A 144,179-nucleotide genomic window follows, 5' to 3' on the forward strand; every position below is an offset into this window, starting at 1 on the left:
TTCTTTTCATGAGGTTACATGTGTCTCATATTTGTTTCTAATTCAACTCTTCCTGTGACCCTCATTTTCCAGATGTAGAGAAGGTAATGTTGGTAGCCCATGGCAACCACAACATTTCTTTAAAATAAAATGATATTACATTCGCTGTAATAAGTTACTACCATTTCTATCAATTAGGGCTTTTGTGACTCAAGATGACACTTCAATTATTATAAAAAATATATTTAGATCAGTGAAAATTGAAGCTCTGACAGTGAGCTATGGTTGACATGTTGATTATTATTCCCATGGGCCATGTGGTGTCCACTGCTTGCGTATTGAAATATGTCCCCAGAAAAAGTAGAAACTTAAGATACGGTTGGTTTCCTTGTATGTTTTTGGACATGCAATATAAACTCACATAATGTTGTAATATACCGTGCTGCGTTCAAGTATGAAACTTCAAACACTGCACCTGATTCACAGCCATGCTTGTAGCTCTGTGAAGTGGCCCTGAAGACCAGCTTGGATTTGAATGCTGAACATTGCTTACAATGACAATGCTCAAGTTAAGAAATGTTAAAGAGGTTCACCTCCTTATGGAAGTATAACGTGTAACATTTGCTAATAGAAAAATGAAGTAGTTATATGCACATCACGTAGGTGCAGGGTATTGCAAAAACAGCAGAAAAGAGGAAGCAGATAAGCCCACACACTTTGCTCAAATGCAACAAAAAAAGTTTTAATGATTACAACGTTTCTTCAGGTGATAAATAAAAAAAAATATATAATAATCACCTGAAGAAGACCTCTGGTCGAAACGTTGTGATCATTAAAAGCTTCTTTTGTGGCATTTGAACAAGTGTACGGGCCTATCTTCTTCCTCAACATTTTCTAACAGCACAACACTGAGGCTGAAGTAAAAGTTTTTACTTGTAAACTTTTTCAGGTTTTTGAGGGTCTGAAGGAATGCTCATTTATTAATCAATAAATCAATCAAACTGTATTTGTATAGCACTTTGTAGCACTGTAGCACAAACAAGTCAAGCAGCAACAACATGACCCCACCCCCCACATTCCATAAACAAGGTAAGAAGGAAGAGAAACTAGATAAAACTGGTACTGACGGAAATGGGTAACGCTATCATGAATTCTTAATGAGGAAACACAGGAGGTTAAAATGTTCAAATTAAACATGGAAAATAACACAATAATAACATGGAGGAAATGAAACACTGAAGGGTAATCCATAAAAATATGATAAAATAAATGAGATACTAAAACACTAAAAGCTAATCCAGAAAATAAAATAGAATAAGATTATATGAAAATCAATAAAAATACTAAGATACAAAATGTGACAATAAATAAATATGTAAGCAAATATGAGATAAAATGAAGTTCAGTTCATCTATGTCCAAATCATCCATGGATTCCCCTTAAGGTTATTCGATCTAGGTCGACCCATCCTTTAGGTTGTCAATAACATGTGGGTGGATCATAGTGGACGATGAAGCAGCTGGGCTTCAGGAGTCTGATCACAGTCTGCTGTTCGTGGGCTCCTGAGGGGGAGTTCAGTTTCCAGCACCTGCCTGAGTGGGTGTGTGAAGAGATGAACACGAACAGACTACAATAACATCAGTACATTTCCCAGCCTACAAGTGAAATCGAAGACATTTTCGAGAGCCTAACTCCTCATTTTTCGCATCATGTCTGTTTTATGTCTGTTTGAATAAACCCTGCAGAGGGAGTGTGACGGAAGCTTCATCTCAGTTGTACTGGCCCTTTTCTACAGATTACAGCTGTCGTGCGATCAGTAGTGCCTCGGTCATTGTAAATGTAATAACTTTACACAAGTTTTTCTCTACATTTTGGCAGCACAAAAAGCTGTTTGTTTAGAATAGAAACAAGAAAAAATTACGAAGCACAAGCAGGGAAAGTTACATAAACATGGATAAATGATAGAAGAAGTGAAACTCTGCAGGGAATCTGAGGGCAAAGTGCTCGTTACGCTGTGTGAAAGCCACGGGATGTCTTCAAGGTGCCACGTAGCTCCACAGTGGCTGACTGCACTGCCATGAGTTGCATTAAGTTACATCAGATTGTTGATGCAGCAAATAACGAAGCAACATGATCAACTCTGCCCAGCATGAAACTGAAGGTGGGATGAATGGCTGTAATATCCTGTAATGATGACCCGGGGTCCTGAGCTGTAATCAGGGCTAAGGGGAATGAGTTCACGGTAAATATTACACAAGAGGAAAGCGAGTGAAAAAGAAAGAAAGATAAATGAGAACATTAAAGGAGGAAGGAGACATTCCAGCACAGAGATTATTACAATTAACAGAAGATGATTTGATGAGAGTAAAGGAATGAATGCAGGAGTTCCTCGGGTGCCACACCAAAGCAAACAACATGCCAGGTACAATCTAATCAACTATTAATAAAACAGGGATACAGCACCCTGCGCAAACAGTTTGCTGAATCACATTCAATCCATCTTTCACCCTTTCTTGAGGAAACGGTTTGACATGAGCACACATTATGAAGGCGATTAATCTTTCTGAGAGCCCCTTTACAGTTAGTTTGGTACCAAACACTTCAGACTTTTCCATATGAATCATCTTTGTATGTGCAATAATCGTCTTGAAAATTAAAAAAAATAGTAGTTTTAAAAATGTAAGAGTTAGGTCAAATATCTTACATGTAAGAAATGGCAGTTTTGGCATTCTGTGTCCACAACATTTAAAGTGTTGTCAGTCTGTTTTCATTCCTCTCTAGCAAGAATATTTTGTGAATAAAACATCATTTTTTAAGAGGTTCCCACATCCAACTATCTTGTGAAGTAGGTGCGTAGAGCATCAAATTATCACACTGAGAAGAAAAAATCTCAAAAACTACTCTTGCTCAGCATCACCAATTTATTAGAAATAATCTTAGTGTGTTCTCAAACAATTTCCCCAGCATTAAGGAGACAATGCCATGCCTACTGTGTGTGCTCAGGTGTGGGCAAAGGTTCAGAGGGAACGAAAAGTTGTGATTTTTTTCTAATAAATTGGTGATGTCGAGCAAGAGCAGTGAACCGGATGTTTTTCCCAATGAGAATATAACGTATTTTAATAATGATAAAATTGTATTTTAAGTTGTAAAAGGTTTTTTTTCTTTCTCTCTATGTGTAGAGCAGTGTTTCTTAAAGTGGGGTGCTTGCACTACAAATGTTGTACATGTTGGTAAATTGACTATTTATGTGCACTGCAATACTTTTCATATCCTACCATTTTTTATTATTATTATTATTTCAAGAAGTAAAATAAAATCTGTAAGTAATGGAATTAAGTGCTTTTGAAACGAAGGTCTGGGCTTGTCCTGGATTATTTCAAGACTTCAGATTCTCAAGTTTGGGAAAGACTGGTTTGGAGAGTTTTATGTGAAATAATAAATGAATAATGTATTTGACCTGTTTTTTACGATGGGGACATTATTAGTGCGGTTTATCTGGAAATGGCTTTCCCTGTGTGATAGAACCTCACAGCCCAGGCCAGGGGAACTGGAAAGTCCCTTTATAAGAGGACAGATTCTCCCACAATGCATTCCTGCAGGCCCACATCCTATGTGTTGTTTGGCAGCTTGGCTCCGGCTACCCGATCACCTCAGCAGTGAGGTACTGACCCGACGACAAATGACTCCATCAGTCATAGCAGGACACAACAGCGATGTATTGTTCAAAGACATAGCAGCGGGTGTTTAAACTCTACTGATCAGGGTGTGGGCGCGTGTTTCCGAGTATGCATACCTTTTGCTGAGGTGATGTGATATACCAGCCACAGGAGCAGGACGCCTGTGTGGGTGGATCTGTGAATGAGCGGCTGTTCAAAGGGCGGAAACAAAGAAAACGGAAAAATACACAGCTACGCAAAGTTTCAGTTGTGCTTCTTTCTTTTCCTATTATCCAGGGAAAACTTGACTCTGGACATTAATGTATTTGTTATAATAATGCTGCTCTCACCCAAATAATGTGAGTGGTTGCTGTTGTAGCTTTAGCTGTAATATGTTAATACCAGTTCTATCAATTTGGGCCTTTATGACTCGAGATGTTGTATAATCCCTCACTAATCTAAAGATTGGTGTTTTAATCCTCCCTCTAGTTCCTTTGTTGAAGTGTCCTTCGGTAAAATAGAACTAGCAAAGGTCATTAAGTCTTTTGTAACAGAGGGTTGAACCACAAATTAATAATATTGATGACTTGGGGATTTCATGACCAGCTGAAAATACATGGTTGACATAACATCATAAGGTTGAACATGTTAGCAAACAAATTCAGCAGATAGTGAGCAATGTCAGCACTTGTTTGGAGTCGTGTTTGTGACCAGCTTACAACTGTGATTCAATATTAACTCCTCTTTTAGCTTTGTTTTGGTCCCCACCAATTCATAGGAGAACTATCTGGCTTTTTGTATTTGAAGGTTTCAGTATGTTCAGCATGCAGGTACTTTGTTAACTTTGTGTGTCTGCTTTAGTTTCTGGGCAGGATGTGGAAGTTGAAGTAGATATCTTGAGCCAATTTTAAAAAAAAATCACAGCAGCATTCTCAACCTGTTGCGTGTTCTTGCACTCTAAATGAGCAATTTCAGACACGTCTTTAAGTATCTACCCTTGAAAGAAAAAACACACACTCATCTCTATGGCTGCTGGATCCAAAACGAACATGCATAAGGAAGCAAGACAATCCACACACCAGGGAGCTTCTGATAATGGATTTATTTAACAAAAAGTGATGTTTCAAGCCAACTCGCGCTTCCTCAGACTTCAGTGTCTTTCTCAGATGAAATTAGTCCTTTGGATTCATTCAAAGGGCCGGTGCACTCTCTCATATTTGCCTCGATAGCTGTTAGCTAGCTGTTAGCTGTTAGTACAGTCAATGTCTGTGTTGCTTCCAAACAAGGTGCCACTGCCGTCACTGAGAAATTGTAACATGTCAAATTCCACCGTTTTAGCTCTGTCCATTCTTCTAGCTTTCAGCATATGTTTTCTCAGTAAACCTGCAGTAGTTAAGTGTACAATTCAAGGATATAACAGAGTGGTTAAATGTTCAATATTTGACAATTGGCATCAGAGCAGGAGAGTACATCTGTTAAACTATCCCGCCATCCAGAAGTCAGTCCTTACATTTGTTCAGTCCATTTTGAACAAGAGCCTGCTGCAGTTAAGACAGACTGTTGTTGATGGAGCATGGGGGCTGAATAGGAACGGTAAAGTAAAAAGAACACTTAAGTGCTTTGTTTAAAGAAATTAAATTGGGAGACAGAAAAGTATTTGACATCAATGGCTGATAAACAGCTTCTGACAAAATACTGCTACACAGCTTTGACAGACAAAAGGGAGAACTGCCGTATGGTGCTCAAGATTGTCCCCCTGATAATCCCAGTTACCCCAACATTTTAATAATGGAGGGGACGTGTGAGCTTTTTTTCAAAGGCAGCATTGCTACATAGGAAAGGCACAGGTGGAAGTGATTATCTTAACAATGTCTCAGTTGAGTCATACAAATCTGCTTCCACACTCTGCTTGAGTCAAGAATCATTCACCTACACACTACATCCTATTACAATGTTTCAGTGACGGCACACTAGACTCAGTTTAGTGACCATTAGTTGTACACTACTTTAAATGATAAATTTGAGATTTGGGACTCAGCCTATACAAGTTCAACAGCTCAAACTGTATCACAAGACTCAGTAAAACTCTGGCCTCATTCAACTGAATGGAGATGAATTAATGAGGCTTACCGAGCAGTAAGTGCTTTATAACCCTCCTATAGATGGACATGGGGAGACTCAAGCCTGAAATAAGAGGAAATCCTGTTTGTCATGGCTCAAGGGTCTTTCCCAAAGAGCACAATGGTCCACTTTGTCCCCATGCTGCCCTGAGACTGAGCACAGTGGCAACCTTTAGCCAAAAAGACTACGAGGTCAGCATTAATCAAATCAGACAGCACGCTTAAAATGCAACACAAGCACACTTCAGCTATGTAAACACAGGGCTTTTAAAATGACTACATCTGCATGGGACTGATATATCTATTGAACTTAGCAACTTCATTCTAATAAATGCTTCCTGATCTTGGCATAATTACTTACTTGCATCATATTTGTTTTGTTTGTATGGACAGGAAATCCAATGATGTCATCTCCTCTGTCATATTTAATGAACACACAGTATACCGACAGTCAGACACCCAGCTGCATGTTAAATCAAGCACATGCCCTGGACCGATTGCTAAAACATGGCTGCGGATGTCTGGATTTGTCTCCATGAGGTATACAGATGTGTGTTCACAATGATATACAGTAAGGCGTTTTGAGCCCTGTGTGAGCTGTGGGAACAGGAGTTTGTGGTAAAGGTTTAGCCACTCCAACCCCCCAAGGAGACACAAAGAAATGAGTCCAGCAGGAGAGACGGAGACAGAGATTAAGATGTCAGATTTTCTTGAGGAAAGATTGGAACATTAAATATGAAAACTGAGATCTTTTTGGATTAAACTGGTTCCACATGGAAGTAAGAAATATCAGGTTAAATAGTTTAGTGTGCAAGTATGAATGTCAATATGCGCTCTGATTTACAGTACAACATCATCACACACAGAGGAGTCTTTCACAGCGGTTCGGTCCACATTCTCCTCATCCCACTGTAACAGAATCCCTTTTCTTCAGACAACGATCCACAAGTGTTTGTGTCTCGGCTTTCTGAGCTAGAGGACAAGGGGCAGGGTCCGGGTTGGGGCAAGGACGGAGATTTATTTTGGAGCGGGGGGGGGGGGATCGTTGGGTAATGAGTCACTGGAGCCTCCTTCAAAGCCTGCTCTCCAACCTCAACACCGCCTCCAACACTTCAGCAGGGAGGTCTGAGGAATCTGGGCTTTTGGATGGAAGAGCTGAGTGGGCAGGACACATACAGTGTAAAAACACATGGATTATAACACACGCGCACACACACACACACACACACACACACACACACACACACACACACACACACACACACACACACACACACACACACACACATGCAATTCTCTCTAGAACTAGGGTCAGGATCTCCCAACAGAGGATGTGCCCCCTTCAACAAAGACTTCTTCTGTAGAATATCTGAAGGGTGTATGTACAGTATGCGCTTGTCTGTACTTTGTGTAAGAATGTTTGTAATTTATTATCTTTCCAAAGAGAGCTATTAGTCACACTGCAAAACTGCCGTATTAGTGTAATAAATGGAATTATGTACAGTGGGCCAGATGTTACAACAGGAACCCAATCAGGTTGAGACGAGACCGGTTTAAGTTATCTGTCTCACAAAAAGTATTAATTTGAAAACAGGTGCTCTTTTTAAGGGGACTACTTGGTTATGGTATTGAATCGGTGCACTGAATGGCATACTCACAAATACTCAATAACACGTTTCCGGCTGTATCGTGGGCTGATTACAGTTTCAGTATCAAAAACCTGCCTTATATTAATGTCTTCTTCTCTGGCCTTCTTGTTGTCAGCTGTGGTGGTAATTGCGAAAATACAACACAGTATCACAACAGACTTGTTTTAGAGATCATTTGTGTGTATCTTTATTAACAACTCAGAAGAACTCCTTATGCTGGCGTAAAATGTGAAGCAAGCACGATATTTAGGTTTTTTTTCTTAGCGAAAGATGGAAAAAATTGAGTACAGTAGATAAGTTCTACGTATTATATGATGTGAAGATATGTTGGGTGGAAAATTTCCGTTACACTGTTAACAATCTGTAATGTGAAAACAGACCCAGATACTGGAGTGTGTTATTAAGAATAATCAACCTGCTGGCTACAACCACCTTTGTGTCACATCTCTGTGTTAACACCCATGTTGATCCTGGTAGCAGGTATGTTTATAGGATTTCAAACACACACGCACACACACACACACGCGCACACACACACCAGCTGTGATCTCGTGCCCCAGCTTTCACTCTCCTGTTTATAAGATCATGAGCAATGGACTGACTCACTGCTGGAAATGAGAGGAGAAGAAGAAGAGGGCAGTCAGCACCTTATTAATGTAAGACACAACAAAGAGACACAGACAGGAAGCAGTAGGCAGAAATCAGTCAACAGTAGATTTTGAGAAGCTGTGTGTAAACAAGAGTTAAAGGAACAGGGTCAAACACAAACAGGATCCTGGCACTGCACTCCATATGAACAGTAAATGCTGTGAATATTAGACACAAACATCAACATGGAGCGGCATACAAATGTGCTTAATACTGTCTTATGAAGTGTAGTTATAAATATCCTTGTGGAATTGTACACATAAGTCAATATAAATATGTTTGATCATATTTAAGTTTAAAGATGATATAGAGGCCATAGACTACAGTCTATGGTATAGACATATACCTGCCAGAACAAAAATATGTGAATTAATCTAATGTAGAAATGTCGAAACCTTCATTTTGCATTGAACTTTGTGGTTGTATCTCTGACCACCATTTTTTAATTTTCAATTAGATTTTTTTTGTTTGCTTGTTTTTTTTTTTCTAAAGATTTTGCTGCTTTTTGGTAATTTTCTTACTCTATTCATTCAAAAATATTATGTTGAAAATATTTTTGTTGAAATTAAAAAAAAAAACAAGGAGCAAATGTAGGTCAAAAGGTCACAGTCCATAATTGATAAAGAAATGCTAAAAATGATCTGCAACTCTCCCTTTAGAAAAAAAGAATATATATATATATATATATATATATATATATATATATATATATATATATATGTATATATGTACACTCCCGTTTTGTGGTTTGAAGCTAAATTAAGCTGACGTGTGTTTAGAGAGAAATCCCCTGTGGGTGTGTGGTTGTGTTTGTGTAGTGAAACTGTGGGTCGGGCTGGGTGCTCCGAGACAAGAATCGACTTGAGTGGGAGCTAAACTTGGATGCCCCACAGGTGAGCAGCGCTGTCACCATGACAACAAATTAGTGTCACAACATACCATTTGTAATGTATTTGAAGGTTATATAACTGTTGGTTAGTGGTTTTCCTCATATTGACATTTAGAGACTTTTTAGTATCAGCAAACTTGTGGTTGAAGTGTTGCATTTTGGGAGGTAAAATGGAGTTAATTTCTCCTCCCTCTCATTTGACAGGTTATGTCTACCTGTTCGTACAAGAAGACCACACTGCTTCCTCTTCTCATTATGACATCACACTGCAGTGGGTGGTTAGAAAGACAACAGGCTCTTCTGAAGCTGCAGCAGACATGTCTGTACTCAGCTTTTCCTTTTATAGCATAATTATATGATTCATCCTCTGAATCATAAAGGCCAAGTTTAATGAGACCATTTCAATGGAAAATCAAAGTTGGGACTTTGGTTTCACTCTCTCATTATAGAAAGGTGGTCCTACTCAGAAAATAGGCTATTAATAAAGTTAAGCAGGTTATCACATAATGACTCATTGTCTGACAGCACATCAAAGATTTGAAGTAGAAAGTTTCAGCAGCCATAGCAGCAGGCCGTCCCCACCAACAATCCAGAGGAACCTCTATAAGACATGAGAGCTCAGGAGCTCCCAGGAAAATATGTGATTTGAAGAATTAATTCACAGATTATACGTTGCAGCCAACAATGCCTTGACTCATTTGCTAATGGTTTCAGAAAGAAGATTTCTCCCCACTGAAATGGTAAATGGAGCTTGTATTGTGCTTTTCTAGTCTTCTGACTGCTCAAAGTGCTTTTACACCGCAGATCACACATTCACAGGAATGGAGGATGGCAGAGGTTGCTATGGAAAGTGTCCATCAGTTTTTAACTAATCTCACTCAGACACATTCACACGCTGATGAAGCAGCGGGAGCAACTTGTGGTCCGGTATCTTGCCAGGCAAGAGACGGCCGACTCTTCACCTCTGAAATTGTGTTGTTAGATGTTCTTTTAATAATGGCAACTTGTAAAAGACCAATGACATCTGAGTACTTTTGAATAGTCATACTGATGAAAATGTCAATTTGAATTAAAACAATAATCAACTTCATTAGATGCCATGTTGATAATCTGTAATTTTTTCTTGTCAGATTTCTACCGGAATTGCTTAGAGAAAATTCACAAAAATACATTGAAGGCAACTGATAAAGAAAAATGGCCTACAATACTTTCCCCAGATATTTAGAGGAGTACGTGGAGTATATAAATTAGACAGACATTTATAACAGCAGTATCACATAGTCTTCCTTCCTATCATTTGGTTACTTAATGCTCCTAGACAAGATAGTAAGTGTTTTGACAACTCCGATTTGTTTGGAAAGATGAGGAGTTGGAGCATCTGATGTCTTGTGGCATAGGGCAAAGTTTTTCTTAAGAACGACTGTCAGGCTCCAAGGTTCTACGAAAATGTAAGTGTCCTTAACAAAAAACATCTATTAAGTATAAAGTAAGAAATACTCAATTTACGTATTGGTGTGTGGACTACTTTGATTTAGTGCTTAAGTCACTTCTTGTTAATGTTAAAAGCAGACAGAGTTGCTAGGAGCAACGAGGACTTTAGCTCAAATCACCCTCTCAGTCAGCAATGATTTAATGGTTTTACTGAGCAGAGTTAACCTGACAGCCTCTGATCTCCCGCAGCACAGATATAGAAACAGACACATGACACACACTTCCTCAGGCTGCAGCAGACTGACAGGCTCCCTCCCTCCCTGCTCCATCCTCTGCTCCGCCCTTTGTAAGGCAAGTCCAGACACGTCCTCTGTCACCGTCTCTGTTCAGGACGGGCCTGATCTGCAGCCCACACAGAGCACACATCTGACATGACTGCCTCTGCCCTTCAGCCAAAACAAGCACAACACACCTTGCTGCAGCTGGCCTTTACTAACCTGGGGACAAACACAGAGGAGGAGAGGTGTGGGAGGCCATGGATCATAGGGAGAGAATAAAAGGATTATTTTTAAGCATGGCTCACTCATGTTGAAAGGTGGGGAAATAAAAAGTAATAAAAAAAGAAAAGCATGACAGCTCATAATGATTTATCTGAAGAGAAACTGATGTTCATATCAGGAATAATGTGATAACAGTTTAATATCAAACATTTGAACTGATTTTATGACGTAAAATAACTTTTCATGTTCAATATAACAGATTGATTTTCTTGAGAATTATGTTAACTCTTTTTTTTACCAGATGAAAATATTGTTTCCACTCTCTGTCTACATTTACACGCTACATCTAGTGTCTGTTTAGTGTAACCTAGTGTCAGAATTGCATAAAACTTAAACAGCTCGCATGGCTCCGTCTAAAGACAAAATATTACCTCCCTCATGTCTGCACCTTAAATTTAAAGCAACAGCTAAACTGATGTACAGTAAATAAAAGCATGGACAATTAACTGAAGTTTTACCTAAATAAGTCCATCATAAGGATTGACATTTGCTCAAAGCTAGCCAATGTGTTGTCCAAAGTTAATCGCTCTTTCATCAGTTTTAAAGTTCACTTGTTCATTTGTTTCATCTTTACAATAACTAAGCCAAAGAATTATAGTTTCAAGGATTCAGCAGCGGTCCAGACTATTTCATTCAACTCTTTCTGACAGAGGAACCCATAACCCCAACAGCTAATCCTGTGTCAATCAAGATTAATTGTTACACTTTGGTTATTTGAACGGATTAGAAAAGTTATCTTTTAGACACAAAATGAAAAATATCAAACTATCTCTTCAATGATTAACACAGGAAATGGGAAACAAACTAAAAAAAAGTAGTCCTCTTGATGTCATACTCCTTCACTACTATCTGACTCAGAGTGGTTCTAGTGATGTGTTGGTTGAAGTTGACAGTGTGTGGTGGGACACTGTGTTTAACCAGGAACAAGTTTACACCCCCTGCTCTCTTTAGTGCCAGGAGAAATAAACACACAAGGACATGGAGAGACAAAGAGGGATCCCGAGCAGGGAAAAATCTTCAGATGGAGTGCTTACTCCCTGGAAAATAAACACACACTCTGCTGTGGCCTAATTTGGGCTGTGGCTCCTTCCGTCAGGCCCACACATACAGCCAGACAACACAATGGTCCAGTGTGTACCCACTCACACATCCAGCTAACTGGAGAGAAACGAGTCATGAGGGAGGAGGAGGCTACTCCGTGATCTTTGCCCTGCTACTGATCGGCCCACTCTGCTGCTTCAATAGAAACCTCGTTTTGATAGAAAACAAACCACACGACTGAACATCAAGTAACTTGAAAAGGAAAACAATCCCTACAACCTTTCTGATACAAACTCAAAGAAAAACATGACATTAGTGGTCGAATATGGCAGTTGAAGTCGTTAAGTAATATGTTGTTTGTATAATTGCTCATTGTTTGTAACCTGGGCACAAAAAGAAAGTGCATATCTTATCCCGTTAGCCATTTGCGCATGTTTAAGCACATGTATGATAGGAGTAATTCAAATTATTAAAGATTTAAAGAATTGTTATTGGTTGTATACGTCCTTGTGTCCTAAACAGATTTGTTTTACTCTGCAGAATGTGTTTTCATCATCAGTCATCAATTACAGGAAAGTCCACCTCTGTGTCAAAATGATAAAGAATGACGTTTTAGTCTTCCAGGAAAATCAATACGTTCATTGTCAGGTGTGGCCAAACAGACATGTGTTATCATTTGTTTGTAACTGATAACATGAAGGACAAAACTGTGAAATCCAGTCTTAACGATCACTTTCATTCTGATCAATATGTAAACTTTTTGACTAACCCACTTTTACACAACATAATGTGTCTTTTAGTGGCAATGACTTTTACACACAAACTCCAATTTGAAACATGAATGAAAAAGGTTTGGGTGAGTTACAGCTTTGAGTGTTGGCTGCAGGTATCAGCAGTTTGAGAAATGCATCTCAGTTCAGGGAGCATTCAGAGAAATGTTTCAAAAAGTTTAACAAAGCATATGAGGAACTTAAATGCCCAGAGTTGGACTACAGGCATGGCAGTTTGTAACAACAGAAAGTTTAAGTTACAGAGGGGGAGTTCATTTTAGTCGGAGCCACACAAACTCTACAGGCACCAAACCACAAACACGTTCCACTTGTGCAGATTGATCTCTTGTTTGGATAAACTCAACGCTGTGATATGTCAGGTATTCACCTCATCACACATCAAAGGCTTTCTCTGTAAAGCTTTTAGGAATGAGACGGTGGTTCCAACATTCACATGGTCTCATGTAGAGGCAGGTGACGCCAGACACTCAGTATGTGATTCAATTTAACACATATTTAGAACACACAATTTGTCCTGAGATTGAAATTTAACTCACAAGATGTACAAGAAACGTTATGGTCTGCAGACAAAGATGTCTTTGTTGGCTTCTTCCGTATGACCTGCTTCAATCAATTTTTGATGCTTAACAAACTATTATTGAGAGACTAGTTCAATCTTGTCACTTTTAAGTATCATTAACTTTACTGACAGTCATCTGCAGATAACCAGAGATCACAAAAAGGCAAGTCAATTGACTTTCGTCCCTGCCAAAAGGATTTTTTTTGTGATGTCTTCCAATATGTGAATCAAGGTTGAGGAAATCATAAAGAGAATTGTTAAGATGCCTTATTTGTTAATTCTAACTTTGAATCGAGAAGTATTCTGCTCTTGTCAAAAACATACTTTATAACTGACTCATCTTTATGTTCACAAAAACAGGACACTGACCTCTTCTTGAAATATTAGTGCAGGTATCCATCATGTATAAACAGTAGTTGAATCCCAGTCACTTCATTGGCCTCATGACCTGGGAGAGGCTTCCTAAACTAAACTTGGGTGGTTGTTCTCATGTGGGCTTAACTGTGTGTGTGGCAGAGATGTTGATCCATGTGGCGTCTGCAGAGATTTTCACCTGCACAGGTTGTGTGAAGGCTCTGCAGCTTGATTCCCCCACAGTCTTTACAAAAATGTTGCCACCTATGTTGATAAGTCCATTGTGTGGGCTTCTGTTGGTGTTGTATTAAAGGAAGGATTGTCACCTTTAGTTTAGGCTAGTCTAACATTCTCTCATTTGTCCCCAGTGCTTCAAATATCTTTGAGCCTGTCTGGTCCAGCCCAGTTATGTAAAGGGGAATCCCAGTCCCAGTTTGGAGACAATGATTAACACGCATCAACATCACCCTCTAGTGGAGATTGTTAGACTGCAGAAGACTTTATTTCTACCACAAAGTTAGGTATTTATTGTTGTTTATTACTCAAGTAGACCATATTTCTATTATAAGACATCAATAAGAGTCAAAGGCAGCAGTAAGGGTTAAAATGTTTTACTGTAGTGTGACAGTACACAACAGGTATGAATGAAAACATCAGGCAACATCATGTTTTCTGTAGTATCATGACAAAATATCTGGCATGTAGAGTCCCTACAACATGGCAGTAGAGTAGAAAAACAGGAAAAGAATAAACAAATTAAGGTGTAAATAAAAGCATTCAAAGAGTCGACTTCCTTCTTGTGCTCGCCTCTTCACTCCCGTCAGTTAGATCAGTACTGGAGATGGAGATTGAATCTCTAGGACTAAAAACCAGTGAAGTCAAGATCACAGATCTGGCTTTTTTTATAGCACAACCATAATGGCTTACTCACACACACGTGCTCTCTCACACACACACACACACACACACACACACAGACACACAGACACATAGGACGAACACACTCAACCCTGGGAGAGCGATTGTCAGCCCTGGTCTCCATCCTCCAAGCTGAATTAGATTAGGAAAGTCAAGGTTAATCACCCAATAAATACATTCTGAAATCTCTTTTTCAAACACAGACCTCCAGACAAATATGTACAGTTTGATTAAAAGACAAAACAAACAACTCATTGCTAAGTGTTTACATCTTAAAACAGTCACTTGAACATGGTATGGACCAAGATACACACACAAGCCCCTTCTATCAGGCCAAATGACTAATTTTTGTTGTGTTTTTTCACGCTGCTTCCGTATGTAACTGATTGTACACACTGGTGTCATGGTCTACACCACAGCAGTGCTAAGCTATTATCCCTTCTGTTACAGCACTACAGGCACACAGATACAAAGACACACTGTTTGGCTCCCTGCCCTGCCTCCTTCCTTCCTATGTGTCAGTACAAACACAAACAGTGCTCCCCTGTAAACAAGTACTCTTTGTCCTCTCGGATTATAAATACTGTTTTGGTAAAATCATCATCATTAAAAGACGAGACAGAGTGTGATCGGGCGTAAATGAATACAAAACATACAGAATTGCACTGTTGGAAGATTTTCCTTCTGTTTGTTTATCTTCTTTTTGGCTTCAGCGTTAAGGCCCGAAAATCTGACCTGCCTGCACCCATAGGGCCTACTGTGCTGTACATACGAAGAGAACACATATACAGGCACACCAAGACAAACAGTATTGCAGGGCAATATAAAAAGACACTAAGGAATGGTGAACATCCTCTCTGTCATTTTTTTTTACAAAATCATTCTTCATCTCTGTCATACATTTCATCCTTTTTATTCCGAAACTTCCGAGCCATGCTCGGCTCTCATCCTTCCTCCCTCTGTCCAAAGTGCAAGTGTGCCGATGCTGTTTCAGTCTGGCTACACTAGGGGGTGCCGTTCCTCTTCGCAGATGACTGACAGGCGGTGGCTGTGGCTGTGTTTATTGCTATAAATGTCCATGCTACTCCCCTTTTAGAGGATAAAGTTGCCCTCCTAGCACTGATCTGAGGTCTCTGTCCTCTTCTGCTGATAAGAGTCTGTGCTTTTTGGGAGGGAGGTTATAACAGATCAGTGTCGGAGGGAAACTCCTCCCCGAGGAGCCAGCTCAGGTGAAGACGTAGTTGAGGAGGAGCTGTGAGAGGAGCACGACACAGAGGATGAGACAGTGACGGCCCGTCAATGACACCCCGTCCTCTGACGCTCTCTGACGAGTCAGCTGATGACTCAGAGCCACCAGGTTCCTTTGAGGAGAGAGAAGGGTTAACACGTGTTTAACAATGATACAATTAAAAAAAATACAACACATCAAAAAACCCTCAGAACACGTACAATAGACATTTTTGTTCAGGATAAACTGACCACAGTTTGTTTTAATCAAATAATTCTGCTTCTTAAGAAAATGGTAAATCTTGCACCGTCCTTATCCTGGTTATGAACGGTCTTTACAAATGTTTCAGCTTTTATGTTTTCATCCAAGTGAAGGATTTTTCCAACCAGGTTAAATCATGTTTGTACTTTTGACCTCTAAAGACATCTGTCCATCACTCATAAAAATGTGTTCATGTGTGTGTAAACTTGTTACCTCTGGATGTCCTGCTGTGTCTTCTGTATGGATGTGATGGAGGCTTCGATCAGGGCGATGTCTTTCACCTCTTTACTGCAACGTGCACACTGATTAGAGAACCCTGGGCACACAAAAGAAGAGATCATTACGCTTTATGTTCCACAGTTTTGAACTTTGTTTACTTTTGAGTGTGTCTGTGAGTGTGTGCCGCACCTTCATTGTCCGAGGACTCGTGTGTGGGTTCTGGCGTGGTGCTGCTGCTCTCTGTGTTTTGACTGCAGCTGGACGGCTGGCTGCTTGCCTTCCTGTGTTTCCCGTTCACCTTAGCCTGGGAGGACGCAGAGGAGATGTGCCCAAAGTTAGTCAAGCCTTATTCCAGATTAATTGAACCCATGACTGATGCAACATGCTGACAGTTGAACAGAGATAGGGTATATGTTATAAATTGTTCGTGTGGTGAATGAACATATAACATCCATTCTTAATTGAAAGCTGTGTTCTCTGTCTGTTTCTGTTTTAGAGAACAACATGAATTTTCTCACTACTATTTCCCCCTCCGGTGTCTAAATCACTCTCCTCTGATATTCTTTGTGTGTATCTGTTTCTTCTACACACCCGACTCACTCCACTTTCAATGATAAACCGAGTAGAGGATCTGATTGGATGATAAGCATCACATGGGCTGATTTACAATGAATTAATTGGTTTGTGACTTTCTGAGCAAATAAACTCACTGCTGGAAATCCAGTAAAAGCTGTGCCGTTTAAAATAGATTACCATAAATAAATAAAAAGCTGCACAAGTCAAAATAGAATCACGCATCAGAATTAAATAAAAGATGTGTGGGTCAAGATTCGGATCGCAGTCCGCCAATCAGTGACCTCTGCTGTTGGGCATCACTGCAGCGAATATCGACAGCAAAAATGAAATCCCGGAAACCATCTGCTATCTTCTCAGGGAGATATAGGCCACTAGGAAAAATGTCCAACTTTTCAGTAAATACCGTGGAGTCAGCAGTTAGAGGAAAAAGACTTCTGGCAAAGATTTATTTTTCAGCGCGTCGAATGTATTACAGAGAAATTGGCTATTTGAGAAGGTCTATCTTGTTTCATTACATCCCCCAGAGGGCTCATCTGTTTCTGGGAAGTCTTAGTTTAATTACAAACAGCAAGTAACACAGAAGCACTGCCCTGGCTTACTTCAGCAGAATGATCCTGAAAAACAAACAACAGCATCAGGATCAAGTAAAATGTGGAATATTTTTGGAAGGAGTTTTGCTAGGTGCACTTGCATGCAGCTATCTGTTTAGAGAGATAAATTGCCCACAGATTACTCCAGATGGAAGCCAGGATGTCATTACTGTGTCCGCCTGCTTTTGCTCTCCATATGGACTGTTATTCCTGCATACAATAGAGCCTGCAAATCTGTGATTTGTCAATAAGACTCAAACTACAAACAGAAACCAGAACACATGTTGAACCTGTAAATAGAGACACGTTATTTTGGAGCACCACAGTGTTGGGAGTATTCTGATTAGACAGAAAATAAAGTAGCTTTTAAATGTTATTAAACGTTATTAACACACACACATCAATAATACATGTATGTGACTTTGGAGTCTTGTGATTGGTCTGGCTCACCTTCTGTTGGCTGGCCCAGCTGTGGCTGTAGGAGAGTCCATTGTGTTGCCTCTGGCTCTTCTCATGTGTCTGAATCACTCCGTCCTTCTCAAACTGAACCAGACAGCGCTCAGGGTCCCACGGCTGCAAGCTGACAAACCCAAACAGACATGAAGTTCAGGATGTGGGCAATTGTATCCTCACTATGCCATTGATTCTATGTCTTTCTTGTCCTAACTTTGTAGTTCAATCCTTGGTATACTGACCTAAAAATCTAAAAAGCTGACAGTGTGTGCTTTGTCCTTTGTTTTGTCTCCTGTGTGTGAGTGTGTTCTTACTCAATGTGTCTGTAGGTCCACTCAGAGGTGACGGGGTCCTGTTGGAAAAGTTTTGGGTTCCAGGCTTTGTCTCCTCTCTCCCTGGCCTCTTTCCGCTGAGCTTCCTCCAGGACAAACTTCTCCTGGGTAGCCCTAAGCTGGTCCCGATCCATGATGGCACTGGTCACATGCTGCCACAGTCTATCAAGAGAAAATAAATATTTACTTTCAGTGCGTCACTGACATTAAAGTAAGCAGGGTTGGAGTGATTGACCTTTGTGTTCTTCCGGTAAATGTTGGATAAGAACATCTTTAACCTGAATTTACACATTACATATACTATAAATGACAAATGAATCACCTCTCGGACTCAAACTCTCCCTGCTGTTCCAGGTGCACGACTTGTCTCTTGAGGCGGCTGCTGCGGATGTCAGGGCTCGGGTTCCACAGCGTCTCCTGCTGGCCCGAGCGTTTCTCACTGATGAACACCTCACCGTCCTGAATACAAGAAGGCAACAAAACATTCAGTCACATCACTCAAAGCAATTCCCAATACATACCTCTCATTAAGTGTCAGGATTAAGGCTGCCGCGATAACCGCTGAGATTAATTAACGCAGTGTAAACAAGCCAACTGCAGAGAACAGAGACACAACCGCATGTGAAGTCACATCACCCCACATGATCAGACGGAAACAATAGAAATTTAGCAAATAGCCCCATTTCAGCTTTCAGCTTGAAAGATTCCCGTGAAACGAGGAAACACATTAAATTTGAGCTCTCACTTCACAAATAGTATCTGGCCCGCAAGATTATTTTGATTGTGACTTTCGATTATCATGGTGTTGCAGCAGAGCGCAGCAAACACTACACAGCACATGGTGCTGAACTATAGCACCGTCATGGCAGCAACAGGTATAACCACGACAGTTAATTTTTTAAAACTGGTACAGAACAATTTGACTACAGAATACATAACGACAGGCTCAGTATTTTATGTGAAAACAGGCTCAACTGGCCCAAAACTCAGTGAGGTCCATGTGGCGTATCAGCGTCTTCTCTCTCTCTCTGGGATTATGTCTCTCTCTCAGGTTATGTATTCTTTAGCCAAATCGTACTGAACCCGTTTTAAACTTGAACTGTCTTGCGCCTAAGAGGAGGTGATTCTTTTGCTGTTAGTGCTGCTGACAGTTCTTCATTTCCGCAGCAGTCGCTGTCTACTGTTTGCAGCTCTGCTCTGTGACAGTAGAGTTTGCCTCTGTCACTTGTTGTCACAACATTGTTAATTAAATATCAAAATAAGTAAAAGCCACAATCAAAATAATCTTGCAGTCCAGTTATTATTGCTTGCAAATTTGCTAAAAAAACAACAGGGGTGGGGGGGAGATGATAATACAGCACGCCATGCAATTGAGCAACCCTGGATCTGCTCAGTTCACAGTGAGGAAACACTCAAACACCTTGTCAATATTTACATGTTTTTTTATGTTAAACCTTCTCATACTTTCTTTTTTTTTGGGGTGTTCTAAGTGTACTCCAAGCCTCCCTTCCAAACCCTCCTCTTAACAATTCTGCCACGAGTTTACAACCCGGGATTGGACTCAACAAGCTCTTAATAATACGATATGATACACAACACAAGTCACACAGTAGCCATAATATCACAGTACAGTGATTCTGTGATGAAGGAAGTGTAGCAAGACCACAATGCAAGTATACATCATGATTTCTGATTAACTGAAGAATACTGATTAAGTAAGTGGCAGGGGAGGATGCTTAGAGGTGAACTTAAGAGGAAGGTAGAGGCAAGGACAAAGGTTAGAGCTCTCACCCAGTGTCCATCAACAGTAGCCAGCAGTTCCTCTCCGAGAAAAATCTTTCCACTGATCTGATTCACAGAGCTGGACCCTCCGAGGAAAGGCTGCAACGCACAGAGTCAAAGTTAGAACATGTTTATGATAAACTGCTGCTGTCTCAGGGTGTACAGCATTAACCGCTGACAAGTCAGCTGTACAAAAAAATCTTTAAAGTGTTTTTACAAACATAAATGATGTACAGATATACCTTGAGTTTGAACTCAAGCTCTGCTAAACACTTTGTCTTCTCACACTCAATGGTAACCTTTCCTCCCAGCTCTAATGTCATGGTGCCGTACAGGATCCCTGCAGGAGGCAAAGATACAGGATTGTTAAAACCAAAACAAATACATATACAGTAACTAGCCACAAAGAGCCATGTACATTGGATAATATCTAGAAAATCTGTCCGACATATTCTACTCATCATTTGTCTCTAATTTTGTCCTTCTGTCTTCTGAGGTTTAAAATTGGGAGCAAAGCCGAGGGTTGAAAGGTCAGACACAACGGCTACAGAAGCTTCCAGCAAAAACTAGAGCCCACTCAAAATGAGTCACAGTGGGCTGATTACAATTTGAGTTGGTATTTTGACCTCTTGAACAGGAGTGATGTCACATATAGCCTGATGGGGCAAAAAAAAGTGCTAACTAAGGTAAGAAAGTTAAAAAAAGAAAAAATTCCTCCATTAGCTGTAATCAACATGATGCGTTTTTGTCTGTCAGTGCGCAGAGATGACATCATGGGATTTCTTTTAATTGACGAGGAATGTCAGAGACCTTATAATACTAAACATCTCATACAGGCAAAAAGACCTCACACACTATTTCATTCACTTTGTCACCTAACAATTTGATACCTATTTCGATATCACAGCAACATAAGAGAAGTCCTACACACCTAATATTGGGTCATGATTAATTTTAATTACCAAAAATTGCGAGCACACTGTCTTAATTGCACAACCACAATGTGTTCAATTATAATGGTGCTCTCTTGTCTTTCGTTCGCAGCAGCTTTGGTTAAAATACAACATTTGTTTCAAAGCTTCAGTACCTTTTGATACAATCTGAAGGTAACATTTGTCTTTGAATTTTTTAACTGGATTGTAATCAACCTAACAGCAATTACCATCTTTTTCATTATTAAACACTGAAGGATAATAAAAACTTGAGCACAGAACAGTTTCTTCAAGAGAGAGAGATGATGTGGAATAATCAACAACAGAAACCTACTGCGACTGTTAAAATAAAACATGAAGATATTAACTAGTGATCATCCCATTTACTGTGGCTCTTTCACCTTTGCAGTGGGCGTACGGCATGGTGATGATGTACTCCTCGTCCCTGCTCAGAAACAGCAGCCTGGCCTTGCCATCCAGAATAGCAGACAAAGAGTTTCCTACGGCAGCAGAGTGACATAGAAAGACTTTCATCGAGGAACACTATTTTCCTTGTAGAACAACATCCAAACAGTGTATGCTGACAGCTATTTGTCCTGCCTCAAAGAAAGAGTGGAAATAATCTCAACATGCACGGACTAACGTGATCAAACCATTAACATGAGACCAGTACATGTGCATTGTTTTCAGCAGATTGTTCAGTTGTGACAAAATGTTGTGGTGTGATGTGTACCATAGAACTTAGACTTGGCCAGGATGCTCCCACTGATGGAGAAACCATCCTTCCTATTGCAGATATAAAAGGCAGAGACCGGCGGATGGTGGGACACCTGGCAGAGGAAAGAGACAGAGTCATTTGAGCAGCAGAAAGAGTCAAAGCTGTCACAAACTGTTTTTGCAGGTGCTGATTTTTACACAAACTGCATTTCACAGGTATATTCTTTGTTTGTTTGCAGATGTCTGTTAACAGACTCATACAAGATGAGTCTTGTCGAGTGCATTTATGTGTTCAAGCAATGAATCTGACTCAACCTGTTCAGCTATGTAGAAAGTGCAACTGTCAGATTGAGGATGAAGCCAGCAGCAACGAAATGTTTCCCCCTGGATCGGGTTGTAAGGCTTCTTCAGACCCTGGAAGATGAAAAACATGAAACAGTATGTTAGTCAGTATCAAAGTAATCTCTTAAAGGAAATGTAGAAAGGTATAGTTTTGTGTTAGTTACACAAGATCAGAATTAACCAAGACCCAGTGCAGCTGGACCAAACCGGCCTCATCAGCAAGATTTGAAAAAGTCACAGATAGTAAGCACCGCTCTGGAATACATCAACACTGACTGGACTAAATAATTCAGCAGGAAACACTGCTCAGTATTGCAGGCACACAGCCTATAGATAATGAAAGGTTATCAGCTTTCAACCCATCCATCACCTGGGAATCTTCTGGTTGTAGTCAGCTCAAAAAGTGTTGAGCAAGCCCAGTTTAATCTACAAGCATTATCTGCTGGCTCATGATGGCTGTAACACTGCCACCGAGGAAATAAAGAACTCAGGAGAGGAGAAGTGTGGTAAGTGCTGCTGCTATTTTTGCAGCAGAGAAAGATGCAGGACAAAGTTATTTTTCAGGCAGCTAAGAATAATATCACAGATAATCATGTTTGAAGATGGTTTGTCAAGATATAACTGAGAGGGATCGTCCACATCCAAGAGCTTGACAGTAGCTGATTTATCATATAGTACTGGTGTATTTGTTTTATACTGCTGGTCTATTAACTGGGAGAAAGTCGACCTAATTGTTTATTCATTTTCATTAATAAGCTGTGTCTTTGTTGACAATAGTTTGAAGAGAGGTAAACGTGGAACTTCTACTCATCTATAATCTTCTTCAAGTCTTTATCCAGAAACAAGTCTTAAAGGAAGGATGTGCTACTTTTTGATCCAGTAGATGTCGCCCTTGAGCACCAGTATTAAATCAAACAAATTGCTGTTTGGCGACGCCTCCACTCTTCTGAACCCTCCGTTCTCTTCTAACCCCTCTCCACTCATGTTCGCATGAAGGAGTTATGAATTAGAACGCACCATCATTAATCACCATTAAGCGCAAGTGGCAGACAAAATTGTTTTTTGCTCGAGCTGCAATCACTTATGGCCTGCATTGTTGTGTTAGCAGGTTAATGTTAGCACACTTTGGTGAACTCGTAGCTTCACATTGCACACTGAATGACCGTGATCGAAAACACTTGTGTGACATCCAAAAAAGCAGCGAGTATGTTATTCTTCTTTTCTCTAGTCCTTGATTAAAACAGCTTCATATGCAAGGCTGGGATGTCCATGTAAACATGATGTAAACACAGCTCTGACAACAGTACAGCTGGTGGGACTCACGCTTCTCATTCATTGTACATTTACAGAGGATTTACTTGATTTCTGCTGTATTTATTTATCCTCTAAATCTTATAATCATATGTGTAACAGTGAACGTAATGAGACATCTGACATCTGACTGAGTAAATAAATCTTACCTTGGGCTTCTTGTAGAAGCCGGACAAGTACCATCTCAAAACCTGCTTTATCCGACCGTATGCACTCTCCTCCAGAGCAGCTCTGTGGCAGGATAGAGAGACAGAGTTATGGCAAGCAACACAGGCAGATGATTTCAGTGTTTGGCTGGGAAACATCTTAGACACTGTCATATGAACACACAATATAGGGACTTTGAGTTACTGACTGTGACAGCAGATCAGCGTGGTAGTAGTAGTCAGAAAGCTTGTCCAGGAAAGAGCGAGGCTCCAGGATGAAGGTGGGCAGCACCACCTTAGACAGGTCCATGCCCGGCCGCAGCTGCTTCAGCAGGGTCCATATGAGACCCTTATGCTCCTCTGATACTGTCTCCACCTGGGACGCCTCCCCAGCCTGAACACAGACACTTGTGAACATGAGTGAGGCTTCATTTTCATAATTTTGGGGTCACTGGTCTTAGGGTTAAGACAACTGTGGAGCACAATAAGAGCTACCCAAAACACAAGCAAGAAACTGCTTTAGAACAGGTTACAACAAAATACTTCAAAGTTCAATGTAAAGATGTATTTGTTTTTATTTTACCTCAGCCATCTCCTCTGTGCTCTGCTCCACATAGCCTGTGGCCTGCGGGCCGGGGGACAATTCGTCTGATTGGTCCATGTCGCTCTCCCCTGTCAGCCTACCACCATTCTCATTGGCCGGAGTGTCCCAGTCGTCATGAGCCTCCCGCTCAGATTTGTCAGAAAAGCCATCATGCTCCATGTGGTGATTGCCCAGCAGCACAGTGTCATTTAACCTGATAGAACAAAAGGAAACAAGGACAGCAGGGTTACATCTGGCAAACTTAATATAAAACTTACTTCTACTCCAGCTGTTGGTTAAGCTCCGACATACTTATTCAGGAAGTTTGGTAAAAAAGCAACAAAAAAAAGGTAAAGGAATAATCCATATAACTTATAGATCTAAAGTGGTGTCATTAGTTGCTCTCACATCATTAGAAAGACATTACCATGAAATATTCAACTGAGTGTGGAAACTCAAGCAACTTTTAATGAGCATAATTAGGCAATAGAAGGAGGGTAATGACTCGTAATATTACAAACAACTTACATAAATGTAACTGATAAGTAACTGCTGCCAGAGATTTAATGATTGAGTCTTGATTAATGATGCAGACCTTTAAGAAGCACAGGAAATGTCTCCATGCGTCTAAACGGACGTGAAATGTGTTCAGATCGGCCCCTTGTATATCCCTGCTCAATCTCTGAGCGTTAGACTATCCACTTTTAAATCCTGACTAACCTGAAACATCTGCATGTATTTGCATTCTCATCTCCCTCATTTCCAACTGTTTAGCTGGTCTGAATGTTACTGGCTATAATTAGGTTACACATACAAGGTAATACATGTATTTGCATCTACTTAACATACAGAGCAACAGATACAGAACAAAGTGCATTCTTTCATCAACAGAGTAGAGAGATAACAAATTCCAACTGGATCCTTTACTGATTTCTCATTGTCTTCATGTGGAATTGTGCAGTCTTGACCTAGATATGTCAGCACTCTTATAACCAGAACAAAGTTCAGAGAAAAAGAAAAGAGAAACATGGTTAAGACAGTCAGGTTTCAGCTTCAAAATGGACAGAAAAAGGAGAAGCGAGACTGTAAGAGGGGGAAGAGGAAGGCACGGGTTGGGGTGGGGAATGAGGTGAAATCAATAACTAAAAGGGAACATCTTGGTTCCAATCTTAGAGCCCTTTTATAAGTCAGACAGTTGAAATATATGATCCTGAATCAGACACTAATACATTCAAATGAGAAACATCAGAAGACAGAAACAGGAATGATTAGGGATAAGACGGGTATTTCACTATCTCGCTTTACTGAGAATCCAAACAATCACACACAAACACTCAAAAGGAAAACCTAATTGCAGTATGTCATAAGCGTTCAGGCATTAGAGTCACAGAAAACAAGGAAAAACTATTATCTGTGACACAAAATGGAAGGGAGTTCAATTTTCATATTGCCTGAGGGCTCAACAGACAAGAACGGTCACATTCCCGAGCGCTCAGTGAGACACTCACCAACCAGTCATGTTATATATTAACCTATACACGCCCTAAAACCGGAGCAGCTTTCCTACCTTAAAGACAAACAGCATAGAGACAAACTCTTCCACAGGAATCAAAACACCACAGATGACCCCGGCAAATCCAAACACAGATCCTTAAATGTTTTGTATTCTCGTCACTAAGAGCTACGGTTTTGTTTCCTCCACTTCACTGCGCCTGCTTCCTGAATGTGTGCATGCATGTGTGTATCTGTCTGTGTTTCAATGTGTGTGTGTTATCTGTTTATGTTCGAAAGCCTGGTTGCTGTCGTCTCTCTCTGGGCGGTGTATAGTTCTCATTCTATTCCATCTTCCTGCTCCTCTGTCAGTCATGTGATCATACGGGCTGCTGTGATTGGCCTGGAGAGGAGCAGAAGAGGAGGGAGTGCTAGGGATGGCTCGAGGGAGGGTTCTATTCAGCCATGGAGGAGGGGAGGGAAGGAGGGGGGTGGGAAGGAAAGGGATGTCGTCTGTAGGATGTCAACGGTATGTGAGCAGGGATGTATGCTTTCAGGAAGCAATGGGAAAATATCTCTGATGGAAAAGTACCAGCGCTTGTAAAGGAGGACAAAGATGAATCTGCACCTTTTGTGAATGTTTCTGTAAAGTAACAATACAACATTGTTCTTGGTAGTACTGAAAAGGACATTGAGGTTAAATATGTATGATATCTGCTCAATAGGTTAAAATAAATTGAATTGAATAAAAGATGCAAAGAGAGAACTCAAAATAAATCAACTTGAAGAAACAACATTCACATCCTGACTATAGTGATTCTTGTTTTTTAAATCTTTGTGTTGTCAAAGATCAGGCTGCTATTTAAGAATCTATATGGTATCTATATCATAATGTAGCACCCGTAAAGATTGATAAAGATAGACAGGAAGTAGGTGGAGAGATGCAGCAAAGGGCTGATGGTTGGAGATAAACCCAGGGCAGATGTGTTGAGGACTAAGGCCTCTGTATGTGATGGGTCTGCTCTACTGAATGAGCTTAACTTGCACCCCTTGACTCTTTTCTCAAAAGGCTTTTCAAACATAATAGAAAACTATATAATGTAGGTGCTTTATACAATCAATAGAGCAAACATGACAACCAGTTGTTGTTTTTATTTGTGTTTTTTGCTCAAATGTTTAAATGAAAATATGATGATGCACACGAGAAAAGACTCATTCTGCTCCCATATATTTATACATGTCTATGAAATACACACACCTTTCTGTGTATCACACACACACTCTTTCCCATGTACGCAATATATAGTATATACGTACATGCAGGAAGGCAAACTTACAGCATAATCATCACAAGCTTAGCTTTACAAAAATAGCAAAGTAAAACAGACATTCTAATTTTATCACCATCAAGGTGAATTTGAAATCCCTGTGCGGGCGAGGACATCGGTTTTGAGGGATTATTAAGAAGCTACAACAGGCAGAGTGACTTCAGTGCCATCCTCCTGCAGGATCAGACACAGTCTGTGACAGTTGTGCAACAGAGACTTACAGGATGAAAGTTGTTTTTTATTTATTTTGAGGATGAAGGATGATATTGGTTATGGGTACATAATGAGTGAATGTTACTTTCAAAGATTTGATATGAAAAATAATTGCAGGATCATTATTTTTAATACTTTCCCTGTATTCGTGTTGATAAGCATTTACAAAAATGTGTTTTTCTTCTAATTGGAGCCAGCTACGTGGAATTGCTACATTTGAGGCTGGTTGGTTTATGTCAAATATTTAAACATTTAAAAAAAAAAAATCTCTGGTGTCGACACAAGTCGAAGTACAACATTTTAACGCTGATATGGATACATGCACCACTATCTCCACTTTGTTAAAAAAAGCTAAAATGCTCTGTTATGATAATGTGTTAGGAGGATTCACTTCAGTGTCTTTAGCGGGTGTAGCCCATAACAGCTCTGTTGAGTGAGAAAAGCAAATGTCAGAGCTTTGTAGAGACCCCTTCTTCCTTATCCATGATACGCAAGTGACAGTAAGGAGACATCGAGGTAAAAACTGCGGCGTTCCATCACACTGCTTGGGGCTGTTAAGACACTCTCATAGAGAACTATTGAACCCAGCTGATGAGCCTGTTAGGACAGGATGTAATAGAAGTATACTTTGGAATTGAATGCTTTTAGGCTGTATTTCTGTTCTATACAGTTTTCCTAGGTCTACCATCTGGGATTTTATGACTTCTGCATAAACAATACAGCATATTGTGTTTGGTATAAATGCCAACAGCTTTTTGAGGGAATTGGCAGGAAGACATTGAGTATAAATTAACAAACGCTGGTAAAAATTAGGCGGAGATAATTGATATCTGAGAGGCTCCTTGTAGACAGATACATGAGTGAAACACTTACTGTAAGAGCTCAGATTCAGTGAGTGCAGTTGACTGCAGCAGGTGGAGTATATGGGACGACTCTGAAGTCGTGCTGATATCTGCCTCTCTCCCTGCTTTAGCTGTCAGCTTGTACAGACTGGAGCAGCTGAGAGCCAGCTCCAGGGCATCCATCCAGCACCGACCTGGAGAGACAGACCCATTTTTAGAGAAGGGAAGGAACGATCTTATAATTCATTAAAGGCACAAGCTTGTAACTGAAACAAGCACACTTAATCCTCACCGTCAGACTCAGATGCTGCTCTGAAGATCAGGTAGTTGCTTGGTAGAGGCTGCGTGATGGAGCCAACATTCTCTCCTTTGGGACCCTGAGCATATGGATAACACAGTGAGTCACGCCTCATGCCACTTAAATCATGTTGTACCAACAGAAACAAATGGCTCCCTCAAAAGCTGTGAGCATAATGGAGGAAGATCATGGATCTACACAGGATAATTAATTGAAAGAAGGCACTAAAGTTGCAATTTGCAACCACAGCTACAGGGGCATTTCAGTGTTTGTATTGATTGTTGCTATAAAACCAGAGTGTCAAATTCATATTAAGCAGGGGGGGGGGGGGGGGGGGTGTAAAATGAGACCTCATTGGGGGCCGGACACATTTTTTGTCAAACTCAATATGACTAAACACTGAATAGACTGCTAGTGGATTTATTTACATTAATTTACCTGAGGGTAAATCTAAAACCTTGGTCTTACTTGAGGCTGAAACAGGGTCAACATTTATGGAAAGACGGACTCAAAATGATCACGTGTTCATCAGAGGTAATGTGACAAAATATTTTAACATAAATATGAACCTAACTGCTCCTAAAACATATTTTTTTTCTGTCTCCTTCCAGCCAGTCCAGCTTTAAAACAGGCAATCTAAAACTTAATCTTTTGAAAATGTGCAAATATTTCAACCACAAACACTACTTTGTGATAACAAGAAAAAATGAAAATAAAACATGTATTTAAGCAAAGCCAAATGTTTGGTATCTAATCTGCGAGAAAAGATGTTAAGAAGTGAAAACAGTCAGGATAAAGTGTGTGCTTTATTGAGAGACACCTGTGTGAGGTTCTGCTTACCTTCATCAGAGTAAAGTAGTTCACACATACATGTGCTTCTAAACATGCAAAGTGTTCGAGCAGATTGTAGGCGGAGTTGGGGAATTATTTCAGATATGAAGTGTGAGATCTGTGCAGCCACACAGACTTCTTGAGTGTGGCATTACATCAGAGTTACATCAGCTCAATTTGGATGTGTACAGGGGCTCTATGCATGTAAACTGCAAACACATCTTTCACCATTTCAAATCGAAGTTTCTGAGCGACAAGTCAGAAAATCACTTACCGTAATTGTCACGTGTGCTCAATTTAACTGCACAGTGTGCAGCTGAGAACACAGCGGTGGGGACCGGTTTGTCATTGTTTGCACTGGCAGTTGCCGTGCATTCTGGTATTTGTAGTATCAGTGTGTGTGTGCTATATACCGGAGTGCCAGTTATGATAGAAAAATGCTATAATCTTGCAGGCCAGATAAAATTGTTCGACCTGCCGGCCTTGAGTTTGACACGTGTTTTAAACTAAAGCAGTTCTTACTGTTATTAATATGTTACTGTATCTATTATTTAATCTATTATAGTACTGAGTAAATAATATTTAGACCTTCTCAGTATTATCTCTGAACAATTCTGGATCTTTTGTTAATACTGTTTTTTTAGGAGCCAGTAAGCCTGCAAACATTTCTGACCTTGACAGCCCAGATGGATTTGTCCAGCGGGTGGTAGAGCTTGAAGCAGAAGCCGTCCTTCTTTGACGGTCTTTCAATCAGCTTGCATGCACTGAGAAGGATGGTGCCCACCCAGTGGTCTGTTTTAGGGGTCTTGTAGATCAAAAGAACTCCAGGCTTCAGGGCACACCACAGCTTGGTCCAACTCTTTAAAGAGCCGCGGATCTACAGAAGGAAGAGGGATGAGATGAAATGGTATCAAAACATCATGGTAGCACTTGAAAGTTTATCATTTGATTTTATTTTATTTAGGACTGTAGCCTCTTTATATGGGGAGTGCAAACTAACCACATGCACACAGTGTAGACTTGTTTCATTATTGGAGATTATTGGTAAAAACAAGTTTTAAAATTATAACTGGGATGCCAATATAAAATGATTAAAGTCAGAATATCTTTATCAATATGCCGTCGTCAATGTAGTAAAGCTTTTTTATAGACACTTTTCATGCCTTTAGCCAGTTGGACATGATGACAACACTGGGGTCCTTCAGTGCAGTGAACAGTTCTCTGGCTGCACGTTTCTTCTCTTGTCTGTAATTTTGCTTTTGGACCTGAAACAACAACACATGAATGAGTCATCACTAACAGGTCAGATAGCTGATCTAAGAGGACCAACACTAGGTGGAAGCAGAGTAAAACAAACGCTTACAGTCATGTTGGCACACCGCTGTCTTTTACTATCACTAACAAGATTCAGTGTCGATGACATAGAAACACAAAATGGAACACATTTAAAAACGCACAGAGCTTACGATGACAGAGATACCGAAAAGAAAAAGGACAGCATTCAACTCCAAAGTAATGCTCACTATTTAGTAAATACTTCCCATGCCAGGAGTGTGTGTGTGTACCTTAAGAGATTCCTTCCTGGCTAGCTTCTCTGTTGGGGAGGGGCAGTCCTTCTCAACACCATTAAACATCCTGGACTCCGACTGGAGGAGGGAGGGAGGGAGGGAGGGAAGGGGTACAGGAGAGAGTCATCCAGGGATAAGGGGAGGAGAGTTAACTCAAGACAGACACTGTTACAACTCATATAGAAGATACAGAAAAATACTTCTCTTTCATCAAAATTGACAAATTATCTATGAAGAGCAATCACAAAAGCAATGTAATGTAGCATTGGGACAGTTAACTAACAGGTCTTGTTTGTATTTCGGACACTACATTGTACATGTTACATTGTTCCCCAGGGTAACCTGACAGACCTTCAGATGTGGTGTTGTGACCACAAACTCACCAACCTCCTTGATTAGACAGTCTCGGTGCTTGATTATGTTGTTATTTCACTGTTACATGTTATTACTTAGCCACTAGTTGGTACAAACTGAGCTAAAACAACAACAAAAAATAATTAATAAAATGAATTACTATTAGTCTTGTCTATTCTCTCACATTATTTCAACCTTGTATGAATGACAACATGCTTGTTTAAGACTGTGCTTTGTGTCCTATTGTCCCTTAAGAGCTTTCAGGATGTAGGGAAGGACAAAGGGCCAAAGAAGCAGCCGCGCCTGCAAATGATTTCCCATTTTAATAGGCGTTATTGCAGCGTAAGGCAAAGCAAGAGCACAGAGGAGACAAGACAAGATGAGATTATCCAGTTGCCGTTGGAAACAGTATTTGACCACTTCTAATACCTATCGATTGGAAATGGGGGAGATTTTTGGGACTCATATAACAGAGGCAAGATAGGCAGAACCAGGACAATGCACATCTGGGTTATTGAATAAAAGGTGTGTGTCACTGATGCACAGTTTCCACCATGGCCCAGCTTTTCATAGCTTTTCATCACGTTATTTATTATAAAGGGGGTTATTTTCCAGAAAAAAATTACAACACAAGAGGTTGTAATCATTCTCCGGTCTGATCATTTAAATAGGAGGTCACAGTGAATAGTTGAAGAGCTTCCCTATCAGGAGCCGTGTTCTTACCTTGCTGCCTGGTGATTGGGCAGGACTAAGTTCATTACTCAGCATGGAGAGGCTGTTCCTGTCTGTGTCACTGCCTGGTGGAAACCCACAACACTTAAGTCACATACAAATGTACTCTGTGGATAAACCTGATGGCAAACAATTAAAGCATAGCAGCTCCAAACGCAGCCTTTAAGCAGCAGCTGGTATGTCAGTATGCCATCATATCAGTGACTGGAATCCAATGGCACACGTCATTAAAATACAACATCATGTCATTTATAACTTTCATTTGTCCGTTTTGACCTCTCAGCCTTTTACCTGGGCTGAGGTTGTAGAGGTCATTGTCTCCTCCATAAGACAGGTTCCGGGTGAGGGAGCGGGGGTCAATTTTGGGAGGTGAGGTGGCATTAGGGCAGAGAGAAAACCTCCGCTGGAACAGATTTTCCTCCTTCATTGTGACAACCTGCTCGTCCTCTGCAGGGGGAGGAGTAGAGAGGGAGGAGAGAAGAGAAGAGGAGATTTGGAAAGAAAGGAGGAAAAAGAGAAACAGAAAAAAATATTATTCTCATTGAAACAGATGAAAAGAATTCTTCATAAATGGATTTGCTTATTTACTTACAGTTATTTGCTTACAGTTTCTAGATGTTACTGACTCTCAGAGTAGATCTATCTGTCTGTCTGGACCTCCATCTTTTCCCTGCTAACACCAACAAAGACTGACTGTCCTGGACGTGTGAGCCTGTTCACATATTATAGAACTGTGCATGGCAGTGTCAAGCAGTTCAGACTGCACATTGTCAGTTTATGTGTGACTCCAACCAATTCAGTCACTCTGCCCACTGAGACCCACTGTCCATATCACCCACACCCCATATCACCCACACCACCATTAGCACGACTCCTCCATCCTCCCAGTCTGCCTGTATTAATGTTGCTTCAGGTTCTTTTTTTAGTCATTCCTATGATATTCACAGTGATGCAAACTACTAATGAGATGCACATCTCAGCACACCACCAGGGACAAATGTAGCTATTGCAGATTTGTGCAGGATAAAGCTGTTTCTCTGCAGCCTCAAGTTGTCATTGTGCTGTTGTTTATTTCCAGCTGTGATGGAATTAGTTATATTTTAAGCCCACAATGACTGCATAAATAAGACGGAAGCAAGCAGACCACAACAATACGACATATAACACACATAATGTGCAAATCTGCAAGTATAGGAACACAACTGTGACAAGACCTTGTATCTCCTGTGAATCTGTGTGCTTTTCTTGAAAGACATGTTTTTCTTCTTTTTAGAGGGAGACACAATGCAGCTCTTCTGTCTCACTGTGCCTGTTTTCTCCTCCCTCTTACACTGTTTTTTCCTCTACTGAGCTCTGTAAGTATTGACAAGTACCAAACTATTAATAGCATGTTATTAAGAACTGCCTAAGGTCACTGCTGTTACCAGAAGGATCGTTGTGCTTGTTGAACAGATCATAGCAAATTAGAGCTGACTGTATAACACTGAGGTAAATGGAGCGTAGCTGTTACCACCTGGGTCTGTCTGGACGACCACACGGTGCTATGCTCAGATCAGTATAATCCCATTCATATCCCTTCAGTGCACGAACACATACAGTAGACAAGAAGACCCTCTGACTCCCAGCCTACGGAGCAGTCTCGCCTACAAGCCCTTCATTACAACCTCCAAGAACAGCGTGTTACATAAAATTCATTCATAGAGTGTTTTCACAGGCTGATTCATCCTTATAACTCTCCCACATAATTCAACTGGGGCATGAGGGAACTGAACTGTGTCAACATGTCATTCTAGGAAGTGACAGAGGTGGATTGACAATATCTAAAATAGATAAGAGTTTGAACAGCACATGTAGTGCTCGAGGAGTCTTGGCAGTTAACAAACAGTACCCTCCTATATATATGCACATATTACAAATACACTCACATCCGTATACTCATCACACCACTCCCTGCTTCCATCCGTTTTCGTCCCTGCCTCTGTGACTCATCCCTTCAACCTCCTCACTCTTCTTTTTCATTCCTGATCTTTTGGTGCAAGTCTCCCTCCTGCCCTCTGCTCCTTTGTCCTTTCAAACAGGCAGCTTTGAGCAGCTGAGATATGAGAGTGAAAAGGTATAATCATTCTTCCCGAGAAGGAGCCTTATTCGTCCTTATGGAGCAGCTCTTTAAATAACATTCCACTGCTGCATTACATGTGTGCATGTGTACAACAGTACAGAAACCCTGAGTTAGGTGCATGCTGCATGGAAAGGTTCATACATAACACTGAACACAATGAGCTGCTAAAGTGTGCTGGGACAAATGCATGCGGAGAATTAATACCATTTACAGTGCAGGGCCCTGGGGCGGGTCATGATGTGAGCAGACATGCTGACTGACAGGACAAACCAATCACAGCTGGTTCTCGCAGCTGTAGGGCAGGATTGGTTGGGAGGAAGACTATGAGCATATTACGCAGTCTAGACTAAGCATTGGGTGTGGAATCCACACATATTTAATGTGCTGCGTGTGGGCCTGTCAGTTGAGCATAGAGGAAGGCCATTCCAGTAGTGTTTCTAAGTGGATGACGTAAGTGTTGAAAATGACCGTGTGGATATTCATACGTGACTGTGTGTGCCTTGTTGCTGCAGACTGAAAGGAGAATGACACATGGCCATGATATAGCACCAAGAGAAGAAGAAGAAGCTTGTGTTGACCAGCCACTCTCGGCAAACAGTGAAGCAGGATTTATTCATTATGCAGTAATCACAAACACACATTTGACAGTCTGATTTAGGAATGAGGTGATCAATTGTTTAAGTTCACACCAACATAAAATGGCTTTCTGTGAGGTACAATGCTAAATGAGGTGATCATTTTCAGAAAGTTAAGATTGATGTTACTGTCCCAGTTTTTGACACTCTAAAGTGTCATCTTAAACCATGTTCACTTGATAAAGAACCAAATCAATTGGTGTTTGCAATTTCAAGGTTTTGCAATATGTATTAAGTAGATTCTACTTCTTGCAGCTTGTGTTTTACATCCCAAAAGTTTACACTTTTTACTTCTTAGTTTCTCTTTCTTCAGCTAGATCCCAGTTGTTGAAGGCCCTTGTTGTAAAAAAGACATCACTTTGTGAAAGAGAGGCATAAACAGTGAATGGGTTCTTTTCTCCTGCTGCTTATTGTTGATACAGGCCTGATACAGGTGGTTATGTAGAACCACTGAACAGGTACTATCACCAGGACTGCTTTTGTATGTTATTTATCTTCTTCTTTAGTAGCCTACCACAACTCAGGCTATACTGATAATCCAACTTAAAGTCTAGTACAAAATAGCAAAATTATAAATTAATAAAAGCATAAAGTGTTTTATGTCCACATATAAAGAAACAATTTCACTGCTTTGTCTCTAGATTTAGATTTAGGAGTTCAGTGTTTGACATTATCAAAGAGTAGAAACAATGCATGTAACTGAGAAGCTGCATCTATGAGGGGGGACATTACTGGACTTCTTCGGCAAAAGGATATTCATGTATCCTAACGCATTCGTTTATGACACTCTAGCTTGTGTGACCTGACTAAGAGAAATAGAAATACAATGACTTTCATTCTAGTTTAAATGAGTGAAATTGGAATTAAATTTGTATCAGTTTATAATTTCTTAAGGGAGACATGTGAGATAAATCTATCCATGAGAACCTGAGGTGAGACAGAGCACAAATTGCAGTTTCCTACCCTTTTACTGACCTACTACAACAAGAAACACAACATGCACAACTCACACAAATCAATATACACAGCACCTATAGTATGCAAGGCTAGGTTTTAAAGAACTTCATCTACCACAGTCATACTACACAGGCGTTAGGCTAATATTTACCAGTGATAGGAACTTCTTGTGGAGAAGATAACAATAAGGCCAGTCAATAACACACATTCCTGCGTTATACATTAACCTTAAACTATGAGAAGAGGGGCAGATACAACATCAACAAAACATCTGACCCACAGTTACCTTGTTGGGGTGAAGGCACTCGTCTTGCTGTCACGTGGGGCATGCTTGTTTTTAGTAATCATTACACCAACTGGAAGGAAAACAGAGGAAGTTCATTCTGACATGTTTTTACCTTTATTAAGTAAAATACAAACTGTATGCTTGACTGATTTAGCTGGGATAAATCTCTGCCTCCCTCAGGGACACACATCTTTACCACAGATATCCTACAGTATATGCAGAGGTCATCATTTACTAACTGTTTTACATTATACAAATGGACTCCCTAAATTCTGTTCAAAACACTGAATCTAGCAGAGAGGCAGTTTACTCGTGTCACTGAGTGCACAAATATACAAATACTTTGCACAATGGAACAGAAGGATACATAACATGGTATAATGCAGGGTTTTTGAAGTAGCTCTGTCATTCTAGTGTTTCCCCTAGGTTTACAGCTTTGGGGGGATGGGTGGGGGGGGACACGCCAACACAAACACTTGAAGGAATCTTTGTGTTCATGTGTTACTTTTAATGACAGCTGTCCTTTTCTATCGGAAAGGTATCCTTAAATGACTTCTTTCCCTGTTTTCTGACTCTATCCACTATCCTATCTCTACAATAAAGACACAAAAAGCCCCAAATTTTATTTTATTTTTTTAAATAATTTTATTTTTACTTGACCTTCAAGGAGGGCGGGCCGCCCTAATATAATGGTAGGGGAAACACTGCATTCACTCTATTTCCTTTTTTAAGAGCTGAATCTGGAAACAGCTTCAGCAGTATGATCCAATCAGCAGTCATGATGCGCCCTTTGGGAGCTACTATAGGTGTGTCATGGTTATCAGTACATTTTTTTTACTACAATCAAAATCACAGTTTCATAGCAGTACTGACAGAAAGATGTGGGTTTAAACACTTTCTGGCTGATTATCTTAAACAACAGAGATCAACCAGTGAGATTTACCCACAGAGACTAATCCGTGTGAACAAACTGAGTCTGTGTATCAAGCACTATTTTATATCAACAGTGACAAGGTATGTCTTTTTCCCAGTTATGTTCAGACTGTAAATAATGTTTATATAGGGTCAGACAATGCCCAGTAATCGTACAGCTTCACCCGATATGTCAACACTTTTGCTATTTACAGCGGAAAATGTCAAATGGCGTTTAAGTACCCTGATTTAGCACTCATGCTGGCCCTTCACCCTCTGTCCCTGCTGCCATTCCCCCAACTCCCTGCAGCTGTACACACACATACACACACACACTCACAAAGCCTATTGAAGAGGCCTTCAGCCTGACACAGCAAAAGGTCAGTTCAGACCAGACAAATCCATTTTGCATTTGAGCTATGATTGATTTGTCACTAGCTAGCTAAAATGAGCAAATAATAGACATATAGACAGTTTGAGGAAGCTTGACAGTTTCTTCAGAAGAGGATGAGAGATAAATCATGTCATGTTGCATTGACCTATTTATTGTGAGACATTTATTTTAGTGAGGACCCCCCCCCCCCCCCTTGTGCCTGCGGTCTGCAACAATAGGGATGGATTAAAGTAATCTGTAATACACAATGCTTGAGAAGGTTCTGTTACAAATCTTAAGCCAACATACTGTCATTCATTACAGCACTGCCAGGAGCTATATAGGATAATTTTATGTATATTAATAATTCAACAAGTTCTAGAACAAGATTTTTTTTCCATCATGAGTTTGAGGTTTTTAAAGTGCTGAGGCCACAGAACACACGATGACACACTTTCTGTCTGATGTACTGAACATTTGTATACCTTTATACCTAATCAAAACAATAAACAAAGTGGTAAACACCTACCCAACATGTTTAACCTTATGTATGACAGTTAGTCACAAAATAACATAAGATACAAATGTTAATAATAATAATAAAAAAAGGTTTTCACCAGGTTTTTGGTGGCCAAAGATATACCATTTATGTTGTATTAAAAAAAACAACTGTATTCTACCTCAAAGGGAACCTCCATCTTGTATCTTTGTGTGTGTGTGTGTGTGTGTGTGTGTGTGTGTGTGCCTATATGTGCTTACTGCTGTATACACTAAGCTTATGTGTGAGAGTGTTACAGCCAGCATGAAGCCAGCTGTTGCTAATATGATGGCAGCGATTAAGTCCAGACACTCTCTGCATCTTTCCATCTGTGCTCCCTTCAGCACCCCCAACCCTGTTAACCCCAGTCTTCAGTGACGACAAGACTAATGGATGGCCATATGACCTAGATTTACACCAATAGGCTGCCACAGTCAGTACCTCAGCAAGGAACACTGCAACATCATAATATAGCAGACAGAACACTTGTTGTAGAAATGGTTAAAAAGAGAGGGTGGAGCCCTGCATACACAGGCACGATGTTCAGACATTAGTCCTTTAATGTGCTCATTTTTAACTCGGCTGCTGCAGTATATTTCAAAGATCAACATCATCAGCCTTAACATTATGTACTTTTTAATGTACTGGTGCACAAATTATTGCTAGAAAGTATAAAAAATAAGGAAGTGGCAGGTGGTAAACAGGATCTTTTAGACACAAGACATTATCATCAGCAGAAATGTGACAATTAAAAACCACTGCTTCAAAACATAATCTGTTATTGTTATCCAAGGCATCAAAAATAAGTTTTAAATACACAATGTGCACTACTAGCATAAACCACTGAACCAGAAATGAGGTCAAGACACTTAAGCCAAACCAGTCAAACTAATCATTTTTAATAACACTGACCCTACGTCAGTCAGAGAAGCTTTATGCTTAAGCAAAATAAATATCTGAACTGCGAGTCACAGCTTCATCAAGCTGTAACAACTGCTGCCTGGACTACAGTAGGTAATAAGAGAGAGGTAACCTTTCAAACAAACAGACTACTGTACACTAAAATCTTCAGCATGTCATTTACACACAAAAAACTGAGTCTGAATAAGTCAGTTTTGAAAAGGGAGACACAGAAGACTAATTCTGTGTCACTGTGGGAGGATGTGTGGTTTAGTTCTTCTATTCAGAGACTTGCGGGGGATGCAGGTATATTTTAAGGAGCTCACATGGAGAAAATGCCTTCCAGCCAGACTTCCCCTTTGATCTTTCTTAAAATAGGAAACCCTTTTTGTTGTGTGGACTAGGTCCATAACTAGGGTACACTGTGACTACACCCTGTTCTACCCAGCATGCCCCTCCCTGCCTGTATGTATGGAGTGAAGGAAGTTGTCCCAGCTTATAAAAAGTCCTTGCTCAGCAGTGATGTGAGGGAAGGCACAGGGCCTATAGATTTGTTAACTGGGCTGGATGTTGTAAATGCTCCCTGTGCTTCAGACACTTCATGTAAGTCTCTGAAAAACTAGATTTTTTCCAGGAAGAGGGGCAAAAAAGGGATAAACAAGTCTGTAAATGAGACCAAGACAACCCATGGTGAGCAGGGAAATAAGGTCAGCATGGGGTTTAGGTTGAGGGTTCGATGTAGGGTTGCAAAGATGACACAGACTCGGTTACTACTAAACACAAAGACAGATCCAAAGAAATGATGTTAATCAAAAGGGAACTGAGTATATCCCTCTCTCTGTTCTGCATAGTTTGTGGGTTTGTGTGTGAACTCTGCAGAATCATGTATCTACTTTGAGCCCTCAATTTCCTGATACTCATTATCATATTAAACAAAACAAGAACTGTAGTGTGTAAAATATCTAGTATTTATTTCCAATATATCTATCCTTTTACAGATTAAGATCAATATATCATTTTTTTACTGTACAGGCGCCCTGTATGATTGCCTATATTCTTCAAGTGAAAGTAGAGCCCTTTAGCCCACCAAAAACAACTTCAAAGTTTACATTCCAAATGATAACTTCAAATCTTAAACCTCTACTGTTGTCAGATGTTCAACACTGGGGCCATGTTTGACCTGGTAAAAAGGCCGAGCCAGCTGGCTGTCTATAAGGTTGGATCAAGGCCAGAGGGGGGTGGCTGTGTGTGACAACAATCCTTAGGCAGGCCGAGCCAGGCTGAGCCGAGTGCAATGGTGCCAAGCATTGCCCCTTTGTTAGAATTAAAACGTGTCATCAAACAGACACATACTCACAATCGCACTGCTCGATTGTGGCACAAATCCTAATCACAATAATTGTGACTGATAGTGATATCACAATTATTAAATGACACAATTAGTCTTTGATTTTAAAACATCTGCATCACATGATTTTATCAACCTTAAACACTTCACTTTGAAAAACAAGCAATAAATGAAAATGAATATGTGGAAAAAATATATAAATACATAAAAATTATAAATTATAAAAATAAATCAACGTTTTGTTTTCCAGTGGTGGTGATGCACTCTTGTGGCCAAAATATAACAAACACTTTGAAACATTATATATATAATATATATCAAGGAAGGAGCTTGAATAACACCAAAGTAACCCCATTTAAGATCATTACAGCATCAGTGGAGTGAAGCTGCACCTGAAACACGTCAAAGAACTTGCTGCAAGAAAATCCAAACGCACTGCCTCAGACTTCAAACAAGTCCGAAACCGCAGAAGAAGAGGATTCAAGATGCTCTGGAAATGAATGTAAACAAACATCATAGGCCGCAGCTTTCAATTAGGCATTTTTATGTCTTCTCATGATTAATGTAGTAATCATACTGGAGTGATTGTTGTGGTAAAGTAAATATGATTGATATAAAATAGGGCTGGTCTTAAAAACTATGATATAAAAAAATATATATATATAAAATTATAGACTATAGTCGTCAAAGCAGACAGCCCATGTTCATCGCTGACCCTCGGTACTTTCCGGCTTGTCATTCCCCACTCTCTCCCCCCATTTCCTACTCTTAGCAATGTCTTCCTCTACACTAAAGCCATTAAAAGCTGAAAATGAATCTTTAAAAAATACATACATAAATCACTTTTAACTTAAGTTAATAGGAAGGGATGATGAATAGTCTGTGGGTTATTTTGCAGAATGAAGACCACCAGCCCAGGAGTTTTGTCTCATACATAATCCAGTACATTATCCCAGTTATTACACAGATACTTACTAAGGAAATCAATCATTTCAAATCAACTAGTTTTTTTATTTATGATTTATTCCTTCCACCAAACAAATAGACTGTTGGACTTTACAGAGCTGTTTCCATAGCAGTAGTTAACTCTATGCTAGCCTTCATAAAATTAGCTGAAGAAGCCTTCATTACTTACATGAACAGTTCCAGTGATGGTGAAGTGAGACAAGGTGAACAGATCTGCATGAATCAGCACCTGAATGAGTTTTTCTGCCTGAATATTGTCAGAGTCTTTTGACTTTTTTTTTCCGAGTCTTTGATCCCGTTGTGTTTACTTCATGTGCCATCTTCAGTTTTGTAGGTTTTTCCGTCATAGTTTGCAAATTTTGCCTCTTTCAACATTTTTTTTTTCTCTTTTCTTTTAAATTCTTGTTGTCCTCGTCTTTAACTATTTCTCCCAGTAAACAGACCAATGTAAAATGCCGCGTCCCTAGCAATTTTGTGCTTTAGGAACGGTTTCTTCTTCTTCACAATGGTGATCCAACCAGGGATAGCAGACCATTGCAATGCTTAATGGGCCTATCAGAACCAAGTATTTAACACAGTGTAATAAAGTTCAAGTCAGGCGCGCTGGTGGCGCTATGGTTAGGGCGCACGTCCCATGTATTGAGACTCTCGCCTCGAGCGGTAGGACCGGGTTCGCTTCCACCCGTGGCCCCTTTCCGCATGTCATTCCTCGCTCTCTCTCCCTGGTTTCCGACTCTATCCACTGTCCTCTCTCTGCATTAAAGGCACGAAAAGCCCAAAATAAATCTTTAAAAAAAATAAATAAAGTTCAAGTCATACAACACTATGAAGGCATCTTGTTATCTACAATCATTGCAAAAGCTGTTTTTAATTTCTGTAAACATCACACCAATAGATTGATCATTTATTTTGTAAAGTCTCAGGAATATACCAGTAAAAAAATATATATTTGCTAAACCATCACAAATTATCTTCCCTTCACAAATAAGGAAAGGCAGTGGATTGTTTAGACATTGCTGGAGACACACCTCACACCACAGGAGAATCTGGCAAAGATAATCTTTGGATCCATCAAATAATTGGGCCTTTGCTGACTTCTCCAGCATGGCAAGGAGGATTTGAATGGGAGAGGAACAGGAGTAACATTCTCTCTGTCAAAATAATTGTCTTAAGCCCTCCTTTGAAAGACACTTCATCCAAAATAGCAACAAGGAAGAAGCAGGAGGACACAGCTATTTAATTTATTGACTTTTTTAAACAACCTTACTCTCCACAATGTACCTGTTTGCGAGTGTAGCAGCTAAAAGATGGGCTATGAGAAAATCTTCATTGTGCAGAGATGCCAAATTGGGGGGGGGGGGCTTTAATCAAAATACACATCAAACAAAGACAAAATGTATTTAAGCTTTTAACAAAATCATTTAAACTTTCAAAGAAGTAAAGTCAAGCTATAAAAAGGTCTAAATCAGCCTATTTTACTTTTCAAAGTGCACCATGAGTTATATTTCTGTGCTCTACTTCAAGTTCCTGCAGCAGTTTAAGGCCTTATTACATTATGACAAGGCTTTTTTATAGAGCTGCAAACCTCTGTGGCAGAAAAGGAAATAATAAGCTGTGGAGGATGCTTGGACAATGAAGTAGATACAGAGAAGGGAGCGGATAATGAGGCTCTGTCTGATTAAGGCAGAGCAGGGGAAGAGCAGGGCAAAGTGCAGTCCCTCCAGGGATCTCTGGTCTGTCTGCTGGAGACAGAGGAGGTGTGAGAGGCTGGGAGGAAGATGTCTGGAAGCAGAGACCTGGAAGCTGAATACCCCAACTGGACAGAAGGAGGGTCATTAAGCAGGGTACAGTGAATGACAAGGTGTGGGATAGATTACTTAAATTAATGATGCTTAAATAAAGAGCAGCCCAGTGGGAGGTAGAGGGTAGCAGCCCATTTTAGACTCCCCCTCAGACTGTAATACACCAATCAAGATATGACCAACCACCAAAGCTGGATAGAATATGGATCATATAGGAAATTAATACATTTTAACTGTGAAAACTACGTACATTTGTCTATTTGTCATGCATTCAGCAATGAAATATCCGCTTGGCACAAGAAACTCCCTCTTTTTCCTCCCATTGGCTCCTGAGCTGGCGGTTAGACAAAACACTGACAGCATATTCTAAAATCTGAATGAAAAATTACTGAGACTATAAATATAGAAACTGCTTTGCCAGCTAAACTGTGGTGGAGAGCTTTAGTATTCACTTCAGGAAATATATTTGGCCTCTACTGGAGCTACTGAACTTTGTGAATGAACAAACTGGAGAAGAAAAAAAGAGTACTTAGGTTGAAAAAGGAATAGACCAGAGCTCCTGGTGAGCTTTGTAATGAGCCACAGTCAAAGCAATCACACATCCACAGAAGCACAATCAGCTTTATTAACAGAAGCAGAGGATGTTTATTTCAGCGCATTGTCCGTTTATAGAAAGCAAACATTTCCTATCACTCACAAAACTTATCTTAAAGCTCCCATATTATGCTTTTTCTGGTTTTATATGCTCTTTAGTGTGTTTTCCAAGAGTCCTGTGCATGTTTAGGCACATCCATGTGCAAAAATTCATAGTCCGCGGAAACAAGGCTTCTCCTACGTCCTCCTAGCTGCATGTAACGCTCGGTTCTAGCCCCCCTCGATAAAAATTTGTCAGTCCGACGTCATTGTCAGTGTGAGATCACTGATCTAAGCCCATTGGCTCGTTGTGGCAAGCCCAGCAGCTCATGTTGAAATTTCCGAGAAGCGTGCTGAGCAACTGACCAATAACGACAGAGCGGATCGGCAGACCAATCAGAGCAGACTTGGCACACGTGGGGTCTAACAGTGTGGGCTCAACAGAGTGTAGCTGACGGACTCAGAGTGTAGAGGGAGCAAGGAGGAGCAGTACATGAAAACAGACACTTTTTTCGAACTTTATCTATTGTGAACGTACAAAAGTAGGTACATAGATTAAATATACGAACCCCAAAAAGGGAATAATATGGGCTCTTTAACATTACCTTTTTTTTTTTTTTTTACAATGTCCATGTTTTGTTTACTGTCTTCAAGGTGTTAGCTTCCATCAACACATCAAGCCTTTAAGAATCTACCCTTCAGTCATGAGATCCTCTAGCACTTTGTCAACACCTTAAAGCAGGCATTTAAGGGATTACCCAGTATCACACACCATTAATTACAATACTCAAAGCTTCTCTTATCAGTGGAAAAGACAATGCCACAAAAATGTTGGCTGACCAATCAGTGTGGGACTTCCGGCTGCCCTCAAACCTGAGATGAAAGGATACTGCCCGAAGCAGCTCATGATTTGTAAAACACTGAATGAGAGGTAACTGGGTCAACTTGCTAAGAATAAAGGTTCTGCCTTTTGTCAAAGCAGTCACTTGAAAGTCGTGTCACAAGCCAGCCCAAGACCTACATTAATGTAATCTGATGAGGCAGGATTTTAAGATCTGATGACTGAACGGACACTGTGATCCTGTTTACTTAAATACCTGTTTAGAGTAAATAAGCAAATTATTGTCAAATTACTGTGAATGTAAAACACCCAGAGATGATTTAATTATAAAAACAGTTCAATGGAGCCTCTATGAACAACTTGCCAGAGATTACTCCATGTTTCAGACCAACTTCAGGGGGTCAAATGCTGTACACATGTACCTCATGTATTTACACATACTGACCATATATTTCTGTTTTTTATTTTCTAAGTACACCACAATTTTTCTTTGTAATGCATTTTTCCACTGCCCCCATCCAGGGGTTTCTAACTCATGCACAGTGTGACACTTTATTTGCCAAGCTTTATTTATTTCAATGACAATTCTTCTGTCATCCTTATAAAATGGGGATCTACATTTCCATAGTAACGTGTTACCTTCACTGTTATTCTGCAGTTTTAGGGGGAAAAATGTAGAATCCAGATTCATTTCAATGTGTCAGTAATACACAGGGAGAGTCTCAGGTCCAACACAGAGATCAATAAGGGCTCTTACCAACCGTCAGGAACAAAATAAACAGACATGGATCTCACACTGGCTACCCCAGTGTTGATCCAATAATAACAACTTTACTGATCAAAAGGGACCGCTAGGTACTCCATTTTTTCTGAGTGCAACTCTTCAATACCAAGTGAAGCTACTATGTATTCTGCTTAGCATCCAGTGTTTCCCCTTCCATTATATTAGGGTGGCGGTCCAGTTTTTTGTGCCTTTATTATAGAGATAGGATAGTGGATAGAGTTGGAAATCAGGGAAGAAGTCATTTAAGGATACCTTTCCGATAGTAGAGGACAGCTGTCATTAAAAGTAATGTATGAACACCAAGATTCCTTCAAGTGTTTATGTCGGCTTCGGTCTGCCCATAGAAAAGGGGTAGATTCATGTTTTACAAGTGTGTGTGTGTGTGTGTGTGTGTGTGTGTGTGTTGTAATCAAGTGTTTAATAGACTCTCTGGTGAGGGGTATGAAGATTCAAGTTGGATTAGACTGAAATACCAACAGTTCAGATTGTGAAGTTCATGCAGCCTTGATTCTTGATTTAGTTGACAAAATATGCAGTTAGAAAAAGGTTAAATCATAATATATTGTAACGCGATTCTCAGCATATTGCAAAATGTATTGTAAAATCGCAATAATATCGTATCGTGACTCAAGTATCACGATAATATCGTATCGTGGGGCCTCTGGTGATTCCCACCCCTACCATATAACTATTTCATTTGTTAATCATATGAAGAACAACAGAAAGAACAGCTAGACAAATCATGCTTTGAAATTAACCACATTGATAAATAAAGGTTATCAATGCCCCACGGGGAAACTCGTTTGCCACCTGGTCAATTCATACACACAACAAACAATATAGACAGTACAATCAGGATACACAACAATTAATAAATAGGTGAATAGGTTATGACTCATCAAATATCACTGCACTAAGACCTTGATGTACGAAGAGAAAATCCAAAAGACTAGTGACAAAAACAGAAAGACATAAATGTGACCTTTGAAAGGTAGAGTCAGTGGAAATGTTCAATGCAGCTTGTAAATACAAGATTTTAATTGGCCCCTTTCCCCCAGAAGTGCACTATACTGCAGGACGTAGTGTGTGTCAAAATACAGGCAGAGGACAGGGTCTCTGCAGACATAGTCACCACCACAAATGTATGGAGGCCCAGAAGTGATGATTGAGTTGCAAACCTTTGTAGAAGTCTATTTTTATATTTTTTAGGAAAAGAGCTACTAAGTCTATCTTTAAGGATTCTATCACGGTCTGTATTTTACAGAACTCTATGGTCCTATGATTTCCGCAATGCTAAAAACAAGGACTGAATGAAGAAATTTTGGCAATGAATATGAAATCAACTGTAACACCTGGAAAACAGTGGAATTTGTTGAAATGTGGGTATGATTTATAATAACACGGTCCTAACAATCAAAGTGTTTTTCACAGTGCCTGAGCTTAAAGGAGAGATAAAAACGATCACAAGAGTTGCTGCAGCTCCCGTCAGCCTGTCTGTATGTGACCTGTTGTGACTTTCTTGTAAGTTTTGCCAGCATAGATTGACTTGTAAGAATACACAACTTCTTTGCAAACACATCGGCAAAAGCAGGACATGATTTCGTTGAAGACTTACGAGTAGGTTGAAATATATGAGAATTCTGAGCCAGCCGGAGTAATTGCCACTTAATAGTTTTCTCAATTCAAAAGCTTTACCAATACAATCAGAACAATAAGGGAACTACTGTATGTAACCAGGCAGTGATTCAAATGTTAACTACAAAGTGTAACCTTTCATCTTAACATAGTCTCAAAGAAAGCCAGAATTTTAGGGGCTTTTTAGGCAGAAAAAGATTACTTTGTGTTTGCACAGCTGCATACAGGTTGAGACATTTTATTTCTAGTTAATGTGTAATTTGCTGTTAAATCTCATACATCTGTGCTGCAATCACATGCCAAGATAAACAGCTTGGGCAAGGCTAAGTCACTTCCTGACTGATATGAACGGGCAAGTGGGTTTTATTCTTCCTGACTACAAACAGTCTGCTCCCATCTGAGGACTGTACAAAACAGCAAAGCCAAATGTCTCACTGACAACCACAACACAGTTACTAGACTCCAAATTAGAGAGTTAAATATGCCAGTTCCATCAATCCAACCCAAAAGGATCTCTTTCATAAGGAAAGAGGGATACATTTACTAGATGTAGTAATGGTTCCCTCTTTACGCCCAATGGACAGATGTGTAAAAGAGCTGACTGCCTGCACATCTGTTTAACCCACATTCATAAAGATACTCATACAATTAACCTTCCAGGACAGGCCAAAATACACAGTGCACTAAATATGGGAGACTGAAAAAATAAATAGTAGCTAGTAATTGCACTTTCTGTGCCGCTGTATGAAAGATCAACATGTCCTCTAAGCTAACAGGCTGTTTTAAGGCTTTGAGTGTCTCTGCAATATAATTCTGTAGCCAACTGTCCTCATGCAGCCAAACATTTACTCCCTTCTAACCAAAATGAATCTGACACACCCTGTAAGCAACTGATCTTGCATCTGCCTAACGGTTTATTTTCTTTCAGTGCTACACTGTGCTTCAGTTCTGCAACATTGATGAACAGTTTCTAACATGGATGAGCAGAAGTAATCAAAATGGCACACATGTACTTCACTAATAGGCACTGTGATGTAAGTATTTAATTAGGCAGGTGTAACATACTAAAACTGGCATAAACAGGAAGTTCATCCACTACACACCTTATAGGACATGTCCTATTTCTCTGTCAGCTCAAAATAGTGAGTCACCGCCCCTGGCAACACTGGGTAAAAATGTTCTTTGATTTGTGTCAGACTTTGAAAGTAGACTGACGCTTATGAGAAAACAGGTTTACAAAGTTCTTGGGCAGTAACAATTGAATGGCAGATGCAAACCATTTGCTTAAATGAAGCTAAAACAGATAGCCAATCTACCAGAGCCTATGCATTATTAAGACATCAAAGAGAGGGCAAGCATGTGAGAGCTCAGCTTACCTTTCACCTGAGCCACAGGAGACACTGCATCCAGAGGCCTTTGTTGTAGCCGCCTGTCTCACCTGCAGAGATAGAAGGTTAGGGTAAGGTTTCACTTTTACTCCGAAAGTACAAACAGACAGACTGCCTCATGTCGCTTCTTCACAATCTTCTCTTGGCCACTGTGCTAGTGCTAAGGAGGGTGTGGCTCTAACCAACCAGGTCCCAGTCCTGAGGGAGCTGACAACGTCTCTCTGGCCCAATGCAGTCTGTTTGCCAGCTGCATACACACAAGACACACACACCCACACACACAACTGTCAGTCATTTCCACCTAGAATCCAACTAATGAGATAGGGGGCAAAAGGGCTATTGAGCAGTAAACTACAGCTCCAGTCCATGAGAAAAAACTTTAATTTAAAGAAACAGTATAAGTGACAGCCCTCAAAATTGTCAGGATTCAGGATACAGGATTCCATTCAGAGTGTATTTACTCAGTCAACAGTAACACAGAAGCAATTACAGCTAACGATCCTCAAACATACACCATCATATTCTTAAAGGGCTACCACTCTTACACTAGACAAATACTCATCTAGGATGTAAATCCATGACGAGTAAATGACTCCCACCCAAGGAGACGGTACAGTGTCCATTTAAGGGAAACTAAACCCCAGAGTTTCGGCTAAAGTGCATCTACCCTGGAATTTCAAGAAAGAACGTGAATGTATGAACATGGACAAGGCAATGAGGGTGGAGATAAAAGACACACCCACTCCCTCCATTACCATCAGCTGTAACATCATACAGTCTATGTGGCAAACACACACAACTGATTAGAGAGTTTATTTGGCTTATTTAGCCATAAGCGATGACTCAAGAGGCAGCAATGACACTTTTGCGAAAGATATGTCGTTTGAAGTAGAGGACTTTTCTCCCCCAGAGTCTCCTGTAGGCCACGACCATGGTGGCCCAGAGCGCTATCAGTTTGAACCGTCAGCACAGGTACATGTGCTGAGACAGCCAATGACGAGGACATGGAGGGGATGGGGACATCTCTGAATGGAAGATGATGCCCCCTGGAGGATTCGAACTAACAAAATATCCAGCCATCCATTATCTATACTGCTTTTTCCTCGATCAGGGTCGTGGGGAGCTGGAGCTGACCCCAGCTGTCATTGGGCGAGAGGCGGGGTACACCCTGGACTGTTGGACATCCAATCACAGGGCTCTAACACAATATGTGGGATTTAAACACTGTACTCAAATTTTGAGATTTGGACCTAAATTGATCAACAATAACACTAAATAGCACTATACATTTTAGGCTGAAAAGGGGGGTCAGGGGGTTTATTTACCCTTCAAACAAACACAATAACAAACTTCCTATTTTGATTTGATTCTAATTGGCTGTACTTGAAATACTGTATGCAGATATGTTTAAAGCTAAACTGCAGCTTTCAACAACCCTTTTACGATCTGACTTTTCATTTTGAAATACCTTTTAATCTTTCCAAAAAAAGAACATCTAATTCAGAAACAGCTGGGATGTTTGATAAGAAGGAAATCCAAAAACCAGAACAACTCCATAAAATTGAAGGACTATTCAATAAGTACATGTTGAATACAGGTTGGAGTAAACACTTGGTGATTTTGATGTGATTTTTGAAAGCTTCATTTTACTAGGTGTTTTTGTCGGATACTTAAAATTCAGAGAATCACATTGACTGAAAATGATTTTATAACAATTAACAACTCCAGCATTCAACTGTTTTATCAAGGTTTTAAATACATCTGCAAATAAAATTAAAACAATGCTTCTGATAAAGCAGTGAATAGTCAGAAGACAAAACCATGTGTAAAGGGAAGTTAGGCAGCCCAGATCTTTGCCTTTGCATCCTATCACTTAGCAAAAGAGAAAGCCACAACACTCGAGTACTTCTAACCTAAATAAGAAGTGAACTGAGAGAGAAACCCTAAGCTGACAGCGCATAATGGACAAAGACAAAGAGGAGAGGCAGGGCAAAGGAGATGAGAGCCAAACATAGACAGCGACTATGGGAAAACAGAAAACATGGAGTACTGGGAATGCAGGGGTACTTTCACATCATCAAAGAGGGTAAAAGCATCCGCAAAAGTAACCAACAGCACCTCATGTCTACATGGATTCATTGTGGCAAACACAAAATAAGATTTAAATGATCTGAAATACATATATGGCCCAGAATCATAAAATGTACTAAGTGTTCTTTATCTAAAAGTCTGATGTGAAGTAAGACGCTGTGACCCAGAATGTGGCATGGTTGGGATGGAAGGGCTCCAGAGCTGCACTTCTTTCTCTAAGCTGTCCTACATTTCCTCATTCAGATCAGACATTATCTGTCCTCCTGACTCAGTTTGAGTGCCATGAAATAAACCACATGCCACATAGAAGAACTTCTACTATAAGAATACAAGGTTCACAACATGACATGTCTTGTGCTCTTTCTACCGCTGTATGCCATCCAAAAACCACAAAGATATGGCCCAGTATGATATAATGCCCTAGTAAAGTTGAAGATTTTCATTGATATAACAAACTTGAAGGGATTTTTGATGACACCCAGAGTACCTATATGTTCTACTATATCTTAAGATATAGTGCTTTCCCACATAGTATACACAAAACTCCTATAAATGTTTCACCCCAACTTTATCTGGAACGTTTCCTGCCAGCCCTCTCATGAATTCTCTATGTGAAGTCGGGGTGTGTCGTCGTCAGTGCGTCGTTCTGTTTACGTCATGTCCCTCATGTGACCACATTTATGGACAAGCAGCAACTCAAGGAAGATTTATGGGGCAGCCTGCCTTACATTGTTAGGAGAGCATATGTTAAAACAGCTTAAGGCACCAAACATTGAGAGAAGGATTACTCGCATAGCCCTGCATTTGAAGTATATGGTCATGCATCGTCATAACAGGGCCACATACATATTGTATAACCAGCACTCTAAATGCTTCCTTGCAAGTATACAACTAAGTAACATTTACATAAGAACACTGAGAGCTCAACAACTTTCCCAGCACAGAGCCAAGGCTGACTCATAGGAGGGGTCTGGGCCAGATCCTGCCTGGCCCACTGATTTATAGTTGTGTCTCTGGCTCAATTAAGGGAAACAATAGGATGGGTGTGAATAAAAACTGGAGGCTAGAAGAAGCTCCTACTGAGGATAAAGTAGAGGCTAGAAACTGAGGCAGAACTGATAACAAAAGGCAGTTAATCTAACATTGCACTGTACACAAATAATCAAGACACCAAATGATAGCTGTACACAAAGTCCTTGCTAATCCACATCGGCCCATCTACAATGTTCACATTTTGTTACCTAACTAGTTGTAAACCTTGAGAGTGTATTTATTTTTCTAAAGGTTAAATAATGATCACTCCACCTCGCCTATTTGAACGAGAGGCTGGACACATATTGTACTACATCTCTTTCCCGGTCGACAGAAAGCTTTGGCAGAATCTTGTCAAACAAGGTAGCAAAGCCTGCATTAGTGTCTATTAACTGTAAAATGGAGCTTACATTTCAAAATGAACATCATGCTTTATAAAAAGGCTTGCAACTAGTCATGTAGTCAAAAATAATGTTTAAAGCATAAAATGTTAAGCTGTAAAAAGAAAAAAAAAATGAAGTGAGAAGTCAAGTCAGATCCTTCATATTTAAAACCAAGAGGCAATGTTCGATTCTGTAAACAGTTCGTGATCAATCTAATCAATCTAATATCCGTATCAGGTCAGATATTGATGTAATTTATGTATCTGATATCAGACTGTCTGTGACTGACGGTGATTTGTGCTTTGAAGACATTCAGACTGAACTGCAATTGCCCACAAATCATCTACATCAAGATGTACAGGTGAGATGGAACAGCTCCTCCTATGTGATAAAAAGTACAATTCTTGCACTTATTAATTATGATATCGGAATCAGTATTGTGCGTCTTTAATCAAAAGTCAAGCATATTTTTAACAGTGCCCTCTAATACCCTCTCCATCCACACATACCCACTTAGCTTAATGTCACCTGAAGCGAGGTTGTCAAACATGGCTCTGTGAAGGCAGACAGTCATCAAAGCCAAATTTGAAGTCAATGTCTATTTAGCGAGTGAGTGTTTTCAATTACCGGTAAGTGATTACTGGACTAAATCATTCGTCTGCTCCTGTGTCTGAGATTCTAATTCAAGTGGATAATGGAGGCTAATATTTACAAGAGCCCTCGGGGGGCATAGGGATTGTTTGTCCAGTAAAGCCAGAGCTCACAGACATACAGACATAAACTTAAGTCAATGCATGAACTCAGAAAAATTATAAGGCAGACATAAAGGGACACAAAGTGGACTTAATAAGATTGACTGTGAGTCTTATGGCTCAAAAACACTGAGTCAACTCAAAGCCTTACACATTCAGTATTTCTCATCATCACATGAACACCCAACCTGGGGCCTGTTGTCAGTACCATTCAGTTAAACTGGGCGTTAGCAGCACAAAAACACTGGTAAACAACTGATCTGATGTATCCAGCGAATATAATACAAGATCTATATAAGATTAACTTTTTTTGTCCCAGTGGTACTTCACAGTGCTCTGATGCACTAACAAAATATCTAAGTACAGTATTACACAGCAAACTTATATACAGTGTTTGAGTGTTTCATTATTACAGCTCTATGATTTTTGTGTAAGTTTTTATTATTTATGTTTTACATTTTCAGGAGTCTTTAACATATATCATTTCATAATTGATATAATTATAACAATTAAAAAACAACAAGATTCGAATATAATAAAATAAAAGTGAAGACTGATTTTCTAAAACAGGAATCGTTCTTTAATCCAAGGGCTCCAACAGTTTAGTTTAGCCAAACATACCCTCTTCTTCTTCTCCTGCCTTGAGTAGTTGTTGGATAGTGCTCTGCTGCAAATGTGTCAAATTCCTCAGATTTTTGGGTCACATTTCCAGTTTCTTACTGACCTGCCCAGCTGACTTTGCTGCAAGCTGATTGGCTGTTAAAACATTAAACTTGTTACAACATTCTATAATAACAACCCTGCACGAGCTGAGCTACAGGCAACCCCATCAGAGTCTCAGTTCAACAGTTTACATGCTTTTATGAAGCTGCATGACAAACAAACAAAAAAAGTATCCTTTTAGTGTATTCTAACACTGTGCCACTTTTTCCTTCATGAGCACACAGAAATACACACGCCACAGCCTTAATGCCCAGACCTAAAACAACAGCAGGCAGATGTAAAAATACTGCCAATCAGACACTGTCTGCACAGATCGACTTGGCTTTAACAGGCCCATGGTGGACCATGACGTAATCAAGCCTCTCAGAAACAACTATTTCATAATAAAATACAAAATGTATGTTAATCTACAACTAACCTGCTGTGAACGCAAAACAGACGCTGCAGCTTATCCTTTGAAACTGCAGATTATTAACATCTGACATGGGGAATACACAGTAACAATCATTTCAGGGACTGGACCAAGTCCCTCTTAAAAAGCCTGCCACTCAGAACCAGCTTCGAAAGAAATGTAGATCACCACATGGACATATAGTATGGGCCAGTGCTTCTTACCTGTGTTATCGGTTATTTGAAAATGGATGATTTCAGCATTAAACTAACAAACAGAAACACATCAAAACAAACTAACTTTGTCAAAGAGCTTTGCACAGACAGTAAGGATCAACTCAAAGTATTATTACTTTCTTAGTTAAACCTTTCCTATTTAAAAGTACATGCTGGCACAAAACATAAACACAAAGCCTGTCTCCACATTAAGAATATTTTAAAGGATAGTTTTGTGGTATTTATATTTATGTTTGCAACTGTGCCTTAATGTCCACAAAGTAATACAACTGGGTCCTATCAAAGGTTTGCTTTTACACAAGCAGCAGCAGCTCCATACGTTAAGCCGGAGATGAGTGAGAGGCGGATATCGATTGCAGAGGCGCAAGATGCAGTGAGAACGCTTAGGCTGCCACTGCTTCTGTAAAAAGAAGAGCAGTGGATCTGTGAAGTCAAACCTGTCCTATAAATAGACACACCAACCAACCAGCAGAATGGGAACAAACGTCAGGGGGTCAAAAGGTCAGACTCAAACCCTAAATGACTTTTGTCATTAGAAAGAGATGGACAAAGAATGAAGATTCACGAGGTAGAGAACATGCAAAAGAGAAAATTTGTAACAAGAAATTGATTGTAACAAAACAAGGAATTTATCATATAGATAGAGATAATATTGATGAGTTGATTTCAGGATATTCATTGAAATTTTGAATTGAAGTAGTACAAGTTGTAAAGCAACACTGGATAGTAACACGTAAGATATGCTGTCCAAAAAGATTTTGATTAAAGATAATAGAAAAAAAAAGATGTCCAGACCAAGTCCTATAAAGACAACCTAAGAAATTAACATTCCCTACCCTAGCGCAATGCAGTTCAAAGAATGTAAGTATGTATAGTAACACAATGAATCTGACTAACAAAAATGCATAATACGGTCTTAAAAAGAAAGTATCTCATCGTCTTTGTCTGAATATTATAATAAAATGATACAAGCTGCTTCCTCAGATTAGGGTCTGTGTATATTACAGGGTGTTATGATACTGGTGTCACAATGAACAGCTGACATGATAGCAGTAAAACATTTGGACCAGAGGGAATTTGCATCTCTCAGCTAGATATAGACAAATTAACAAGGCTGTAATGTCACATATCTTGTTGTGTGATATCTGCAAAATAATGTTTCCATTTGGCGTAAAGCTTTAAACATCCAATGTGTTTGTAAGGAACCATATCTTTAATGTTTATAATCAGTTTCAGCTCTGTGGTGTTCTCTGGGAAAAAAATATGTTCCCTCTCTTTTTAGACATAAAGGCCATCTTACAGCTGTAAAGTTACTTGGGACAAAAAATAAACTCACGACTACGGGAGGGGAGAGGAGTCTTGGCAAAGAAGCAGCTGTGAAAAGTGCGTTTGGTCTCTGGGGGCAGAGAGACAGATTCAATATGGAGCAGTATTAGCCTAGATTCCCCCACTTGATGCTGGGGAAAGCATTTACACCTCAGGGGAGCTAATGCAGTGCTGAGCCACTTATCAAACCTCGGAGAGGGAAACTTCCATTGTTAAGAGCAGTCAGATTCAAACTTACATAGTGTCGGGTTAAGTATCATTTGGAAAAATACTAGGAGGAATTTTCACACTTGTCACATACTGACAATCAAGCATACCCCGGTAAGTGTCACAACCTTTCTTACATACAGCCTTCAAAACATTCAATGCATTTTACCCGCCTTGCACTGAGCATTTGGTATTTTGAAATCCCACTTGGGGGTTACCTAAATCCATCAGCGAGAAAGTGTAGTGTTGGTTAAACATAAATGCACTATAGAAAAACAACTTGTCTGACATGCATGTAATTTTGGTAGAAAAAATGTTAAACAATTACACTAGCCCAGTGTTTCCCCTACCATTATATTAGGGGGGCGGCCTAGAGTCGAACGTCAAGGGAAAAAAAAAGATTGTTTTTTTTGTTGTTGTTGTTTTTTTAAGATTTATTTTTGGGCTTTTTGTGCCTTTATTGTAGAGATAGGATAGTGGATAGAGTCGGAAATCAGGGAAAGAAGTCATTTAAGGATACGTTTCCCATTGAAAAGAACAGCTGTCATTAAAAGTAACGCATGGACACCAAGATTCCTTCAAGTGTCAGCTTGTCCCCACCCCCCTAATGCTGTAAACCTAGGGGAAACACTGCTAGCCTTTGACTATAATAAGTGAGTGGCCAGGCAGCCCTCTATAATGCCAAAAGGCATAACACAATCTCAGCTTGGTGTAAATTTGAATACTGCAGGGTGAAGGTCATTCTCCACGGCCAACAGGTTGTTACCTTGCATGAAAGCAGTAACCTCTGATGTTGAAAAATTAAGGCAAGGCCTAAGTGAGAAAAAAATGCTATTCCTTGAGTGTCCATTTGAGGCTGGCTCCAAAAACCAAGTAACCCCAATTAAAGCCTGCATAAAAAGTCCCAATTTTAGAGCAAATATAAACATGAAGTTGGTTCAGAAAACTGTTTTGGGCTCCATAGCAAAATTCTTCATCAGTGAAAACTGTACAGGGGTGCATATTCTGAGAACGAGTTCTTTCTGATTATATTAAGCTTAAGTGATGACCCGCCTCAACTCCACGTCCTAGCCCACTTCTAGATTAACCAGAGGTTTGTTGGAGTCAGCATTTCCAATAGTGGTGTCAAGTATCATAAATCCCACAGTTTGGATCAAATCATGGATGTTGATCACAGATTTGATTTTTGGATCGACAATAAAAACAAAAACATTTGTCATATTCATTTTCCTCAGCTTGACGACTCAAATTGTGCATTTTAACACCATCACTGCAAATTAACAACCAGCTTGTTTGAAAAGTCTGCAAAAATGATATTTAACATATTTTAGGAGATTGTACAGAGGGTCAACATGGCACCTTTTAAGCCCTGCCTCTTGTTTCACTGAGACTCTGCACAGGGTTTTAGCTTTAGTGTTTATTAAAGGCTACGCCATATTCATCATTTTTCCATCGATCCGTGGATCACGTGCCTTGAGGGGTAATCAAAATGGGTCACGAATTAAGCCTGATTCGTTTCACCACTAATTTCTATTATGGCCACTGCCAGTGTGGGGCTTCATTATGCCTCCTTACAAACCAAGGGGTGACTACATCCACCTTTTAAACAGTCTTTGCTTACATGGCAGCATTCACCATCACTGTTTAAATGTGTGTGTGTGTGTGTGTGTGTGTGTGTGTGTGTGTGTGTGTGTGTGTGTGTGTGTGTGTGTGTGTGTGTGTGTGTGTGTGTGTGTGTGTGTGTGTGTGTGTGTGTGTGTGTGTGTGTATGTGTGTGTGTGAGAATGGGAAAATGTGTAAAGTGCTTTGAGTTGTTAAAAGGCTGAAAAGGAACTTTATACAGTTTGTGTGGCAATTGTGAATTAAACCATTAAATACATTCCCCGTTTCAAATGGATCCCCTGATGATGTTTATTAATTGCGGAAAATTGGGAAAAATTGGGAAAAAAGACCATTTTGGCTTTCCAGTCCAGCTGGAGCCGTCAAGCAGCAATTAAATCCTAAACCCTCACAGTAGGTCAGCAGGACACATTTCGGCAGCTCATCCTATAGAGTCGTGTGGTTAGGCATGAGGATTCCTCGCAGCACAGCAGGAAAGTTGGGGCATCTGTTGCCGTGTTTTCCTGCTAAAAGCAGTGATTAAAAAAATGCCACTAACCACCCACAGAAACAGCTCAAACTGCTCTTCACATTCTCACTACCCTTTTCTCTCTCCTTCTTTGACAACTACTCTCTCTGATTTGTCATTCAGGGCAGATCAAAGCCACAGTTGTAGTTGATAGGCTTAGAACCAACACCATTAAATATCCCCACCTGATTAGTGCAAGGTAGTCTGTCACATGACACAAGCAGACTCTGGGTGTTAACAGATAAGCAGAGAAAGTCTCACATCATTATACAAGCCAAGTTGTAAAAACTCAGGACAATGTGGACTAGATGTTCATTGTTCTGATATAGAGGATTAAGGCTCAATCTAATAAAGAGCATTAGAAAGGGCATTAAAAGCACCACTGATGTATTTAAATCAGAGACGCACATACCCTAGAAGCAGTATCTGTTGTTATTGATCACGTGACCTATTTCCAGCAGCCAGGCACTATCAATGACCTTCAAATGTCTATATGTTACCACCTGCTGACACCACTTGCAGCCAGACGTTTTGCGGTCATTCAATATCAGATCAATATTAGTTCAGTGCAAGCTCATAGAGAAAACTAATAGAGGATAACAGACCTTTATTATTTTGTATAACACGGAGTGATGGATGAAGTCAAGTGAAAGTGAAGACAGATTGAGAAAACACAGAGACAACAAAGCACAGAAGGAATATGGCTAAAAAAGAGAAAGTGGGGAACAAGAGTGTTTACTGTCTTGTCTCACTCCAAAATATCTAGACTGTCACATTTCTCTTCCAGCACTCTGGTAATCATTTCCTCGTTGCTTATATTGCCTTCTGTTTAGAGTTTTTTCACCCCCAGAATTTTGAGCGACACATAGTAAGCCTTTAAACCATTAACTAAACTGCACTTCTGTGCTATTCTCCAACTCCACATAAAACCACAATGATTAAAGATGATGAGCTCTCCTATCTATTGTGCACTGGGATTAGACAGAGATGGATGAGGCAAAGTGGCACTGTACAATCTTCACATTTAGTCATCAAGATCAATTATCACAAGTACAGACAGACCCGTACTGGACTTATGATGCCATCACAAATGTCAGTGTTTGACAAGTTAAAAAAAAAAAAAAATGACAACCCAGTTATTTTACAGACAAATATTTAATGAAGATCTCTTTATATGAGCTTTTTCCAAAGGTACTGATCAAGATCTTTATGTAGCAGGACATTTAGCAGCTGGCATAATACTCTGTATGTATAGGTAGATGTGTACTGTGAGGGTTAAACTGCTTTTGATATTTAAACATTCATGTATAACAATTAATTTAGCCTCTCCACATGTTATAGCAATATAATAATAATAATTGTATTTCTAACGCACTTTACATTTAAAAGAAACTCTCAAAAAGCTACAATTTCAAGATAACCATCAAAACAATAGCACTAGTCAAAAGGTAAAATCTGAGGGGTTTTTTTAGAGCATAAAACAAGATCTAAAAATGTCTTATAAGCCAGTTCTCGCAGATTTATCAAACTAGTAATACTTACATGCACTTAAAAATGGGGGTTAATATCAAAATCACTGTGATTTTACACTCTCTCTTTAAAGATAACATACTTTGTTTAATTATCTGTTAGTTAAAAAAAATCTAATTTAAAATTCAAATGCATAGAGAGGTATCTGTAGGAAAGACTGGTGTTGACAGTCATAATTTGCTGGTAGTGGAGGCATGTCAAAGGTTACAGCTTTAGCTTTACACCAGCAACACTGGATCTGTAGCATGCTGAGCTGTGCCTGCACTGCAGACTATATGTACAGTAACATTCACCTATGTGTCATGTGCATTGCATAATTTTGCACTACATAATGACTTAAGGTTACATACAGCATGCAACATGTCGTGTCCTGCATGAAAGTCAATGTATTATGATTCACTGGACTAATGGAGGTCGTTTGTACAGCAAGTACTATTCAATCGTAATTCTTATTCCTCCCATGACAGCTCTGCAACACGCGTAAATAAGGACGGTAACGTTATGCATGTATTGATTTCACATCCCGGTTAAACTTGAAGTAGGTGTAAGCAGGAAGGTAAATCGATCACATAGAGGTACCTGTCGTTGCCTGTCACCACCCTAAACGTCGGCTAGCTCCACGGTTGCCATGCAAACCGGTGACAGCCAAGCCGCAGCCGCCGCATGGGGCACGGTCTGCTAACGTGGTGTTGAGGGTTTACTTTATGGAGCTAGCTTGAAACGTTAGCCACTACTCAGCGACACAACACACCAAACAGACACAGATAACATCAACACAACACATTACCAAATTCCTTTCAATTATTGCGACGTTTAAGCCCCCAAAAAACTACCTTCAAGATAAGCAGCTCCAGCTCACTCTTCCAGTTAATGCTACGAGAGCTCCATTAGCTGTTAGCACAAGTTAGCACATAAAACATACTCTAGTTGAAAAACGTTCGCTAAAAATAGAAACTTATCTTGCTCGTCGTGTTGGCGTGGTAGTAAGACAGCAGAAAATGTCCAACTTACTCTGTGTCGACCAGCTAGGCGCTCATGCAGTTGTTCTGGAGCTTCATTTCCAGTCCAGCATCATAGTGGAGAGACAGTGGGGGGTTTAGGGGAGCAGCAGCGGACTGAGGCGGACGACTGGAGTCGGCTGGAGGAGAAGTTGCTCCGTTCCAACATGGAGAGCTTGGAGCGGACTGGATCCCCCTGCTGCGGTTCATGTGGCTGCTGCTGCTGCTGCTGCTGCACGGGCAGCCCAGGCGACACCTGTGGCCGCAGCAGCGTACAACACCTGCTGCATGGAACTGTAATGCAGATATTAACCATGGCCATTCAACGTTTTATTGAATTTTTTTTTTTTTTTTTTTTTTAAAGAACAAGTACTATTATAAGCAGAAATCATGTTAAGTTATAAAAAAGTGAAAGTACTTTTTATTCTGCAAAATGGACTCTGACAGTGTTAAAAACATTGGAATAGTAATAATGATGCGTTAACAAATATATAGCACCTTTCTCTCTGTTTGAGGTTTATTGGTTAATTCTGAATATTTTAAAAGCTGCTCATTTGATTTGATACAAAAAAATGTAAATACATATTCGAATGGTGGAGCTGCCTAATAGGCCTATCTGAAGATGTCAGCCTGTAAGTGTTAGATGAAGAGACTTAGTTTTTCTTACAAAAATGTTAAAGTGGAAGTACAAAGCTTACAGAAGCCTGTACAGCACTTTAATAGAACACCTGTACTCACCTGAAACAGTTTTGTATTTTCATAGACAGCTGGACAAAAAAACAACCTAATATGGCTTCAATGAGAAGCTGCAATGCCCTGGTTTAATCCATTATGGTGGATTTACCGGCTCATAAGCATTTGAGCTCATCATTAAATTTGGATCACCCAGTTTTCTTTTGTCCTATTTTAATTTGTATTTGCAGGTTGTTTAGCTGTCGTAACAGCTCCAGCTCTGTGTTCACTGTTTAGTCCAACATAGGAGACTGCAGTGCAGCTCAAATACGAAGTCTTTTTTTTGGAGCCAACGTTTGCATCTGAGAGACATAAAATAAAAATGGTGAGGAGGAGTGGAGGGCTGAGATGGAGGGATGGAGACATGGAGGAAGTGGGGGTGGGTGGAGGGCAAACTGCATAAGACGAGAGAAACGTCAGGCGAATTGAAGCTGACACTCTGACAATTTCTTATATTTCCAGCTAGCCAACAGTGCCCACAGTGTGCAAAATGATTGCCCTTAAAAACACCTCCATATAGAGCAAAATCCCTTGAGTGTAGGCCTGATGTGAGCGTTAAAATTAGAACTTTTTGAAGTCTGTGTGTAAAAAGCTTCCCCTCATGAAGAAATGGCATTATTTATTCATTCTTTGAGGGTGCACTTAGCTACATGCACCCTCAAAGTTGCTCTGAATAATGCAGAGGTGTACCAGCTCAGCTCTCCTCTGCAGCAGGTCGTTTATTCTGGGTTTTTTGCTTCTTTTGATCTCGCCATTAGTCTGAAACAGTTCAACTTATGTTGCCTAATCAGAACTGTCAAAAGTAGCTGCTTCTCACAGGAACTACAATGTGTGTTTTTAATTATATCTGCTTACTAAATGCTTCACTACACAAAAACTGACTCTGAACAGCTTGGACCTTTGTGACAAAACTAATGATTGTAACTGACAACACAAGGTGAGTGTAAAAAGCTTGAAGCTGTTTGTTTGGGGCTGCACTCACAGACACACTCTCAACACAACACAGCCATACACAAATTTGGAGTTTAAGTTTATTAGCATTTAAATACTATTACATACAGACATACAGGTATCAAACTATTAAATCATTGCTCTTTTTGTGTTTTTGCATTGTACCAGCAGAATAAAAACATTTTGACTATCAGAAATGTTGTGACTATCGGCCATTCTTGTTTTCAAGCACTAAAACATTTTTACGTCTCCCTGAAGGTCAACACATTTCTCAAAACACTACATTTCACCAAAGACTACATCAATTCATAGAACACCAAAGCTTTCATAAAACACTATATGTGAGATTTTTCATTGTGTATTGTGAAATGTTGTCATGCTCAGTGAAATGTTGTAGTGTTTTATAAAATGTTGTTTTGTTTTGACCTGCAGGGGGACTGTATTCATTATGATTCAATATAAATTAAAGGCAGACTTGTTAGCTATACGGTACAGGCAGACCAGACACATCCATGAACTTAGATGTACCTGCCTCATGGAAACTTCTGCCCTTTGGAAGCTGAAAATAAAGCTCAAGCTCCTCTGGAGAGTTTAACATCACAGGAAATGTCCATATATGGACATAAATATGTAGCATCAAGTGACATGACTTTGTTTCTTTGTGGAATGTACAGTGTAGATCAGTGGTTCTCAACTTGATAGCCTCAGGACCCACCAGCAACACCTACATTTGAAAACCAACCCAAATTTCTGAAATGTTTAAACTGATCAGACTTGTTTGATGGAAAATTGTGGATTTTGGATCTCAGAAGGTGCAAAACATGTGACAGATGCAAGAAACTGAACAAAACCAACACATTTGCAAAAAGCTTCAAAGACTTTTTGACTTTTTTGGGTCCCGACCCACCAGTTGAGAACAACCAGTGTAGATGAAAAGGGAAATTATCAAAATACAAATAACGAACATTGCCTCTGACTGCTTAAAGTACACCCGCACTGGAGTTGTTGTTTTTTAAAATACATTTTTTTCATAGGATTACTTCCTGAGTTCCTGTTAAATGTGAACCATCTCTTTATTCTGAAAAACAGAATCACAGTACAATTGTCACATTCAAATGTTGTGTTGAAAAGCAAATTGCTCCTAAGTTTCACAAAGCACAGGCCAAATTAAAATAAACAATCCTTATAAAAAATACATCTCTAGAATCTAAAAAAGTGGACAGTGTAAGAAGATAAATGCATCCAGCGCATCATTTGCTACAGTGCATATACAGATAAATACAAACACTTTGTATTACAAACAACAGAAGTCCTTCATTAAAAAGCATTGCACAGTTCAAATTGGCTTAAAAGGTGCAAAAAACAGTGTCTGGATCATTGGTACAAACATCAGAAGAAAATGTTGTATTAAGAAACAACGGTAAGGTTCCTGAAGTAAGATAAAGACAGCCCTCTGTCTTTTTTCACTTTAAAACTCAGAGTGCCCCCTAGTGGTGACAAAGCATACAGGTTTTGAGAAGGCACCCATTCAAAGACTTAAATCTTTCTTTCATACAAGGCCATATTATTTCATCTAAAGTGCCTGTAATAATACCTATACAGCATCTGACATATTACCTGAGTGACAACAATCATCAATAGCACATTTACAGTCGTAAAAAGTCAGAATAAGGGAAAAGGTTTACATAAAATCCAATACGGTCAGTGATTATGTTTTCACACTTGATCATTTTAACAAATAAATACCACAAAATAGAGATTTAAACCATGAAAGCTTTTCTTTTTTCATTTGATTTCTTTACAAATGTCCGATCGCAGTCTTGCTAAGGAAGATGAAGACCAAAGAAGTTTCATGCATTATAGTACCCATTTTTCTTTGGTTCCACATTCTCGTAAATAGAGAGGGCAGCTGTGTTTTGGTAGATAAGATCCACATTGGTTCCAGTTCTCGATCTGATGATGTCTATGGCACACTGGTGTAAGAACACGTACTGGTCCTGCAGGGAGGTGAGATACAAATGTTTACTGAGCTGTAGCACACTCTGGCTTTGACATAGAGAAAGACAAAAAGACAGAATAATTGACTGTGTCCTACCTCTGTCTGAACCATGAGGGGCCTGTGCATGCGCAGGTCATGCACAATGCCAAACACGTCAACCATATTTTCCCTCTCAATCTGGAAGATCAGATGGTCAATGGCTATAAATGTACCAGTTCTACCAACACCAGCACTGCAAAGAGCCCACATAGACAGAATATAAGATTCATTAGTTTCTTAAACAGTTATTTAGAATGAAGACGAGACAATTTGTATCTTTGTAAATAATTCTGAGACCTGCAGTGGACCACAGCAGGAGAGTGTCTGGAGTACTGGTCCATGTGCTCTCTGACCAAATGTCTGAAGCTGATCAGCAGCTCGGTGGTCTCTGGCACCCCGTGATCCGGCCAGGCTGTTAAGTGGAAGTGACGCAACGAGCGGGTCTCTGCAGTCTTCACCTGAAGGACAAACATTAATTTGAATACTCACAACAGTCATGATTGAGCAATTAAAAAGTCTGGACGCTCAGAGGAAGCACAGAGTGCAGGTTTTTTATCAAATGACAGACACAGAAGACAGATTTTTTTATAACAATAATAACAAGATATTTTGCAGGTCCTTGCATGTCCAGATAACTAGAGTACATCAAACAAAACCAGCTTTTTTATTATACGTGACATCTTTCCACTTACATTTTTAAGCCTAAAGTCCCTGATGGTCCAGTCTTTAAGGGGTATTTTAGAAGTTTCTGTCACAATGATGTTTTCATAGTGCTTGGTACCATGTTCCCAGTACTGCTCACATTTTACCTGGAAAAGTCAGAAAACTGTTCAGTTGCAACATACTTTAAGTTCACATATTATCCTCCATTCTACAATTTAAAATAAATCTCAGAGGTCCCCAAAACATGTTTCTTTTCCAAAAAATCCACTCTGATCCTGTATTTTATCATACCAATAAACCCTTCTATTTCAGCCATGCTCAGAACAGGCTATTTCTGTGTCTGTAGCTTTAAATGTAAGCAAGCTTTGTCTGACCACACCCCCTCTCTGGAAAGGCGTGGGTGGCTCAAGCTTTCTTGCATCATGCCCAATTGTTTACGGTGAGAAGGCAGACCCTTGCCGAAAAACACCTGGCTGTGGGAGTGTCACCCACCTGGGGGGAGGGGTTGCTGCCCTATGTGATGTCATAAAGGGAAAATCTCCAAACAGCCTGTTTGAGCACATATTTTCTGAAAAGTGGAGCAAGAATAAGACGGAGAGGATGGACTTTTCTTATAGTTGGGAGTTTGTAGACAGGTTGGAACCACATTACTGTTTGAAAAACATGGTAAAGTGTATTTACTAATAAGTGTTCAGGATTCATGTATAATACTTTTGAAAACACTGGTAATTAGTTTATTCCAAGCTACACCTTCTCAAGGATTTCTGAGTGTCATCAGACCATTGAGATATTTTGAAAGTTAAAGAGTGTTTTATATTGCCTTATCTTATTAAACAGCAAGGGTTTAATCAGCAATTATTCCTTTCATATTTATGTTAGCACAGTTCAGTTAACTTTAGAAGGTAAATTTTGGTCAGAAGATGTTTGACCAATGCATTGACTGGGCTTTTTTTTCTATAAAAAAATAAAGATGACTTTCAATGAGATGCAGAGATGTATTTGTATCTTTGAAGTACTTTTTCTTGTTATTATCTCATTTGGTCATTCATAAATGTTCCATAAACCCTGTCTATTGATATCAACAATTTAACCATCATTTAACAACTACTGACATGTAAAAACTGCCCTGACCGCCTTGACTTAAACTGGCAACATAATCACAAAGTAAAAGAGAATGTCCCTCTACGATCATTGTCTGCGCCTAGCTTCTCTTTGTTTATGGCATACATTTGTAGTCTTTTTTTATTTGTTTCCTGTTTCTTCTTCCTTTTGTTTTTGGCGTAATTTTAGATAGGAATGCACAGATGTATCGGTTGAACATTGGTATTTGGCCATATTGACCCTGTTGATGAACATCAACATCAGCAAATAGTGTATCGTGAACCTATGTCATTATCCAATGAGTATCTGCATCATTATAATGCTGGCAAACCTAACAGCTGATTTAGATGGGAGGTTAGCTTAGCAGTTATTTCATGTGCTAATAGTCCTTGTCGTAGCGAGGTTTCGAATTCGACTTCTACGTCATTTGCTGCATGTCATACCTCACTCTCTTAGAATCAGAATTGTTTTTTATTGCCAAGTACATTTACACATACAAGAAATATGTTTTGGTATATTGATGCTAAAACAAACTCCTCCAAAAATGGCCTGTCTCTCTTCAGCTGTTCTGTCTAATTGTGTTTGTGTGTCTCTCACTCACTCGTCCCTGTTCATTGCAGCGTGTCAGCATGACCAAAGTCTGTACGTTCTTCTCCCAGATCATCCTCCAGAACTCGTTGACTGTGTGCGGCAGAGGACCCTGAGCTGCAATGTACTCCTTCCTGGAGTTGTAACCCTTCAAAAAAAGACATGAGCCCAGCCACAGAACATAAACATAGATCCTGCTAAGTTTGGTTGGACATTCTCATGTGTGTCAAACATGGATGCGGGTGAAGATGGAATTATTGAAGTAGCATTAAGCCAAAGAATTAGCAGTTAAGTTGTAAGTACGCACCGGCATGTAGTTAGCATTGATGTAGTCCTCATATGGACTCCCATGGACAATAGAGAGTTTCACCCTAGAGGAGTCATCTAGGAGTTGAGAAAAAAGTGTTTTTAGATGTATGACAATTTAGATCTAGTGTCACAACTAAAATGGGGTAATGACGGCAGATACAGTATGACGAGCAATGATGGTTTAAAGAAGAAGAATTGTTATTGCTGGTAGCAGGTGGTTTTGTTCAGCTGACTCACAGGGGAGCACATTGTTGTAGCGGTTCTTTGGCTTGTTCTCAAGAGTCAGGGCGGTTGTTTTGGACTGTCCTGTACCAACAGCTTTCAGATCCTTCAAAACAAAGAAGGAAACAAGCGTTGGAAGTCTCACTTAATGGCAAAATCTGGTGCAAATGTAATGCCTACATTAGTAAAGTAATATATTCAAATTAGTAATCATAGCAATTTTGTGACTTTGAGGGGGAACTTTTGGACATGCCTGTGATAACAATAAAAAAATGTTGACTCTCCCTGATCCCAGGCCTGTAGTGTTTTCAAGTGTTCAACAGTTATTCATTTATTAGGATAAGCCCCTTGAGATGTACCATCTCGTCTTCAATGGGGTCCCAACAGAAGACACGTCACAACATGATGTGAAAATTGACAGCAATTAAAAAAAGAGAAAAATAAAGAACAGAAAAACATAGAAAACAATACATGAAAAGTTAACAATACACAAACAGATCACAAAGAGCAACCCACTAAAATTAAACAAAGTAGAGGATGAAAAACATTACAGCCTAATGATGATCAACATGGCCAGCAGTATCAGAGGCAAGAATATGAGCACATCCAAATATACTTTTAAGAAAAATATAGAGTTGTTGGAGAGAACAGAAAATGCCTTTACGAATCATTTAAAAAGTCTTGATTTATTTCTTATCACTTCTAAACAGGGGTGTGTACAGAGGGGTGGCTAGGGGTTGCATGGGCCCCCCTTTGACATTTCATTGGCCACCCCAGGTGTAACCCCAAAATCCCAATCTATGATTGGTTATTTGCCTAATCCGAGTAGTTTTCTGTCAGTGTAGTGCTTTTTTTTAATTACTTTCAGTTGCGAATAAAAACCTGTGCACATTGTCTAACTAGCAATGGACCTAACCTACCAATACATATATTTCTCAAGTTAGACTGCATGTAAGAGTTTGCATGCAATTTTCTAAGTACTTTGAATTGTGAATTTGCACATATTTATTTTTGAGTCCCAAAAAGGAAACAAGCTAAGAAGATTTATATGTTGCCAAATTGCATTACCTACAAGTACATATCCTCAGTAGGGATAGAAAATGGTAAAAAGAAATGTCATTGGCGTCTGGGCACACAAAACTTCCTGCTACCCTGCATAAGTCAGTGTCCCAGCAGGGCCACCCCAGTCAAAACAGTCTGGACCCGCCCTGTTTCAAAACAACAAAGTATCTAATCATCTGAGAACAATGAGCAAATATAACCTTGGACCTCTTAGTTTTTACATCTTCACTTATCTTATGTCATATATATCAAAATTGATTATTAAATCTTTCTATAATAAATGGCATATTATTTTGTACCACATTTTGTACTGGTTTCAATGATGATAGAATCTCTTTGTGCAGTTACTCCCTGCTCGTAACTGGATGCGTATTATTATGGAGTCTTAAATATCAAGCTTTTTTGTTACCTCAAACTCCTCTGCAAAGCCACAGTTAGAGTCTGCCGTCTGTTTCTTGTAGTAAGCCTCAAAGTCCTCCACCCTCACAGCCGCACTGAGACACCAGAGGTCAGACAAGAGTCATACATTTTTATTCAGAGGAAACTGTGGACTGTCTGGATTTCACAATAATGCAGTCTGTGTCTGGTTTAATAAGTCTAATATTTTATAGAGCTGATCATTCATGTAAAGGATTAATACTTACGATTTGGCTCTGAAAAATAAATAAAGAAGGAAAAGGAACGTTCAACAGTTAGCAGCAATAGTTGTCCATTAACTTTCAACTTCAAGCACGGTTAGAATAATCTCCTTACCTCATGGAATGAATCTGGATGTCTGGTGTTTCTTTTTTCGATCTCCTGCAGTATACAAATGTGTTTAACCTTTAGTCCTAAACACAGTGATTGACGTACTCTTTTTATCAACAACAACTACAGTGTAACCAACCTTTTCCAGTAGATAATGAAGCCGATGAGGACGATGAAGAGAATGAAAAAAATGCCCAACGTTGCTCCGGTAGCGAGGCCAATCACCGCTAAATGTTGACACAGATTTGAAATGAAATACAGAGAAAGAGGCAAACAAGCAGCTTTTCAATCTTTTCAATATAATGGGAGCATTTCATATTAAATAACAGACTGTTTGAGTATGGCACCTGGGCTTGTTGGAAGATAGATGTTCGTAGAAAATTGTGTTACTGAAACCAGTGACTGTGCACCGTTCACCAACATTTCTTTCAGCTGTAGATCGGTGAACAACACGATAGCATATCTGCAGGAGAAAACAAAACAGACATTAATAAATATCCATATCTATGCATGTATCTTACACTTGTAGACTTCATTTATTACATAATACACCAATAAAAGATAATGTTGTTACTTTTTATACTTGAAAATGCTGCTTTGAGTTCTTACTTGTAATTTCCATTGGCCTGCAGAGGACTGTTAGTGTAGCCTTCCCATGTGGTATCATCTCCAACTGCTATGTTAATTTGGCTCTCCCCGCTACGGCTCTGGAAGTTTGTCTCTTTAACTGTTGCCAGGTATGCTTGAGTATGCCCGGCCTTCCACTCAGTGTAAGTTTTCTCCAAGTAGATTCTAAAATGAGAGGTGTCTGATGGAAGGACAGGAATCAATGACATCAGTTATTGTGCAGAAAAGTTTATCAATCTTTTGTAACAAATAGTAGAATGCACAAAATACTCAAAGTGGGCATGGATACATTAAAACAGTCAAGGCAGCACTAAAGGATTACAATAGCATAAATTACAACCATTTTTATTTTACTTTCACTTTCAGAAAAAGATAACCAAACTCACTAAGATTGTCAGCAGTCACGAGCACCCCAACATGTGTTATAGGCCCATTGGTGTTATTTAGCAGGCTGGAATTAATCTGAATGGAGAACATATTGTATACTTTGTCCTTAACTTTCAGCAGTGAGCCATCGTTCTTTGGAGGTGGGGGGTCTGTAATAAATAAAGAAGAAATTAACTCATCATGAAGTTTTGAACTTGCTCTCTTCATCATTTTGCTTGTGCATCTGTTTCTTTTTTTATTTACGATATTTTTAAGCAATGCTCCACATGCTTCACTGAAAAGACTCCAAACAGGCAAGGCGGCAGGGCTGAACGCAGTGTAACATTGTTAATTTTAGATAATCAAGCGGCAAAAGTAGTCTCACAGCAAAGATTCAAACGAATGCAGTAGGGTCACGTCAATGTAGACGAGACCCGAGAGACGTTCATGGTATGTATTTAAAGTCCCTTTGTACTATATAAATATGTTTGTTAGTTTCCTTTATTTGTTGGCATGTGAAAAAAGGGTAATTATGGAACTGTAAAAGGTTAAAGCCCTGCAGTCATATAGTTGTTTAATGCTTTTAAAGCAAGATATTTGTCACTGTGGCTTTAACTTGCCACTTACTGAACATCCCGTCTGTATGTCCTTTATAGTTTTTGTTTGGCAGTTAATGGGTGTAAAGTTTGCTTTATACTTGCTATAAAAGTCGGCTTAGTGTTGGTTTATCGTTTGTTCATTGTTAATGAGACAGCAAAATGTGTTTTTAAGGGCATTATTGTTATGGTTTGGTCTTTTTCTAGTTTGGTTTTTCGGTGTTTAGTGTTTCTTCTTGTTCTAGTGTGTTTTGTTCATTCTTGAGTGCTGTGTGTTTTTAGTGTTTCATGATTTAGTTTGTAGTTGTCCTCAGTGTTTCTTGTATTCCTGTCTGTGTGATTGCCCTGATTGTCCTCACCTGTGTCTTGTTAGTCTCACCTGTGTTTGATGACCCCTGTGTCTATTTAGTCTCTGTGTTTCTTCTCTCCTGTGGCAGTTCATTGTATGTTGTTTGTGGTTTGTGGTATGTCAGTGAGTGAGTGAGTGAGTGAGTGAGTGAGTGAGTGAGTGAGTGAGTGAGTGAGTGAGTGAGTGAGTGAGTGAGTGAGTGAGTGAGTGAGTGAGTGAGTGAGTGAGTGAGTGAGTGAGTGAGTGAGTCAGTCAGTCAGTCGGTCAGTCGGTCGTCAGTTTGCTAGTGTCTCTTGTGCTTCCTTGTGGCTCCTTGTTTTTTCGTGTTTTGGAATTTTCATCGTTATTTTAAATAAATAGTTTCTTGTTTCCGCACTTGGGTCCACCTCCCTTGTTTTACACACCGCACTGTAACAATTATTTTGGAGTAAATGCTATTAATTTTTCACATTTCTGTTGGGCATTTTCTGCCTTTATTGTAGAGACAGGACAGTGGACAGAGTCGGAAATCAGGGAGAGAGAGAGAGTGGGGAACGACATGCGGGAATGAAACCACAGGTCAGACTCGCCCGTCTGGGGAACCACAGTCTCCACGATTGGGGGTGCAAGTACAAACCACTACACTACCATGCCCCCATGTATAACTGACTTAACAGTTTAATAGGTGGTTTAAAAGTAATATTAATATGTAATAATAAAATGGCTGTCCTTTTGTTGTCTTTAAATAATTTAAAACATTTGACATTGTAACATCTCTAGTCTATTTTCAATTTCAGACAGATACTGAAGCAGAACCCCTAAATAAAGTGTCATTTATCCAAGCTTTCTGTATGAAAACTTGAAGTAAAATGTGTTTCAACACATTCTTTAATGTCGACCTTGTTGACATATTATGTTCTACCTGTGATTCCGGTCCAACAGGAAACAAGCTGTGGGCTGCTGGGTTGCCCACAGCTCTCAGTCACCACATCCATGCTGTACTGAGTGTGGTGACGAAGGTTGGACACAGTGTGATAACATTGTGGGCTTGTTGAATTATTATTGTTTCCGGACACCCGGAATCCAGTGAAACGACCAGAGGGACAGGTCCAGTTCAGGACGACTTCTGCGTTTGGTTGGTTTGGACCCGAACAGTTTAAGTCTGTCACAGGGCTCGCCTCTGCAGAATCAACAAGAAATAGAAAAATGGATCCATAATGCATGAATGAAACCGTATATAATATAAAAGTCATTCTATCACACAGTTAAGAACTTACTTGTGCAGGTGAAATGCCATGTTGGATCACTCTGCGTTCCATCAAAAGTCTCTGTAATGACACTAAAGTTGTAGTGGCTCCCAGGATCCAAATTGGTGAAGTTAAATTTGTTATCCATAGCGTTGTAACTTGAGTTCCCAGCTGAGCTGAGCAGAGTCAGATGGAAACGATAGCTTTCCTTGTATTGGTCAGGCTTGACCCATGTGGCTGTGATGATTTTCTCGTCCTCACAAGCTTTAAGAGAATTCACCTTGAAAGGTCCTGAGGGTTTGAATGTTTGAATGTTGATTTTAGCAGACAGAGCCAAAACAGAATGTGTCTTAGCTTGATAAAATGACAAAATCAAACACTTACTTGTGGTGACATTGTGGATCTGAACCACCTCACTCTGAAAACCCATAACCCCCACTGTTGCCACTGAGATACTGTAGGGGGTCCCAGACTGCAGGGAGGGAAAAGTAAGATTGGTGTTGGTGGTAGAGATGTGTTCCCCTCCCTGTGTTGATATGTTAGACAGCTGGTAGGAGAATGATGCACCAGTCATCAAAGGCGCTTCCTCCCACTTGATGTGAAGGGAGCTGGTTGTCTTTTTCAGGACCTTAATCAGCCCAGGAGGGTTAGGGACTGGGTGAAAGATTACAGACAGGGGACTTCAGCAAGTAGAGTAACATGGCTACAAAAAAATCTCCAACCACACAAATGATGTCGCATTGATTATAAAACACAAAGGTTTAACATGTTTGACTTTTACTATAACTATCATATAATAATACAGTAAAGATTACCTTTGGTATAATAATATGTGACTTGATATTATTGTATTTTTTTGTACACCTGACTGCTTATTAGCTGTATCAACTATGAATTACTGAATATGAAACCACTAAAAACAAATGTATCAAACTTACAAGTTGCATTAGTAACAAATCCAGATGGTTCCTTGAAGGGTCCACTCACTGAGATTACCATGGCAGAGTAAATCCTTCCAGCAGACAGGCCCTCAAACAGAAAGAATGTATGACTGGAGTTCAGCAGTCGCTCCTTTTCAGCCCCAAAAGTGCCGTTCAGTTTAACCTCAAAACGCTCCACTCTCCCAGGAGGTTCGGTCCACGACACCCGGACTGAACTGTTGGAGCCCTGACTGGAGATCATGGGCCACACTATCTCAGGCTCTGTTCATGTTAATGTGCAGAGAAGAGTGATTAAAGATGAGAAACCACAATGGTTCTCTGACAAAAACCGAGACATGACCGGTGTGGGTCTTACTTGTGTACTGAAGGGTGCAGTTTGCTTCTCCTTCGATGCCGTCCGCTGCCCTGACAACAACACAGAAGGTGCATTCGGTCCCAGGGGTGAGCTCGGAGATCTGCGTGTCATTCCCTGTGAGGGTTTTGTTTTTGTGGGTGTCACAGTGTGCAGTCTCAACCCGGTATGTATATTCTGGTTTGTATTCCAGAGGTCCATTCCAAAGCAGACGTACAGCAGTGGTGTTTAAGCCTTCAGCCCGCAACTGTCTGACACCATACGGCCCTGCAAACATAGCACAACGAGTTTCCTATCAAGAAATATTAACCGAAGAATGCACATCATAATAATATAGCCGCTTTCATATTACATCAACCTGTCAAATGAGCAGGACTAAATGCAGAGTCAAAGCAAACAAGTAAGCTTTTTAAATCATCTTTAAAGGCTTTCCACGGTATTCATTTAAGAATGTAACCAAATAGAAAAAGAAGGGAGGAGCATTATTTTTCAGCAAATCTAGGGACCTATGTTATGATCTCATTGTGATATAGCCCCTTGGGAGCGATGGCAGTTTTAGGGGAGATTGCAGTGTAGCAATTAAGCCAGCAATTAGTAATCAAGGACTTCTGGTTCAAGACTTTTTATACAGAGAGTTTCATCCTTTGCAGTCCGGCAACTTATGAAGCGAGGGAAAAAGTTGGAGTAGAGAGACAAAGTCTACAAGCTGTTATCTGCGCATATGCATGCAGATGTCTGTTTACATGGACTGACAAATAACTTAATCTTCGCTGAGGAAAACCAATCACGGTGAATTGCACTCCTACCACCAACAACAACAAAAACAGTGTGTCCCTTGTCTATGTTTCTGTATTTTCATAAATAAATGTTCCTCTTGCCTTGTTTTTAGTACCTCTGTTTTTAACTTCTTGCATCGTATTGTTCTGTTCCTGTTTTTTAATGAACTGTTTGATACTTTTATGTCTGATCGTCTCTGACTTTAACCTAGAAGCAGCACCTACACCTTCACAGTCAGTTCCCTCAATGTAATGAAATTGTAATATATATTTGTTAATTTGATTAAAAAGAATACGCTACTATTTTGGTTGACTTGCTTATTTTGTCCGCAATGAATTTTTGAACCAGTAACTCTGACAGCATGGTGTTTATACATACTTGTGAAGTAGGACACAGCCACAGGAGCTGCCTTAGTGCCATCTGCTGTCTGTGTAGTCACAGTGAAGCTGTAGTTGCTCCCAGAGGAGAGACCAGTGATCGTTATTGTGGTTTCGTTGACTGTTTGAGGTGGAGCACCACTGGAGACCTCCACCACATATGAGTAGTGAGATTTTTTCTCCGGCTGTTCCCAGAACAAAGTCACTTTGTTTGTGGTGATTAATGTCTCATCTCCTCGCACAGTCACTGGATGTGGCTCTGATAAAAAAGAAAAGAAAAAACACAGTGGATAAATAGAGCAGGCATTTCAGAAGGAATACGGCAAAAATAATTTAAATAACATATGTGGTTCTCTAGTCAGCTATAGGACATAGGACACACAGTTTTTACAAATATGTATTTAAAAGTTAATATAGGCTTAAGGCTTAAGGGGTCATCTGATGCTTTTCAAGGGACCTTAATTTAATACAAAATAATCTCTCTGTGGTTCATTCATACAACAGGTAAATTAAATATTACAAGTTACCAGTTGAATCCAAAATTAAAAGGAGGACATACTGGCTGCTGTGTTGTTGTCAGAGAAGCCAGCAACATAGCATGTTTCCTTCATGTCTGATGATGCAGTAAGGTCATTTAAAATTTATATCAGTAAATGTCTTACATATTGGACCTTTTAAGACTGTACAAAAATTCCAAATAAAAGCCTACAATTTATTTCTTTAAATGCCGAATAATACACATGCGAATAATCCCGATTAACTATTGAAATGTTGGATGAATCAGCATTAATAAATGTAATTGCTTGAGAGCCCTGACAAAAATAGAACTTGTATTTATTATAGCTTCAATAATGTGAAGCCTGTATCAAAATGTTACCCCATCTTCATAAAGTTAGCCTTTGTATATTTAATACTGTAGGCCCATTGAATTTAGCTGTTAGACTAGAAATGTTGGACTGTTTAAAGCCAAGCCAGGGCCTGCACAAAACCTAAACTTGTGAACATTTTTTCACTCAGCTCCATAAGTTGATCTGGGCGAGGCTAGCACTAACGCTACTGAGCCAACATCCAACAGCATGTGTTGATATTCTTAAGATATTTCATGGCCTTCCAGTGACCCCATTGTTTCTGTAGCTGAGCCTTGTATTTCATATAAAGCATTTTTAATGATTAGAAAATATAACCGTTTACTCTTTCTCTGTATATATAGTAAGATTTATAAAACTTCCAAAAAGAATAAAACTAGGCACCGTAAACAATATACCACAGAAGTAAACTAACACATTTGGAAACAGATTAACGAAAAACAAAACACATGACAAACTTTGAAAGAATAAAAGAGATCCTGAATTATTCCTTAGTAACTTCACAGTATTAATGCTGTTGCGATGATGTGTGTTAATCAGACTTACTGGTGTAGTTTTGTGCCTTCACTGCTGAGCTCTCATAGTTCCACACACCAACAGTAACAACAGAGATATTGTAAGGACTACCAGACTGAAGATCTGTTAGCGGGTACGAGTTGTTTCCAACCAGACAGGAGCCGTTTTTGGTGGACACACTGAAGTTATACTGCATGTGGTCCATGTTCTTGGGTAGAGACCAGGTGAAGTTGATAGAGTCCACAGTCTGAGACTCGACCATGATGGCACCAGGAGGGTTAGGAACTGAACAGGTAAAGGAATACTCAAATATTATTACTCAATCAAAACATTACAGGGATTTTTAAATTACATACAACATTGGGAAAAAAAAACATCTACAGTCCATATCCTTCATAGAATAAATATGTACAAGTCTATGAGTTAGGTCGATGTAACTCACAGGTTGCGTTGCAAACTTTTTCACTTTTATTCAAAAAGGGACCACTTTTGGTGACCACCGCCACACAGTACAGCACTCCTGGTTTCAGGTCCTCAAACAGTTCGTTTAGAATTGTGCCATTAACATCTTTGCTGTTTCCCACCAGCACCCCGTCTCTGTACAGCAGGGCTGTGTATGAGTCCACCTGACCGCATGCTTGTGACCAACTCACTGACAGGTTGGTTGTGCTTCCCTTGATAAAGATGTCAGATACCACCGCAGGCTCTGTAAAAAAGATTAACGTTAAAACACATATTTATGATATGCAGTGTGATTACAGTCAACAACTCCTAAGTGAACTACTTCTTGAAGTCAAATACAAAACCTGAAAAATGAAATTATAACATATAATTTTTCAACTTACAGTATGTCATCCATCCAGTAACTTCACTCCTCAAGTTGTTTTATTTTTAGGGATTCTGTACTGATTTTATTTCTGTATATAGCTCTGTTTAAGAAGGAGCTTTTAAAACACTTTGCTTGACTTACTCTGAACCTTTTGTTGAATGTTATGTTATAGAAACAAGTTCCCTGAATAGATCAATCGAACATGATGTTCGAGGCACTAAGACTCATCCACATCTAGAAACAATAATCATCTTATTTGTTTGCAAATCATTTACATAAACACTGTTAGTTTGAGCACAGAAAAGGGAATGTTTATATTTTTATCAATACAGCCTAAGTAATTATTAAAAATCTTTGAGTTACTGTAAAGCTCCTGTTAGGCTTTGTGTTGATTTAGGCACCCCTAGTGGACAAACAGTATAGTACATCTTATCTCTTCGCAGATTTGGTTGCGTATGTAATGTTTTAACAAAATGTACCTGTTGGTAGGTTATTCTTGCATTCTGTCCCTACTAAAAGAATGGCCAATGCAAATATATTTTTTATTTCTTGTCTCTATTAGATTACAGATGCTGTTAAATGTACCTAAAGATATAAATGCTTTTTGAAATGCAGATTAGAAAGATATGGATTTTGCATTCAATCAAATAGGCCTACTTTACAATTATCTTGTGATTTCCCCTGAAAACAAAACAAAAGATGCTGAATAAATCCATTTTGGCAGAAGCTGCAGACAAATCAAATCAATTTGGGTTCCACAGATCTCGTAACTTAATGAAGAATAACCCTATATGACCTTAAGTTAAAAAGAGAGTTTCTTATCTGTCTTCCCAATCTAATGGAAATGTTAACTTTTAAAAAGAGAATAAGACACTTTGAAAACATACTTGTGTAACTGGATATGTTTGTCTCTGATGACTTGACCCCGTCTACCACAGTGACCACTTTAAAAGTGTAAAAACTTCCAGGGTACAGATCAGAGAAGGTGTATGTCTCTTTCTCTGTGGATTCATTGTGAACAAGCTTGGTGTCCTGCAGTGCCATCACCAGGTAGGAGTAGGACGGTTTATGGTCACTCTGCCTGAGCCACGACAGCTGGACGCTTGTTGTGGTCACATTCTCAACAGTGATGCTGGGCACTGCTGTGGGTCCTGCAGAAAAAGACAGCAGATGATTGAGTAAGAACCATAGACTGTAAATGATAAATAAGAAGACCTCAGTTAAAGTACATCTGATAGTTAAGTAAGCCTTTACTTGTGTAACTGAATGTAAATTCATCCGCTGATTCGATTCCTTGCGCTGCTATCGTTCTGACACTGATGTTGTATTTAGTTCCTGGCTCCAGCTTTGATAATTCAGCGCTGTTAGTGCTGACTGATTCGTTAGTTCCTGTAGGACTGACAGTTTGAACCAAGTATCGGTAATAGTCCTGGACTCCCTGCGGTGGTGACCATGTCACTTCTACAGAGGTGGTGGATTTAGTGCTGGATTTAAGGTTCAGCACAGGGTTGGGCACTGGAATATAATGAATAGAGGAAATGTTGATTAGAAAGTTATTAAAAAAGAAGAGATTTTTATAACACCACAAATTGAAGGAGCCTTAAACATGAACTTAACAGGGCGGTTAAACAAAAGCAAAAATAAATCATAGTATTCTGTTCTCCTTGTTGTACTTACAGGTGAGAGTAGAATAAACAACTTTTGAGCTCTTTAAATGTTCGGGTCCAACTGTTTGTACTGATATATTGTAGCGAGTTCCCGATGAGAGCTGGAACAACTCTATTTTGTCTGTGTTGCTATAATTGTATAATACATTGTTCTTAGATGAGTAGTAGATGATATGGTAGCTGATGTGTGGAGCATTCTCCATCAAAGCTGGAGTTGCCCAAACAACAGAGAGCGATGAGTTTGTCCTGTGACTGATGTTGATGGAACCAGGAGGCGTGGGGTCTAGAAAAGAATAAATAAAACGTATGCATAAGTAAGATAAGTTAGAAAAAAATATGGAAATAAAAAAACAACTGCATATTAAAGTTATATAGTGATTATTTAGGATACATGCTAACATGTTAATAATGCTCGAGGAGAGGTCAAACCCATTACACCAGCTAAAGAGCATTCTGTAAGCATGGCGTTTCCAAAGAATATCACATTAGGATCAAATTATATTGATACGGTTCAATACCTGCGGAGTAATAGTATAAATAAATAAGAAAGAGTCAATACGAATTTTCACGAATTCATCTTGGTAATTTTACGGAAATATCATTTTAAATCTAACATAATAGGGTAATTCTTCTTTTAGGTCTGTGGAGCTGTGAGAGGAATTTCTTCCAAAACTAAGAGAATTGCTAGTTCTCAAAAGAAATACGAATCCGATGTGATATGATTCAGGAAACCTTTTAAACGTGATCACGGAGAGAAAACATTCTGCTAATGGTTCCCTACCGAAGTTAGCTCACACTGCTTCTTAACTAAAGAAAACCTAAAAGGAAATCACACCTACATACAATAGAACAAAACACCTACTTAAAGCAACCACACCTCTCTTAAAGAGAAAAATCACCAGTTGGTATAGGTCATAAAAAAAACAGTCCAAGAAATCATTAAATGAAGACCCTCTTACTCCTGTTGTAAATGTTTGTTTGCCAAAATTCCCTTACAGTAGCTGTAATACATATGAGTTAGACATCTCATGACAGCAGATCTATATTTAGACTGGAGCCATTGTACTGTATGTTGTGAGTTGAAAAGGAAATATGATTTGCTTAGGCTGAAGAAATGTAGATATGTGTGACAGATTCAAGTGAAGGTAAAGCATTCTTTCTAGCCTATTAGAAGTGTTTCCAAATGGAAAGGAATGTGTAGGCTCTACCTGCTAACAGAATGTACTGGAACCAAGACTGTTCACATGAAATGTTTGTCAGCCATTTGTGTTCTGTTGCTGTTTCTTTGTTTTTTATTTAGATCCACATTAGCTTTCGCATATCAGCAGCAGCTGTCTGACCTCAGCCAAATAAATCTAAGATAATCCACTGTCTCACGTTTTCATCATGGAATGTTTACAAAAGAAACACCCCCACCTACCAGGCAGGTATTAAAAAAAACATACATTTGTAAAGAGTTCACAATATACATATATATATATATATATATATATATATATATATATATATATATATATATATATATATATTTACATATTTGAGTTAGTACCTGGTTAAACCTGGATATTAAAGTGTTTTGATGGTTTCAAACCATTTCAATAAAGTGCATTTGTAAAAGCATTCTACTAAGTGCAACCCCTACTTCAGAATCATGCAGGAACAGCCTACATGTAGGTTATGAACTCACAAGTGGCAAATGAAGACTGGTCAGATGTCTCGGCGAAGTTTCCAGCGACAGCGGTCACCGTGACGTTAAAGACTCTCCCGGGATGTAAACCAGTGAAGAGGAAGGTGGCCTCTTTTGTTTTATTGCTGATAGCATACATCAGTTTATCATTTGAGATGTTAACCATATAGCAATCAACCCTCCCTTCACGCAAAGTCCAGCTGATGTTAAGGCTGTCAGTCCCTCGTGGTTCCACAGTAATGTCCACAGGCTTAACAGGCCCTAAACAACACAGAGATGAAAATGTATTGGTTTGGTGGAACTAGCATAATGATAAAGAAGGTGGTATCCTGTAAAAGCCTATTTAACCCCCCAAAAAACATGGAGAGTAAATAAAATACATCAATACCCAATATAATCAGTCCATATAATCTATTTCTCAAAAATCCAAATCATGTAGTTATCTTTACAAAATATACATTTAAAGGTTGGTCTGCAATGTTTGACATTTGGCTAGAAAATCAAATGTATCAATTAATTTATGAGACACCATATGAATCAAAACTGTTTAGCACCTCTCTTTCAGGTTCCCTTAATAAACCATTGACCCCAAAATGTAATACAAATGTAATTTAAACTGCACAACAAATATTTTTTAGATTTATTTTGGGGTTTTTAATGCCTTTATTGTAGAGATAGGATAGTGGATAGAGTCAGAAATCAGAGCTAGAGAGAGTGAGGAATGACATGCTGCAAAGGAGCCACAGGTCAGCATCGAACAGGCCGTCCACTTGGAGGACTATAGCCTCCGTACATGAGGCATGCACACTAACCGCAATGCTACAGACGCAACATACAAATAAGTGTTTGTCAATGCATGTGTCAAATGAATCCATTTCTTATACATGCATGTAGAGAAGGCTGGAGTATGAACTGATTAAAGGTGATGAAGTAAAGCAAAAATATTCTTCATACGATAAACATAATTTGTATTATCTCATAATATTTAATTTGTAATGGTAACTTTATAACCTATTTTGATTTCTTTTTAATTTCAAGAAACTATTTCCTGTGCGTTTGCTGAATCTCATAACTTTATTTGCTACAAGTATGTGCCAGCCGACAGTTTTATAACGCAAGACTTTCTCAGAGGTTGGACTTACGTGTAAAGGTAGATTCAGATATTTCCTCTCCTTTGTTTGAGAGATTTACAGCAACAGCAACCACTGTAATGCTGTACTGAAATCCAGGGGTTAAGTCATTGATGGTAAAGAAAGTGTTAATGGTGGTGTTGACTTTGCTGTTTTCTCCTTCAGCCCATCTCACTATGTATGAGGTAGCGTTGCCCTCTGGTTTAGTCCAGCTCAGAGTCACAGATGATGATGTGATTGTTTTGATGGCGAGATCCCTGACCGCAGCAGGTTCTGTGAATGCGCAAAAAAAATCAAGATAGAAGGAAAACATGAATAAAAATCAAACATCTTGACCATTAATAAGAACCGCTTGATGGGAAAAAGTGTTTTAATTAGTGTTTTACTTGTGACTGAAGTGAATGTGTAAGGCTCTCCTGTTTCATTAGCTCCATTCAAAGCCATGATTTGGATCGTGTAGGAAGTGCCAGGGATCAGGTCTGGTACCTCGAAATGGGCAGAGTTTGTGTAGTTGGACTTCACTGTCCCCCCATTATGCCATTCTACTCTGTACTTGAACACCTCACCAGGAGGTTGTGTCCAGTTCAGGTAAATGGAGAAGATGTTTGTAGACTCATCATGGCTCACAATTTGACCGGGTTCTAGTGGAGGACAGAAGATAGAATATCAAAATAAGAGAAGAAACACAGCAACAAACAATGTTGTTTTGCAGGAACTTTGCATTGAGACTCAGGATCCAGCAAATACCCTGCTGGAGTAAGTCTTTAAATCACTGCAGTTCTCTCCAGTTATCCTCAGCACATGAATACGTACTTGTGTATTCATAGCTTTCGCATGACGTCACACTCTTATAGAACCGCCCACCTGGAGGCTCTCTACCTGTAAACTACTGAGAAGTCCCTGGTCTCAGTTGGCCCCTACGTTTTTATCTGTTTTATTTTTCCCTGTGACGGGAAACATCGGACTTCTCCTCATCCTGACATCAATTATAGTGTTGACTAAATCTAAATATTCCTGCCGTTAAATCAAATTACTGCCCCAGAACACGAAGATTGATACTCTCGATAGCTAACTCTAACTGTTAGCTAATTAGCGCTCACCGATGCTTGAATGATGAGGAATTTCTTGCCCTTCACTTCTCAAACTGCAGCATTATCGAGCCAGACCGATCAATAATACATAAAGCTGTGTGTATGTTTGTAGACGTTCATCCTACAGCGGTTTAAGAAGAGGGATTTTCTTCTAAATATCAGCAATATCACTGAAGTGACGTTCTGGTGTTACGGTTAAAAGAGTGACCGTGTTAACTGATGACGTTCAGACAAACTCGACTGAAAGTGTCCTAAGAAATGCCTCTCAGTTCAGTTTTTGTATTGGCATAATGTCTAAATTACTTAAGAGATATGTTTCAATGAAAGCTAAACAAATATGCTTTTGTTAGGATACGTAAGGTACGACAACCAGACAGTCACCAGTTAACATGGTAACTATTTTAACCGTAACACCGGCACGGACTTTGCCGTTTCTAGCGGTATAAATAGTTTCCCGTGTGTTGTTAAAGTATCGCAAGTGCCCCAAACTTAAAGTTTATCTTAATGTATTGGTTTTGCTATGGTTGTCAGGTGATGTAAACATTTAGGAGATGTTAAATTAAAAGCCCGTGCTGCAGTTCTACACTGTAACGGTGGCCATTTTCCTGAGCAGGATTTCTTTTTTCAATAAAAAAGGATAAATGAGACAAAAAATTAAGAGAGAAAAAAAAACTGTTGACATTGACCGGTAGAGAACGAACAACTTTGTGTTGTAATGTCAAAACAACAAGTCTGAGGTTACAGAGAAAGTGAAAAATTATAATTTCCCTTGGCATTAAAACAAGTGTTTCATATGAAAACCAAAAGGAAGAAACCTAAACATGAGCTAATAGGTTAACTAAAAAACTGTAAAGATAAAAAACATAGCTCATCATCTTACTGGTATAGTGAAAAGTCTCAGCCATTTCACTCTCTGTTGTGTTATCTCCAGCCACTGCTATGACAGTAAAATCATACCGCACTCCAGCAGTCAGATCAGTGACATTGATTTTTGTTTTAGTGACATTCTTGTTGTTGTTAGTTGTTCCATCAGTCCACTGTACTCTATAGAAGGAGCTCTCTCCCTTTGGTTTAGTCCACTTAAGAGATATGGAGGAGGTTGTGACGTAGACTACAGTGAGTTTCTCTACTACTTCAGGTACTGTGAGGGAAGAGGAGGGGAATAAAGAGTTTATCAAAGCAGTTAAATACAAAATCAGTCGAAGCCAATCAAAAGAAAAGGACTTCAACATTTGTTCATGCACTCTACCAAAGACTGCTTCATCTAGATTTGTGAAAACTTCTCAGATAGTAAAAGCAGAAGCTTGAAGGATTAAAACAAAGTGAACTTGTTTCAAACCAACAGATTCTGAACTAATATGAAAACATGAGTTTGTCGTCCTTTGATTTTTATCCTGCCTGTAGTCACTGCAGACAATCTGCTCCAACAGGTGTCCAATGTGCAGCAGTAGCTCAGTCTGTAGGGACTTGGGTTGGGAATCGGAGAGTCACCGGTTCAAGTTCCAGCATGGACCAAGTCCAGAAATTGGCCTGCTAGCTGGAGAGGTGCCAGTTCACCTCCTGAGCACTGCTGAGGTGCCCTTAAGCAAGGCACCTAACCCCCCTACCAGCTCAGGAGTGCCCACTGTGGCCCCTCACTGTGAGACCTCTCCATTAGTATATGTCCATAAGATCCTGTTTGTACATGTGTGTGTATTTTGGCCTATGTTTGTGTCGCATGTTTACTAGACAGAGTGTAAAAAACAAATTTCCCCTCGTGGGATCAATAAAGTATAAATTATTATTATTATTTAGCACACTCTCACAACCTGACAACATGACACACTTACTTGTGTAATGAGAAACCATGGTACTGTTTCCTTCAGTAATATGATCCTCTGCTACTGCAATAACACTTATTTCATACTGGACACCAGCAGTCAGGTTAGTAATGTTAATATGTGTTTCTGTCACATTTAAAGTCTCATCCTTCCCTTCATTAGTCCACTGTACTCTATAGAAGGAGCTCCCTCCCTCAGGTTTAGACCAGGTCACATACATTGAGGATGTTGTGAGTTCAGTGACAGTGAGATTCTGGATGATGTTGGGCTCTTAGATAAATGCAATATGAGGGGAAATCATTTAGAAACAAAGGAACATATCACTTTGTTTTTGGACACATCAGGATCCTCAATTTAACAAGTTCAACAGTAACACTGGGTTACAATCAAGACTAGAACAACAACAGCATCAACTTATATGTACCCAACAACTACATCAGAACTAAGTATTGTGCAGTTGAAACAATAATGGTGAGCCCCAAAATTGACAAAAAGCACTGTCATAATCAAAAATGGAATCCTTACTGGTATAGTGAAAAGTCTCAGCCATTTCACTCTCTGTTGTGTTATCTCCAGCCACTGCTATGACAGTAAAATCATACCGCACTCCAGCAGTCAGATCAGTGACATTGATTCTTGTTTCAGTGACATTCTTGTTGTTGTTAGTTGTTCCATCAGTCCACTGTACTCTATAGAAGGAGCTCTCTCCCTTTGGTTTAGTCCACTCAAGAGATATGGAGGAGGTTGTGACGTAGACTACAGTGAGTTTCTCTACTACTTCAGGTACTGTGAGGGAAGAGGAGGGGAATAAAGAGTTTATCAAAGCAGTTAAATACAAAATCAGTTGAAGCCAATCAAAAGAAAAGGACTTCAACCTTTGTTCATAAACGCTCCCAAACACTGCTTCATCTAGATTTGTGAAAACTTCTCAGATAGTAAAAGCAGAAGCTTGAAGGATTAAAACAAAGTGAACTTCTTTCAAACCAACAGATTCTGAACTAATATGAAAACATGAGTTTGTCGTCCTTTGATTTTTATCCTGCCTGTAGTCACTGCAGACAATCTGCTCCAACAGGTGTCCAATGTGCAGCAGTATCTCAGTCTGTAGGGACTTGGGTTGGGAATTGGAGGGTCGCCGGTTCAAGTTCCAGCATGGACCAAGTCCAGAAATTGGCCTGCTAGCTGGAGAGGTGCCAGTTCACCTCCTGAGCACTGCTGAGGTGCCCTTAAGCAAGGCACCGAACCCCCCTACCAGCTCAGGAGTGCCCACTGTGGCCCCTCACTCTGAGACCTCTCCATTAGTATATGTCCATAAGATCCTGTGTGTGTATTTTGGCCTATGTTTGTGTCGCATGTTTACTAGACAGAATGTAAAAAACAAATTTCCCCTCGTGGGATCAATAAAATATAAATTATTATTATTATTTAGCACACTCTCACAACCTGACAACATGACACACTTACTTGTGTAATGAGAAACCATGGTACTGTTTCCTTCAGTAATATGATCCTCTGCTACTGCAATAACACTTATTTCATACTGGACACCAGCAGTCAGGTTAGTAATGTTAATATGTGTTTCTGTCACATTTAAAGTCTCATCCTTCCCTTCATTAGTCCACTGTACTCTATAGAAGGAGCTCCCTTCCTCAGGTTTAGACCAGGTCACATACATTGAGGATGTTGTGAGTTCAGTGACAGTGAGATTCTGGATGATGTTGGGCTCTTAGATAAATGCAATATGAGGGAAAATCATTTAGAAACAAAGGAACATATCACTTTGTTTTTGGACACATCAGGATCCTCAATTTAACAAGTTCAACAGTAACACTGGGTTACAATCAAGACTAGAACAACAACAGCATCAACTTATATGTACCCAACAACTACATCAGAACTAAGTATTGTGCAGTTGAAACAATAATGGTGAGCCCCAAAATTGACAAAAAGCACTGTCATAATCAAAAATGGAATCCTTACTGGTATAGTGAAAAGTCTCAGCCATTTCACTCTCTGTTGTGTTATCTCCAGCCACTGCTATGACAGTAAAATCATAAAGCACTCCAGCAGTCAGATCAGTGACATTGATTCTTGTTTCAGTGACATTCTTGTTGTTGTTAGTTGTTCCATCAGTCCACTGTACTCTATAGAAGGAGCTCTCTCCCTTTGGTTTAGTCCACTCAAGAGATATGGAGGAGGTTGTGACGTAGACTACAGTGAGTTTCTCTACTACTTCAGGTACTGTGAGGGAAGAGGAGGGGAATAAAGAGTTTATCAAAGCAGTTAAATACAAAATCAGTCGAAGCCAATCAAAAGAAAAGGACTTCAACATTTGTTCATGCACTCTACCAAAGACTGCTTCATCTAGATTTGTGAAAACTTCTCAGATAGTAAAAGCAGAAGCTTGAAGGATTAAAACAAAGTGAACTTCTTTCAAACCAACAGATTCTGAACTAATATGAAAACATGAGTTTGTCGTCCTTTGATTTTTATCCTGCCTGTAGTCACTGCAGACAATCTGCTCCAACAGGTGTCCAATGTGCAGCAGTAGCTCAGTCTGTAGGGACTTGGGTTGGGAATCGGAGGGTCACCGGTTCAAGTTCCAGCATGGACCAAGTCCAGAAATTGGCCTGCTAGCTGGAGAGGTGCCAGTTCACCTCCTGAGCAATGCTGATGTGCCCTTAAGCAAGGCAGCTCAGGAGTGCCCACTGTGGCCCCTCACTGTGAGACCTCTCCATCAGTATATGTCCATAAGATCCTGTTTGTGCATGTGTGTGTATTTTGGCCTATGTTTGTGTCGCATGTTTACTAGACAGAGTGTAAAAAACAAATTTCCCTTCGTGGGATCAATAAAGTATAAATTATTATTATTATTATTTAGCACACTCTCACAACCTGACAACATGACACACTTACTTGTGTAATGAGAAACCATGGTACTGTTTCCTTCAGTAATATGATCCTCTGCTACTGCAATAACACTTATTTCATACTGGACACCAGCAGTCAGGTTAGTAATGTTAATATGTGTTTCTGTCACATTTAAAGTCTCATCCTTCCCTTCATTAGTCCACTGTACTCTATAGAAGGAGCTCCCTCCCTCAGGTTTAGACCAGGTCACATGCATTGAGGATGTTGTGAGTTCAGTGACAGTGAGATTCTGGGTGATGTTGGGCTCTTAGATAAATGCAATATGAGGGAAAATCATTTAGAAACAAAGGAACATATCACTTTGTTTTTGGACACATCAGGATCCTCAATTTAACAAGTTCAACAGTAACACTGGGTTACAATCAAGACCAGAACAACAACAGCATCAACTTATATGTACCCAACAACTACATCAGAACTAAGTATTGTGCAGTTGAAACAATAATGGTGAGCCCCAAAATTGACAAAAAGCACTGTCATAATCAAAAATGGAATCCTTACTGGTATAGTGAAAAGTCTCAGCCATTTCACTCTCTGTTGTGTTATCTCCAGCCACTGCTATGACAGTAAAATCATACCGCACTCCAGCAGTCAGATCAGTGACATTGATTCTTGTTTCAGTGACATTCTTGTTGTTGTTAGTTGTTCCATCAGTCCACTGTACTCTATAGAAGGAGCTCTCTCCCTTTGGTTTAGTCCACTCAAGAGATATGGAGGAGGTTGTGACGTTGACTACAGTGAGTTTCTCTACTACTTCAGGTACTGTGAGGGAAGAGGAGGGGAATAAAGAGTTTATCAAAGCAGTTAAATACAAAATCAGTCGAAGCCAATCAAAAGAAAAGGACTTCAACCTTTGTTCATAAACGCTCCCAAACACTGCTTCATCTAGATTTGTGAAAACTTCTCAGATAGTAAAAGCAGAAGCTTGAAGGATTAAAACAAAGTGAACTTGTTTCAAACCAACAGATTCTGAACTACTATGAAAACATGAGTTTGTCGTCCTTTGATTTTTATCCTGCCTGTAGTCACTGCAGACAATCTGCTCCAACAGGTGTCCAATGTGCAGCAGTAGCTCAGTCTGTAGGGACTTGGGTTGGGAATTGGAGGGTCACTGGTTCAAGTTCCGGCATGGACCAAGTCCAGAAATTTGCCTGCTAGCTGGAGAGGTGCCAGTTCACCTCCTGAGCACTGCTGAGGTGCCCTTAAGCAAGGCACCTAACCCCCCTACCAACTCAGGAGTGCCCACTGTGGCCCCACACTCTGAGACCTCTCCATTAGTATATGTCCATAAGATCCTGTTTGTGCATGTGTGTGTATTTTGACCTATGTTTGTGTCGCATGTTTACTAGACAGAGTGTAAAAAACAAATTTCCCCTTGTGGGATCAATAAAGTATAAATTATTATTATTATTTAGCACACTCTCACAACCTGACAACATGACACACTTACTTGTGTAATGAGAAACCATGGTACTGTTTCCTTCAGTAATATGATCCTCTGCTACTGCAATAACACTTATTTCATACTGGACACCAGCAGTCAGGTTAGTAATGTTAATATGTGTTTCTGTCACATTTAAAGTCTCATCCTTCCCTTCATTAGTCCACTGTACTCTACAGAAGGAGCTCCCTCCCTCAGGTTTAGACCAGGTCACATACATTGAGGATGTTGTGAGTTCAGTGACAGTGAGATTCTGGATGATGTTGGGCTCTTAGATAAATGCAATATGAGGGAAAATCATTTAGAAACAAAGGAACATATCACTTTGTTTTTGGACACATCAGGATCCTCAATTTAACAAGTTCAACAGTAACACTGGGTTACAATCAAGACCAGAACAACAACAGCATCAACTTATATGTACCCAACAACTACATCAGAACTAAGTATTGTGCAGTTGAAACAATAATGGTGAGCCCCAAAATTGACAAAAAGCACTGTCATAATCAAAAATGGAATCCTTACTGGTATAGTGAAAAGTCTCAGCCATTTCACTCTCTGTTGTGTTATCTCCAGCCACTGCTATGACAGTAAAATCATACCGCACTCCAGCAGTCAGATCAGTGACATTGATTCTTGTTTCAGTGACATTCTTGTTGTTGTTAGTTGTTCCATCAGTCCACTGTACTCTATAGAAGGAGCTCTCTCCCTTTGGTTTAGTCCACTCAAGAGATATGGAGGAGGTTGTGACGTTGACTACAGTGAGTTTCTCTACTACTTCAGGTACTGTGAGGGAAGAGGAGGGGAATAAAGAGTTTATCAAAGCAGTTAAATACAAAATCAGTCGAAGCCAATCAAAAGAAAAGGACTTCAACCTTTGTTCATAAACGCTCCCAAACACTGCTTCATCTAGATTTGTGAAAACTTCTCAGATAGTAAAAGCAGAAGCTTGAAGGATTAAAACAAAGTGAACTTGTTTCAAACCAACAGATTCTGAACTAATATGAAAACATGAGTTTGTCGTCCTTTGATTTTTATCCTGCCTGTAGTCACTGCAGACAATCTGCTCCAACAGGTGTCCAATGTGCAGCAGTAGCTCAGTCTGTAGGGACTTGGGTTGGGAATTGGAGGGTCGCCGGTTCAATTTCCGGCATGGACCAAGTCCAGAAATTGGCCTGCTAGCTGGAGAGGTGCCAGTCCACTTCCTGAGCACTGCTGAGGTGCCCTTGAGCAAGGCACCTAACCCCCCAACCAGCTCAGGAGCACCCACTGTGGCCCCTCACTGTGAGACCTCTCCATTAGTATATGTCCATAAGATCCTGTTTGTGCATGTGTGTGTATTTTGGCCTATGTTTGTGTCGCATGTTTACTAGACAGAGTGTAAAAAACAAATGTCCCCTCGTGGGATCAATAAAATATAAATTATTATTATTATTTAGCACACTCTCACAACCTGACAACATGACACACTTACTTGTGTAATGAGAAACCATGGTACTGTTTCCTTCAGTAATATGATCCTCTGCTACTGCAATAACACTTATTTCATACTGGACACCAGCAGTCAGGTTAGTAATGTTAATATGTGTTTCTGTCACATTTAAAGTCTCATCCTTCCCTTCATTAGTCCACTGTACTCTATAGAAGGAGCTCCCTCCCTCAGGTTTAGACCAGGTCACATACATTGAGGATGTTGTGAGTTCAGTGACAGTGAGATTCTGGATGATGTTGGGCTCTTAGATAAATGCAATATGAGGGAAAATCATTTAGAAACAAAGGAACATATCACTTTGTTTTTGGACACATCAGGATCCTCAATTTAACAAGTTCAACAGTAACACTGGGTTACAATCAAGACCAGAACAACAACAGCATCAACTTATATGTACCCAACAACTACATCAGAACTAAGTATTGTGCAGTTGAAACAATAATGGTGAGCCCCAAAATTGACAAAAAGCACTGTCATAATCAAAAATGGAATCCTTACTGGTATAGTGAAAAGTCTCAGCCATTTCACTCTCTGTTGTGTTATCTCCAGCCACTGCTATGACAGTAAAATCATACCGCACTCCAGCAGTCAGATCAGTGACATTTATTCTTGTTTCAGTGACATTCTTGTTGTTGTTAGTTGTTCCATCAGTCCACTGTACTCTATAGAAGGAGCTCTCTCCCTTTGGTTTAGTCCACTCAAGAGATATGGAGGAGGTTGTGACGTAGACTACAGTGAGTTTCTCTACTACTTCAGGTACTGTGAGGGAAGAGGAGGGGAATAAAGAGTTTATCAAAGCAGTTAAATACAAAATCAGTCGAAGCCAATCAAAAGAAAAGGACTTCAACCTTTGTTCATAAACGCTCCCAAACACTGCTTCATCTAGATTTGTGAAAACTTCTCAGATAGTAAAAGCAGAAGCTTGAAGGATTAAAACAAAGTGAACTTGTTTCAAACCAACAGATTCTGAACTAATATGAAAACATGAGTTTGTCGTCCTTTGATTTTTATCCTGCCTGTAGTCACTGCAGACAATCTGCTCCAACAGGTGTCCAATGTGCAGCAGTAGCTCAGTCTGTAGGGACTTGGGTTGGTAATCAGAGGGTTGCCGGTTCAAGATCTGGCATGGACCAAGTCCAGAAATTGGCCTGCTAGCTGGAGAGGTGCCAGTTCACCTCCTGAGCAATGCTGAGGTGCCCTTAAGCAAGGCACCTAACCCCCCTACCAGCTCAGGAGTGCCCACTGTGGCCCCTCACTGTGAGACCTCTCCATTAGTATATGTCCATAAGATCCTGTTTGTGCATGTGTGTGTATTTTGGCCTATGTTTGTGTCGCATGTTTACTAGACAGAGTGTAAAAAACAAATTTCCCCTCGTGGGATCAATAAAGTATAAATTATTATTATTATTTAGCACACTCTCACAACCTGACAACATGACACACTTACTTGTGTAATGAGAAACCATGGTACTGTTTCCTTCAGTAATATGATCCTCTGCTACTGCAATAACACTTATTTCATACTGGACACCAGCAGTCAGGTTAGTAATGTTAATATGTGTTTCTGTCACATTTAAAGTCTCATCCTTCCCTTCATTAGTCCACTGTACTCTATAGAAGGAGCTCCCTCCCTCAGGTTTAGACCAGGTCACATACATTGAGGATGTTGTGAGTTCAGTGACAGTGAGATTCTGGGTGATGTTGGGCTCTTAGATAAATGCAATATGAGGGAAAATCATTTAGAAACAAAGGAACATATCACTTTGTTTTTGGACACATCAGGATCCTCAATTTAACAAGTTCAACAGTAACACTGGGTTACAATCAAGACCAGAACAACAACAGCATCAACTTATATGTACCCAACAACTACATCAGAACTAAGTATTGTGCAGTTGAAACAATAATGGTGAGCCCCAAAATTGACAAAAAGCACTGTCATAATCAAAAATGGAATCCTTACTGGTATAGTGAAAAGTCTCAGCCATTTCACTCTCTGTTGTGTTATCTCCAGCCACTGCTATGACAGTAAAATCATAAAGCACTCCAGCAGTCAGATCAGTGACATTGATTTTTGTTTCAGTGACATTCTTGTTGTTGTTAGTTGTTCCATCAGTCCACTGTACTCTATAGAAGGAGCTCTCTCCCTTTGGTTTAGTCCACTCAAGAGATATGGAGGAGGTTGTGACGTTGACTACAGTGAGTTTCTCTACTACTTCAGGTACTGTGAGGGAAGAGGAGGGGAATAAAGAGAAATACGAACGTTTTTGTTTTTTTAAATGCATCAATCGTAAAGTTGAAGTTACAATAGTAAAACTACAATTTGATTGATGCTGTCCATCAAAATTATCAAGCTGCTGCAATACAGTTGAAAGTTCATCTAGCATCTTGATGTTTTGGGATCCACTCTCAGTACTGTAACTCATCTTGCCTCACTTTTTAAAGCAGAGACCCAGGGTTTTAATATAGTGTCAACAGTTTGACTAACAAAATTTACAGGATCACCAAGAATAAGTTAAGACAAGCCCAGCAAAATCTGATTCAAACACATGCATCAACTATCTCATTGTCGTAAAAACAGATTTTGGAGCTGGACCGAAAGAAATCCAAACTTTGTCGAGATAATCTTTCATTCTTTCATTTAAAATGTTATATTTGTACTTACATGTGTACCGACATAGTATTGTCAACATGTACTTACGTGTGTACCGACATACAGTGCTATTCTGTCCTTCAGTACGGTCATCACTGGCCACTGCAGTGACAGATACACAGTACAGGACTCCAGCAGTAAGATCCTTGATGGTTTGGGAGGTTTCTGTTGTGTTGACTTGTCCATTAGTCCAGTTCACTCTGTAGAGGGAGCTGTTTCCCTCAGGTTCAGTCCAGTTAACAGTCAAGGAGTTGGTTGTCACATTAGTGACATGAAGGTTTCTGACAGCTTCGGGCTCTGTGACAGAGGGTGAGGATGATGTTGGGAATAATTAATACTGTTACTGTATTTCTCAATAACCACCATTAGAGTTACTTAGTGTTTTGTACTTTAGGTGTACTTTATACTTTTTGTTACTCATACTCGGAGTTGCTTGAAAACAAAAGTTCAATATGCTGAATCTGCAGCATGATGTAGGTACTGATCTATTCAGATTCATTGTTCTATGGTTGGAATTTGAGTATTCAAGTGAAGTAAACAGACTTACTCATTGTGACCTCTTTGCAGCAGTTAAAACAGATGAAGAAGACTTTATAGACTTTTCCAGGCGTCAAATCAGTTATCGAACCTTGCCCAGTTGTGTCATTCCCAATGGATAAGTTACAGTTTTGATCTGATTCCAACCTGACTGTTGTTGTGGTTGTTGTTAATGTTTCCGTTTGATTTTCAGCACATTGACTACCTAGTAGATACAAAACAAAAAATGTAGAAAAATGAATGAGTAAGAAAAAAACACAGGTTTAAGTATTTCTTGAGAAGTTGTGATGTTAATTTAATTACACACAAACAGAAATGAAGACCATATAATCTCTACAGCACATGTGTACTTACTGTCACAGTTTGCTTCATAGATCTGTAAAAAAGACAGAAAAAAAAGCACATTACATTTGGATCACCAGCAGAGGTCAGCGTTGAGTTTCAGACAGCTTAAAACAAGCAACTGAAGTCAAATCAAACACCTTTTCAGAGTGTTATAAATGTGGTCATTTAGCAACATCAGAGCAATAGAATTTTAATTATTAAACTAACAACTGATAAACAGTTTTTTATTCCTCAGGTGTGTCACCCTGAGTCAGTTACTCTTTGAGCTGTGGTCCTTCAGTCAAACAACATCTGATGCGTGCTATAGGACAGTGGTTCAATGTGGACAGTGGTTCCCAACCTTTTTTTTTTCCTTCAGGCCCTTCCTATTTGTATTGAAAAGTGTTGCCCCCTCCCAGGACCCACATGAAAAAAGTGCTGTCAAAACTTAACATAAATCCTAACCGTTTTCGTTAAACCGCAATTACAGGTGTGGCTGACTAAAGCCTGATTTTCTACACAGTTTATCTATAGACCTTTGAATAACCATCCAGTATCCCCCCCCCCCCAACACACACACACACACACACACACACACACACACACACACACACACACACACACACCCACACCCCAGAGAATGACCACTATGTAGAGGTGTAAGTCTTAACCATTTAACCCCAGAGACACATATTTTATTCATTAAGGTAACTAAAGATGTAAATGTAGTTTTATCAGCTATAGGGCTGGTTTTCATTAGGGAGAATCTATTAACCATAGTGTTGTCCGTTTTGGTCACAGACTTATATTAGGCTTCTTTTATGATCAGACATTTCCTGAATTCTATCAGGAAACTTTCTAACTTCTTTTTATTTAGTCTACATTTTTATTTGTATTTAAAAAAATACAGAGGTACTGACACTGATGTCTTGTCTTATTTCTTTGTCAATTAGTTTTGTTGTTCAAATATGTCTGTCTGCGGAATCAACCTGCAATATAACCATCATGTGTAAAGAATTTAAAAAAAATTCTATTAGATTTGTATGTACACGCATAAGTGCAGTATCAAGGATAGTCCCATTCTCTAATTAATTAATCATGTTTGCATGTAGGTCAATATAAAAACAAGTACACAATGGAAATACCCAACCATCAGTAACCGTTGTATGCCTGGTTATGCTAAATGACAGGAACTGCTGATGAAAACAATGTTCTTCTTTCTATTATTAGAATATATAACCATCATGCTCCAAAACAGCTTCAACCAATTTATAAATGGATAAACTTTTGAATTTAACAAAGTCCGTGTACATATAACAGCAGCTGAGTATTTCCTCTGTTGTTGTTATCTGCATCATGGTGTCAGGTCTTACCAAACAGCTTTCATTCCATATTACTTATTAGCCAAAACTTAAACAGGCCAGAGAAACTCTGACATGTTTCCTTTCGGTCTGTTTGCCACACAGCTAAACATTAAACACATGGCATCATTGCTCAAACCTGCATCAGTCTCTCCCTCACAGAGGTCACGGGTAGGTTCAATCATTGACTCCTGCTCACAATGGCAGAAAAGACCTCATTCAAGGTCTTGTCAGGTTGTTCTTTAGAATGTATGAAATATGACCAGCTTGGCCTGTAAAGGACATTATTCTTTGGATAGAATATTATAGAGCAAAAGCAGTACTTGATCAGGAGTGACTTTTTTCTGAGTGGAGGAAAAAAAAAAACAGAACAATTGTGACGTATGTGGCTGAGTCCCATTCCAACCAAGGCAGTCTAATACAAAACAATATTACCAATAGGAGGGTTATATTACATATAACTTGCCCATAGAATCTAATGCATATATAAATGAGGGTAGACTTAACATTAGAGACACCACTTAGATAGATAAATGACAGCACCACAAACTACAGACTACAAACATGACAGTTAAGTTGAACGCTTAAAGAACTTTAAAAGTGAGGCTGCAACTGTGACTATTTTATATTTGAGTAATGTGTCCGCTCTGCTTATTTTAATGATCAACAGTCTAATTCAGCTTTAAAACTGGAAAAGGCGTTGTTGTTTTTTAATAGAAATAAATGAACAGTTAGCTAGTCAACTGGTAATGACAAGCCCATCATGAATGCTGAATTTCTGACATTTGTCCTAAGTTAAGCTTATCTATTTTATTATTTTTAACTATTATTTTGAAATACAATTTTTTGTATTGTCGTGTCCAATGGATTGATGTACAACAATTAAATATTGCATTTATTTTCCTCCATTGTAAATGTTTAACTTAGACTGTAGATCTTTTGAAACATGTGTTGGTAGTACTTTCCTTATTATGGTTATAGCTATAATGAACAGGTAAGTTAGATATTGTGAGAATATTTGCAAGTGGTGAGACCAGGAAGCTGGGAAAGAAAAAGGTTAACTTTGTATTAGACGGGGGCCCTTTCACCCACCTGTCCCTTGAGACAAGTGTCCTCTCCTTAATGTTTCTTTTTCTGTTCACAAAAGTGACCCTTCCCTTCCTGCCGCTCCTCTGGGACTCTATTCTTTTTGAAGTACAGCGGTGCCACACAGTGGTGCCTTAGGAGTTCAAGGGTTCAGTTCTCTTTGAGGATCTGGTGATGGGTTTTTACATAGTGTATGAGAGGGTCACGAAACAATGCATTAAAATAACCCACAAGTGAGGGTTTTCTTCTTAACAATACACTAACTAGTCATTACTTTAATTCTCAGGTTTTATGACAAATAAAACATGGATTTTGAAGATTGGCGAAACAGTCTGTTTGAGAAAATATTCATTTGGAAGAACAAACTTTTGCTCTATGTGAAGGTTGTTAGCATAGCTGAGTCTCACGCTAACACCCTGACAGAGTGGCTATGGGTGTTACTTTGAGATACTTTGCCTAACAATAATTTCTTTCAAATGTATTAATATCTTCATAAAATTATTTTTAAGTTGGAAGCGTACAGTAAGCTACAGGAGTAAAGCTATCAAACAACAACTCTGTTGTTTTAACCCTAATAAAAAACAAGATGTATCCTTTATTAACTGAAAAAGTCCATTGGCATGTAGGCTACCTAGATTATTTATTATTATTATTTACTACAAATAAACAAACACAATCTTGAAGAAGGCCTAATTTTAAAATTATGTCTAAAATTATGCATATGCTAATATGGCTTAGCACTTCATGCGTTGTTATACAATGCAGTGTTATTAGTTCCTATTGGCTATTTGTTACCTAAAGAATTGGACAGTTTGGATTTTAAGAATATCATGTGTGTTAGGCTACAGTTAGACTGTGCTGAACAACAAGCTAAAATATAAAGGTTAGCTTATCATGCTCATCTTAATAGACTTCTGAAACATAACATTTATAAGAGAAACTTATTGTTTAAAAGGGTTAACATAAGCGTGTGCAACAATGGCATCTGAAACAACCCACAGAAAATCTCAATCTAGTCGTAGTTTTTAGCCTTTGTAAGCTATCCTACACAGTCCTTAGTTTTGGGGGGGTTTTGAGGCTACTGCCTTTAAAGTTTAGCTCATATCTCATACCCATTACATACAAGCAAGCAGAAATGTTGCTCTTAAAGTTTTAAAACCAATGTTATCATTTTGTCCCAAATGTTCAATTCAAACTCGACAGCTAGCAGGATGAAGCTGACTAACGAGTCAACCATGTAGGCCTACAGCTAGCATAGGAGTAGCCTAAGTGTTAGCCAAAAAAGAGCAAAGAGGCATATTAATAACTTAATTTCTTGGATAAAACCGTGAGTCAAAACAAATATAAGTTGCCTATTTCCCTGTTTATTGTATTTATAAGTCAACATGTTTTTGTGAGAGCAGTTAAAACGAGCACTTCCAACACGGATTTATTAACTTTTCAAAGCAGATAAAAAAAAGATGTGACAAATATTAATGATAGCCTAGCTCTATTTCAAGAGTAAGAAAGTGACTTGCTCACAAGGCGTACACCTGTAACAGGAAATGAATGTAAAAACAAAAAATACTGGACCAAACACTTAGCATCACCAAACTCGTACATCTGTTTCATGGTGTGCACAGCAGATCTAAACATCATGTTCTTTTTAATATGTCCAGTTAAATTAGTTTCAGTTTAAATCCTTATTTCAAGGAATGACTCATGGTTACTTATTATTACGAGTGTCTGATATTTCTATCTATCTTTCTATCTATCTACCTCTTTTAAGTCGGAGTATCAGAAGTCCTAAACGTATTTTTAAGAAGAAAAAAATCAAAAATTTCCCATCAACTAGATGAACTCCATCTACAAATATTATTATGTGATTATATGCTCCTTGAGACCTGCCAAGAGTTGTATCATTGTTTGCTGATTGCAAAGTCAAGAATAAACTGACCTCAAAAACAGATCTGGTAGGTGTTTATGTTGTTTATGTTGTTTATATGTTTATATTTAGTAAGCTCTATTTAAACTAGTTTGTGTGGTGAAAAACATTTTGATTTAGTGCTAGCATCAACTGGCCGAAGATATTACAACTAGAAAAGCTGTTGCTGGCTCTAGATGTGAAACAGCTCATAAATAAGAAAGACTTAATCTCTTCAAACTTCACAACTCTGTGAGAAAAGTCACATACCAGTACATAATGCCGCATGTTATTACTATGACAATCTTGTGTATGTAAACCAAGATTCCTGTTAAACTGACCTCTGAGCCTGTGACTTCTGCAGCGCTATGGTTTTAAAAATGTTTTATTTCCCTTGGTGCTCTTCCTAAGTATCACTTATTTTCTCCTTACTAAATAAACAAAACAACGTCTCAAGCCATTATGCCTTGGCAGTGACTCAGAGAGCAGAAATAACCCCGAGCTCAAGGTCCCATTTGGGGAGAACTGCCCTAAATACACTGAAGTTCAAATAATGGACATAATTGTTTTAACATATATCAACTGTGACTCAGCCCCACCCATCAGTACATCCTCCCTCTCAGCTAAACTTGATGATACTGATATGGTTCACACGGCTAACATTTTGAAGATTTTAAGTTCAGTGAAACTCTCAAGGATCATGTTAAGATTATCAGCCAAAACCCTCATGTCTTATTGGTCATCTCAGACCGTGAACGGAAGGAGGTGAGCCCTTCAACATAACTTCTATGTTATACTCTGATTCCTTTCACATTTAACGTTTCATAACCTGGGCCTTTTCATTGAAGGTTAAGTTAGCTGCATTATATTCTTCGAGGACGTCAATAAAAAAGGCCAGCTCAGAATTCTGCAAATATTCCTTTTAATAAACACAACGCATACTTTTAATAGCATTCTTTGTGCTGCTAATATTTCAAAAGCCATGTTTTCAGGGGGCAAGCAGGGCCAACACCTTCCTTTTCATACAATAGATTAGAAAATTATTAACTTCAAATAACTCACGACAAATTTGTTTTATTTTTCAGCTCCAGTGTGACAGAGGAGGAGGAAACCTACTCAAGATGCTTTGAGGGACTTAAAACCATAAAACATCTCCTCATACAGCTATCACATAGTCTAATACAGCAGCCTTATAAAATATGTGCTCTGACGTTCATGTTGAAACATACTTGGCAGAGACTCAGTCCATGACCTCTTTGCCCTGTGTTCTGTATCTGTGCCCTTTGACTGGGCCTGTCTGCAGCAAGAGGAGGAGGAGGAAATGGCTGTTCTGACCACTATATAAACATTACATCAACCCTGAAGGCAGTCCGCCCGCCACTCTCTCAATTCCCTTTCATTCCTCACAGCCTGCCTCATGATAACACTCCAGTTCCTTCCTCCATAATAACACTCCGACCCAAAACAATCAAGAAATCACCTTAAAGACTGTTTGCTCAGGGATCAGCCCATTTAACCTTAGCTCCTCATAATCTGATAACTTTGAACAAAAGCACACACACACAAAAAAATCTGCTTCTTGAATTACGCCAGGTTGCACCAAAAGAGGATCCGTTCGTGGTGCCCTTGTTGACTTGCTGAGCAGAGAAAGTGGAAACTGTAGTTTCTGGGGGGGGGGGTGGAAACGTATTCTGACTCAAAAAAGAAAAAGTGTCTGTATTGTTGTATGATGCAAAAGCAACACAAATCTTATTTGATGAGAAAGGCAGGGAGAACCACAAAGGTTTTGATATCTTTTCTCTTTCCTTTGAATTTTTCTTCCCTGTATTTGTCCTTTTAAGCCCGTTTTCAGAGGCTTTGTTCCAACTGCAGATGACTCTTCACTTAAATCTTAAATTTTATATTCTTATACTCGTTGCAGTATTTTCATCTGTTTCATTTTTGTTGCACATCAAATAACATTAGAACACATTACACATTACAGAATGTGTTTTTATTTCTTAAGATAGCTGCAACAATCAGTCAATCTGTGTGGCAAAGGCGACGTTATGTGTACTCATGTCAAATATTTAGCCTGTTCCCACTCCCAAGTGATCAAATAAGCCTGTCAGTGATTTGATGCTTTAAATCATGAAAGGTCCAATCTGTTATATTATATTTACTGAATTCAATCATAAAATGACCTTAATATATAATCAGACATTAAGGAAACCTGCTATGTTGAAGTGATGGCTTCTCTGACAACAAACAGCAGCTAGCATGTCCACTAAAGTTTTGATTCTGGTGCAGAATGGTCTGTACATGTTTGGACCAGAGATGTAGGCGGCACAGCGGTTTTGCCCCTAACCCCTCGATTGGCAAGCAAACTGATTTAGATATAACTGATACTGGACCTACATATAAAGTCTCAGCATTTTTCTATTAGGCTCCACAAGTCGAAATGTGGTAAACGCTATACGTGTCAGAGTTACATATCGCTCCTTTAAGCTAGAGCTGCAGTAACATTCACCCCATTAACACATATTCATATAGTGAATCCAGAGGCTGCTATACAAGGTGCCCTCAGGATCTAATCTTAACATTCACACACTGACTTGTGGAGCAAAGGTTCAGTGTTTTGCCAAAGGACAGGTCAGGGATTGAACCTGTCATCTTCAGTTTAGGAGACATCCCACTCTACCTTAGACCAACAGCCAGTTTCATTACTTGAGTGAAAAACGTGAGTACTTTTTTAAGCCATACTGTGACCTTCTTCATAATCCTAACCAAGCAGTTTTGGTGCCTAACAGCAATCCAAATACTACAATGCCATAATTGTACTCGCGCTAATGATCGTCTAACAACCAAATGTCAAAAATGGGAATTGTTTGTACCAAAGTTTTAACAAGAAATATAACCAGTAGTTGCTTCTTTGTTATCACTTACTTGACTGATTATTCAGAAAGTCTGACAGAGGGTTGCATATGTATTAATGGTGACCTGACCATTGAGCCATGCACATACTATAAAGGGGGTAAGTGAATCATCATCCTTTGAAGCATAGGGTGGCTGACAAAGCTGATGTATTTGATGAACTGTGCTAGCATAGGTGCTCTTGAGCATGGCACTGAACCCCCAGCTGCTTCAGGTGCCAGTCTATGTGCAGCCCCCCTAACTCTGACAGCTCTCCATGCTGCATCTCTGTAGATCCTGATTGTGCTTTTTTTTTTGTATGGAGCATGCATTTACAAAACCCTTAAACTACTTCTACTTCATAATGCAGAACTTCATCTCCCGAGTCACACATCCAGTGTGCTGCCAAGGTGAGATTTGTGAAAGATACAATTCTTGGAAGCTTTTTCTTTATTTTGAGTTCATTACCTTCGTGACTCAATTGTTTCTGTTTTAACATAACTTCCTGGCACTTCCTGAGCCCACCCAGAGACCCTTGATAACACACTTGAACAACATAAAGGGCTTTTAAGTTTTAGATTATGCTGTACTTCATACCTCCAGCTCATTAAGGTCACATAAAGGAAGAAAAGAACAACCCAATATTGGCTCATAAACCCACTCTTGTCTCAGAGCACTATGTTGCCAAAACATCCCCTTCAAAACGGTACTGTCCCTTCATTTGTAGTGTGTGATTATAAAGTAAGCTGTTATTCTCTCACACCAATGTCTTTTGGGTTTGTTTCCTTGGATCAGAAGTGTGTGTGAGTGTTTGTGACTCACTATTTCAACAATTCGTCTGAACATGTGCCCAGTTTTTATCCTTCTGTATTTTAATTTCAATTCAGTCAGAAGGTTTAATAATGACACCTGGTGTTAAAACTAAAGAATAAACATTACCAAAGCTAATTATGGTTTGAATTTAAAGGTAAGATCATTCCATCTAATTAACTCAAAATGTCAGCTGACCTTTTGACCTCTGATCTCACTTAGGCTACAAGGATATTCAGGTGAAGCCACAGAGCAGTGCAAAGATCAAAAGTCTTTACCATTACACGGGTCAAACTCTGACTTCCCTTAAGATCCACAAGATTTAAGATATAAACTCATGAAACAGTTCATATGAAAAACCTGATTGGACAAGAGGTCATTCAATCAAAGTTGATATAGAGTCAAACAGCACTGGGACTTCAAACAATGAATAACACTCTGCTGCAGGTGTTCAGGCCGACAGATTTGTAATCAAATTGTAATTGCGTTGATTGTCATCTAAATGCCAGTATCTGAAATAATGGCAACCAAAAAGCTGTTGAGTTCGGATGCTTGATGATCTTTATGTTTTTTATCCTGCAAAGATTCAAAATATTGTGTGAATAATTAATCCTCCTTTGTATTAACATGACAATAAATTCCAACTGTGAGCATCTGTTGTAATGGACCTGGCTAGCATGTGAGCATCTCGTGTTTTATCCACCCACAAATTTACTACCTGCCTCCCACTATAATAATAATAATGTTGTGTATAATGTGGTTTGTGATTGTGTGTTTTTCAATTACCATACTTATTTTACCCATTCTTAGGTTTGTCGTAAAGGAATGTGCGACTTTTTGATCCAGTAGATGTCGCCCTTGAGCACCAACACTAAAGCAAAACAAACAGCTGTTTGGTGGCACCTTCGCTATTCTGAAGCATCCGCTTTCCTCCAGCGCCGCACCTACAACCCCTCTCCTCTCGTGTTCGCATGAAGGACTTATCAATTAACGAACCATAATTAAGCACCATTAAGCAAGTGGCGGACAAAAGCGTCCTTTGCTCGAGCTGCAATTGCCTGTGGGCTGCATTGTTGTGTTAGCAGGCTAACGTTAACTTTGGTTAACTCATAGCTTTATATTGCACATAAATTGACACAGAATCTAAAGACACTTACGTGGCATCCAAATAAGCAGTGAGTAGGCTATGTTATCCTTCTTTTCTCTCGTCCTTGACTAAAACAGCTTTTCACGCGAGGCTGTCCCGTCCATGTTATCATGATATAAACATGGCTTCGACAACAGTACAGATGGCGGGACTCTCACTCATTGTAGACAGTCATGACTCAGAGAGACATTTACAGAGAACATTCTTGATTTCTGCATTATTGATGCGTAAAATGCAGCACATTCTTCCTTTAAATAAAGTGAGAGTGACAAACAGACAGAGATGATGTCGTATCACATAATCAAGACAACTCCCTTCACAGCGTTTTCAGTTTAAAAGGATACAGATACAACAACGAAGTAGTAACACGTGTATGTCAAATGAAAAAATGTGGAAGCTGTTTCAAAGGAACTTCAAGATTTGACTTTTTATGCTGTTTTAATTTTCGAGGGTTTTTTATTTTTTATTTTAAATAAAACTGGTATTGATTTTCTTTATCATATTTTGTTGTTGTGTTCTTCTCTAATACAATCTTGTTATTTGGACATTTGTATATAACGTTTTTTATTAATTTGTACATGTTGTTGATCCCTGTATGTGTGATTTTCTTTTTCATAGTTTATTTTAAAGCATTTAGGACTGATAAAAACTGTATATTATTTCCTGAATTCCTCCAGTGGAATATTATAGAAAGATGAATCATAGATTATTATTGAAAGCTATGTCTAAAAATATCCACTGCCTCCAAATACTCCAAGGGCAACACGTCTTTAGCTCTGAGTATGTTTGTCTCCAGGTACAGTATCCGCCTCCCACACCACAGTCCAGCTATGCTATCAGAGGCCACATCAGAGACTATGGAAATGTGTGACGTAGTGGTTTACTGAAGCCAGTACTGTGCACAGTGCTGAGCTGCTGGCTGCAGATACACATCTTAGTACAATGCACCGACCATTAGCGCTTCCTCCTAAAGTTGCAGGCCATGTAACAGGAGGAACAAGTGTGATCAGGGTGATGTTTGAAATGTGTGAAAGTGGGTTGTGGGGTGTGCTGTGTGCTCGTCTGCAGAGCAGAGAACGGATGCTGTACGTTTTGTATTTTTAACTTATTTGTGCTGCATTCAAGGGTGTAATTACTGCCTTTAAATTACTTAACTTACATGAACAAACTGTTTCAAAATGTATCTGATAACGCTGCCTGGGATCACACAGGGCAGGAACCTTCCAAACGTTTCATTGCTAGAATTGTTCTGGATTTAACAATGATTATAATATATATATAGTATACGTTGTAAGTTTTGTAAGATTTGTTGCAAAAAGTTCATTTGAATGTGCTGCAGACCACAACTTCCCAGGAAAAAAAGTGCAATTAAGTCCAATCTACACTAGCAGGGAAAACAACTGATAGCTCTCTATGACTATGTACTTCCTCTCCCTAACTTGGGACTTAAATATGTTAGCTAACAATGGGAAAAAAAAACTAAAGCTGCTGTGTGGTGGGGTGCACAAACAACATGGTTTCAGAACAATTATTTTATATGAATTAAAAAAGTCTCCGGATGCATGTTTTGGCAACATTTTTCTTCCCATCTGATAGGTGTCAAGTCTCGATCACACATTGTGCCCTGTCTGCAAAATAGCACTGCATTTGCACATAACTGAGTGACAGACCAATGTAAAAGGAGAAAAGTCTAAATTCTCCATCTTAAGTCCAGCCTTGCCCAGCCATGACTGTCTCATAGGACACTGGTCAAACGATAACTATCTGTTCACAATAAGGCCTTTGAGGCTGCGAGAGGAGCCTGTGTCTCATTTACATGCATTGGGGAACTGTGACTCTTTGTCATTCGTGTTTAACACGCCTAGCTTCCAGTCACAGCCCTGGTAAAAGTCAGCATGTTTGAGGATGATAATTTGGCGCTGGACAGTCTTGATACAGTTGAAGTACGGTTGGGAGTGGGAGGAGGGGGCAGCATCCAACAAAGAAGGACTTGACTTTTGACTTTTGTACTTTAGATCAATAATGAGATGCAGAACATAATTTGACTGATGCTTTCTAATTTAGAATCAGTGAGGAGAAGGACACTTGTGTTGAGATCCACATCAGACATCATGAATTCCATTCTCACGTCACTGTATATATATTTCACAGCCCCTCAGGCATTAGCTTAGCAATTAGCCACAAAGACATATCCCACGGACAGGCCTGTTCTTACAAGTGATAGAAAACTTTAAGTGAGGCTAAGAGATGAGACAGAATAACTGAAGAAGTCAAAACTGAAAACTGGATCATACACTATGTTATAGTGCCACGCATGTCCAATTTAATGCTAAAAACATATCTACTATAGTACCCTTGTATATCATACTTAATGGACCCCATAGAATGGTACACTGATTGGCCAAACAACACTAACCAATTAACCAATTAATTAAAATATTCTATAAAGAACTGTGCAGTTCCTGTGCACATAAAATATCCTGGAAGTATGATAGTGTCAATCTAAAACAAATTGTACTGTAGAAAAATGGAGTATGAGATATAGACAACAACAACAAAAACATGAGATCTTCTTTTTGTCCTGCATTAAAACCATAAACACGGCTTCATGTTTCATTCAACTGAACTCAAAGGAAGCACTGTGAGATACAGACTCACAATCATCATTTGTAGACAAGCTTGTGGTCCGTGACAACGCAAAATCCAAAGGGGAACTGAAACTTCAACAGAAAGAACAAAATAAAATTGAACACCTCTCCATTCAGTTTAAACAGGTAGTTCGTGATGATGATGAGATGTTCAGATAAAGGGAGAATTGATGTTTTGAATGTGTACACAATGCAAAAACTGCCTTTCAGGGAAGCATGTTATTTCTTCTTTTTTGAAGTAATTTCCCATGTGCCTTAACCTAGAACAAGTGTCAATGTTGTACAGTATTTTCATCAGACTGTTAGAAACTCTATCTAGAGATCAGTACAAACGAAAGTCAATTTGCCTGTTCCCTATCTCTACAAAAACAGCACACACTTATTGTATCATATAGAGGGCAGACTTTAAGTGTCGAAAAATGGAAAGGAGAAGTTAAAGGCTTTTATCTCCTCTCCTATCAAACAGAAAGAAGCTGTGAGAGCTGCAGGTTTTGTCTCCAAACAGGAAAGTCCTGACTGCCATGTCTCCAAACTTTAAGTTATCTGTGATCACAACTTCAGGCTCAGTTATCCAAAACTCACTCACACCGTTAAAATAGTTTTAGAAGTTGAAGTTTTTTCATATAGTAGATGAACAACCATCAGAGTTTGAACCTGCCTGAGAGCCAGCTGTGTGACATTTGCATGTGAACTATATGGCCCGTGTTCATCTCTGCTCAACATGTGTACTCTTCATAGAAGATGACTTCATTTACGGACCATTGCACCTTTACTTCCTTATTGAAACAGTAAGCTTGTCATGACATTTGGTAACACAATATGTGAGTGTACAATAAATTAATGAATTACCAAATGTAATATCTAATAAGAGGATACACTTTGGACAAAGTTCTTCTTATGTGCTTACTGATCCAAATGGTGTTTCAAAGGTCTAGAGTTAACTTTTATAATAATGTTTTACAGAATTTTCTAGTTTTTCTTTGAGTTTCACTTGAATGACAGAGCAAACCAAAGCAGCATCACAAAAAAAAATTCAACATCAACTCAAGAGAATTTAGTTTTATGTTATGAAGCTGTATCATTTTTCATACCAGGGATTATTTGATATAGGTTTTTGAAAAGACATGAAATAAAAACATGAACTTAGTACATCATTAAAAACTCCCAATTCATAACAGCTAGGTGTGGTTGTTTGTCAGCACCCTGTGGTGCTCTGTGGTGAAGTTCTGGTTCATTTGGGGTAATAACTGGGGTTATTGTTAAAAAAAAAGCCACTGTTGACTCTTGGCAGAAGTTAATTAAAGTGCAGCTTCCGGTGTCAAAGTCACACATTTTTCTCCAAGTAGGTTGTAGTAAGTTGTTTTTATTTTTCTGTGACATGACGTTGTCTTCTTCTCATCTTCTATTAATCCTCTCATTTCATCCTCTTGTAGGGACCTCCTAGTGGTGTATAATTATGCTAAGCAAAAAAAGGTATTATCATTTGTAGTGAAATGTATGAATATGCCGTCCTGCAGACCTTACATGTGACTCTTTCATTTAATTATTATGCATTAGTTGTTGTTGTTTTTTGCTCTTTTCATTGGAATGCATCAATAACCAGACTTTAAATTAGCCTGGACAGCACACCTCTCTCTCTTATAAGAGCAGACTGTAGTTTGTTACTTAATAAACGGGTATTCAGGAGATCCGCAGGAGTGACAGGGACACTGAACTGCACCTCATTCCATTCCTGTCCCCTTTGTGTTGGCCACACACATCCTCACATGCCATTCTCAACCTCTCTCACCCTCTCGTACCCTCTCTCTCTCTCTCTCTCTCTCTCTCTCTCCTGAAAGAGCAGTGGGACGAGGACAGGTGGATCTGTGGCTGCAGGACTTACTTTGTTATGTAAGCTTTGTTGGGAGGGACGCATTCTCATTAAATTTCACACTACAGGTCAGCTCACTGAAATCTGACCTGCGCAATCCTGGACAAATAATCTACCGATTAAGATATTCTAATTAAAATGACCTCATCGGAATTTTTAATGCTAAAGAATGATTTTCTATTCCCAGAACCCGACATCGTTATAACTCGTATATTCTCAAGAATAACAATTAATTTTACAACAATTGTACTTCAATTAATCACGCGCAGATTTAATTTTTAATCAAATTAAAACCGCCATAGGTGTGCTTAGACCTTCTCCCAAGCCTTCTGCTGACAGCAGGATACCTTTTCTCTCCATTTCTTCCTCAAAAACTTTATTTGTGTTCAGCTGTGTGCTGCTCCAAATGACCTCAGAGTGAATACTTTACTGTAACCACCTGCGCAACAGGTGCACTCACACTCGGGTTTTACGGTAATAACTGACCGTCAGCATCCAAACAAAGGGCCCTTTTGACTTTGCCCATGTCTAACCCTAATACAGCCTTTTTTTATTCTGTACTTAGTAGAAATGAAAGAAGCTTTCTTACCTTGAGGACAGCGTGTAGGAGCAGCAGAAAGACGCTGAAGCGCACCAGTGGCTTCATGATGCCGCACGATCAGCAGAAACGTTTCCAGACTTTTCTACCAGTTGAATGCTTTCATGTTCTAACTTCTTCTTCGTTTGTGAAAGATATTACCTTTATACCGGCCAAGTGGTCCTGCTAAGTATCGCTACATGAAGCGAGTCAAAAGTCAGAGGAGGAAACTTTCTTCTTTATTGTTAACGGGGAGGAGCGGCGGCCCGGCGCGTCGTTCAGAGAAGTTTTTAGTGAAATGTGCCACTCCTCTCATCATCATGTCACCCTCTCCTCTGATGCAGCCTCCTCAAAAAGCCTTTTCCGCAGTTATTATGCTCAGTTCGTAAACTCCGATGTGTCACAGCAGCTTCAGCAGACCGATCTGTGGACAGATAGAGTGGACAGGGCTGTCCGGTCAAGCAGAAATGAGGAAGAGTCACCCTACATTCTTCCAATAACTCGGTCACGCAGGCTGAAGGAATGACTCCGCGGTGGGATATCTTTACTGAACTAAGCCGAGCAGCTATGGCAGATGTTTTTTTTTCTGTTTGTTTCTGTTCTTTTTTTAAGTAAACCGACCTATAGTTTCTCTGCTTTCAACAGGGGATGCCAGTCCCAGGCAGGGGCGTAGTCAGGAATTCTGGGAAACCAAGTACTGGTGTCTCTGGGCTTGTCATGTGACATTAAGAGAGGTCTTTCCATACACTCAAACCAGCCAATTAACCACCAAACTTTGATGTCCATACCTTTAAAAATAATTCCAACCCACAGTTCACAAGTTTCCAGTCCACAAGTTTAGTGGGCAAGTATTTGTAATCTGTGCATGATTGACAATGGAACTCTGCGTGCAGTGGGCTCTGGACGTAGACAATTATGTGTTATTTCTGTGCAGCACATCTGCCCTCTCTCTCACACTCTCGCTGCCGGGTGTGATTGTATCGGTCATTTAAACTGTCACGACCCCTCTTTAGAGAGAAATAAGAACCCAGTTAAAAAAATAATATCACGTCTTCATTGCATGACAATGGACAGGAAAAGGTGTCTGATGAACACCAAAAGAGATTTGAAAAAGACAAAAAGACTAGATCACAATCAGCTAAAGAAATGTTGGGTGCTAAAAAATTTCTGGGGGAGACCTTACCTGATGGTGCCAACTATTAAACAGCAAATAGGGCCCATTTCACTTTTTAATAGTGCTCAGCTTACCTTGTCCTCATAGTCACTATTTGGTTCAGGGGGCATGACTGAATAAGTATTAGAAAAACTGTGTTAGCGAAGTCTCAGTGTAGTCTCCACGAGTACTAGGTAATAGTTTAATTGCCAAACACTCCTTCTTTCTGTTCATTGAAAAAAAAAAAGTAGAGTGCTCTGAAGGGGAAAGTCATGTTAAGTTTATTTAAGAGCATTTTTATCAGCTTTGTCACAGAGCGCTGTACAGGAAGTAACAGATAGTTCATGTCGACGGTTGGCTTTGAAAACAGCAAGAAAAAAGTGTCATTTTAAGAAAACTGGTGTTATTTAAATGTTTAAGCTTCACCAGCTAATGAATGTGTCAGTCACATTGAATTTGGCTGCTCAATACAAGGAAATGTAGGCCTCTAAATTAATTTTAAAAAGCAGACCAGATAAATAGACGATTAAGGACGTATCCTTAATGTTCATCACCTCTCTCAGCATGTCGCCTTCTGATAGAGAAATTCATGTCAGAAACTGATGAGTCTTAATCTACAATTTCCTATGAAGCTTGTGAGTACAATGTTGGCCAGTTAAAAAAAAGGAAGAAAGATATTTCACATGCATGCAGGACAGGAGTAGGAGAGAAAAACAGAAGCAGAGAATTCAGTGAAGAAATGGACAACAGCAGGTATGTAAAGTGTATATCTTTATGCATAAAACACATTTTAACAACTTTGGCTTCATCAACATTAGAACAGAGTCTGAAGTGCATCTATTGTAATGAAACACATTTAAGTGTTAACTCCGTTACAGTTATGAATCTTTCATTGTTAAAACAGGTACATAAACTCTTCCATTTGCAGCACACAAACATCGATCACTTGAAACTTACAACAAACATCACCACTTTAAAGAAAGCCACCGAATCCTGATGAGTTCAGCAAAAAACTTGTACTCATGTATTACTTTTTTGTAGCTATGTTCCTGCTAAATGGGTGCCTATTGAAGATTGCTGTACACAGCTTACTCTTTCTTTTTCCTTTTGAACTCATTCACACAGGGACGGGTGTTGCAAATTAGCATCCGCTATAAACACTTTGATAATTGGATGGCTATTTGCAGTTTGTCTATTTATATCTGTCCCTAAATAACCATAAATAAACAAATCAACTAAAACTTTGAATGAATGCACACAAAAAGTCTGATCAAGACCTTTACCAAACAAGGTCTTCTGCTTCGCACTGGGACAGCCATCAAAAGAAGTATCACTTCCACAAAATTGAAAAAACTATGAATTATTCAATCAATCAACCATTATTTGTATAGCACCAATTCATAACATAGTGTTATCTCAAGACTCTTTACAGAAGAGCATACGGGAGAAGATCCAGGAAGGATTTCTCCTTTGTATTCCCCGTGTTCCGGTTGTCCTCACTTCCTCGCCGCTGAGGTGGAGACACAGAACGTTGCTGCTAATGATGATGATGAGGATGATGGTGGTGATGATGATGTTGATGGTTGCTTATGGAGATCGAGCTGATTCAAAGTGGTCACTGTGACCCACCATTCCCAAAGAAATGTTAAGTAATCCTTTGGGGAATGTAGCAGCAGCATGCATGTTTTTATGGTTTTTTTTTTTTTTTTTTGTTTTGTGTGTTTGCAGGCTTGGTCTTTCATACCAGCTGTTGTTACCATATAGAGTATACGTTTGTCTCACTGTCTTCTGTCAAGAGTCAAGTCATTCAATGTGTGAGATGATGTAGATAGTGTGCAGCAGCAGGGAGTTGGAGGAATGTTGTGTTATCTAAATGTCTTTATTAACATGCTTCATCACAGTAGACTGAAGTTACACAATGGCCATACATATAGTGCTTTACTCATACAGCAGCTGCACCTGTCAAAAGTAACATGTTTAAGATCCATTTCAAGACTACACAATAAAAAATTAAAAAAATGGTTGTGGGTTATGTATAATAATGTATTTTTTTGAGGAAGTAGCTTATCTTTCATTGCACAGTGGTATTTTGTCTCTTATAGTTGTATATTTTCTTTTCACAGTAGCGTGTTGTTTCTAATGCAGGAAATGGAGATTATAAGCTAATGTAACAGAATGTGAAAAGTTGATTATTTTACCATGTGTTTCATATAGTTACGTATAAACCTTTTCCATGTGTTCAAAACACAAACAACTTGTTTTCTTCTAATTGTCTTGTTGATGCATTGATTCATTATAATACGTTTTAATATTGTTATTTAAAAGGGTTTAACCTAACCCTTTTGTTAATGACCTGAAAAGCATAACAATACACTTTTCACATACTTTTTTTATTTTATTTTTGTTTGTTTGATTTAATTTACATGGTGGCAGAAATACACTCCGTTATCTTGTCTTTACACAAATGCTCCTTTATTCTGCCGTAACATGTAGACGTATATGCAAAATATAACGCCACAAAGACTTTGCAGACTTTGCCTGCCTAGTGTCAGAATTAGTTTTTCCACTTTTCTATGGAAGAACATGGACACAGAGCATTCAAACACTTTTCTGGTTTGCTTTTGATGACCTCTTAAACATTTGCAGAAATAAATAAAAAAAACTCTCCCTCCCCCCCTCTCTTTCTAATACTATTTCAATATCTATGTGCTTGTGTTCAACAGTTCTTCACAAAATGTCAATGGTCTTGAAATGCAGAGCATCATTTATAACTGCCCCATTGAAAACTCAACTCATCTCGGTGGCATTCTTATACCCACTTAAACCTCTCCGATCTATCTGTGTCACTCCTCTTGCCTTTGGTCCCAATTTGATTTAAACTACGGGAGCTGTTGCCAAGGCTGCCCATAAGGGGGGATAAGGGGAGAAACTTTCTGGGTCCCAGTTGCATGGGGAGGGCCCATGGAGGTTAGTGTTAAATGTTTAACCTGAAAATGTTGAGCATCTACCATGTTAGAGTTCATGAAACAACCCAAAGCCAATACTGTGAAGAACAAACACAGAAATCGTGTGTTATATTATCATAATGCAAATTACAGTTTTCTTTGGTCTTTTTCTGTATTTAATGGGCCTTAGTATAATTTTTAATCTCCATGGAAAAGCTGGTCATATCATTTCCATAAGGTGCAATATCCAGTTTTTTATGTAAATTGTTTTTTGAGGAAACGTCTAAATATTGCAACCAGGTGTCATCATGTGATAGATGTTTAACTACAAGTTGACATGAGGGCGTTCGTTTTGCATGTAAGTTAATGATCAGACGAAAATAGGAAAAAGACAGAAAGATAAGGGTCTTGATAACAAAAACATGGCGTCTTTATGATGATTGACTGAATGTTCAAGTTACATAATTTAAACAGAGAGGAGCTTCAAAGTACAGCATGAGCAGACACAAAGTGTCCCACTACAAGTTCAAACATCAGTCTTAAAAGGTGATCCTCTGAATGTTTGTTCTGCCTGAAAGAAGTTATAAGCAGGAAAGAAACGAAAGCCTTCCTTGTTCCAGACCAAATAATAAAGACAATGGAGGAATTTCCTAATTAAGACTTGAAGGTTATATATGCTGGATGTTAGCCAGCGCTTGAATGAGCTGAGAAAAGTAAATGTTTAAGGTAAATTGTGTTAAATAAGCATGATTGTTGGTAGTTTTGGATGTAAAAATTCACACACAAATATGAAGCTTTACTGTCAGTCGGTCACACTGGTCATTTTATGCTCTGATTCAAGTCAGCCTCACCTTTACCATGCTATCAGCTCAATATAAACCCAAAATTCTCTAATATTATTAATAATCACTGGATTTTGAAATTGCCCGGAAAACTTGCTATGATTAAAAAATAAAGATTGTTCGAGGTTTGCTCACATATTCTGCTGCCAATAGAGATCAGTAACCTCCTTCACTCCAAGGGCAACAACCAAAAAATCACCCAATAAATGATCTGTTTTCATTTCAACTACTTGCAAAAGAGTAGTCCTTTGTGGCTTTGGTAGAAGCATTGTACAGGAAGTTTTTCATGTTTCTTGTCAAAGTTGAAGTATAACCCATAACTGAAACAAATACAAAACAGGCTATGTATGAGGACTAATCACCAGACAATCCTTTTCAAATTATTTATAATACACAGTTTTGTATTGTCTCAGGAGTCACCAAAACATGTCTGTGAAGTTTCTTGTTATAAATTCACTCTGATCTTGTATTTTATCATGCCTTTAAACCCCTCTATTTAGCCCTGCTCAGAACAGGCTGTTTCTGTGTCTGTAGCTTTAAACTCAGGTGACCTGTGTCTGACCACGCCCCCTCTCTGGAAGGGGATGTGGCTCTGACTTTCTTGCACCATGCTCTATTGTTTATGGTGAGAAGGCAGAATCAGAGAGCAGAACAAAAACCTAGCTGTGGGAGAGTCACCCACCTGGGGGAGGGGTTACTGTCCTTTTGTGATGTCACAAAAGGTAAATCTCCAAACAACCTGTTTGAGCACACATTTTCTGAAGTGGAGCAGGCAAAAGACGGAGAGAATTTACTTTTCTCATAATTTGGGGGGGGGGTTCGACAGGCCAGGGACACATGTTGTGTCCCTGTGAAAACATGGTGAAGTGTATTTTGCATAATATGTGACCTTTAAATCTCTTTTTGTTGAGAAATCCATCTTTTGTTCCTCCAAATGAAAGAAGTTAACTTGTGAACTTGACATAAGAGACTTCATTTTGGGAATGGCTGTGCCTGGCTTCTGTAAATTACATTGTGCATTATGTTTTATTTTGGAGAAGTGAAAGAATTCTATGCTATATTTTCTGAAGTGAATACACACACTTTATTGTAAGGAAAAATAGTCCCTGGAACACTGTTTAGAGTTAAAAAGCTAAGAGTTTCAGTTTCACTGTTGCAGGCCCCCCACCTTATCTTTTATCTTCAAACAGTGTTCCAGGGACCAAATTTTCATCTGAGGACAGTTTGTGTATAGAGTTATGAACATATACCACAAAATCTGTACACTCCAACTTTCACATTTCTCTACCTAAACTCCGTAGAGCACCTTTAAATTTGGTATTTGCTGACATAGTTAATGTAATGTCTTGTCAACAAAAAAATATTTCAAGCTTGTGTTAACCAGGGACAAAAATACTTTCACAAATCCCACTAACCAGGAACAAGGAACAAGGAAGCAAGAGCACAAAGACAGCTCCAGGTTTTGGGACTTTTTCCTGCAGCAGCTTATTTCCCCACATTTCTACAGATACTCTGGTTACAAATACTTGTTCCACTCCACTTTCTGAATAACAATCCAACTCCTCTCTCTTCATATCTTCTTCTAAAACTTACAAAAAATTAACTTACTTCTCCAATTGTTTATGCAGCAAAACCACAGAGGCTTTACATTTATCAGAAGCAGTACGCACTCTCTACCTCTCTCTCTGTTTGATAAAACAACGCTTCAAGAGAATTCTCTTTGAATTTGTGTTGTGATTTTTGGGGAAAACAAAATGTCACAGCATCAGAGCAACTGTACTGTACCTCTGCTTTCTGTCAGCATAACTGACTCTCAATTCTTTGTTTATGTCGAGCAAATAGTCATAATTGCTGCCATGAGCCATGAACACGTGTGTTTACGTTTCAAATTTGGAGTAAACAGGGACTTCTAATCTAGTGCTTCAAAACTGTATATGATCTGAAGCCATATTATCTCTCTGTGGGAATGTACAATGTTTCAAAGAGGTTACAAAGGGGGGAGATGCACTGGATAGATGTTATCTCTGCAAACTCCGCTGAAAACTTTATTTAAAATATTTGATTTCACAGTACTTTCCCCTTACCTGATAAGCCCCGGATTCTTTTTTCTTCATCACAAACACATGTTTTCATGTACAATACAATGCATAATCCCAGGACAGTTTCTACTTTCTGTTAACGAGCTCAGGGTCTGAAATGCACATCGTCTGACACTGACTCATTCACAGATAATCAGGTACACAGCTGCGTCTTTTCCCAAACAACACCACATAAACACAGGTAAACTTTGACCCTGAGATTTATCCACTCTCTCTCACACACACAAACACACACACACACACACACACACACACACACACACACGCACACACACTAAGGCAGTCACCATTTGTTTAATTTATACTTCACCTAACGTAACTGTACTGGATCACACAATTGATTATTATTTTGCATTTTGTTTTATCTTCATACTGCTCGTAGTCTAGCTCGTAATAAGAAACTGAGTTATACATTAGGGTTCAGCTCACTTTTTCCCCATCTACTCAAGTTCTCACTCTTGATATGATTTGAAATTTACAACTAGGCATACTTACAACTACTTTGGCTTCACTGTCTTAAAATTTAATCACAGAATGTAAGACCTAAAAAACGAATATCTTGAGGTGAAGTCTGATATTTAATCATTTTCGGGGAGTGGTTACTACGCCGGAGGATTAGGGCCAAATTAAAGAAAAATGTAAAAAAATTCTAGATTTATCTCGTAAATTTACGAGAATAAAGTCATAAATTTATGAGATCATTGTCGTTATTTTAGTCTATATTAGAAGAACAGCAGCCGCCTGTTCAAAAATGACAAACGTGGAGCATCTTGTTACACTTTAGTAAAGGTTTAAGAAATAAGGAAATAGGCTACTTCCTTGTGTAGTTGGTAAAAACAGTTCAAGAGAAGCTTTCACTTCAACTTGCAAGAACTTGAATCTGTAAAATGACATATGAACAGGACACAAACTGGCTCTGCACATGAGACACTTTAACAAGGCAGACAGATAACAGACAAACATATCCAATAGTTGTGTTTGGGCTTTACTTCAGATATGAAACTACACATGCTTTTGGCACATCATCAGCCTCACATCGTCATAAAATATCAGGACCCTGAAAAGATACAGCAAGAAACTGTGGCTTTTCTGAAGAAAGAACCACACTGACTTGGAGGAAGTTGTGTTTTTTGTGGCAGAGGAAAAGGCTTTAAGCGTTCGACATCATTTTCGTGCAAGCTCTCTCCAATGTTTTGAAATATGACTGCAGTACTCATTTTGAAAGCTATGTTTCAGAGTTACTTATTGCTCCTTTAAAATGCAGGCAGATGACAGGGTCTCTACAGACACAGTCACGACCACTGAATGGGGAAACCAAGCATGCCAGATTTCATGCATGTGACCACATTTCCCAAAATGCAAACATGTTCGTGAGACCCTCTCTGCCTAGAAGCCAACCCATTTAAGGTGCCCATCACCATTTTAATTAACAGACCTTTTATCAAATATGTGTCGTCTTTGGTCTCAAACCAAGATTCACATGACTCATGATAGTTACTGTCTCAGATTCCAGTTAGCTCTCTCCATTGTAGTTGGGCCATACAAATGTTCCACTGGCTCAGAAGAACATCAAACAACCGAACCTGATCTGTACATGTAAAATAATTTCCTCTTAATTAGTTCCCAATTTCTCTCCTTTTAGTATTCAAATAGACAGTCATTGTGAACCTTAGTTTTAACCTTTTTTATGTGTTAATAAACTGACAACAATATTTCCCTTGACACCTGATTTGTGTTTGTCTCTCTGTGACAGTAATATCATCCTGTGTCTATAGGAAACAAGCAGACTACTCTACAGCAGCCTGCGGTCATAAAGATGGACACTAACAGCTCTCTGATTCCCCCCAATGCAAATATCCAGCACGATAAGCCGGCCTGTCTGTGTCAGATGGTGTTTTATGGCTCCAGATAGGCAGACTGGAAGCTGGCATCTTCTTCTGGGTGTGCTGTGATGAGTCACAGTCAAACCTAGGGTTTGAAAAATAAAATGTACAGACAGGAAAGCTTTAATCCCAATCAGCTTGTTTAAACTATCCACACTGCTTATCATTGTCCAGCAGTGTGTGTTAATGAGATGGACTGAGTTTGTTGCTATAATTTTATAAAGACACCTGCAGTGCAGTGAGCCTTTAGACCACTAGATGCCTCTATTTGTCACCAGAGGAATGCTACTCACCAATGTCTCATTCACTTATAGTGTATGTCCTCACTATGAGTTTGTATTCATCTGAATTTTCATTTTTGCTCTGACAAATAAAGGTGAGAGATATAGGTACTGTCATATTTGTGTAAACATTTGACATAATGTTGCCTCCTACTATGAACACTAAAATTGCTTGAAATAAATGCAATTTCATTTCGTATCATAGCAAAAGAAAATTAGAAGGTAATGTAACAGTTTGATGTTTCAGTGTAGATGCAAAAGTAAAATAATAAAACTGCAGTTCTTCGAGTGACCACTAGATGGTTGCTCTAAAAGTTCCCCATATGCATCTGTGTTGAAATAAAATAAGTCCAATATAACTGTTCTCTAGTTTTCTGAGTGACAATCTAGAAATCATTTATATATACTTTGGCACTAATAAGAACCATGCAATAACTTACTACAAAGACAGCAAACACAACATGCTTTGGTCTCTGGGGTTTTATATGCCAGGATATATCTTAGCGGGGCACAATAACACTTTTTTTGTCAAGTTTGTCAACAGGTCAACACTGATCCGAATAACTTTTTGTGCACAGCTAATGGGCTGCTGGCGTTAGCTTTATATTTACTGTGCAGATATGCAGTATCAATCCTCACACTGCTGTACATGTAAAGCTAACACCAGCAGCCCATTAGCTAATTAGGACAGTCCCAAAAATTCCTAAAAACTACTGTATTGTATTATCATTGATTTGATTTATTTTGGAAAAGGGTCTATATTGATTTGTAAACATGATCAATATATTTTGTAATTTGCTACAATAGAGTGGAGATTTTGTTTTTACATTTAATGTACACCCTTTATATTCATCCACCCCTACAAACATACATTCCTTCTCTCTCTCCTAAAATCTTTGTCACATTTATAACCAGAGTCAGTGTAAAGCATACGACTCAAACATAATTTAATGTTACCACTAATGGAGCCCTGTGTTAGTTCAGCCATCAGCTGATCTGAGAACCACCCCAATGTTAACCAATCATTGTCACACTCTGACAACAAGGCGGTCTATTTAAACCATTCTGCCTCTCACTCCTCTTGCATCACATCCACTCTGCTGCTAGACACTGCTTTGAAATTTTCTTTCCACCACCCCAACCTCCACCAGCTTCTATTTCTATTTTGCATTGTTTGCTTGTTACGTCTGCAAGATTTCAGTATCATTACATGCACATTCAGGTTCTGTTCTGCATGTTCCCATGGGGAATTAAAGGTATGCGCTCTCAGCGAAATCTGTGGCATGCTGCACTGATACTGCTGAGAGCTAAGAGCAGAACCAATACTGCAAAATACAACTGTACAAACCATAAGTGCAATAAATGGACGAGAGTATTCCTGACTGAAATACCGCTTCTTTATAAAGGTCAGATATTTTACTCTTTGCCCATATTTGGAATCTTTTATCCAGCTTGCCAGGTTTAAATGAAACATTGACCCACTGCATTGTAACAAGGAATTAGATACATTCATATATTTCTTTACTTCATACCATATATTAACCATATCAAGTCACTACCAGGGTGGGTAGTACAATGTGTGCCCCTAATGATTTTAAATTGGCCAAATACAGATCTAAGATACATAAATAATATTGACCCAATGATGGAAATATGCATAGATGTAAATGCTGAGTCCATTATACAGGCTATTTGTAATGTATCAATAGTTTATTTTACAGCAGAGGATCTAACATGTAAAATGATTTCAGATCTTAAAGGTAGATATGTGTTGGTCAGGATCTTGACTCTCTTCTTCATAAAGCAACATCACTATTCATTTTAACGCATTTATTTTATGTCCAGATATTTTACCAAACATGTCAATCAGGTCTAAAAGTGCGGATACAGAGATGTGTAATTGTTTTAGGAACAGAATTACATCATCTGCAAAGAAAGGGCTATTCTGTGATCTCTGTGACACCTTTATTTCTCCTTAAGCTCGATGCTGTTGCTGATGGTTCTAAAGCCACTGTATGCAGAATGGTCACAGAGGCAAGCCTTGAGAACATTGAATCTATTTTATGGGGTTTCTTCTTTCTTCTCCGTGTTTCTTGTCTTTGTTCCAGAGCAAATTTTGCATTTTGTGCCAAAGTGTGTCAGAAATATTGGTGAATATTTAATTGAATTCAAATAATTTGGCTGTACTTCCTTTATTCAGGCTGCATCATAGGGTAAAGTTTTGCCTTGCCTACCTCCTGATGTTAGAAGAGATGCCACAGTCTGTTTGACAGGTTTGTTCATGTGTACTTGTTTCAACAGTCAGAGTGTGTGCGTCTTGGTTTCTGGTCACTTGTGTTCCCAGATTGTCTGCCATTTGTTATTGCTTTCTCAGTGCTAAATTGCTTCTCTTTGTAAAACAAAACAAAAACCAAAAGGAGCGTTTCCTGGACTGAAAAAAAACAAGTGTGTTTTAGGTGCTCTTTGCATTTGGATAAATGCAGTTGTGTGTTTTTTTTCCTGATCATAAGGGCCTTACCAACTGGCTCAGTCAAGATGTTCGTTGATGTGATTGGTTCTGCCCTTTTTTACGTACTTTTAAAAGAACTTACCCTCAATCCTTGACTATTTGTGTCTTTCAGCTTGTTTTTTGGTTTCCAAGCCTGTTTTGTTTAATAATTGCACAACGCTGATCAGCCTGTTTGGACACAGCACGCATAACGCAGCTCTCAACTCATGCTGAATGCAAATAGGCCTAAATGCAGGAGCTAAAGAGACATATATTTCTGTCAGAGTGGGTAGGCTACTCAAAACAGTGACTCAGCTCGTGACTAGAAACATGGCTCTGGCAATGCAGTCTACAACAGCTTTAAGTGTTTATTAAGGGTGTAGATAAGTCATTGCCCGCTATACTGACTCAAAGCTCCATTTTCTCTATTTTTGGTTGTAGTTCCATTGTTGCTATTAGTGACCACTGGTACACTGTACACTGGTATAGAATATGTTGAGTTGTATACATGGTCAGTACCATGTTTGTTTGTTATTCTTTAATTCAGTATAATTATGCTTGAATGACTTATAGACATAGTGCTTTGATAATGCTGTATGAGCATGATAATAATGACATTTTTTAAATTATAGACAAACAAACAAATAAACTGACAGTGTTTGTGTTCCCCATTATTTACAGTACGTTGATACTCGCTGTTTCCTGCTTGTCAGTTCAGAGAGCGACAGGCGAAGGCTGCCATATGGCGAGACAGGAAGGAGAGAGAGAGAGAGAGACAAGAGAGCACACTGAAGAGGGGGGAGACACGAAAAGACAGGAGGTTGTAAAAACAGAGAGGGGGGGGGCGTAGGAAGGCATGGCCAAAGCATTTACAGTATATAGCATAATTCAGCAACAAGGCAATTTAAAGTTCTTTACACAAGACATCAAAAGCTTCATGACTAACAGAAAAGTGGATCGGCAGGAGCAGTGAAAGCATCGGGATGAAGAAAAAACGATGGAGACCGGAAGACGAGTCAGACAAGTGAGAGGCAGAGGAGGTGACGGTGGGGGACGATCACTGCTCAGCGATGTGTTATGATCTGACACACAAACACACAGAGGCACACACTCACACAAAATGAAAAAATGTGTGTGGTATTTAGAAGGACACCACAGTGATTTACTTTCTTCAGTGGAGGCAGGAAAATACTCTCTCTTGCATCTTTTGATTCTTTACAGCTAACATTTCATTGTCTGCAACTCACATTTATCTTTAAGAAAACACAATTTTAGGCAAAAATAATTCATTTGGACAACTGGACACGTACTTACAGGAGCACTGTCATACATGGGTTCACAGTGCATTTGTGGTGGACTATTTTCAGCAGTGGAATAATAGGTATATGCTCTAGTGAGTATTTAGGACATCAAGATGCTAACGCTGTGCTGCAGCTTCATGACATTTAATGTGTTTTTATTTTAACTTCTTTAGCAACAGTCTTCTTTTAACAGTTTAACAAGCGATTTGAGGCCTTGCTAACACAATAATCCTCGGTAGAAAAAATATGTGGTCAGGTTTTGCTTTTTATGGTATATTGTTGATAGTTAAAATACAGAATGCTTATATCCTTTAATAGTTAACCATGTGGGAAGTGTGAAGCATCTTTTGGCGGTGAGTCCCCTTAGTGTCACCACATGAACCGATTTATGTTCCCACAATGTGATTAATACACACACACACGTACACACACACACACACACACAAACACACACACACACACAGACACTCTCTCTCTCCTGCTCCCTCTCTCGCTCTTCCTCATCCTGGCTCTGTTGCCAAGGCTACCGCACAGCCTCTTGCTGCATATACCTAGACGAAGCTGCCGCCTGTGGATCGCTCTCTCCTCCAGGATACAAACAAAAGAAAACCCATCTGACTTAAAACCTCTAGCTCTTTTTCACACAAACATATTTGCAGAATCGTTCTCTTCTAACCCCACACACACACCTCCTCTTCCTCTCACAGTCAGTCTGTCTCCTGCTTATACGCAAACACACTCCTTCTTCTTCCCGCAGACAGAGGAGCAGTAAAGGGATTGGCGTGGTTGTTGGTGTTTGGCTCCTGGTCTTTGGCTCGGAGGGAGCAGAGCGGCAGATGGCGATGTGAAGAAGGACTCAGCCAGGTAAGAGGACTTATCCTAACCAGACTTAAGGCTCTGGGTGAGTGACTGTTCCAGCACCTCCTCTTCCTCTTCCTCCTCCTCCTCCTCCTCCTCCTCCACCTCCTCCTCCTACTCTACTCCCTCTGTCTCTCCCTCTCTCCTGTGCAACATGAAGTGAATACCAATTCCTCAGCAAAGCCCCAATGGTGCATATGGCTGCTGCGCTCTCCTGACTGTGAAAAGGTAGGGATGTGTGTTGTTGCCTGAGTGTGTGCGTGTTTATTTTCAGATCTCTTCAAGCTGATCATTTACCAACAGGTTGGTTCCTTCGATACTTTTATTTCTAAGTGTTTCCTCTCTCATCTGTCATAATCCAAAGCTTGATTTCCTCTCACTTTGTATCATTTCTATGTGACAATGTGGGAGTCACCAGAGAGACAGATGCAACAGTCCACCTCCCCGGGTGATTCATTACTAATCCATGCAGCTCTGCACTGTGTGGTCGCTCTGGCTCACCGTAGCCATGTACGTGATATGAATGATGTGTTGTCTTAGCATGAATGACTGCCAGAGAAAGCCGTTCCTGTGCTGCTGTTTTGATGCAGTGCAATCATGTAGCAGCAGAAACCCAAATGTATCTCCATTGGCCTGTATATCAGTTCTCTGGGCTGCACATTTTAATAATTCATACAGTATAGCTTCGGCTGAAGTGTAAGTTTATATGTGTGCTTATGAAATTTCTCTTTGAAATGCCCCTGGAGGTACTGCAGAAGATTGTAGGAGTGTATGTAAACAAAGCGGATTGATTATCTGTCTGTGTGATATACAGGAGGAACCTGCAGGCGAGCTGAGGTTTTATTTTTAAGGTCACTGAGAGCTCATGTGAGCTTAAAAATCAAGATTTTATTTCTGTGATTGTGTGTGGGTTACACAAAGAAAGGTTGGTGAGGCAGGTTTCAGCCCTTGTGACTTCATCTCATGTTTCTATCACATCATCACTTTCGATAAGAGCTTCCTCTTCCCTTGTCTCACTTCGCATTCAGCACTTCAGCAACACGCTCGATATTTTTTAGATCCACCTGAACACAGGATGTGCTGCTGCACCGGAGATTTAGTTGTTATGATGACAGACACAGCAAAACAGATAATTTTGTAAGAAATAAAGTCGGAAAAAAATCAGACTTGAACACATTGTTTGTCCAGACGGAGACACTCAGGGCATCGGGGGTGTCCATTAAAAACACGAGCCAGCTGTCGTTAAAGAAGAAAAAAATGAGTCTACTCTAATTCCCTCTTGCTTGTGAGTGCAGATGGTGATTTACACATGTTTCAGCAGACAGTGACTCCTGCTCCTGCGGTTCTCCTGGGAGAGAGGCGACGGGCTTAATCTCCATTTAGACAATGCTAGCTGTTAGTGATTGAACAAAAACACTATACATATACTCTATTTAAAGACTGAGGGGGATTTGTATATGGGGAGCAAGAGATGAGGATGAGTCAGCTGTCAGGTTTTAATAGAAAGGACTCCCCTCTACCTTGTTGTGCATTTTTAACAAAATATTGTGTTAACATAGTGATGCTGTCACAAGCTGAGACAGAGTTGAATACAATTGGTAAAATAGTGTGAAGTAGGGCAGTGTGTAAAACAAAACAAGGAAAAACAGGTCCGTTAAAGGGTTAAATGCAGCGCCGTTCTTACCACTGAGGACGCTGAGGTCGTGTCCTCAGTGTATTTCTGGCTCTGATGGGATGCTACAATGTATATTCATACTTCAACATTTTCTATACTACTACATTTAAACTCTACTACGGATAAATAAACACGTCTTATTTCCATACCAGAATTCTTAGTAGTGATGAAACACCCTGAACCAACATGACTGGAGGAAAGAAATACAACTGACAAATTATATTTACCTTTTATCTTACCTTTAATATTCCGCTTGAAAAAAACATATTTAACAGGGACACATGCAATGCACATTGCTTCAGATGTAAAATACAAAGTGGATGCCATGCGTATAGGTTTTCAGTTGTGGCTTTTTGGCAACCCTTGACCCTGGATTAAAACAGGAACATTGGACTTAAAGAAAATACAGAAAAAGAGACATTATACAAATATTGATATTATAAACTTAACTTGGGGAGGCAGTAGCTCAGTCTGTAGGGACTTCGGTTGTGAATCGGAGAGTCGGCGGCTCAAGTGCCTGTACGTACCAAGACCTGGAAATTGGTCTGGTAGCTGGAGAGGTGCCAGTTCATTTCCTGAGCACTGCCGAGGTGCCCTTGACCCTTTTAACTGTCAAGTACGTATCAGTCACTTAAAATGTAAGACGTAAGCAACGTTTTTTTTGTTACTTCCAGTTTATCACCTGATACTGACCCTGTCGCAGTGGTTCCATGCATTAAAAAAATACTATATAAATTAAATAAATCTTGATTCTGATGGTCTGGTTTGCTTCTGTAATTTGAAAAAAAAAAAATCTTTATAAAGGTTAAATTTTAGAGTTAAATTTTAAATGTATTCAACATTTCTAAAGACAGTTGGACTTTTTACTTTTAGAAGATCTAGTATCTCTAAAATCTGAAGTTACAGAACTGATTAAATGTACCAAACAAATCTCTTAGCAAGTGGGCAGCAGCCGAAGCGTGTGACTGAAAAAACAAAGATATTTACTTCGAAGACTAAAAGCAAAGAGAGGCAGAATCTTTCAGACCAATGTGAATATTGTCACTTCTCTCCCAGTGCAGATATATGTTTTTGATTTTCATCTCACCTCAATTTTGTGTGTGTGTGTATGCACGGCACGCTACAGTGTGATGGTTGCCACAGTTACCAAAACGCCAACCTCACTGCGTCACTGCTTCAGACAACCTTCACACAAAAAAGAGAAGCTTTTCCTCCCATTCATTGCTCCATCCCCTCAGCTACCTGTCCAGCTATTGTTTTCAAAAACGGAAGCAGTTTCTATTATAGAATACAATGCAAGTGTGTGTATACATTTGTGTACACTTTATGTGTGAGTGTGTACATTGTATATATGCACATTGCCATGGCTACGAGTTAGCTGGCGTCATCACTTAAAAAAACACCTTCACAGCAAAGCAAACATAGATAGGGAGAGAAAAGCACCAAAAGAAGGTCTCCTTTGTTCAACACCTGAACTTTGCTGTATCTCATAAACCCACTCACACATTCACACGCACACACACACACACACACACACACACACACACACACACACACACACACACACACACACACACACACACACACACACACACACACACACACACACACACACACAGTCCCTGACACTGGTGGGGTCTCATATTCAGCTGAGCTCACCTGGTTTGTTCAACGGGGTCCCGTGGCACAGGAGAGGAGAGAGAGGAGCCCTGACTTCATGCATACTGATTTGACAGTAAGAATCTGAATGTATTTCTGAGGGTGTCTGGCTCCAATCATCACTTCCTATGTCAGCCGGAGAGACAAAAAGAGAGAGTGAAAGCGAGGGGGAGAAATATTGACAGTTTAGTGTCACCTTACATCACCACCCTCTGCTCAGATGGGAGCTAACAGGGGCGATACTGACCTATCTCTACATGAAACTAGATTATCAGACTTTCTCAGAATGATTCAAAGGTGCTTCTACTTTAAACTGTTTCTTCATTTGGGGACACAATATGGATTGACTGGTTGGCCCAACTGGGGCACTGGGGCAAGGGTGGCATGAAGTTTGTGCACACACATATACAAACCACTCGCCATATCCACTTTAACTACTTTCATTAAAGTAAGATTGTATATTCCTGTGTATATATTTTGTTTTATTTTCAATGAAGATGAATGTCACAATATGAAGTACTACCAAAAGGAAATGTGTGACATCAGCCCTCTTAACGTTGCCAGTCCAAGTCTTAACATGTACGCCTTTGATAAGCATCATCGTCTATATAAATGTTGCAGAGATGAAATGGTGGGACGTCATGCCGCTGGTGAGCCGACATCAGAGTTAATAACAGAGGCGTAACAGGCAAAATGGCTCCACTGTTAATGATCAAGTTGGTAGGGCAGAAGAGTCCTGTGTTTGTGTGTGTGCATGTCTGTGTGCGGTAGGTGAAGCTCCTGCTGTTCTACATCTTGTGTCTCTTGTGCTACTGCGACCCCTGACATACTGTTAAATCACGAAATGTACAAGTACTTCAGTATTTAATGTAAGTACAGAGTCTTAATGATGGCAGAGCTTTGTTACGAGGCTGTTGCGGGCTTGTGATGTAAAGCTACTAGTGGCCTGTTGCAACACAACCCTCATGGGCTATTTTAAGACCCACCTCTGAATCATAGTTTAGGATTTGGGAGGGGCCAATCAGATTTCAAGAGGGGCCAATGCCAGCCACTCTTCTTTACACACCCCTGATTGTAATTCCTTTTTCCTCTGTTACGAAATGTTTAACACGTGAGTTGTATAATGTTTGGCTGTTTTTCTGTCTTCCAGATTTGACTCTGCCTTACAATGGCTAACAACGGCTGGTTGCCCCAGGATACAGGATTTTACTTGATCATGTGATCTGACTCCCTCCCCAATTCCCTTCCATCCTTCATAGGTGAGTCATGTGACCGTCTGTATACATGTTAAAATATGTCTTTCTTTTAATATTCCAGTTAGCTAATTGGAAATACCTTCCTCTAAATTGTTAGTGTGCAGTCATTGATAAAAAAAATAAAAAACTTGTTTCAAACTCACTTGGACCAAATTTAGCCATCAGCAACACATTTAGACAAATATGATATGTGAGCAAACAGCACAACACCACTCTCACAGGCCCCCGCATTCACACATCAGCACAGCACCGACCACGTGGCAGTAATCAGCCAAATGTACAAAACACCTTTATTAATGGTTGAAGGATAAAAGAGCAGGGCGGAAAAAGGGCTTTGAATACACTGCTGACTGATACAGAGAGGCTGCGTGTGTGTGTGTGTGTGTGTGTGTGTGTGGATGATAATGCTCAACACAGATGAGAAGGATGAGAGCCACTCTGTTACCAAGGCAACGGACAGGGCTGTAAACACGCTATCCCTGACTCATCCTTCCACAATAGAGCCTCTCTCTCTCACACACACACACACACACACACGCACACACGCACACACACACACACACACACACGCACACACACACGCACACACACACGCACACACACACGCACACACAAGCACACACACACACACACACACACACACGTTCACACACACACACACACACACACACACACACACACACACACACACACACACACGTTCACACAATGGAGTCCAATCTGAGGAAGACAAGAGGGTCCTGAGATGAGAGCCACTCCAGGTTGCTTAGCTATACATCTGAGCAGGACTTTTGAATAAACACAACCCTCTCGGTCACATACACATTTAGGAAACACACAATCAGACCAACAAACACAAAGCTAAGGTTAAATTGGCCCGATGTGAATATGTAGTTTGGTTGAATTTTCTTCTGTTTACCTTTTTCAGTTGTGAAAAATGAAACCATGGAGACATTCATTGAGATTTGCCAATGAAAAGATAATAGTTAGTTAAACTGAAAAACCTTTATTTTTTACATTTTTTAACAATGCCTACATGTTAAACTTTCTTTTTTCTTCAAGTTTGAAGTTTGCCTGCTTGCTAAATGATTTTAAGCATGAACTGCTTTGCCTTGTTTGTGTTTGTAAGTTGTTGTGAGTTAAGTAATATTTGAACATTTATTTTGTTAACAAAAAATATGACAATAAATGTTCAATTCAAATTAAAAAAACTTTATTTGTCCCCGATGGGCAATTCAAAGGCACACAGAGCAGTAAATTAACAGCAATGCAGGTAGAAAAATTGTAAACCTAAAAAGTGTCAATTCAAATACAACTTAAAGCTTGAACTTAACTTAAAATACAAAATATTTGAAAATAGTAGATATAAGTGTACAGTGATCGGACTAACAGATGTAAACAGAACTATGCTGAGGTTATTGAGAAGATGCTGCAATATTAGTTGTGAGCTTTTGGACATTAGAAATCCAAAGCGAGGAAACATTTGACCAGAAGTAGTAATGACTGAAATGCAATGACTTTCATTGACTAAAACTGGACAAAAAAGTTTTGAGATTTGTTAACTAAAACTAGATAAAAAATATATTTTTTTATGTAAAACTGATGAACATGTTGGTTCTAAGTCTAAGACTAATACTAAGTCTAAAATATCAGCCAAAATTAACACTGGATACTGGAAGGAAAGTGAAATACCTGTAACACAACAGACCTTTGCTTTACAGGGAAATCATGACCCGCAGACTGAGCAGTTCGACCCGTTCCCACACCGAGGACTCCATCTTCCTGAGGCCTGACGAGGACCCTGTCTGGCTCGATGAACCCACAAAGACAGAAAAAAGCAGCGACAGAAAACTTAAGAAAGACTTGCTTCCAAACTGCAAAGATGGATTTGCAGGAAGACAAAGCCCACAGGGGGAAGAAGTTTTCCTGCACAAGGTTTACGCGCTAGTGATTGAGATCCACTGCTGGGCCGCGCTGTTTGTCGTCTCCCAAGTCACGGTATGTGAATAGATGTGGAAACCTAGAGAATTTAAGTAAAAGTGGCCTCTTGTTTGTAGATTATTAATAACATGTCTCCTTTATGTTTTAAATATAGAATAAATTAAACTCAATGCAAAGGCTTTATAGCCTACTCTTCAAAATTCACAGCAGTGTTATTGCTAAATTAGGTATGCAAATGAGGCAAGCCCAAGGTGTTGTCTCAACTTGACCATTATTTTCCAACAAATGTTTTTTTTTTTTCATATGCCTAATTTCATTTTCAAAAATTTAAGTATTTTTAAACGACTGTAGGCAAAGTTTGGAGGATAAAATTGGACACGTCTTCCCTTTTTCTAGAGCAGTCTCATTTCAATTCATGTTTGATTCATTCAAGCAAAAATCAAAGAAAGGGGTTCAATGTTACAAATGCTGCATGGATTGCAAAACGAGTCTGCAAATGGTCAATTTCCATATTTGTTATGCTTGCATAAAGGCCTTCTTATTTTCTTCTCTTCTCACCTATGAGCAGCCACAGTGCTGCCTGATTACTGCTGCATCAATGCCTGGAGGCTACATTGTGACAATCCTCCTTCTCTCCCTCTCTCCTCCCAGGGGTACTGGGTGTTTTTTGTTGTTGAAGGAAATGGACCTCTCTCTTCCATCTACAAAGCCCTGCAGGCCATGGATTTCTACCTGAGCTTCGTCTTACCCTGTCACCCCATTTTTGGAATGGACGTAAGTGTTGTTCCTGTGATCTGACCTATAGAGTGGCAAAGAAAAACCTTGTGGATACACTGAATCCCCTGTCTCTCTCTCTTTCTGCACTGTGCAGTCCATGGTGTTGATGAGGGAGGTGGTAGACACAACACAACACAGCTGGATCGTTCATGGGACTGCAGGCATTGGTGTGGCCATCTGTGTTACCATGGTAAAACATTCCATTTCTGAAAATTGTATTGCATTTCTGCATTAATGTGAGATTATTGTGAATGTTGCATTATTGCAATTGACCGTAAAGACACATGATTATCTGCTAAAGAAAGCAGAGTGACCAGATAATTGAAATTTAAATCAATTACTTAAATAATTATCAACAAATTTACATTTAAAGGGACAAAAAGTTATCCACAAAACCGTAACTCAGTCTCACCTCTCTGTAGGTCATCCACATGGTGTGTAAGTGGCGGTATGGTGCTGGCTTGTGGTCGTCAGGAACAGTGATTCGGGACGTTGGTGATCGACGTCAGTCTGTGAGCCGGCAGCCTTCCTTTACGCTGTCAGAGTGGACGGACGCTCAAGAGGACCTACTGGACATGGAACCCATGCCCCAGACTCCCGTCTTTGACTTGGGCACAGAAACCAGGACAGAGGGAGATGCAGCCACACTCCTTGTCACACCTGTGGGCCTTCAAGAGAGGTGAGAGATGGCTACAGAGGTCTGAGGGGTATATATGGAAATGAGACTTGGAAGCTAATATTTATATTTTTTATTCATTTTTAGCAGAAATATGCTTCTTGCAGCTTAACTTTTTTAAACAAATTTGAAGGCTTGTATGCACAGAGCAGATTCATTTTAATATCCAAGCAGGTCAATTTTCTTCTGAATGATTTCATCTGTATCTCACAGGAGAGGCTCCAATGTCTCCCTGACCTTGGACATGTGCACACCAGGTTGCACTGAGCCCTACGGCTACGGAGCCCAGCTGTCCCCCCGAGACCAGACAGCCAAGGAGTACCTCCGACAGGGAACACACACTCTGACCCCGGCCATGCTACACATACGGGCCATGGAAGACCAGAGCCTAGAGGCTGAGTTTTATGTGAGCGCAGCAACCGCAGCTCATCCACCTACATGCTTTATATTAACAAGGATGAACACAGACTCACCGGAAAAGGCATACACTGACACACTCAGAAACACACACATAGACAGACAGTCGACGGCACAAATGCACACACCCACACACTCACACACACACACACCCAGTGGAGCACTGCACACACCCGTAAGCTTTTCCACTGTCTGTTAGTAGGCGAAGGCAGAATGGATACGGCTGTATTTGCATACAAAACCCCACAGAGGATTCCAGTGTCTGATAGGCAAAAAAATAAGCCTTCAAGATCATAAATAAGTTAGCCACAGAATTTCCATCACTTACATAGCAACAGATCAGTGTGAATTGCAGTGATTGGCATCCCGTCACATTTTCTCCAAACAGTTTAGTTGCATTTTAAAATGTATTTCCACTGCAGGAACTCACCAAGGGACTTCGGACTGTAGGAGATACTCTCTCTGTTTCCTGACCAATATCTAAAAAAAAGTCCCAGGAACTTTATTTTACCACCATAAGGTACCTGCTAGAAAGGTTATAGCATATATTTTTTTTAAGTATATGGACTAAGGGCGAGTTTTGTTGCGCTAACATTGCTGATTGGTCGACTCTTTCAGAAGTTTTATTTGTTTAATCCTCACAGGTTTTTAGACCGTAGTTGAAAGCCAGACAACAATGAGCTGGAGGAACTTTTTAACCCCTTGAAAAAATCTCCAGGGACTAAAAGTCCTGGGTACTTTGGGTGAAAACATAGATATTAGAGGCAGGATTGGTACTTCCCCTTAATTTCTGTAAATACTGATTGTTGTTGCACCCATTGTTCTATGTGCATGGGCAGGAAACTCCCATGAACTTTGTGGACCCTAAGGAGTACAACTACCCTGGGCTGGTGAGAAAGAACCGCTACAAAACCATTTTACCCAGTGAGTACAGCAACAACACGATTAGGAAGAGCCAACAAAGACAAAATGCAGTTTTATGTAATTTAATTTAATTTATTCAATTTGATTTAACTTTTTTACTCAATTAAACCATTTAATATGTTGTACATTTTAAGCATATATATTTTTTATAAACTCTCTGAGCACCAGAGTATTGGATCTTACCCTAAGGCACAATTTAATTATAAAACATATTTGTAAGATGTAAAACAGTAAGTACAGTCAATGTGATTCCATCTCTTTTTTCTGCTATCACTTAAATGACATTCCATCTGTCTCTGTTTCTCATAATATTCTTTTTCTATCCACCTCCAGACACACACAGCAGAGTGATCTTACACTCACTGGATGAAGAGGATTTCCTCACTACCTACATCAATGCTAATTATCTCAAGGTAAGTGAATATATGAGTATCCAGAGGCAAAACTAACAGTGCAAACTGTATCTGTATATATTCTGTGTTATTGTGTGTTTCTGTCGTTGTGTGCTCACAGGGTTATGGGGGGGAGGAGCAGGCTTACATCGCCACCCAGGGTCCCACAGTGAACACTGTGGGGGACTTCTGGAGGATGGTGTGGCAGGAGAGGAGCCCAATCATAGTGATGATCACCAACCTGGAGGAGAAAAACGAGGTCAGTTGAGGTTAAGGATGAAGGATATATGAATAAATAAATATAAAGACATTTGAGTAGATGGTTTGATAGGTAAAAACATCCACTTGATAGTCCGACATGTTTTGTAGAAATGTGCGGAGTACTGGCCTGAGGACACTGTGACCCATGAGGGCATCGAGATCACTGTCGTCACGGTAACCCAAGAAGATGACTACAGCCTGAGGGTGTTTACTCTGAAGGTGAGACACAGAAGGGCTATTAACATATCACACAAGAAGTGAATAAAATGCAAATCATCAGTTAAATCAAGATTCTAAAAAAGATGGAAAAGAAACCTACAATCTGTTTGTTTAAGTGTAAACCTCAAAGTTATCGTTGCATCAATAATTGTTTTTTATTAAATCTATGCTTTTGACTCTGTGTGGCTGCAATTAGAAATATTAGCCTGCTAACATGCAAACAATGACAATAGTTACATAAATAAGATCACATATAATTTGAAGTTTACCATCTTAGTCGAGTGAGTAACCAGCTGCTACTAAACACAAAAGTTTTTCTTTGCTACTCTTTAGGTCAGATCATAGGAACAACAATTATGTCCACAAATGTGAACCTGAAGAGGAAACCCCAGAAGTCACATAACTGTTGACCAATTTGGTCCTGACAGGAGTTAGGACCAAATTGGTGGACTGATAGGCAGACGTTGAGCCACCCCAACAATATTTTACATTTTTCAAACAACACAGACTAAATTCAGTCCAGAATACCTGTCTCATGAACTTGTTTTAACTACTCTACAGTCTCCATTAAACCACTGAATAAATATGAAGTTCTCTCTCTGGAAAGAGATTCCATTGTTGTTACTGTGATGGCTGTGAAAAATTTTGGATGTCAAACCTGGGCAAATAAATGTAAGTAGATTAAGTAGTTAGTAGATAAGTGGTCAACAGATGAGTTCAGAAGCCATCTATACAGTCCTATGTCCTCAAAAATCAAACACTAACCAAGTTTACATCTTGATAAAGTAAATGTTTTTAATCAGACAGTCATGGTGCAGACTCCTAACATGTGATGAGCATTTGTTATCTAAAAGTTATCTCAGTAGCTGTATTTTTCAGTTCCATCTCTGTGTTCATGATGGTTGTTTTATATGTAATTGGGGTCTTTAGTGTCATTGGCACTTTGCAAGCCAAACATGATAATTCAGTAAATGTGGCCTCCATCTGATTACTAATCAGCAGGGGATTGTTATATAACTGTGCTCTGAGTTAAAAGCATGTTGTTTATTCAACCCCTCTGGTTAATGTTACCCATCTGTTAGATTAACGATCATAGTCAGATCCTGAGGGAATACATGTAGCTGATGGGTCTGATTATGTTACAGTGCAGGAAACAGAGGAGTAGACGCAGGTGCTTCAGAAATCGCTCTTAGTATACATGTATGAGAGAACATAATCGTCACATCTTTATCTTCTGAGCACTTGTCCGTATGTCTGTGTGTTCATGTGTCTATGTGTGGGTTCCAGTGTGAGGGAGAGGAGCGCAGTCTACAGCAGTACTGGTACACCTCGTGGCCGGATCAGAAGACTCCCGACAAAGCTCCGCCTCTCCTGGAGCTCGTGCAAGAAGTGGAGAGGGCCCGAGAGGAAGCCCCGCCCTCCAGTGGGCCAACAATTGTTCATTGCAGGTACAAAAGTGGCAAAACTGTGATTCAGAGCCAATAAATGGTTCAATATTTCCTCTGTTGATAATGTAAAAAAAAAAAAGTGCAAGCATTTGCTTTTGTTATTATCTCTGGTGTCTGATTTTCTCATGGAGGATTTGGCTTTATTCAAATGAGTGGGTTCGATTCTAAAAAATGTATACTTTCCACATACCTTTAATACGTTCTGTCCATAGTGCTGGAATTGGTAGAACTGGCTGCTTCATCGCCACCTCCATCCTGTGCAAGCAGCTGAGGACTGAGGGTGTGGTCGACATCCTGAAAACCACCTGCCAGCTCCGTCTGGACAGGTGAGATATTCTTAGCCCGTGTCCTGCACGACTAGCTCCTACCATCAAATCTGTATTTATTAAGGGGGAAAAGCCTTTGCTGACTTTAGTTTCACATGATCTGGTTCCAAATCACAATTTACAGAAAGTTGCTTTAAACTAACGTATGAATTGTTTGTGAGAAAAACAGCGAAATGCTATCTAAATCATTGTCAAACTTTGTTTATTTACAAGTCAAGATGTTACTTGTACATTGCGTTGCATGGACATTATGGCTGGTTGAAAAATAAATCTTGACCTAAATCTATTTCACTTAAGACTTAAATAAAAAAAGAAGCCGTAATAAAACAAGAAGTGAGAAACACAGTTTGACCTAAGTTGAGATAAGAAGCTTTGTAATTATAAAATCAGAAAAAAGAAGCTACAAAGATCAATCTCTGGTTAAAACAAAAAAAGGTTTTTATGTTTTTTAATTCTAATATCATTGAATATTTTTAAAGATGTGGGCAATCTATTCACGATCTAAGATCTCATTCTCATGTGTGCTTCTCAGGGGCGGGATGATCCAGACAAGCGAGCAGTACCAGTTTGTGCATCACGTCCTCAGCCTGTATGAGAAGCAGGTGTCACACACTGCTGAGGAGTAGAGTGGGCGTGACAGCCAAACCCAGACCGAGACACACCACTGTACACTGTACCGCCTCTGGTGGTACACACCACTGTACCTAGCATCATCTCAATCTCACCCTTTAACATGTTCAAATCATGTTGATCTCCTCACCCAAGACAGGCTAGAACAGACAATATCTGTGCTTTTTGTTTAATCTTTGAGCATAATACATTTTGGAGGGGATGGGGGGTGATCAGACACATGCATGTGTTTTTGATCCAAAGTCAATCAGGCCCAAATTCATCCAACCACTCTCATAACTTGCACTGCTGAGGTTTTTATTTAGATACTGTACCTGAGTCGAGGCCTCATTTAGTGCTCATCCTGAAATATCCCCTCTTATACTTTATGTACAGTTATCCAAATACCCAGAGCTAAAGTCAAATCTGATCCCCTGCAGCAGTGTCAGATTTCTTTACAGAGGAAGCTCAAGATTAGCTGACCAAAGTTAGGATTAAAAGTAAGGGCCCTTTATTACTGTATAAGTGCCAGCATCATTTCAATCTATATAAACAATCAAATGCCAGCCTAATATTTAATATTTCACTGATGTTAGGTTAGCTAACATCTTTTTCATTGATTCCTATTGACTTTTAAATGTAAAAAGACATCATCACAGATGGCCTGTTTCTACTTGTGATGCATTCAGGAGCCACCTCATCTTCAGGTTGCATGGTGCTATGTGTTCATTAAAGGCATGTGCAATTTTATGGAACATAGGAATGTATTAAAGTTAGGTTATTAATGAACTAATTAGGAATTCTGTGCAATTTACAGTATTACAGTTTTACCATGCTGCCTGTGCAGTCATCATGGCCCCATGATGTTTACAGTCAACAACTCAACTGCATCAAGGCCTCATAGACAGACATTCAGAGGCGTCACAGATTCGCAGACACTGAGGGGACAGAGGACAGAAATAGCATTGAACCATCAATAACAAAGTCAATAAAAACCAGAGTCAAAGCTATGGAGAATCTGACATACACACAGGGAAGTAGAATGCACAGGACAGCAAAATGTTAGCATGAAGTAATGCACCATGACCGTCGTGCACACAACTAATAATCATGCTAATTTGAAAATCCAAAGTTTGTCGACCTTAGCGTTACCTGCTCTGTGACACCTCTGCTTTCAACAGTAGCTTGAACACGTCCGTGATATAAGAAGCCCATGATTGTTGTATAGACACGACAGGCCTAATCTGTATGAAGCACAAACAGACACACTAAGGTTGTCTGTGATGTAACAGTTCTCTTTCTTTCCATATTGTGTTTTTTGATTGTGTTGAGTTTAATGGATTGCATGTGCTGTATGGGACTCCATAGGTCTACAATCAAAGCGACGTGATCGGTTGTCCTGCTTTTTGTTGTGGAAAAGGTTTAAGCATATATATATATCCATATATAGATATATATAATTATATATTTATATATTTATGTATAGATATATAAATATATATAGACATATATATATATATATATATATAGCTTGCTATCGGCCAATGCTTTTGATACAGTTTGCTTTTGTGAAACCAACCAGAACCAGAGATATTTTTAGAACATTTTGATACAATCCTTTGGAGTAGATGCCTTGTGTATATTTCTGTTTACACCATGATGGAATGTAGCTCATACTGTGGATCAAACCATCGTTTTTTATCGCAAGATTTGACAGAACAAAAATGTGACAACTACCTGAGTTACCTTACACAACAGACAATAAATAGATTATGTTCGGTCTTCAGTATCATTACTTTACGCCGTTAGGCTTTGCTTTAATATGCTTTGCTTTCTGTGTATGTTTTTATCGTTTGTATTGGAGATTTTTACCTCAGACTGACTTTTTCACAGTCCCCTCTTGATTCCATCTGTGACTCTTTCGGCCACTCTCATTTGACAACATGAGATATTATTGCTACGTGTAAAGGCAGCTAAAACAGTGAAGACAGTTTTGTATGTAACAAAATGACGCTCAAAAAACTTCTATCTTAACTTAATGCATCAGATCAACAGTCATGGACAATATCAGAGGAGGGAAATAACCTGTGTGGGCTCGGACCAATTCATAAACATCAAATCATTTAGCAAACTGAACTGCCACAATTACCTTTTAGAGGAGAAGGGGGGAAAAGATTGATAAGAACAATGATTTGCCAAACTTTTTCATCCTCTGATAATGTCCAATGTAGTTGACTGACAAGCTTTTTTACTGGTTGCTCATTCAATGCTTACCTGGTCATCTTCTGATGATCAAACTGGTGACGATGACATAGCCAAACAGTCAGACATACAAGTTACAACCAACCAGCATCAGTATTCCTCTCCTCTGCTACAGTACCGCTTTAAGTTGTGAGTTTTGCATCCAAAATAAAGTTAGATTTTCATGAATGTGTGTTGCAGTCTCTGTGATTTTCTGTCTCTCAATAAAACTAGAGCATGAAACAAATGTAATCAACTTAACTGAGCAATAAATACAAATTTACAAAAGTTTAACAACACACTAAATTAGAGTTATAGATAACCAAGGATTGTTTAAAAGCTGTGGTTCACTCTAGATGTGACTATCACACACATTACCGCACACACAAAAATGTTCTCACTCCACAGACTGCAGTACATGGACTGAACCACTGGGTGTCAGTATATACACTGGAATTGCACAAACATTCTACAGTAATAGATGTATTCCTCTTCCTACTTGGATGGCAGAGCAACAGAACAAAGGCCTCCAATCAAACAAAAGAGAATTCGTGGTTCTGACATCCAACACCTACTTATGACAACTGTTTGATCCACTGTGATAAAATAATAATATGCAGTAATATTTGGTTACATTTGTGTGAGTCGTAAGTCTACTAATTGTTCAAAGAATAATAAAAAGGTTCTAAGTCAAAGTTCAACCAGGGTAAGGCCTTTATTAGGATATATGTGCTCTCTTGTGGATCGAGGGACATTTCATAAACATTTCGTTGGAGGACCCAGGTATGTATCAGTATAACTTTGAAAAATGTTGGTTTTCAGCAATCAAGCGGGAATAGACCCATCAATTCTAAAATCAGTCAAATCATTTATATCTAAGTCCCAAGACATCAATGACTTATTGTTGGATTTAAATGTTGTATTCATGGCAGTTACTATAGAAAACCGACAGAATCTTGTCATAGGCGAAGTAAGCCTGATTGACTTTGTGTTTGTTTACATTATTTTTGTGTTCACTCTTTGATTTCATTTTATTTCAGTATAGTGTTTGTTAAATAACAACTCGTACTGTTGTATTATTGGGTTGTTAAAGAGCATTCAAAAGAAGCAAAGAGGAAAAGAAATTGAGCATAAATATGAAAGTTGGTGTTTTGGAAATACAAAAAATAAAGTTTGTAATATCTCTTTACGTGTTCATTTGAATGTTGATATTATTTTTAAGCATATTTTGAATACTTCACCAATTGAGTCATTTTGCAATTCAATATGGTTAAAATATAATATCTTAATTAGCTTCTGAACATAATATCATATCAGGCATGTATACTAAAAAAGTACATTTTTATTCCCAATTATTTTTATTTTTTCAATACTTTTATTTCATAATCATAAATAAATGGCACCTTATGGCAAAGTTATATTATCAGGGCTGCAAAAAATATTTCCAAACTAAATCAGTGATTCCAATGGGAAAAAACATTGTTTTTTTTGTTTGTTTTTTTACATCTTCCATCTTTATTCTCAACTAAGTTAGCCAACTGTTTTTTGGCTGTAGCCTAACGTTAACTGTTCGAGTCTGTGGGGCAAATATTATGCAATTAATTTATGATCTTGTGTTTGTAGTTTGTCAGTTTCAGCTTGTTGAATGAGTAGTACATTTGAAAAACATTGTCCTTAAAACCATCAAAGAAACTGAAAAGGAAAACATCATAGTGACTGTATTATAGCCTACTGTACACGTCAGCATAGGTCTGGGATAACACTGTCAGACAGTCTCACAAAATATCACACACATCAGACACAAAATGGCATTTGTAAAAATTAATTAGGCTAATACAAGATGTTTTAAACCAACATATGTATGTAATATATATGTATGTACATATACATATGTTGGTAATGTGCGTAATGAAAAAACCCATGATAGTAAAATGTAATATTCTTATCCCCAAAGAGCATGGCCAGCAGTGACCAAATAAATAAAAGGCACACAATGAACAATAAAAAATGTATAGTTATCACATTAGGTTATTTATAGGACTAATCTATATCAAAGGATAACAACAGGTTTTAAATGTATATTTCTCCTGCATCTTTTGAAAATGTATCTGCAGCCTGAGGATGAAACCAAGAACTCTTTATACAGTGACAAGGATCAGCCAGGAACCACTGGCCCTCCTCAAGATCCTCCAGTTTTACTGCACACCTTGACATATGACCCCTGAGTCTGCTATAGCGTTTAAGGCTAAGTGACCTGTGCAAACAAAGTCGACCTGTGAAAGTCAACAGAGATTCAACAAAAGAAGAATGAAAACCGCTTCTCAAGTATTATCAAAAGTAAAACTTAATAAAAGAACATGCACTGAGGGTTTTTACTCAACAACATGAAGCTCAAAGGTCAGCATGACATCTAGGCTAAGTCAACGGCTTTATCTTTTATCAGCACAGGAGAGATGGCCTCGATTCTTCCTAAATTTGAATGCAACTGTCCATCCATTTAAAGAAAAAAGCTTTATAATGTGACGAATGGCTATGCATGTTTGTTCGACAAAACTCTGTACCCATTTGGATTAAATAGCATTTTTGTCGTTTAAGAAAAACTAATAGGGTTATTTATAGAGCAACATTGTGATTATCTGTTGTTTAAAAAGCATAGGCCTAGATTAAGTGCAATATCACAATTTATTTGCTTAACTATATATTTCTTTAACCCTTTTCTTAGCTCTTTTTCTTTTTCCCTGTTTCTTCCCTTTTTGTAACCACATTTTATTACATGCATCTGGTTAGTGGCTATGGAAAATCTGTCACTGCGCCATTCATAAACGCGGCTCCTTTAAATAGCCGGACTGTCCCTTTAATCCACGGATCAGACCGCCGACGTCACTCAACCCCTGAGCCGCCTGCGCTGATTGGCTGAAGGTGACGTCAACCTAGCAATTTTTTTTTTCTATTCTCCCTGCTGAACCATGACCTCATCGCTTTCGTTCAAGACAGTGCTGAAGTGCACCTTCTGTAACTAACCCCCCTCCCTCCCAAACACACTTACACACTACCTGTTTTAGACTAAACCTAGCCTAGCAAAGTTAATCTATCCCCCCCCCCCCTCCCCCCTCACGACACAACCACGTATCCCAGCCAGATGAACGACTGAAGGAGCGGGTTTACAGCCTATCACCGCGCTTTCATGTCTCGTTTGTTCCTGGCGCTGTCATCCTCTGTCAGCTGTCCTGTCCCCCGACACACAGACAGGTAAACACCGGCCAGCCCCATGAAGACACGGCCGCTGCCCCCCCCCCCAACACACACACACACACACACACACACACACATGGAGGACACCCAGCTGAGTGAGAGACAGGACGGAACGAGAGGTGAGTGTTAAGTGTGTGTGTGTGTGTGTGTATTAAACGAAATTATGTTAACAAGTGCGTTGCTACCATGCACTGTTGCTACCCACAGAGCTAGCTTAAGTCAGCAGCGGTTCCTTGCGATCTGCGCTCGTGCCCCCCCCCCCCTGCTGCGGCGAGTCTGTAAGCGCGCGCTCACCCCCTCCTCTATGTGCGCATCAGTCTTATAATGGAAATTAAACCCGTCTATTGAAGTTATCGATTGTGTTATCTCGACAGCTGTCTGATATTTCACTTTCGTCTGTTCAAGGTGGGTAAAATCTCTCATTATTTTGCGGGCTGCAGCTTTTGATCATCTTAACCTGCGCGATCAGTGGTTCATTTTCGCATGCGGACATATCCACGCGTCACAACAACACGGGGCAGGTTTTGCACTCAAACAATAAGCTGTTACCGTTTCATTTATTCATGCTAATGATGGTACCTATTTAAAGGCATTAGCCGCCGTATGCATTGGGTTTTCGTCTTATTTTAAATGTAGGTCGGTTTATTATAGTGCGGTCCGACAGCACACCCTCCATCAGTGTTATTAACGTTATCAAATACGACACAGTGTCCTATTTATTTCCTTGTGCGCCCCATGTCTTTATCTTTTTCTAATTTCTCGATAAAAAATTTCTTCATTGTTATTCAAATTCTATTTATAGGCTACATGGTGTATTTTATTTCTGGTATCATTGTTATTCTTTGCCACAGTATCCATGTCATGATTATTGTTGTGGTAGAGTCCGGGGTAGCCCCACTTTGTTATTCGACCCCGCAATTTGCAGCAGCCAACAGGGAGGGTATTGATCTAAGGGCATCAGAAGGCTTTATACCTGGTTATGTTGTTTACAGTATGGTGATGCTTCTGCTGCACCAGAGCCAATAACCAGATACAGATTTTTCAAATGCAAGTTCTCTGTAGCAGCACCACTCATGTTGAATCGTTTCAATGTTTGCCATTTCTGTGAAAAGCCCAGGCTTTTCTCTCTACTAACCATGTTTGTGATTAACACATTTAGCTTTCTATTTATATTCAGATGTTGCTTATCAACCTCATGTTACAAGCATCCATATAAAGTATTTTTTTGATGGTTTTAAGATTAGTTCAGTTTGGTTATTATTGTACAGTAGAATCAGTAACATGACATGTAAGCCTCCTAGTTTTCAGAATAAGTGAAGACTCTGCTGTAAAGCTGAAACAAACTTTTAGTTTAGCGACAGAAAATGAATGTGTAACAAATTTTTACATTTGATTATCCCTTAGAAAAATGCGAAACACCCTTTAACTCCTACCATGCATGTGGATTAGCTGCGTGTCTTATGTGATCATAAACTGAATACACTGTAAGTCTGACCAAACAGGACATTTATAACATGGCAGAACAATCGGAAATATTAAATAGAAATTGAGACAGATATTCCTACTCTGACTTTAGAGCATAGAAAGTCTGTTAGCTAAGAAATAATTTAACTAAATAAATGGTAAAAGTTTTCTTAATTTTAGAGAGATAAGGTCTACTTTTTTGTAGCAACAGCTAGAGTTACAAAAACAGTCCAAAAATAGGTTTGATATCAGATTGGTTGTTTAGTAATCATTAACCCATCAACATTTTGAAGGATCTATTACTCGGGTTAAAAATTCTTTACTATGAATTTGGTTTCTGCTTTAGCCTGGCGTTGATTGTTTTGGCCTGAGGCCATTGTTGTGATGGCATCTACCACACAAACAATCCTAAGAGACAGCATGTAAACACACATGCATGCAAACTTTTAGTGCATGATAGTGCCTGTGGCTCAGAGTAAAGGCCAAGAGACAACTGATGATGTCATTGTTTGTGGTCTAAACAAACAAGGCATGTCTGTCTTTGTCTGAAGTTAAGAACAGCTTTTTATCAGTGTAGTCAGGGCTCTGGCCACAGGTGATGTTATTCAGGGAGTAAATGAATGACCTGGATGGTATTACATCAGCACTGGTCGCCCTCCAGTTGCTCTCTTTGGGTTTGTCTCTCTCCCTGATGTCTGATTTGACGTTTTAGAGTTGAGCAATCATGCTTAGCTCATGCTTTGGCATTAATATTTCTGCAATGGATTATTCACTGTACTGTATGAAGACAAAGGTAATTCTTTGTCTTACTGACCTATAGAAATAATTTTGTTATCAGCTGTAAAGAGAGTGACAGTAAAGTCTGTTGATAATTACCGGTAGTGGGACTGTATTCTACTTTCTACTTTAAGAGTTGAAGTGAAACTCTGGGATTTCCTCTTTTCTCAGTAATTTTAGAAAAAGCTGTTTTTTAACATACATGTTTCTTAAACTGTATTTATTAAACATTATGTTCATATCAGGTCAGTTGAGAAGAGCTATTGGTCAACAAAAACATTTTTTTTCTGGCTAAAAATCTTTAGAAGGTTGCAGAAGGCAGATTTTGAGGAGCTAGGATGAGGGAGTTTTGACTGCTGCTCTTATTATTTTTTAAAGGTTTAGAAAAGTTTTGGCAGGTGGTTTTGAATTTGTCTGTGGCTCCATGTTTATATTGATATATATCAATATAGCATATATTGATATATATATATTTCATGTTTAAGCTCTTTGCAAATGCTTGTGATTGTAATGATGCACACAACTTAGAGTTTGATCACTTCAGAGGCACTGCAGGTTATTTAAGTTATTCAAATTCCCCAACAATTTAAAAGAAGATCTTTCATAATGGACCAGTTGATCTGGTTCTACTACCTTCAGCCAGAAGTGAAGGTGAAAATTTAGGAGGTGCTCAACCTTGTTCGCCAACATGCTTTGACTATGTTTGTAGAAATGGGGATGGAGTGAAGTTCTACCAACTGAGGACAGATATAAACAAAGTCCTGCTGAATAAGCTGCAGATAGAGTTGAGTGGTTCAGACCATACGACTGGAAAAAAAAAACAATTGTTATTTAAAAGAAGCCTAATAAAGGCTTCTTTTAATGTAATGTAATGTAATGAATCTATGAAGTTTATGCAATGTAGCGCTGTCAGTTTAAGCTCTCTCAACACTTGTATCCTGATCCAGCGTCATCAAGAGTAGCATCCCATCACCATCACCCTCCCTGTGCCCCCTTCTCACCCCAACCGAGCTGTTTCTATGGCAACAACAGAATCTGCTCTGGGCCTGTACACACTGCCTCTGTCTCCTCGCTTTCTCTCCTCTCAGCTTGTTTTGCTCTGTGCAGCCTCAGCCTCAGCCTCACAGCGAGCTCCTGGCTGCCGCCTATTTTAGTCTAAGGAGTGTGTTTGTTTATGCTCCCTATTGTTCCCGGCTGGATGCAAGATGGAGGAAGAAAGATAGTTTTGCATTAAAAGGGTTAGGGTTGTGGTTGTGATGCAGAGTAAAAATGCTGAGGTTTGAGATACCTCTCTGTATTACTTATCATCTTTTACGGTATCTCTTCCATATTTGGTTTCCTTTTTTGGAGGAACTTCTCCTATTATCCTCTCTCCTCATCCCTCCTCTTGTCCACACAAACAAGATCCACTGTGAGTGATGTTGCCGTAGGATGAATGTCTTGTACCAAGATGCAGAGCACCCAGTGTCTCCCTCTCACTAACGCCACACATGTAAACCTGCACACTCCTCCCCTCCCCATCCTCGTTCACTGCACAAGCAAGAAAGAGAGTGATAGAGGACGACGGAGGGATTCAGAGTAAAAAAGTGAGAGTAGCTGGGCGGGTGGGAGAGCGGTCGCCATTAGACATTAGCGTCAGATGTTGTGCTCAGCAGCAAGGAAACAGGGAAAGAGAAAGTAATATTCACACTCCTGGAAGCTGTGTTGATAGCTGCTCGCCTAAAGGGCTCGGCACCAAATAAGGTATGTTACAGCAGGTGATGGGGCAGGTCATAATGTGGCGGGGAGCCGTTTGTGGGAAGGGGCAGCAGTACTGCAGCTATGCTATTCAGTATTTCAGCAGAATAGCTGAAAGGGGAAATGTCACGATGCCAGTTAACATATATGTTGTTGCGTTGCTGCATGCTACTTAATAATGCTGTCCTTTTCGCAGCAATTCTCTTTCTATCATTAGGATGATAAAGACAGATCTAATCAACTGGATACAATGTATTTGACAGTGTTGCTTTCTTAATGAAAGCTGCATTACGTTTGTGCACAGTTCTGTGTATACTATCTTTAGTATAAATTATACATTTCATTTGACCATGATTTGTCCCTTGTGTCTGCACACCTACTGATACAGCAGCAGGTTGTGTTTACAGTACAGACAGTTGCTGTCTATATGAAGAGGATGCTCGATGTTCCTGCGCTGCTGCTCTTGCATCAGGAAGGTTGCCAGGCAGCAGCAGTATGTATACATCTATGTTCAGGCTTGGCCTGCAGCCTGTAGGCAAGATGGCAGATTTGTATAAAAAAAGATGCATGACTTTTACTGTTATGTATTCGTTAGTCAAATTTTACAGGATATGTTATACTCAGCATCCAAGTCTTTGTTTAGTGCTAATATCTGCAAGTTAGCAATTTCACTTTCCTAGCCTCTTCCTTCTTTTCAAGCAGTCTATGTCCTCCAGGCCCCTTTCCCCATCATTTTCTACTCCCTTACCTTGAGCTGGATGAGTTGCTAGGCTGTTACAATCCTTACTAAATAACAACCTTTATAAACTCTCCCCTCCTCACTCCTCACCCCTCACTCCTCACCCCTCACTCCTCGTTCCTCCGTCTCCATCAGCACCGCTGGTGTTAGGGAGCACAGGTGAAAAGTTACAGAACAAAGCCACCTGGTCATCCCTTGGGACACAAGTAAGAAGACGGTTGAACTCCATGACTCCTCTCTCAGTCTCTGTTTTCTTGCCCACTTTCTCACTCGGGTTTTAATTAACCTGCTACAGTTCCTGGTAGCCTATATTAATTGATAACCTATGTTGGGTTTTTTTTCAATTAACTTTTCTCCTTTTTGTCTTTTACAGTTGGTATATGTGTTGCTAGAATGATGTGTGTTTCTGTTGTTAGAATTTCTCACTTTGTTATCTGTTTTTGCATCTCTGTTATGTCTGTCCGTCCTATACTGTCCCTTTTCAACCAAGCTTGTATACCTCCATTTAGTGTTTGGGGTAAATGAGAGGAGGTCCATCTATTTTTCATGACACCGCGTGCCTGCAGATGAATAAAACAACACGACTGCATTCAAATTCT

At 39.4% G+C, this 144,179-nt stretch overlaps 5 protein-coding genes across 12 annotated transcripts in view; 2 read left to right on the top strand and 3 right to left on the bottom strand.

Moving 5' to 3' along the window:
- Positions 1 to 14,272: 14,272 nt before the first annotated feature.
- Positions 14,273 to 59,866, bottom strand: osbpl5 (oxysterol binding protein-like 5). 4 transcript variants are annotated; one of them, XM_020641580.3, is made up of 24 exons: positions 59,652 to 59,866; positions 47,830 to 47,891; positions 35,722 to 35,791; positions 32,016 to 32,171; positions 31,716 to 31,789; positions 30,636 to 30,716; positions 30,234 to 30,335; positions 29,744 to 29,947; positions 28,234 to 28,318; positions 27,973 to 28,135; positions 24,068 to 24,281; positions 23,694 to 23,878; positions 23,488 to 23,569; positions 22,001 to 22,099; positions 21,702 to 21,798; positions 21,370 to 21,468; positions 20,279 to 20,376; positions 20,046 to 20,135; positions 18,577 to 18,713; positions 18,237 to 18,416; positions 17,920 to 18,049; positions 16,493 to 16,607; positions 16,298 to 16,400; positions 14,273 to 15,956 (listed from the first exon to the last, which is right to left on the bottom strand). In XM_020641580.3, exons 3-24 carry the CDS (start codon positions 35,762 to 35,764, stop codon positions 15,821 to 15,823), a joined length of 2,673 nt encoding a protein of 890 aa, XP_020497236.2. In that variant the 5' UTR covers positions 35,765 to 35,791; positions 47,830 to 47,891; positions 59,652 to 59,866; the 3' UTR covers positions 14,273 to 15,820. The 4 variants fall into 4 exon arrangements, with proteins under 4 accessions (XP_020497236.2, XP_065812749.1, XP_065812750.1 ...); XM_065956677.1 differs by lacking the exon at positions 35,722 to 35,791 and having other exon boundaries at positions 59,652 to 59,865; XM_065956678.1 differs by lacking the exons at positions 31,716 to 31,789; positions 35,722 to 35,791 and having other exon boundaries at positions 59,652 to 59,865.
- Positions 59,867 to 61,383: 1,517 nt separating this feature from the next.
- Positions 61,384 to 86,402, bottom strand: ptprjb.1 (protein tyrosine phosphatase receptor type Jb, tandem duplicate 1). The gene is made up of 34 exons (XM_065956609.1): positions 86,185 to 86,402; positions 85,249 to 85,509; positions 84,733 to 84,993; positions 83,794 to 84,054; positions 83,278 to 83,538; positions 82,329 to 82,589; positions 80,744 to 80,998; positions 80,370 to 80,630; positions 79,228 to 79,488; positions 77,551 to 77,823; positions 77,128 to 77,388; positions 76,761 to 77,024; positions 75,487 to 75,750; positions 75,075 to 75,329; positions 73,664 to 73,921; positions 72,512 to 72,775; positions 72,154 to 72,417; positions 71,600 to 71,869; positions 71,246 to 71,506; positions 70,891 to 71,148; positions 69,065 to 69,214; positions 68,661 to 68,859; positions 68,399 to 68,514; positions 68,191 to 68,278; positions 68,058 to 68,102; positions 67,949 to 67,957; positions 67,714 to 67,798; positions 66,258 to 66,348; positions 66,019 to 66,095; positions 65,725 to 65,859; positions 64,052 to 64,168; positions 63,657 to 63,817; positions 63,417 to 63,552; positions 61,384 to 63,318 (listed from the first exon to the last, which is right to left on the bottom strand). Exons 1-34 carry the CDS (start codon positions 86,393 to 86,395, stop codon positions 63,172 to 63,174), a joined length of 6,741 nt encoding a protein of 2,246 aa, XP_065812681.1. The 5' UTR covers positions 86,396 to 86,402; the 3' UTR covers positions 61,384 to 63,171.
- Positions 86,403 to 88,463: 2,061 nt separating this feature from the next.
- Positions 88,464 to 107,249, bottom strand: LOC136179700 (receptor-type tyrosine-protein phosphatase eta). Its single transcript, XM_065956872.1, has 7 exons — positions 106,953 to 107,249; positions 92,677 to 92,698; positions 92,333 to 92,527; positions 91,834 to 92,082; positions 91,096 to 91,356; positions 89,631 to 89,891; positions 88,464 to 89,375 (listed from the first exon to the last, which is right to left on the bottom strand). The coding sequence occupies exons 1-7, from the start codon at positions 107,007 to 107,009 to the stop codon at positions 88,939 to 88,941; spliced, it is 1,482 nt and encodes a 493-aa protein (XP_065812944.1). The 5' UTR covers positions 107,010 to 107,249; the 3' UTR covers positions 88,464 to 88,938.
- Positions 107,250 to 120,458: 13,209 nt separating this feature from the next.
- On the top strand, positions 120,459 to 135,800 carry LOC109990251 (tyrosine-protein phosphatase non-receptor type 5). 2 transcript variants are annotated; one of them, XM_065956827.1, is made up of 14 exons: positions 120,459 to 120,796; positions 125,275 to 125,383; positions 127,102 to 127,378; positions 127,973 to 128,095; positions 128,193 to 128,288; positions 128,521 to 128,777; positions 128,988 to 129,180; positions 130,031 to 130,115; positions 130,449 to 130,528; positions 130,629 to 130,766; positions 130,877 to 130,987; positions 132,275 to 132,435; positions 132,648 to 132,761; positions 133,294 to 135,800. In XM_065956827.1, exons 3-14 carry the CDS (start codon positions 127,109 to 127,111, stop codon positions 133,385 to 133,387), a joined length of 1,722 nt encoding a protein of 573 aa, XP_065812899.1. In that variant the 5' UTR covers positions 120,459 to 120,796; positions 125,275 to 125,383; positions 127,102 to 127,108; the 3' UTR covers positions 133,388 to 135,800. The 2 variants fall into 2 exon arrangements, with proteins under 2 accessions (XP_065812899.1, XP_065812900.1); XM_065956828.1 differs by lacking the exon at positions 120,459 to 120,796 and adding an exon at positions 120,879 to 121,018.
- A 2,962-nt stretch (positions 135,801 to 138,762) lies between these two features.
- dusp8a (dual specificity phosphatase 8a) overlaps positions 138,763 to 144,179 on the top strand; it is a 41,938-nt gene continuing 36,521 nt past the window's right edge. The window contains exon 1 of one of the 4 annotated variants that reach the window (XM_020642108.3): positions 138,763 to 138,982. The gene's annotated coding sequence lies outside the window, so the exon portion shown is untranslated. Of the gene's footprint in view, positions 138,983 to 139,114; positions 139,269 to 141,096; positions 141,121 to 142,690; positions 142,848 to 144,179 lie in introns of those variants that run through there. The other 3 variants (XM_020642101.3, XM_020642127.3, XM_020642117.3) reach the window with 3 other exon arrangements.

Source organism: Labrus bergylta, chromosome 7, assembly GCF_963930695.1.
Source record: "Labrus bergylta chromosome 7, fLabBer1.1, whole genome shotgun sequence".
Taxonomy (NCBI): domain Eukaryota; kingdom Metazoa; phylum Chordata; class Actinopteri; order Labriformes; family Labridae; genus Labrus; species Labrus bergylta.

Excerpts from the sequence above, each read along its gene's own strand:
- LOC136179700 (XM_065956872.1), bottom strand. The coding sequence starts at position 107,009 with ATGAAGCCACTGGTGCGCTTCAGCGTCTTTCTGCTGCTCCTACACGCT. Across the intron at positions 91,357-91,833 it reads CACTGTATGTCGGTACACAC|TACCTGAAGTAGTAGAGAAA; the intron begins GTAAGTACATGT and ends CTTCCCTCACAG. Across the intron at positions 89,892-91,095 it reads TGAGACTTTTCACTATACCA|TACCTGAAGTAGTAGAGAAA; the intron begins GTAAGGATTCCA and ends CTTCCCTCACAG.
- osbpl5 (XM_020641580.3), bottom strand. The coding sequence starts at position 35,764 with ATGCCCCACGTGACAGCAAGACGAGTGCCTTCACCCCAACAAG. Across the intron at positions 32,172-35,721 it reads AGTGCCTTCACCCCAACAAG|AGGACGAGCAGGTTGTCACA; the intron begins GTAACTGTGGGT and ends CTCCCCCTGCAG. Across the intron at positions 30,336-30,635 it reads CCAGGAAGGAATCTCTTAAG|GTCCAAAAGCAAAATTACAG; the intron begins GTACACACACAC and ends TTGTTGTTTCAG.
- ptprjb.1 (XM_065956609.1), bottom strand. The coding sequence starts at position 86,395 with ATGCATGTGACCTGGTCTAAACCTGAGGGAGGGAGCTCCTTCTATAGA. Across the intron at positions 71,870-72,153 it reads ATTTGTTACTAATGCAACTT|TCCCTAACCCTCCTGGGCTG; the intron begins GTAAGTTTGATA and ends TCTTTCACCCAG. Across the intron at positions 68,515-68,660 it reads CAGGCCAATGGAAATTACAA|ATATGCTATCGTGTTGTTCA; the intron begins GTAAGAACTCAA and ends TTTCTCCTGCAG.
- LOC109990251 (XM_065956827.1), top strand. The coding sequence starts at position 127,109 with ATGACCCGCAGACTGAGCAGTTCGACCCGTTCCCACACCGAGGACTCC. Across the intron at positions 128,096-128,192 it reads ACCCCATTTTTGGAATGGAC|TCCATGGTGTTGATGAGGGA; the intron begins GTAAGTGTTGTT and ends TGCACTGTGCAG. Across the intron at positions 132,436-132,647 it reads CCAACAATTGTTCATTGCAG|TGCTGGAATTGGTAGAACTG; the intron begins GTACAAAAGTGG and ends TTCTGTCCATAG.